The following is a 135671-nucleotide window of genomic DNA, read 5'->3' as shown; positions in this document are numbered from 1 at the left end:
TTTAATAAGACAGGTGACAGAGGGTTCAAATAATTTTAAAAAGATGATTAAACTAGGATATTGAATGTATGTAATGTAGGCAATTGTGTTTAGTTTAAAAACATCTAATTGAACAGAATTCAAGCTATAGGGAATTTTTATCTATAAATAAGCATTATATATACTTTTTATATATACTTTTTGCTTTCCCATTAAATTATAGTAGTCCTGTGTAATTAAAAAGAAGATGGAAGTTACTTCAGTGCAAAGTTAGCTAAATTTTATTTCATCTATCACATCAAATTGAGTATTTATCCCACTGAATTATATACTGCCTCTTTAGCCAAGGATCACATATCACCTTGTTTCACTTGATCGAGTCTCCAAGAGTAGAGCATCCAACAATAAGCAATCTTCACACACTTGTTTTTCCTTTGTGGATTGTTGTTCAGTTTTGTTTGACTCTTTATAACCCCGTTTGGAGTTTACTTGGCACAGCTACTTGAGTGATTTGCCATTTCCTTTCCCAGCTGATTTTATATATAACGAACTGAGGCAAACAGGATTAAGTGAATTGCCCAGAATCACAACCCAGTAAATTGTTTTAAATCAGATTTGAACTTAGGAATATGAGTGCTCCTGACTTCAGACATCATTCTCTATCCACTGTACCACTTATCTGCCCTTTCTTATGAATAGTTAGAACAAATTCTTTTGAGTAATTAATAATCTCATTGAATAGGTTCCGCTATATTATTTACAAAATAGAATATCTGGAGGATCTATAAGAAATTCTTCTTTCACTTGGACTTTTCTCAAGGTACCATGAAGACACCTTTGAAAGGCAGATGATTGCATCTTTTAATTTTGTTATTCAGAGAGTTGTCAAATTTACCCTTGTTGTTGTACCTTTCAAGGAATTTTATCAGGTTTTGACATATACATGGAATGTACCTGCTTAGAGGAGATCATTTAATGGTAACATTTCACTCCATTGAATCAAATTTTTTTTGTAATAAATAAACAATATCATTGTGGAATTTTTTATTCTTAGCACTTTTTAATCATTTGTTATTGTAAAGATGTTTTTTGGGCAGCTGAATGGATACAGTGTGAGGTCTGAAATCAAAAATACTCATGTTTATGAGTCAATCTCAGACACTTACTGTGTGACCCTGGGCAATTCATGTCACCTTATTTGCCTCAGTTTCCTCAACTGTAAAATGAGCTGGAGAAGGAAATGGCAAACCCTTCCAGTATCTTTGTCAATATAATTCCAAATGGGGTCATAGAGAGTGAGATATGACTGAACAAGCACAATAGGAGGCCTAAGTTCTAGTCCTGGCTCTGATATTAACCCATACCCTTTCTAAGCACTTGGATTTTTTCTCTGTAAAATGAAGTTTAATCCAGTGATCTCTAAACTCTCTTCCAGGTCTGACATTCTGTGGTCTTTGTGCTCTGAGCCTATCACAGGATCATAGCTGCTAAAAAGAGATTATAGACATAATCTGGTCTGATCCCTTTATTTTAAAGATAAGGACAATGAGCCCTCAAGAGGATAAAGTACTTGTCCAAAGTCTTCCAGGATAGCTAGGCTTTTAACTCAAGTCCTCATGTTTGGTCCACTGTACCAGAGGCCCTTAACACTTTCAAGCATAGCCTGAATCAGATCAAAGTGTAATTGAGTAATATTTAATGAAAATAAATAAAACACAACATAATAGTTAATAATATTATTTGTCAATATAGTCAATATCTGGCCTGCAAGAATCTTTACATGTGGTTTTAATGGGCCCTATTTCTGAATTTGACACTAGTAGCACTTGGTACCCTGTGTTCTAAGGTCCTTTGCACTTCTGGAATTCTTCTATTCTATTCTAATTCATCCCATCCCATCCCATCCCATCCCATCCCATCCCATCTTATCATATTCTATTCTATTTCAGTCCTAGACCACAAAGATTCCCATCCCCACCCCTCTTGCCTTCTTAGGCTGGTGTTTTTATTGGTAGAGAAGATGGGGCCTAGGAGGAGAGAGGGTGACTTCAGATGTAATCTTAAGCCTGATTCCTTCTTCAGATTTGGAAAGGGTAGGAGAGAGATAGCTCTCTCTTTAGAAATCTCTACGGAAATACCTCCTGTTTTATTATTATTATTATTATTGTCTCCTGAGATCATCCTCAGCTTGGGGCAGGGGGTCAGAGGGTCAGAAAGCTGTGAGGATGAGAGATGTTTCACTGATCTCATTAGGTTTCCTCTGGCCATACTTAGAGGTCTGGGAAATGCCTGTGAGTTTTAAGTGGTAGAAAGTAGATACTTTGAAGAGAAGGGGGTCTGACAGGCTGCTATTGTTCAGGTTGCCAAGGTTCTTAGGGCAACACTGGCCTTTGGAATACATATTTGAAATCTCCCTTTGGAAGCCAACACCTCCTTGTGAGGGCAGGATGACTCACAGAGGCCTGAACAAGGCCTTTGATGCCAGTCATGGTTCTTGTTTGAAAAAAACATAAAAGACACAAAGAGGCTGGAAATTTTCAGGACTGTAATTAAGGAAGCAGATTAGACCTGGAGAGTCCCTGATATTCCCCAAGTTCCCCCTACAAGGCTGTCCTATCAATAAATCCACTGGAATGGAGAGTGTCTTCATGCTATAAAGAGAAACTATAGAAAGGGATCATAAATCTAAAGCTAGAAGGGACCCACGAGTCATAAAATACAACATTTTACAAAAATTCAAACTTAGGTCTACATAACTTAAATGACTTGCTCAAACACATACAAATACCAAGCAGTAAAGGTGGGATTTGAATTCAGATCTTCTGATTCTATTGCCATTGGTTTTTCCACTATGCCAGGGAGCAACAGAGAACCTGAACCCAGTACCTTTGTTCAGTGACCTTTAGAAACAGGGAGAGCACCATCCCTTTCATTTTTATCTTCATCAACATTCTACTCTTCACTACTATTACTCTCTCCATCTTCTAAACCACCAATTAAATCCCCAACTCCATGGTCCCTATCTTAAATAAATTTATCATGCTCTTATTATGCAATTGCTATATGCAAAATACTCAGGATTGATAGTGAGGGTGGGAGGTGGAGTGTTTAGATAAAATGACCCCTGCCCATTGAATCATGTTGTCATTCTACTTAGGGAAAAAGGCATAAATGTGGATAACTAGAATATACAGTAATATGTGAATTTAGAAAAAAGGTGTAAAACAAAGTGATCTGTAAGGTTCAAAGGGAAAGATAGGTACCAAATGAGTTCCTGAGAGAAATCTCCCAGAAGGAGAGAGCACTGGTGCTCCATAGAGTGCCAGGCTTGGAGTCAAGAAGACTCAACCTCCTAAGTTCAAATCCAGCCTCCGATATTTACTAATTGTGATGACCCTGGACAAGTCACTTAACCCTGTGTACAAATGAGGAAATGAGGAAAACGAGCTCGAGAAGGAAATGGCAAACCACTCCAGTATCTTTAAAAAAACAAGACAAAGCAAAACCTAAATAGGATCACAAAGAAAATAGGATCACAAAAATGAAATGAGTGAAAATAAAAACCCAACAACTTGAATGACTGAATAAGTTGTGGTATATGAATGTTAAGGAATATCATTCTTCTATAAGAAACGACCAACAGGATGATTTCAGAAAGGCCTAGAGAGACTTACATAAACTGATGCTGAGTGAAATGAGCAGAACCAGAAGATCATTACACACGCAACATCAATATTTTAGGATGATCAATTCTGATGGACTTTGCTCTTTTCAACAATGAGGTGATTCAGGCCAATTCTAATAGACTCGTGAAGGAGAGAGTCATTTGCATCCAGAAAGAGGACTGTGGGAACTTTATATGGATTATAATATAGTATTTTCACCATATTTTGTTGTTGTTTGCTGCTTGCTTCCCCCCACACACTTTTTTTCCCTTTTTAAAATTTTTCTTGTGTAGCATGATAAATGTGGAAATGTGGACAGAAGAATTGCACATGTTTAACATATATTGGATTACTTGTTTCTATGGGAGAGGAAAGAAAAAGGAAGGGAGAAAAATTTGGAACACAAAGTTTTGCAAGGGTTAATGCTGAAAACTATCTTTGCATGTATTTTGAAAATAAAAAGTTATTATTAAAAACAACAACAACAACAACTTTAAAGGAGAGGTAGAATAAAAGCACTACTCTATTTCCTTTGCAGTTCTATGTACTTTATTTTGTGCATTTCAATGTTAATTGTTAGATCACAATTAACATAAGTGGTAGAGAATTTATACATACTCTATTATATCTCAACTTCAGAGGCTGCATTGAGTGTATAATCATCTGTGAAGAAAACGTCATGCACCAATTCTACCTCCACTTTAGTCTTGGCTTATAGCATTTTCAAATTAAACAATTTATTGTCAGTACCTTAGTTGACCTTGATGCTGTTTTCTTTCTTGTTCAAAGAATCTGACAACATCACCAAAAACATCATAAAACCCTGGGATTTAGCACCCAGCCTTGCTTTTCTCCATTGATGACTATAAAAGAAAAAGAGCAGCATCCATTATCCAAAACTCCTGCAAACATGTCAGCACAAAACTAACACATAATACTTATGAACTTCTCTGAGCAACTAAATTTTGTCATGATCTTCCACAGGCCCTTGCAACTGATAATATCAAAGGCAGCAAACATGACAACTATTCCTCAGACTTTTCTGAAGCCATATTGGTTCTCAGGTGATAAACCATTTTCCAGGTGAAGAAAGAGCCTATTAAGGAGAACTCTAGCAAGAATCTTGCCAGCAATGACTAGGAGAGAGAAGCCCCTGTGATTATTACAGTACAACCTATTTCCTTTATTTTCATATAGATGGCCAACAGAAGCATTCTTGATCTCCTGTGGTATAACTTTTTCTTGCCATGTAACCTGGAAGATTTCTGTCAGATTTTTTTATGAGCAGTTGATCTCCTTGCAGATCTCTGCTGGAATGGAATCAGCCTCAGATGCTCTGCCATAGGAGGGGAGCCTCGTAGCATTTATAACTTCTTCAAGAGGAAGTTCAGCTAGAAAGAGATTGACTTCAACCCAAGGTAAATGGTCAGTGGCTTCAGCTTTGATTGATGATGGCTTGTTGAGAGCACTATGGAAATGTTCAGTCCATCTCTCCAAGATTCTGTGCTTATCACTGATCAATGTCATTCCATCAGTGCTGAATAATTGAGATGCAACATATGTCTTTGGCCCACATCTTTTGGTCATTAAGGCATTGAGGAAATTACTTGGGATTGCTATTATGAGTATAAAACTGGATTTCATCTGCCTTCTTTCTAAATTAAGAATTTTGTATCTCAAGTTTTACTTGCACTGTGCTTTTGATGGAGGGTGATGCTACCTTTTTTAGACTCTAGTCTAGTAGTCTAGTCATCTACTGAAGATGGTTTACTGAGTTATAGACACTAGGCTTGCTACAGCTTCTTGGAGCCACAGTAGAGAGCTGAGTGGCAAGTGGACACCAAAGGTAAATAAGAAGCCCTGGAAAGGCTTGGCAACCCTCACATCAGAGGTCCTAATCATCTCTTGAACTCCCCATATACCCAGCATTATTATATCCAGAATAAATGTATAAAAAATAAATGCAAAGTAAACACAAAGTAATTAAATACAAGGTAGTTTGGGGAGGAAAATAGTGCCAGCTTATAGGGGTCCTCAAACTACAGCCCGCGGGCCAGATGCAGCAACTGAGGATGTTTATCCCCCTCACCCAGGGCTATGAAGTTTCTTTATTTAAAGGCCCACAAAACAAAGTTTTTGTTTTTACTATAGTCTGGCCCTCTAACAGTCTGAGGAACAGTGAACTGGCCCCCTATTTAAAAACTTTGAGGACCCTTGAAGGGAAGAGTTTCTGGAGGTTTGAGTTTGAAAGAAGAGAGGGATTCTGTAAGGTGAAGGTGAGGAAATAGTATTCCAGGCATGAAAGAGATAGTTCAAAGATATGGAATTAACTCATCATGTGTTAGAAATTTGGAATAGACTAAAAAGAATTTTAAGTCTCTATGCTTTAATTTAACTTAATTTTTAAAAGACATTTTCTATTCACAGCTGGTAGAAATATATGCAATAAACTCCAGTGACCTTTTAACATAATAAAACGTAGTAAGAGGAGTAAATTATAATTGAAGCAATGAAGTAAAAAAAGAAAAATTTGGAGACAAGCTGTAAGAATTTCAAAAACTAAACACTGAAGTTTATATTTCATCTTAGAGTCAAAAGATTTCAGTCACTTTTCAGCTACATCTGATTCTTTGTGAGCCCATTTTTTCTTAGCAAAGATACTGGAATGGTTTACTATTTCCTACTCCAGCTCATTTTACAGATGAGGAAACTGAAGCAAAGAGAGTGAAGGGACTTGCCAGGATCACATAATAAATATCTGGATTTGAACTCAGGTCCTCCTGATTCTAATCCTGATGATCTATCCACTGTGTCATCTAGCTCTCCTCTAGCTCTACTGCACCACTCCCCACCAAAAAAATAGCATCTTCTTTCCCATTATTTTCAACTCTGAGCCTCATGAAGATATTGGCTAATGAGGAATCAGGGACAAATAAAACTTTGATTTAGCTTCCTAATGCAGTCTTAAGATGAAATCCTATTGAGGATATGCTACAATGCATAAGATATTCAGGCTGCGTCTCTTTAACCTTTGCAATGATAACTTCCAGTGCAAAATACTAAGTAGATGGTACAGTGGATAGAGTGCCAGGCCTGGAGTCAAGAGGATGAATTTAAATTTGGACTCAGACACTTACTAGCTTCAATTTGTAGTTGTAATTTAAGGATAATAATAGCACCTACCTTCTAGAATTGTTGTGAGGATCAAATGAGATAATGTGCATAAAGCATATACTACAATTGTAGCATATTATTTTTATTTATTTTCTTCTTTCCCTTTCCATTATAGTGAATTAAGAGCAAATTCCTAAATTCTTCAAATTGGAATTTCTATTTAATTTTCCATAAACAATTAAATTTATTGTCAAAATTCAATTTTATTTTCTTTTCCAATAAAGATCTACCTTCTCTTTCTCCTATCTCTAATTTCTACAACACCATCAAGAAAGCAAGAAAAACCAAAATCCCCATTGCAGACTTGTATAACTGAGCAAAACAAGCAAAACATATTTAGTCATGTTTGAAATAATATGTTTCAATTGCATTTTGAATCCATTATCCAGGGTGTTCTGAAAAATGTTTTTTAAAAATGTAATGCCAGAGAAACTGAGGCAAGATAGAGATTAGAGAGTTTTTAATATTTTATTGGGAGGGAGAGATTGTGCTGGGACCAAATGGATCCATGGTTTGGTCCCAGGGCTGAATGAGACTATCATCTCCAAGAATCCAGCAGCTAATGTGTGTTTCCCATGAAGTATATATACACACCTGGCTCCAAGTGACTTGAATAGACTGAGGCAGGGGTGGAGTCAGAACATTGAGAGCATATCAATCAGGTTCTGACAGGGTGGGGGGAGGCACCAGTTATTCTGATAAGTGGGGAAGGTCTGAGGTCATGATGTCTAAGATAGGTCTTTCTCCTTATTTGGATTATGATGATTAGGAGGGAGAGGTGATATTGCAGGATTGAGCAGAACTATTAGGAACTGAAGCAGAACAATTTAGGGAAACTGAGGCAGGATAATTAAAGGGAGCTGTTGCACAACATAACCAGCTTTCTTAATATGTATTATACCCTCTTAAATTTATTTTTAACATTTTCTCCATCACTTTGTGTTATTTAATAAATTTTAATTGATTTTTTTTATTTCTTTCATCATGGTAGTTTTCCCAAGCAGACTTCCTCCTTCCCCTCCCAGAGAACCACCCCATAGAATTTTTTAGAGAAGAAAATAAATTAGCACAACTGATCAATACATTGAAAAAGTCTGAAAAACATGTGTGATATATAAAACCTATGGAGATCTTACCTCCTCCAAAAACTGGCCTAGAGTTACTCGTTCATATCTCTTCAGTTGAGTCTGCTGATAATTTTGCCATAGTTGCTTTTAACTTTTTTGATATGTAGCTTCTCTTTCAAAATGCATTGTTGTAGTTACTATGAGTGTGTGTGTGTGTGTGTGTGTGTGTGTTTTGTATAAAATTTTCTTGGCTTTTCATACTTCACTCTGCATCAACTCAAAGAGATTGTTACATGCTTTTTCTTTTTTTTGAACATTCCTAATGCAGAAATTTATTTTCCATGATTGTATATATTTTAATAGGTTTCATTTTTCTTGCTTTCTTAATGAATGAGAGAGAGAGAGAAGAGAAAGGGAGAGAATTTGGAATAGAATTTTAAAAATTTTAAAATCTGTGTTTTAACTTAATTTAAAAAATACATTTCCTATTCATATCTGGGAGAAGTATACTCAATAAACTCCAGTGATTTCCTATTGCTTCTAGGGCAAAGTGCTCTATTTGGCATTCAAAGCACTTCATCATATAGCCCCCTACCCTTCCTGTCTTCTTACATTTTATCCCCAACATGTACTCCTCAATTCAGAGAAGTTGATCTCCTCTTTGTTCCGCGACCAAGACATTTAATCTCTTGGCTCCAGGAATTATTATTATTATTTTTTTTTTGGCATTTCCTCCATTACTGGAATGCTCTCCTTCCCCTTCTCCAACTGCTGATTTCTCTGGCTTCCTTAAGACTCAATTGTGTTTTTAAAGGAATTGATTACTTCAGTGAATTTTTTTTTGCATTTGTCCAACTGTATTTTTTTTTAAGGAATTGTTTTCTTCAGTCAATTTTTGTCCTTTCTTTTCCAAGCTATTGACTCTATTTTGAATACCTCTCATTTCTTTCCCCAATTTTTCTCCTACCTCTCTTATTTGCCTTTTAAAATTCTTTATCAACGCTTCCTCACAACAACTCTAGGAGGGTCCTATTATTATCCTTATTTTATAGCTGAGGAAACTGAGGCTAGTAAGTATCTGAGTCCAGATTTAAATTCATCCTCCTGACCTGGGTGTGATACTCTATTCACGATGCCATCTACCTAGCATTTTGCCCTGAAGGATATCACTGCAAAGGTAAAGAGACAGAGCCTGAGTATCTTGTGCATTTTGGTATATTATCAATAGGATTTCCTCTTTGGCCAATTTATAGCAATCTCTGAGATTTCCCATGTGGGCATTTTGTCCTCTTCTGAGTTGGTGTTTTGGTCTTTCCTGTCACCATAGTTTCTATGGTTAAGATTCTTTTCTGTTTCTTGCTCATTTCTTCTCTTTCTTTTTTCCTATTTTGTGACTTTTTTAGTCAGGCTGGAGACACTGTCCCAAGCTTCTTGTGCTACTGGAGCCTTGACTTTGAGCACAGGGGCCTTTTGTGTTTTGTGTCTTGTTCACAGCCTGGTTTCCCAGGCTTGCAATTTCTGTAATGGGACTGGAGGCGGCCCCACTATATGCTCTGCTACTCAGCCAGAACCAGTGGTCTCAGATGCTGATCTGCTGTGATTAAGACCCTCTCATTGGCTTTCTTAGATGCCTTTTGACCTGGGCTGAACACCTCTTTCACCCCAGTGAGACTAACCTTTCTTGAAGTTCTTCTAATCTGTACTGAGTTAGAGAGTGGTTTCATTCCATCAGACTCTGTTCAGAAGCTTGGTTTCATGTGATTTGGGGGGTAAAACATGGGAAAGCTTGAGCATCTTCCTGGCTTCACTCCACCATCTTGGCTTTCCTTAAGTCTCAAATAAATCTGACCTTCTATAGAAAGCCTTTCCCAGCCTCTCTTAATTCAGTACCTACCTCCTGTTAATTAATTCCTATTTATCCAGTATACCACATGCCTTATATTTGTTTCCATGTTGTCTCTCTCATCAGATTATAAACTCCTTGAGGGAGGGATTATCTTGCCACTTTTTTATAACTCTTCAAAGAAGACAATTAATGTTTATTGAACAATTGATTATTATGATTTGTCTGTCTTCTACTTTTTTAAAAATAGTGTAACCTTTATTATTAGGGTTATGTATCCATGATTGTAGAATATTTGGGAGTATGTGTGAAATGTTGATATAAACCTAATTTTTATCAGACCACTTTCCAGGGTTTTTTTTTTTTTTTTTTTTAATAGTTTTTATCAGTTTTTTTTTCCTTAGGTAAGTCTAAATTACTGGATTTTATTGATTCCGATTCTCCCTTATCTGTTTCATTGATCTGTCCCTCTATTTTTCAACAGATTTGATGACTATTGCTTTCAAATATCGATTGAGGTCTGAAAGTGCAATTTCATCTTGTTTTCATCATTTCTCTTGATATTCTTGATCATCTCTCTTTCCAATGAATTTTGTTACTATTTTATTAAGTTCTATCAGGTATCCCTTTGGTAATTTAATTGACAGCTTTAAAAGTGAACATTAATTTTGGTGATATTATCACTTTTATTATTTTGTAATGGCCTAGCCATGAGCACTGAATATTCCTCCAGTTATTTAAGTTGTTGTTTTTTTTTTTAATTTCTTTAAGGAATGTTTTGCAATTGAATCTATACAAGTCTTTTGTGTACTTTGGTAAGCTATTGGACCCTAGATATTTAATGAACTTTATAGTCATTTGGAATGCAGTTTCCTTTTCTATTATTGCTTCTTATGTTTTGTCATTATTACATAGAAATACTGTTGATTTTTGAGAATGTTTTTTGCAGCCTACAACTTTGCTGAAACTGTTAATTGGCTCAGTCAGAATCAATGCTAATTCCATAAGATTTTACAAGAAAATTAATAAGTCATCAGCAAGTTAGGATAATTTCCTCTTCATCTAACTTTATGCCTTTACTTCTTTTTCTCGTCTTATTGCTTTTGCTTGTATTTTCAGAACTAAATCAAATAACAGTGAAAAGGATGCATGTTTGCTTCATTTTTATATAAATTAGAAAATGTTCTAGTGCTCTTGATACCCTTCCATATGGTATTTGCTTTTGGTTTTGGATAGAAATCTTATGATATTAAGGTACCTCTATGCTTAGTTTTAGTTTAAGAAAAGTGTTGTGCTTTGTGAAAGGCTTTTTCTTTTCTTTTTTTAAAATGATATTTTATTTTTCCAAATACATGCAAAGATAGTTTTCAGCATTTGCCTTCCCAAAATCTTGTGTTCCAGATTTTTCTTCCTCTCCTCCTTCTTCTCTCTTCTCTAAGACAGCAAGCAATTTGATATAAGTTAAATGTGTGCAATTCTAAACATATTTTGATATTTGGAAAAATAAGATCAAAAGTGAAAAAAAAAACAAGAGAAAGGGAAAAAAACAAGCAAACAAACAAAAACAATAACAAAGGGTAAAAATACAATGCTTTGATCCACATTCAGTCTTCATAGTTCTCTCTCTGGATGTGGATGGCTTTTTCCATCACAAGTGTATTGGAATTGCCTTGAATTACCTCATTATTGAAAAGATCTAAATCCATCACAACTCTCATCACATTATTGTTGCTCTGTGTAACACTCTTATTGTTGCTATGTACAATGTTCTTTTGGTTTTGCTCATTCATTCAATGTCAGTTCATATAAATCTTTCCAGGTTTTTCTGGAATCAGTTGAACAATAATATTCCATTATATTCATATATCATAACTTATTCAGTCATTCCCCAATTGAGAGTTGTACATTCAATTTCTATTTCCTTGCCACTCCAAAAAGGACTGCTACAAACATTTTTTCATTTGTGGGTTCTTTTCCTTTTTTTTATGATCTCTTTGGTATGTAGACCAAGTAAAGATACTACTGGATCAAAGATATGCACATCTATATCCTTTTGGGCATAGTCCCAAATTGCTCTCCAGATATTTTACAATTCTACCAACAATGCATTAGTATTCCAGGGTGAAAGGCTTTTCTATATCTATTGAGATGATCATGGTTTTGGATGTCTTAGTTTTTAACATGATTAACTATGTTGATAATTTTCCTAACATTGAAACATCTTTGCCTTCCTAATCATAATAAATGATTTCTTGGATAAATCATTGTAGTTTGATGGAATTTTGTTTAAAATTGTTGAATCAAAATTCATTAATAATTTTGACCTATAGTTTTCTTTGTGTTTTATCTTGCTATAGTTTAAGCATATATTTATCTCATTAAAGAATTCTGGTAGGATGCCCTTACTAGTTTTTGAGAATAATTTGTGAAGTATGAGTATAAACTATTCTCTAAAAGTTTGATAGATTTCTCATGTGAATCTATCTGGATCAAGAGTTTTGCTTTACTTTGTTTTCCTTTAATAGTTCCTTTTTAGCTAGATAGATTTTCTTTCTTGAAATTGGGTTATTTATTATCTTCTAATTCATCTTCTGATAGTATGAGTATTTTATCTTTTTGAAGATACTCTATTTCTTTTATGTTCTCAGTTTTGTTAGCAAATAACTGCATATAATAAGTTCTGGTTATTCTTTTTTTATTCCTTCTGGTTTTGCTATGTTTTCACCCTATTCAATTGCTACTCAGTTGCCTAGGGGAGCACAGATAGTCAGTGTCCGAACCTGGATTTGAAGTCAGGTCCTCTTATTTAATGTGAAAAAGAGAAGGAGAAAGGGACATAATAGTTATCTCCAAAGATATGAAGGATTGTCAGGGATTGGGATTGTCCTCCTTGGCTTCAAGAACAAAACTAATTTAGGCTTGATGTCAGGAAGGACACCCTAACAACTTGAGCTATCCAAGTGGAATGAGCTGTCTCAAGAGATGATAGCTTCCTTCTCCTTAGAACTCTTAAAGTAGAACCTAATAACTCCTGATATGTTAGTGGTGAGAATCCTTTTGGATCCCTGTAACTTTCAAATTTGGTGATTCTATAAGTCAGTAAGAGAGAAATTGTCATGAATTCCAAAAAGCAAATATCTGTCCCACCAACTTGTCAAAATGCCTGGAATTTTAAAAACAATACTTTTGGCTCCAGCATCATCAATCTAGGGCTTTTTTCTTTCAATGTGCCCCTCAAATTCCCAAGGGACAAACACTATGTTATTTACTAATTCACATTTCTTTTGACATTGGTTATCATTTATTTGGACTCACAACAGAAACGCCTTGCTGGGAAAAACTGACTATGTGAGGGAATAATTTGGCCCTAAAGATAAGGGTAAGGGAGTAGAAGGCAGGAGCTATGGGCAGTAGGGGATAGGTAGATTTGGAGAAAGAGGAGGAGAGGAGACAAAGAAGAGAGATTGAAGAACATTATTTCAACTTTCTTTTCTAATTATCCTGCAGCAAGCATCATTTAAGATTCATCTCAAGCATCATCTCTTCTAGGAAATTGCTCTATAATTCCCTCTTAGCTGAAAGGGTTTTTGTCTCATGTTCCTCCATCACTAGTTCATCTTGATGTCTCGTATATTGTAATTATACGTGTCCCTTTTTTATGCTACAGATTTTTCTTGAGGGAATATGTTCCATATGATTATCTCTACAACCACTATCCTAGCTGTCACAGTGAGTTTTGGAATCTTTATTGAATGAATGAATGAAGAATACTTTTTAAAAGTTAAACCCAATGTGTTCAGCCTTGTATTCTGCTACATTTTGGAGAAAAAGAAGGAAGATCAGATTCAGGTATTGGCCTTTGGGATCTCAAAGTCTTGAGAAGAAAGACACTTTGTTTTTCAGAGGGAATAAAGAACAGAACTGAACATAATATAATTAATTGTTGAACTATCAGGGTCAAGCAATAATAGTTAAAGGATAATGGTAGACTTTTGATCAGATTTTTCTTGCATAGCATGATAAATATGGAAATATGTTTAGAAGAATTGCACAGGTTTAATCTAAATCAAATTGCTTGCTGTCTTGAAGAAGGAGTAGGGGGAGGAAGGGAGAAAAAATGTGCAACACAAGGTTTTGCAGAAGTGAATGTTGAAAACTAATTTTGTATATATTTGGGAAAAAATGCTATTGGGGAAAAAAAAGATAATGGTAGAATGGCAAATTCACTAGGAATGAGGACCTTGAGTTTGAATTGAGTGGTAATATGACATAGCAGAAAGAACTCTGGTTGTGGACTTAGAGAACCTGAATTCAAACCCCACTTCTGATAATTACTCTCTGTGTGATCTTGGACAAGTCATTTAAGACCTTTGGTTTTTAAATTCTTCATTTGTAAAATAAGGGGGTTGGACTATTTGGACTACTAGAGCAATGATCCTATATATACTGTTCTTAGTACTAGCTTTCTATGGGACTAGGGGCAGGTTCTCTTTTCTTTCTGGGCCTCAGTTTACTTCCTAGTGAAATGGCAACAGGAAGGATTGGAAAAAACTTAAGAGTCATTTTAAAAATTCATTGTTTTTCTCTGTAAGAAATGACCAGTAGGATAAATACAAGAGAGACTTGGAGAGACCTACATGAACTAATACTAAGTGAAATGAGCAGAACCAGGAAATCATTATATACTTCAACAACAATACTATTTGAGGATCAATTCTGATGAAAGCTGCTCTCTTCAATGATGAGAGGGTCCAAATCAGTTCTAATTGATCAGTAATGAACAGAATCAGCTACACCCAGCGAAATAACATTGGGAAATGACTATGGACCACAACATAGCATTTCCACTCTTTCTGTTATTGTTTGCTTGCATTTTTGTTTTTCTTCCAGGTTATTTTTACCTTCTTTCTAAATCTGATTTTTCTTGTGTATACATGTATATGTATACATATATTGTACTTAATATATAATTTAACATATTTAACATGGGACTGCCTGTCATCTAGGGTAGGGGGTGGAGGGAAGGAGGGGAAAAATTGGAACAGAAGTTTTTGCAAGGGTCAATGGTAAGTTGGTAAGTGAAGTTGCCTCCAAGTGGGTTTCAGATTGGTGTTTCAGGGAAGATGGGGATCACTTTGGTAAGTGAAGTTGCCTCCATTTGGGTTTCAGGCTTGTTTTTCAAAGTGGGGCAATCCCACTCCTCAACAAAGCCATTTTTCTGGAAATACAAGAACTAGAAGAGTTCAGTACATAGAGTGGTAGACTGTAGGCAGGTCACTTTGACATAAATTGAAGTTTGAACTTTACATTTATATTTATTCTATTCCATTTTATTAAATTTGACCTGGTCTACTCTGTTGAGTTTTTTTCTGAATCAGGATGAATTTTTAAAAAAATTATTCTCCAACTTTCAGTTCTAACCCTACTCTTAAGGCCATATCCTTATTTCTCCTTGGAAAGGCTTAGGTCTCAATAGAAATAAAAAGAAGGAAAAAATCCTACTACATTTCTTTCACATTGCCTTTAAGGTTTACAAAGCAATTTTCTGCTTGGTTAGAGTATCTGACCTTAGGCAGGCCCAGACTTGCTCATGATTCCCTGTTGAATAATAAGTTTTAGTGACAGGTTGAGAGATGGCAAACTCTGGACCCCTGGTACAGCCTCCTTGGTATTCAAAGCCCCAGATTCTGGGAAAATGGGGCTTGCAAAATCCAGTCTTAGGACATATCCAGGGAAACTTTCTGGTAGTTGATAAAACAGATGAAGGAATTCAGATTGTGAAAGCCAGGGTAACCTGGTGAACTAGCCAGCAGGTAACCTGGGCACTTTACCCAGTTCTGCAATTGATTTTCTATATTACATATAATCTTGGGAAGCCTCATTTCTCCCACTGACCCTAACTCTGTCAGTAAAAGAGGAAGACCCGTGACCTTTGTGTCCCAGGAATGCCTTTGAGCTTCCTGGGGCAGGAGCTAGTTAGGCCCTAGGAATTCTCTTCAAAGAGAGAATTTGGTACTGTTGTCTGGCATTGTTTACCTAACTCCAGGAGAAGAGATGGGATAATTGCCAGGTTTCCTCGGAAATTTCCCAAAAATGGATTTTGAAAGTCCCCAGCCAAAGAAGCTGTCCCAGAAGTTAGAGCCTCCTTTCTTCAGCTCTAGTAGCCCTATGGCTCAATCTAATCCTTTATTATGGCAGTAGCAACAGGACTGAACAGTCTAGAGGCAGAGCCCCAGGATAATTCTAGATTTCAATTCCTTTTTCCTAGAACTCTCTCCCAACTCCTTCAATGATAATCCACTGAGTCAGAATAGGTGAGAAGGTGAGAAGGGACAATGTCTTTTCAGAAGCAGTATTGAGGAATTATTCTAGAGTCAGGAGGTTTTGTTTTACCAGATCTGATAAGGAGACTTTAGATCTTGGTTCCCTCATCTATAAAAAGAACCAATTGAGGCACTCTTCCTATCTGTAAATTCAATTAAATCAACAAGCACCAGTTAAGTTCATGCTTTGTGCAAGGCACTTTGCTAAGCAAAGGGAGACAAAGAGAAATGTGAAAAAAATTCCTTAATCTTCAAGGAACAATAAATATAAAATTACTTGAAGTGACTAGAAATCACTAATAAGAGAATCAGGAAATTTTAGGTAGGAAGTGATAGCTGAGCTAGGATATGGACACAGAACTACAAGATTACAATCAAGACACAGATAGAAAGCTGGTTTGATGGGGGTGAACCCTGAAACTGTCCAAACTCTCTTTTGAAAGAAGCCCACCTTTCAGGGCAGTTAAGTGGTCTCATTCAGTTGGAGATTATGGCCAGGGATGCCATTGAACTCTCTATTGAGTTGAAGATTAGTTCAGAACCATTCCCAGTAGCTAGGCCCTGGGCATTGTCAACATTGACTCAAACTTCCAGTTAAGTAATCTCATTCAATTTTGAATTGAATTTAAGTCCCAGGTAGCTAATAAAAGACAACTCTGAATCCTGAATCTACACAGAAGTCCTAAACAGGAAGCTGTCTTTTTAGCAAGCTGTCTTGCCAGGACTTTTGCCCACTGTGAAGATATTCTCAGTGTTAACCTCTGCTATCTTCCTAACAGGACCTTTTGCCCACTAAGAAGTCTGTTTTCCTAGCAAGCTGGCTTCTCAGTGCCAATAAATCCTTTTTATCACACAGATTTTGGGTTTATGAATTCTTTTGTAAGAGATCTGCACCTCCGACCAGAGGGGATCTCCCACCCTAATTCCCGCACTTCATCAAAACTACCACTGACCTCATCACTAAAGCTCATTAAGTTGGTGTCTATGTAGGCAATCAGTGATTCCAACATTCCTAAGTTCTTTGAAAGAATATTTAAGGGAAGGAGTAACACCTGAGTTCGATGTTGAACTATGGGTAGAAAATTCAGCAGGTAGAGAATTAGGATATTTCAAACATAGGGAACAGTTCAAGTCAAGGCCCAAGGGGAGGAAGGAGAATATGTTCACCAAACCATCATGAATGGTTCAGTATGGAAATATATAGCAAATACAGAGAGTAAGAGTAGAAACTAAAACTACAAAGGCAGGGTGATAACAGGTCGTGAGGTGTAAAGTCCATGTTAGCAACCTGGATGCCTTAGAATCAGCCAGAGTCAGGATAAGCAAAAGTCCTTGGTCTTTATTCTTGGTCTTTAGGGAGAGAAGTGAAGGGGATAGCTACAAGCTCTGTACAACCTCCCTTCTCCTTGTCCACCATTAAAGTAACTCTGGCTTGTCTTACTCTACCCCTTAATCCCCCCTACAATTATCTGAATACATCAAAAGATCGAGCCAGCACAGAATAGTGGGAAGGGCCATTTTCCAAGCATATGCCCATAGAGTATTGTCCAACAAGTAATTAGCCTTAAGTGCTTTTAAGTTGTCTAACCTCAGTGCATCAACTCAGAGTTTCAGCCCTTTACATCTCCCGCTTTCTTTTGTTTTAGAACACAGGTGGTCAAGCCATCCCTGACTTCTTAGGGAGGTGAGAACCCCAAAAAGGAGGTGATCATGTCCTCCCTGACATCTCAGGAAGGGAGGTGAAAGCACTAAAAAGGAGATGATCACACCCTCCTGGACATCTCAAGAAGGGAGATGAAAAGCATCAAAGGGAAGTGGGGATTGCTAGAGGGTTTCTGGGCTGAAGGGTCTTATTAGAAACAGGTGTGCACAAACCCATCAGCATGGGGATATTACACAAGCACATAGCAATAACACACAGGCTATTTGTAATCTAGTCATAGGAGGGGGTGATTGTGGGGGAGGGAGATGCTAATGGTATCACTGCCCCTCCCATTACTCCCCCTCCTTCCATTCAGGAAGGTGAAGTTGATGGGGGCATGTCAAGAACCTGCTCCAGTTTAGGGGAGGATTGAAGCTGTCTTGTGAGATAGAGAATCACCATGCTCTTCAACATCACTTAACTCACTATGCCCTCTAGCAATATGGTCATTAATCTGTTTTTTGTCCTCTTTTTCCTCATACTTCCTCATCTGGCTGTTCTTAAAACTTTTCTTTCTTTCTTTCTTTCTTTCTTTTTTTTTTTTTTTAAATCACTTGCTGGATTCTGCTTTGGCCAGAAACCCTGAGGGTTTTCCCTACCTCAATTCATTCATTCATTTAAATTTTTTTGACTAAGTGAAAGAAGAAATTCTTTGCCTCAATTGCTAACTGAATCACTAAAATTGTTATAGTCTCAGTCAAACTAAGACCTGTTGAAGATCTTAGTTTTAACAGTCCGAGGTCTCCCATTTCATTCAGGGCCATTTCCAATTGTTTTGATATACATCTTGTCACTAGACCCATATGGCTCTGGAGGGGAAAGTGAGGCAGGTGACTTTAAACAACCCTCCCTCAGTGAAATCCAATTAACTTGCATTATCGTGGAATCACTCCCCTAATGTCATGTTCCTCTTATAGAGAACAAGGACAAACCACAACTATATGACAATTTGTTCAAAAATTCCCCCATTGAAGGGTATTCTCTCATTTCCAATTCTTTGTCACCACAAAAAAAAAAAAAAAAAAAAAGCTGCTATAAATGTTTGGGAACATAAAGTTTTTTTTTTTCTTTTTTCCCTGATCACTTTGGGAAACAAGCCTAGTAGTGGTATTATTGAATCAAAGGGTATAAACAGTTTTATAACTTTTGGGGAATAATTCCAGATTGCTCTCCAAAATGGTTGGATCATTTCATAATTCCACCAACAGTGTATAAGTTTCCCAATTTTTCCATATTCCCTCCAATATTTGTCATTTTCTCCTAATATTTAGCTTTCTGAGTTAATACGCAGCCCACAGGTATCCAGTTCTATTTAAGACTGACACCACTATTCTAAAAGATTTTCCATCAAAAATACATTATATAGTAAGATGCTAGAATTTTCTTTTGCGAGTTTTGGAGTATAAGAGGCTCATGATTACGATAGAGGGTCTTTTGACAAGTTTGAAGTATAAAACCCTGATAATACTGGCAGCCCCCTGTGCCTCAGAAGCTTGGACTCTGGAAAACACAAATGTTGAAATTGCAAATTACAGGGCTTCCTGTCATTGCTATGAGAAACAAAATAAAGGGAAGTTCTATGCAGGATAGAGAAGTAGGTGTTGCCTTCATGGAAGAGGCTCCCCACATGACCCGAAACATGGAAACAATCAGTGTGCTTCTCTGAAGTACCTCTGGTGTCCAGAAACCATCCTAAGTACTGGGGTGAAAAATAGAAACTGTCCCTGTGCCTCAAAGAGTTTATATTTTAAGGGGGAAAGTTGGGAAATCAGAAATAGCATCCTGATGGTATAGAAAATGTGGAGAAAAAAGGTGTTTGTGATGGTTCAATGGAAGGAAGTAATAACAGGAAGAAGTGTAACAGATTTGAGGACCAGAAAGGAGGTCTATAGAACCAAGCTAAAGGATTAGGAGAGGAAAGAACTTCCTCATTATGTAAAGAATATGGATAGATGTGAGGCAATATTTACCTCTAGAAAGGGGGAAGATATGGGTTGTGTTGGCTAAGAATTAATCAAACCAAAATTCATAGAATCACAGATCCCATCCAAGGCTCTTTCCTGCATACTGATACTTCCTGTATGTCCAAGCTTGTGCTTGGCTAGTTTCATCTTTTTTTTTTTTTTTAATAGTTTATCTGGAGAGGCCCTGGGGTGTAGGTTATGTAAATAAAGCTGGAGTATTTTTATTCCTTCATCCTGTTATCTTACCCACTGTGACTTGGGACAAGAGAGCAAGGCTTGGCATTCGGGAAGGGAAAAGGATAATAATCAGGAATGTCAGGGTTTCCTGAATATTTGGCCAGGATTGTCTGGGCCTCGAAGAAAGCATCCAAAATAACATCCCATGACGGGGAGATTAGGCAACTATATTTCATACTACTTGTAATCAAGGGCCTCACCCCTCAGATCCATAGGGATGTGAGTCCTCCCTCAAACAAGTCCATATATATCCCTGAAACTGACCTAAATCAAGCCGGGTTGGATGGAGACCAATGGCTCCATGAGGCTACCCACACCATCTGAGTCAGAAAAAGATTGCCCATACTTTTCTCCTGAGAAATAAATGTAAGTTCTGTGTCTACATTTTTAAGAACCTTGACATCCAGAGGAGGACATCCAGCATGGTGGAGAAAATGGAGCCAGTGGGAAAAGTGAAGTATATTTTTTAAGTTTTCATTATAAGCCAGGCACTATGCTAAGTGTTGGTAATGCAAACAGAAGCAAAAAGAAAGTTAGACCCTACTCTCAAGGAAGTTTATAATATAATGGGAAAAATAATCTATAAAAGAAAGCTGAGGGAGGTGGGAGGATGAAGGTAAAGAAAGGGAGCAGTGATGAAGGGTAAAGTCAGAAGCAGTCAGGAGAGAAATGAAGCATTCCCTAAAATGGAGAACCCTCTCACCAAAAGAAGTGAAGGTAATGTTCTAATCTGTGGCTTGATTGGGCTTCAGAGACATTGCCAGCTCTGTGACCTTGGGCATATGATCAAATAATTTAGAACTGGTAAAGACTTTAGAGACAGACCATTTGGCCCAACCCCTCCATTTTTACAAATGAAGCATCTGAAACCCAGGAAAAAATGATTTGCCTAAAATCACACAGTTAAATAAGTACACAGAGCAGCAAATTTTATTAGACTGTACAGGCAGAAGATTTTTATTTAGTTATTTATCTATTTTAGAGAAAATGTTTATTGAATGCTAAACCATAAAGGACATTTTAAATTTATCAAGCAAATTAAGAAAATGAAAACTTAACTAAGCTGAATTTTTTTAATTAACAATTTAAAATTAATTAATTTAAAATTAACAATAAAAATTTCCTTTATAAATTTTAAAAATGAGGTAAAAACAACACAAATTTCTATAAGTAAATAACATCTAAACATTTAATTCCAGTCCTCTGACTCCAAATACAGTGCTTTTCTCACTGTATTTATACAGTAGCCCCCTCACTTCACTCTACTTCTTGGAAACTCAGTTTCCTTATCTGTAAAAGGAGGATAATAACAACTCTAGTATCTACCTCACCAAGTTGTCATGAGGAAAACTCTTTTAAAACCTTAAACCCCAATAGAAATATGAGTTATTGTTATTAATTATTTTGGGTTGGTTCCTGAAAGCACTTCCTCTATTTGTTGTCACCAAAAAAAGTGTTATTCTAAGACCTAAGGACTATTAAAAGCTCCAGGGGCCCAGGGAATGGCTCCAGCAGGTCATTAGTTTTTGTTGGCTGCTGTCCTGGCAGGAGGTAATGGGTGGGATAAGGCTTCCTTCTACTCAAGTGGGACCTTCATCCAAACACAACACTCTCCCACTGCCAGAGGGCACTGATTGCTACTGTGACAGATGTTGTCCAGTTATTCCGTCCTTCAACCAGCAGCTAGGTTGGACCTAGGCCAATAGTAGATACCATGGGGAGTCAGGAGAAGGGAAGGAGTCTTTAACATGTCTCTGGTCAAAAAAGAACAATTATGGAGATAAATTTTAAAGACAAGGCACTTCTGGGTAGTGCAAAGAGGGAAATGGTCTGAGAGCTTCAGGTCAGTGTCTATTCTTCAGACATTTCCAGGTCTCTGTCTGCTCTAAGTCAGAAATGCCTGATAATATTATTTTCCTTTCACCCTTTGGGCCTCTTTAGCCAGCCTTCTCCTTCAACTAGCTTCTTCAACCAGGGAATGTTGATTGGTGTCGTGGAGAAATTCCTGGATTTGTATATAGATCCAAATTTCAATCCTGAACAGTTTTATGAATTTGAGAGAGTTATTCAACTTTTATGAACCTCAGTTTTGCCATCTTTAAAAGGGGGTGGTTGGGCCTATGATGTCTTAGGTTCCTTCCATTTCTATGATTATATGGTCATTCAAATGATAGGGATCAAAATATTCACACTTCTAGGGAAAAGGCTGTGCTCTCTTTGGTGAATTTCTCCTGGGACTTTCATTTTGTAGAGGGACTAAAGCTAGGTAGCCTTCATTCAATCCCTTCTAGCCCTGCTCCTGATTTCTCTACTTCAAACCATGTCACCTCTTTGGATACCTTCATTCCCACACTGCTTCCCACCCACTTCTTTTTAGTTCCTTTGTGTGTGGGAGGGATTGTCTTTCTTTTTGTTTGCAGTTTAAAAAAATACAAATATGCATATATATCTGTATGTGTCTGTGTATGGAACGTGTGTATATACAATATATGTGTGTGTATATGTATACATACATATATACAAAATATTTTTTGTCATCAAGAATCTTCCTTTTCTCCCTCCTAACCAATACCACTTTCTTCATTAAGAATATGTGGGAGTGGGGGAAGGAGGAACCTCTTGTTATAAACGTGTATAGTTAAGCAAAATAGATTTCTGCTTGGTAATGTTCAAAAAAAAATCTTATTCTGAGTCCTTCACCTCTGTATCAACAGATGGGCAGCATGTTTCATCATTTCAGTATTAGTTTCATCATTAATCTGCTATATTAATGGCTGGTGATTACCTCGATCAGAGTACCTAATTCTTCCAAAGTCATTTGTCTTTATCATATTGTTTTCTTTGTATAAAGTATGCTTCTGGAATTGGTAAACTCTGAGTACAGACTAAAGCATACATTTTTCACTTTATTTTTCTTGGCATTTTTTTTCCAACATGGTTATATGGAAATATATCTAATAGGTATCATATTATTTGCTTTCTCAATTAATGGAGTAGGGGCTGGGAAGAGGGAGAAAATTAAATTAATTAACTAATTAAAGATAGGTTGTTCTGTTCATTTAACTTGACATCAGTTCATGTAAGTTTTCCTACATTTCTCTGAAGCCATTCCTTTCATTATTTCTAGCATTACAATAGCAATCCATAATATTTAAATATCATATTGTGTTCTCCCAATTTATGACACCCTCTCTGATGACCATACTTTGTTACCTTGAAAAATAATTACAAATATTTATTGTTTTATAAGAAATGATCAGCAGGATGATTTCAGAAAGGCCTGGCAAGACTTAAATGAGCGAATGCTAAGTGAAGTGAGTTAGAGCCAAGAGAACATTGTACATTACAACAACAAGATTATGTGATGATCAAATCTGATGGATATGGCTCTTTTCAACAATAAGGAGATTCAAGCCAATTCTAGTATGTAGAGTGCCAGAACTTTGGAGAAGTATACTTGAAACAAGAAGTTAACTTAGTGGAATCGATGAGATGATGGTTCTCTAGTTCACATATATACTTAGTACTTAGTATGGTGATGTAATGGTTTTCTAGTTCACACATACATAGTATGCTGTAATGATGTAATTACAATAAGGTATATAAGGGCTAAGAAGGACTGGAAGATAGGCATTCTATCTTTGACCAGTCTCATGGTGGCTGGAGATCCAGTTTGTTTTTTCTTCCCCAAAGGCTCACTGATCACTTAGCAAAAAACTGGGGGCTACCCTGAATCAAGTTGTTTTATTTCTGTTGAGTATCCCACTTTTCTGGAAGGCTGGATTCATTAGTGGGAATGAACTATGAGGATGAAATAGGAGTAGAAGAGGCTGCTAGACTGTAGGATTGTGTTTTGAGATTTTGGGGGTTGTTTGCATCCTCAATATTGCAAAGGGAATTAGTGTAATATCCGACCCTCTAGGATTAAAAAGAACTCTTCTTTCTATATTGTTTCTGTTTCTGCCTATCTGTGTTAGTTTGCTTTGTCTTTGCAGTTCAAACTAAATTGAGTTTTTCTTAAATTAAGTTTTTCTCCTTTGAGGAAAGATTCAAAGTCCAAGACTGTCTTAATTAAATTGTTGCCTTGATTAAGGATCTTTGCAGCTTGTGGTTATGTCCAGCCTCCATTGTCTACTCCAATGTAGAGTGAGTACCCCAAAAACTTCTCCCTATATCCTGAAGTCAATTTCTCTCGCGATAAGAATTTGCTATGTCTCCAAGTTCCTGAGTGCTAAAATCCTCTTCTCAGGACCTCAATTGGGTAAAAGGGTATATGACTTCTCCAGTCAGCCATTCTATACCCTCTTTCCTCTCAACCCTAATTGCAGAAGAGTTGAATTAGATAGATTGATTTGAAAGGGGATTTCTGCCACCTTAAATTTTGGAATTCTGACTGAAATTATATGAAAGAATTGTTAAGAGGTAATTACTATTAACTGGTATATACTAAATTGTGAACTTGTTTATTCTGGGTATAAAATCTTAGAAATTTGTGCAAATATTGTAGTATTACTACTGGAAATTTAAATCTAAATTTGATTTAATTCTAAGCTAAAAACTTGGGTACTCCACTGGTGGAGTAACGATACAAAGTTCTCTCTTAATAACTTACTCCAAGAGGTCATATGTTTGTATTTCTTAATTAGATGAAAAATCTTTAAGATGTTATGTTGCTTTCTAAATTGTATAGTGTACAATTTGTAAAACTGTTATGAGCTGTGTTTTAAAATTCTATCGCCCCATTGGACATATGCTTACTTTGTGAAATGTTCACTCAAAATTATTTAGTTATCACCTGTGTCCTGAATTCTAGTCTTGTTTCTTTAACAAAAAACTAGTAGCTGAATCTCCTGAATACATATTAACTGAGTACATGAGTTCTTTCTGAGATTATAGTACTGGGATAAATTATTCTCTTGAGTTATTTGAAATTGATGATTTTAAAACCTAAAACTGTTCCTATTATGTCTAGGTTAAAAGGATACAGACAAGACTTTATCTAGATGGATTTTATTCTTGGATCTGTTAGCATATTTTTTCTAGTAGCTAGCAAAGTCATAAGCCTTAGGAGATGGGCTTAGTATGGAATGTGAAATTCCCATACAAGAAATAAAATACAACTGTAATCTGAAATTTAGGACTGAAAATTGTATCGTAGTTTTATTTTAGATCAATTGTCATAATTATATATAATCGTATTCCCTTTCTCATTTGGTACAGCTGTTCCTAGCCAGGCTTGAGCTCTTACCCCATTTCACTGATTATTGGAGGAGGAAGAAAAAATCCCATTCTTCCCAGCCCTTCTTTGGACTCTGCCCTACTGATAAGATGACATTTCTCTAACTTTAAGTATCTCCCCAATAGGATAGCTGCTCATTCCTCAATCCATTATGTGGTAGTCACTACTAGTCTTCTACTAAGCTGGGAAAAACGGTCCTTGGCACACTTTTAAAACCCCTCTTCAGCCTATATTTAAAAGGTGTTAATAAATGAATATTTGTTTTTATTTATTCAAATCTGTAGTTGTTTTAAGCGCTAAGGATGCTTTGCCCTGTCCCTGCCTTTTCTCTTATAGCAAATCTCTATGTTCAGAGCAAGTGAACTTTAAGCTTTAAGCTGACTATGACTATTAAAAGCCATGAGCAAAAATGCAAATATAAAATCTTCATGTTTTCTATATGAAAATGAGTAGTCTTTAGATAAATGACTCTTTTTCATCATCAGGCAAGTGAATATTTGACCATCATCTGCCTGTTATAGAAATATGTCTTATTAGAAATTATATTTGTAATTAAGAAAATTCTGAGGTACCACTCCACACCTCTCAGATTGGCTAAGATGACAGGAAAAGATAATGACAAATATCAGAGATATGTAGGAAAAGTGGGACATTACAATAACTCTAGCAAACTAGTGTTTGACAAATTCAAAGACCCCAGCTTTTGGGATAAGAATTCACTATATGATAAAAACTTCTGGGAAAATTGGAAACTAATATGGCAGAAACTAGGCATTGATGCATACATAACACCATATACCAAGATAAGATCAAAATGGGTTCATGATCTAGACATAAAGAATGATATTATAAACAAATTAGAAGAACATAGGATAGGATATTTTACTTCTCAGATCTGTGGAGCAAGAAGGAATTTGTTACCAAAGAAGAACTAGAGATCATTATTGATCACAAAATTGAGAGTTTTGATTATATTAAGTTAAAAAGGTTTTGTACAAACAAAACTAAAGCAGACAAGATTAGAAGGGAAACAATAAACTGGAAAACATTTTTACATTCAAAGGTTCTGATAAAGGACTCATTTCAAAAATATATAGAGAACTTATTTAAATTTGTAATAGTTCAAGCTATTCTCCAATTGATAAATGGTCAAAGGATATGAAAAGACAATTTTCAGATGAAGAAGTTGAAACTATTTGTAGTCACATGAAAAGATGCTCCAAATCACTACTGATCAGAGAAATGCAAATTAAGACAATTCTGAGATACCACTACACATCTCTCAGATTGGCTAAGATGATAGGAAAAAATAATGATGAATGTTGGAGGGGATGTGGGAATACTGGGACACTGATACTTTGTTGGTGGAGGTGAACCATACATTCTGGAGAGCAATTTGGAACTATGCTCAAAAAGTTATCAAACTGTACATACCCTTTGATCTGGCAGTGTTTCTATTGGGCATATATCCCAAAAAGATCTTAAAGGAGGAAAAGGGACCCACATGTGCAAAAATATTTGTGGCAGCCCTTTTTGTAGTGGCAAGAAACTGGAGACTGAATGGATGCCCATCAGTTGGAGAATAGTTGGGTAAATTGTGGTATATGAATGTTATGGAATATTATTGTTCTCTAAGAAATGACCATCAGGATGAATACAGAGAGATCTGGAGAGACTTACATGAACTAATGCTGAGTGAAATGAGCATAATTATACACGGCAACAACAAGACTATATCATGATCAATTCTCTTCAACATGGCCCTCTTCAACAAGGAAATGATTCAAACCAATTTCAATTGTTCAGTGATGTAGAGAGCCATCTATACCCAGAGAGAGGACTGTGAGAACTGAGTGTGGACCTGACATAGTATTTTCACTGTATCTGTTGTTGTTTGCTTGCAATTTGTTTTCTTTCTTTTTTCTTCTTGACCCAATTTTTCTTGTACAGAAAGATAATGGTATAAATATGTGCATATATATTGGGCTTAACATATATTTTAACATATTTCATATGTATCAGACTATGGAGAGGATAATTTGGAACAGGCTTTACTAGAGGCAATGTTGAAAAATTACCTATGCATATGTTTTGTAAATAAAAAGCTTTAATAAAAAGAAAGAAAATTAGGGCACTAGTGCAATATTGGTAGAGTTGTGAAGTGATTCAACCATTCTGGAGAGGAATTTGGAACTATGCCCAAAGGGCTATACAACTGTATAGTTTGATTTAGATGTGTCTCTCCTGAGCTTATATCCCAAAGAGATCATAAGGGAGGAAAAGGAACTAACATGTGCAAAAATGATTGTGGCAGCCCTTTTTGTAGTGCATTCCATCTTTGTGAACCCCATTTTTGTAGTAGATACCCATTAGCTGGAGAATGGCTGAATAAATTGTGGTATATGAATGTTATGGAATATTATTGTTCTGTAAGAAACAACTAGCAGGATGATTTCAGAGAGGCCTGGAGAGACTTACATGCACTGATGCTAAGGGGAGTGAGCAGCAAGAAGATTATATGATGATCAATTCTGATGAACATGGCTCTGTTCAACAATGAGATGATTCAGGCCAATTGCAATGCTCTATAATGAAGATAGCCATCTGCACCCAGAGAGAGAACTGTGGGAACTGAATGTGGATCACAACATTGTATTTTTACTCTTTTTATTGTTGTTTGCTTGCATTTTGTTTTCTTTCTCATTTTTCTTCCTTTTTGATCTGATTTTTCTTGTGCAACATGATAATTGTGGAAATATATATAGAAGAATTGCACATATATAACATATATTGGATTATTTGCTGTCTAGGGGATAGAGTGGAAGAAAGGGAGGGAAAAATTTAGAACACAAGGTTTTACAAGGGTGAATGTTGAAAATTATCTATGCATATGTTTTGAAAATAAAAAGCTTTAATAATAATTTAAATTTTTTTAAAGTACAAAACAAAACAAAAGAAAAATATTTGTATAAGGTCTCTAAATCTGTCAAACTGTAAGAACATTTAGCTACTGATGCAACCATTTGTGAGACCTAGCTGTTAGGTGGGTCATGAAATGTGACTTAGAGAATTTTAGTGCAGTTTTTAAAAATGTAACAGAGTTTTTATTACAACCATGCAAAAAGTCAATTCTATTTAAGTTAATGGAGAATAATATGTTTGTCCTTTATGTCTGTAACACTACCATGATTTTTTATAACTTATATGTACAGACCAAGTCATAGGAAATTGTTTTGTTGATGCAGTCACAAAGGAGGCTACTCTGATTTTGGTCTTCTTACTCCCCCAGTTCTCCAAGCAATAGACTTTTTCCCAAGTGGGGAGATCCGAAAACCCTACCTTTACTGTATCCAAACAAAAAACCATGTTGTCATGTTAGCACCCTAGAGTTATATTTCTCTGCTGGAGAAGTCCTTAAGCCTGTTTCTACTCCTGATGCAGAGAAAAGTCTTCAGGAGGAACAGCTAGACCAGCCCCAGGACAGAGAAGTCTCTACTAAAAGAGATCACATTTTGTGATCTTGGTCTGCCCAGCTCTTTAGAGTACTAACCTTTCGGTCACCTAAACTATGGCTAAGGCATTTAAAATTGATTATTATCTCCATTCTGTCTGGCTGACTGTCTCTTCACAAAATGTAGACAAGTTTCTATTCCCTTTAAACACACTTTCCCGAGATGAGAGCTCTGCTTAGTGCTCTCTCAAGCTATCTCTGCCCATCCTGCAGGATCCTGTCAGTTCGGGATTAGGATTTTTGGTCAGACTAGGACAAAGTCTGATCTCAATCTGTTATCCTCCTTACCTAATGCCTTTTGAACACTTTGGCACATGTGTCTTTGGCCAACCAAGTGACGCCTTTGCTGTTGGCAACACTATTAACCTCTACTTCTTAGGTTTGTTTTAGGCTTTGGTCACCTTCGAATGACCAGCACTTGACAGCTGTAATGACCAGCTTCAGGGATCTGAAATTGAAACATCTCTGGATTCTCATTTCAGTCACCTACTGGCCCACCCCTACAAATCAGCTCTACTTCCAAAAATTTGGGGTCACAGATTGGTGTTGCAAGGTGTCTCAAAAGAACCCATTTCCTAGTCAAGTGGCAAAGTTTTATTGTAATTGTAACACCATTACAAGCAGGGCTAATTCCAAAAGAAATTAGCAAGAAAACAGAAGCAAAGAGACACTGTTATCCAGCTTTCTATCATTGACATGTTAATTCTATGGCCCAGAGATAGGAGAGGAGTAGTTCTTACTCACCAAATTATCACTGACAAGATTATCAATCAGCAATGAATTAAGGAATTGTCTATTCATAATCAGACAGATTATTGTTCTTAATTTGGGAGTGTGGGAACTTCCTGAGGCAGACTCCAAAACCAGAAGATTTAGGATTTATTGACATTGTTAGAACAGAAGCCCCCTCTAAAATCAGGGATTACAAAATCATATTACATCAGCAGGAAGTAGTTTCAGAAGATGAGATCATCACCTCATATCCCAAAGGACTTTGGCCCCTATTTCTTTGGAGAGAAACTAACTGTTTGGGTGAATGGACCCAGGAAATTCCACTCACTGTCTGAGTGGGCCCCCAGTGAGTTGCTAATTGACTTTGTGTTGATTTCTGCTACTATGCCCTGGTAACTAATTTTGTTACCCCTGCAATATCACTTTTCAGTTTATTCTGTAACACTCCAATCCCTTAGCTCACTGTATTTCACTCCCAGGTTTTGGACACCACATAACAAATGTCCCAGGATTTGGCCCCTAAAATTTCAGTCTTTTTCTGATTTAGGGACTCTAAACAATTTGTTGAAGAGGAATGATGAGGTCTTCAGCGTTAGGTGTGGTTAGTAGAGGAATTGATCCCTGGGGCAAGCTGGCAGAAGGTTGCGATAGAGATCAGTTTAGCTCCACGGTCTCACCCTTTGGGGAGGTAGTCCAATTTGAAATCCAAGTTACGTCAAACTCCTGAGGCACTCTCTCTGCCCTGACAAGAATCCCAGCCATGTCTTTGAGGTTAAATTTTCTCTATTAAATCTACTTATGGGCTATCCTATGACTGCTACCTTCCTTTGGATCAGCCCACCAAGGCACTCTGCCTTTTGGTATCTTTCTCCTTAACGTCCACATGCCACATGGTATTTTCCCTCTCTACTATGCTTTTCAATGCCACTTCTTATAGAAAACTAACTCTTTTAAAGTGCTAAATCCTTTTCAGGATTTAGCCTGCCACCTAAGGGCATACTCTAACCTCATGGGGTACTTTCTTTCTACTAGGAAATTGTGAGTTCCACTGAGGAACTTATCTTTCATATGTTCTCCCAACTCTATTTCATATTTACCATTCCCAGTGCCTATTGTGTCCCTAAATTTTGTCTGTAGCCCATTCCCTTAAACAAATTTACCTTTTGCCAAAGAAAATGGTCATTGTGAATTCTTCACATGATTTTTCTTTCTTTCCTTCCTTCCAAAAAAAAAAATTTAAAAAAAAAAAAACACTTAAAAAGCAAAGCTTAAACCAAAAGAATGAGCACCTAATGGTAGAATTTTAGTGAAGAGGAAAGGCTCCTGGGTCTAAAATTCCAGAATCTATGAGTCAGGAAAGGCCTCCAAAATGTCTTTAATTCAATGTTCTTCCGGCAGCAGGAATTCTCCCCCACTATTTCTGACAGGGACTTGTGCTCTACTTGCTCAGATACTTTCACAGAGAGAAGCCAGTTTTGGTTTCCAAGAATTGAAGAAGAAATCCAAAACTCTTTTAGTGGAAATTCCCTGATGTAATATAGAATTTTTAAAGGCCCTGCCCAATGGGAATAAGTAGCATTTTTTAAAAAATGAAACTCTTTTTAACCCCAGAAGTTGTGAAAGTTCTGGCTATGTTGAAACCAGAGGAAGCACTATGTTAAAAGAAGTGTCCTATAACTATGAGGTCTGAAGACTTGGTTCATGTCCTGGATTAACTATATTTTAATCTTTGAAGTTAATCTTTGGAAAGGACAGTTTCCTAGATCTGAGCCTCAGTTTTCCCAAGTTTGTACTTCTAGCCTCCCACTGCTATAGTGAAGATGTGGCTTTAAAAAAAATTTTAAATTCACAGATTCCTCATCTTATACCTTTCTATTATACCTCATTGTGGTATGGAAATTACCTTTGTACTCTGGAAGGAATTCCCAGAAGAACCCAAGTTTTGTTAAGTGTTTTATACTATAGAAAGACTTTGAATAATAGTCATGAAATCGTGTATATGTTATCTAAGGAACAGCCAGATCAACAGGATATGAATGTTTCTAGCCACAGAAAATCACCAAACTGACCACTTAGGTATAATGACTTTCGTAGTTTCTAACCATTAAACAAAGAATCCTCAGGGAAGTTTAGAAAATCCTGAGTTATTCTATCCCAGTAAGACCATCAGTAAAGGTCCAAACCTCCTTTCTAGACAGCAGGAAATTTGAATATCAACCAGCCACCTATTCCTCCATAATCTCCTCCCCCTACTAGCAAGAATCAGTACCAGGGTCCAGGTCCAAACTCCTTGTTCCCTTCACCCAATACCAGGTGCTGCTATACCTAGATAAATAGCCTCTAAAAATCCCCCAGACTTTTACTGTTTTGAAGAAAGATGTCCCATTCTCTCCAGGGTTCCATCATTTTCCCTGACTGTTCTTCATATTGTGACAATTCCCCTTTATAATGTTGGATTGCTTTATTGTCTTATGAATTTGATTTTTCTTTATATGAGACTTTGGTTTTGGGAAACTCCCTGAAGTATGAAGGAGATAGAAAAAGGCTATTCAGCTATTAAAATAATGCAAAAGCTAGAATGACTCCATCTATTCATTACTAATCTCCATCTGTTCTATATGTTGAAGTTTTGCTCTTTCAAGCCCCCATCCAAAAGTCATTTTCTTTATGAAACCTGCCCTTGCTTCTCTCCTCCTTCAGCTCCCTTCCAACAAGAAAGCGATCTCTCCTTACCCAGCTCCTTCCTTCCTTCTTACTGTAGAGGGCAACACCATCCTTTCAGTTATTCAGGTTCACAACTTAGGAGTCATCCTGGACTCCTCACTAGTTCTCACCCTCTATATCCAAGCTATTGTCAAGGCCTGTTGATTTTATCTTTGCAACATCTCTCCCAAGAGTCCTCTTTCTTTTCTCTGACATTACCATCACTCTGATGTGGGCTTTAATCACCTCATACCTGGACTATTGCCATAGCTTGCTGGTGAGTCTGTCTGGCCCAAGCCTCTCTCCATTGTAGTTAACCCTCCAATCAGCTATCTAAGTGATTTTTCTAAAACCAATAATGTCACTGCCTACTCAATAAACCCTCGTGGCTTCCTATCACCCCCTTGGTGTGACATTTAAAGATTTTTATAATCCAGTCCTTTTTCAGCCTTCTTACAATGTCCTCCCTCTACCCACTCTCCACATACTTCTTGATCCAGTGACGATGGTCTCCTGGCTCTTTCACAAACAAGACACTCTATCCCTTGGCTCTAGTTATCTTCTCTTGCCATCTGCCATGCTGGTCATAGTGTTTGAATGCCAAATATATATTTTCCTAAAAGACTATTTTACAAAGAATTCACACAAGGAAGACATTCACAGGGTAGTCGGTGATACAAGGACACTCTTGAGGTCTCTCTGAAGAACTTTGCTTGACATGGATGATGCTGGCAAAGAGTTGCCCAGCTTGTGTGTCTTCATCAAAGAAAGCTCTGTGCTCTACAAGGGAAATAGAATTGCAGTAGCTCTAAAGATTCATGAGACACACAAATTTAAAGACATTTACACTGCAAATGTTCACATGGAGTATTTATACCCAACTTCTGGTAGAGATTCCAAGTTCCTATTGATCTGATCAGCCACAGACACATTTTACCTTGACTCCCACATAATGATATAATTTTGATTCTTTTCAAGAATGAAGGATAAAAACAAATCAACTTCCATGCCTAGAATGTTTTCCTTCATCTCTGCCTCCTGCCTTTCTTTAAGTCCCAATTAAAATATCTTCTTCTATGGGAAATCTTTTTCAATTCCTCTTAATTTTCTCTCTCTTAATTATTTCCTATTTATCCTTAATAACAATAATAATTCCTTGTTTCCTATTTATCCTGCATATAGCTTAATTGTATAGATTTGTTTGCAGCTTTCTCCCCATTAGATTGTAATTTCCTTGACAGCAAGAGCCTTTTTTTTAATCTCTAGTGTTTAGCCTTAGAGTCTATCACAGTACCTGATACATAGTAGGTACTTAATAAATGTTTATTGACTGACTGAATTGCTAATATATCAGCACATACATGTATTACTAGTGTTCAAATGTATGTAGATACTATTGTGATTAATAAAATATTCATTTTAACATATTTTGGGGGGGAAATTGGTATTTTGATTTGATTTGATTTTTTTTTTTTGGTCTCAATTTGTATAGGAAGTTTCAGAGAAAGAACTCCCTTAACCACTTCTTTTCAAAGTTTAGTCTTAGATAACTGCCTGGAAGTACTCAGAAGTTAAATATTTGCTCAGAATCACAGCCAGGATCTGTCAGGGGACTTGATCCCAGATCTTGATTCCCAAAGCGAGCTTTCCTATCAACATGCTGTCTTTTTTAAATGGCTTTTTAAAAAGTGTTTTCCTCATGCATTTTCTTATTCAACACATGCTAACAGTATGGCTACTAAATCCCCTCCTACAGTGTCACAGAATGATGCTACTACCTGGGGGAAGGGCTGTCTATATAGGCTGCCAGATACTCATCTCCTCTTGACCCAAACTGCTAACAAATAGATAGGCAATCCTCTCTCTCAGGGTGCTTCCTTATTGTTCCATGGAAGCTTATGCTACTGGAGACAATATGTTTTTGACACTCCTAAATTCATAGATTTAGAGTTGAAAGAACCATTAGAGTTCATCACTTTATAGATAACAAAACTGAGACCCAAAGCATTGAAGTAACTTGTTTATATAAAACAACACAACTAAATTAAAAATCCAAATCCCCTACTGCAAACCCATCACACCTTTTCAACCTGATTTTTCTTGATACATTTTGTTTATACAAAACTTTCATTTCTGAATATATTCTTAGCCCTAATCCTAACTCTAATCCTCCTGTTATACCTACCTAGCAAGCCACCCACCAGGGTAAAAAATATTAGAAAGAAAGAGGAAGAAAAGTGATGGTTCATCAAAAACAACCAAAAGAATGATCTTTCCTGACAGTGCAATATTCCACAACCTTAGTCCTTTACTCAGCAAAAAAAAAGAATAGAAATCTATTTTTGTTCAATTTGGAGATTTTGTTCTTTCTCTCAACAACATTGTATTCATTGTGTATACATTGTTTTCCTGTTCTCCTTACTTCTTTCTACATCAGTTCACAAAAGTCAACCTATTTTTCTAAATTCTTTATGTTCATTGTTTCTTATGGAGCAATAACATCCCACTACATTCATGTACCACAATTTACTTTGTTTCTAGTTCCTTATTACCACACAAAAAAAGTATTATTATAATATTTTGGTGTATATGGGACTTTTTCTTCTGTCTTAGGTCTCTTGGAGGTACTTGCCTAGAGTTGGGATCTTGAGTTATTTTGGTCACATTCTTAGCATAATTCCCAACAATTTTCAGACTGATTGGATCAATTCACAACTTCATCAACTATGCAACTAGCATTCCTGTCTTTTCCCATGGCCTTCCACATTAACTGTTACAAACTTTTGCCATCTTTGCCAATTTGCTAGACATAAAGTTTCCTTGTTTTGATTTACATTTTTCTTAGTATTAGTGATATTTTGTATAATCTTTCATATGGCTGTTAATACTTTACAAGTTTTGTTTTAAGAACTGTTTATATATATCATTTGATCGCTTAATTCTTGGTCTTATATATTTGTCAGTTTCTCAATGTATTAGATATCTGACATTGATCAATGAGCAAGTGAATTAGATAATCTCTTAGAATACTTCCAGATTTAAATCCTTTATGTACATGACTAACTAACTGCACAAGACAAGGCGCCTTTTTTCTAATGACCAAGAAGATATACAGGAGTAGAACTGCATCTTCTAGGAAGTCTTCCTGTGTTGAGCCCAAGATGGGTGATATCTATCCCCCTTCCCACTTTGTTTAAACACCAAAATCCCAGAATTCTCCCCTACTCTTACCCTTCCTACTTCTCTGTATTAGCTAAGTCCATAATTTAAGTTAATATTCACTAAGTTTCTAAAAGCAGGCACCATGCTAGGTATTAGGATTTTAATTTAAGAAATGAAATAGTCCCTATTATTGCAAAGGTTACAACTTATGTTCCAACAAATAAAAACAGTATAATTTGAGGATGGCAAGAACATTAATGTCTTGAAGTAGGGGGAAAGTCATAAAAGGGAAAATTTCATGGATGAGATGGTACCTGGTCTGAATCCTGAAAGAATCAAGAGTACCTGGAATGCAAAAGGAAATGATTGATTCATTGAATGGAAGTAGATCTGGAATGCAAGAGACCATGAAGGAAAGTGATTTAATATAATTTAGTCACTAAAGATTTGGAAATAAGAAGATAATATGTTTTCAGAACTGTTTTAGGAAGATTGTTTAGGCAGCCGAGCAGAGGACTGACTGAACAAGGAAGAAGTTGGAAAGAAGTAATTCTATTAGTCCGGGACATGTGATGATGGTCCAACTTTGGGTGGTGGTTGTGTAAATGGGAAGAAAAGTCAAAGGCAAATCTCAAGAGATGGAAAGATGGAAAGGTTCAGAAATAGATATGGAGATGAAGGAGAAGTAAATGAGGTGAGTCTAAGATGATGTTAAAATTATTTATCTGGTTCAGGCCAGTTCCAATGGTCTTGTGATGAAGAGAGCCATTTGTACCCGGAGAGAGGACTGTGGGAGCTGAGTGTGAATCACAACAAAGCATTTTCACTCTTTTTGTTGTTTGCTTGCATTTTGTTTTCTTTCTCATTTTTTTCCTTCTTGGTTTGATTTTTCTTGTGCAACATGATAATTGTTGAAAAGTTACACATGTTTAACATATATTGGAGTCATCTAGGGGAAGAGGAGGAAAGAAGAGAGGGAAAAATTTTGGCACATGAGGTTTTGCAAAGGTGAATGTTGAAAATTATCCATACATAAGTTTTGAAAAAAAAACCTTTATTAAATGCTGGGAGATGTTCAGGAAGAAATATTCTTACTCTTGTACAAAGAAAGGGTAGTAAAGGGGAAAGAGTCCTGGGTTAGGAGTAAAAAGATCTATGTTCTAGACCCCGTTCTAGACTAACCAGATGTGTGACCTTGCAAAAATCATTTCCTATCTCTCCATTAGATAATGAATTAATGACCCTGGCTTAACATCACAGGATTATCATAAGGACCAAATCTATTCTTGGATTGGGAAACCCTTAGAGAGATGTAAAATCCAAAATAAACAGAAGCCTGGTGATACCATACTTCCTCAGTTTGGTATAGTACAGAAGTAAATATTTGTCCTCTCCAGGGAGATTATTCTTCCCTCTGGCCTCCAATAACTCAGCTTCCTTTCTCCCAGTGTCTGCTCAAGGTCCTGGGTCTCTGTTCAGCAAAAGACAGGACCCCACCTGCTCTTTTGTCTGCTTCAGATTGTAGCTTCTCCCAGGACAAGGCTGGGCCTTCTTTGTCTTCCACAAAAGATTGTATAATTAGGTAGTTGCAACAATGACACAGAGCTCTTTAAAAAATTTGTCACTGAACAAATATTAATCATATTGAATGGCATATAGTAATCCAAATAGTAATTTTTTTCTATTCTATTAATTGCAGTTTGGGAATAGGTTGGGAAACCATATGGCAGAAGCTGGGGGAGGCCGAAAATTGCTTCAAGATACCAGAATTGCAAGGTAGCAAAATTTCAGTTAGATTTCATAACAATAAGGGTTTATATTTATATACCCCAAGTCCTAAAGGAGAGAATTCCCTATCAATGGACTTTGGAACTCAGATTACATTTGGAAAACCCTTTACAATTTACTACAAATTTTCCTTAAAATAACCCTGTGAGATACATAGTATAAGAAATATTCTCACATTATAGATGAGAAAAACTGAGGCCCAGAAAAGATAACTTAGAGTCACAAATTTAGTCAATCAATAAGCATTTATTAAGCTCTTACAGTGTGCCAGGAATTGTGTCAAACTCTAGGCCTACAAAGAAAGGCAAAGACTCATCAGGTTTCAAACTTACGACTCTCTTAAGATGCTAGTGCTTTTTTTTTTTTTTTAATAAGTATTTTCTCAATACTCTTTTAAAAATATTGCTGCCACTTCCCTATGACTCTCCACTTCTCCCAAAACCCTCCTTTGTAACAATGAAGCAAAGCAATCAACAATGGACAATGAATGTCTCATTCTGCCCCTGAAATCTACCACCTCTGTAAAGAGGAAGGCAGAAAACTTCATTGTTAGTTCTCTGTCATAATTCGTCACTGCATTAAGTAGAATTCAGAGATCTTTCTCAATATTTTTGTTTTTTTTATTTTGACTCAATACATATATATGTATATATATGTGCATGTATAAGATTGTATTTGAACTTGCAAGAGTTTATTATGTAGAAAGTGCTTTTCTTTTTAAAAAAAGAAAAGGATGTTTGAATTGTCCTGTTTGTCTATGATTCTGTTCTCTTCTCTACATTTTATTTAAAAATTTCTTTTCAATGCCTTTTTTCTTTTTCTTACTTTTTTTTAACAATCCTATTCCAAACTTCTAGTCTACTCTCAACACAAAAGAATAAAAAAAGAAAAAGAAAAACAAAACTCTTGTAACAAATCTACATAGTTAAGCAAACAAATTCCCATACTGACCATGCCCAAAAATGTATGTCTCATTCTACATTGTAAGCCCAAGATTTCCTCCTTCAGGATGTAGGCACCATACTTTTTTCATCGTTACTATGGAATTATAATTGAGCATTGTATTCATCAGAGTTCTTATGTCTTTCATAGTTGTTTTCCTTTACGTTCTAGTCATTGCATAAATTGTTTTCTTTGTTCTTCTTTTCTTTATTCTGTACCATTTCACAATATATCTTTCCAGATTTCTCTGAAACTGTCCTTTCCATCATTTCTCACAGTAGTAAATAATGTTTCATTATTTGCATTCATTTGTATACCATAATTTGTTCGTCATTCCCAAGTTGATAGGTCTCTTCTTAGTTTTCTGCTCTTGGCCACTAAAAAAAAGAGCTGCTACAAATTTTCTTGACCTATAGGTCTTCTTCCTTTGATGTCTTTGAAGTCCAGGCCTAGTATCAGTTTTTCTAGGTCAAAGAGTACACACCATTTATTTTGGGGCATAGTTACAAAATGCTTTTCAGAATGATTGGATCAATTCTCAGCATTAATGTTCCTGCTTTCTCACAGCCCTTTCAATAATTGCCTTTTTTCATTTTTGTCATCTTTGTTGATTTGATGGTGTGTGATGGAATCTCAGAGCCACTTTAATGTATAATTTGGAGCCTTTTATATTTTGACAACTTGGATTTCTTCCTTTGAAAACTATATCCTGTGACCATTTATCTATTGGACAATGACTTTTGTTTTACAAATTTGAATCAGTTCCTAACAAATCTTGCATATAAGATTTTTCTCAGATGTACTTTGAAAATGTGTCCCCTTCCCATTTTAACTGCATTTGCTTTGTTTGTGTAAAACCTTTTAAATTTCATTTAATCAAAACTATTTTTCTTCTGTGTTAACTTGTTTGGTCATAAGCTCTTCCTCTCTCATTAATTGTGAAAGGTATTTCCTTCCTTGTTCCTCTAATTTGTTTTTGATGTGACCTTTTAATCTCTAAGTTATGTATCCTTTTAGAGCTTATCTTGGTATATGGTGTGAAATGTTAAGTCTGTTTGTAATTCTGCCAGGTTGATTTCCAGTTTTCCAGAAGTTTTGTTAAAGCCCTTTTCCCAGTTATTGGGGTTTGGGGTTTATCAAACATTCTATTTCTCCATTTGTTTGCTTCTGGATGGCATGTACCTATTCTGTTCTAGTGATGAACCTCTCTATATCTGATGTTGTTTTAAGAAGTTGTTATTCTGGAGATTTTATTGCTGGGCTTATACCTCAAGTAAGCTATCAAGAAGAAGAAAAGCCCCACATACACTAAAATATTTAGAGGAACATTTTTTTGTGACAGCAAAAAATTGCAAACAAAGCATCACAAAGATGACAATTAGGGAAAGGCTACACAAATCATGGAATATGAATGTAATATAATATTAATATGCTATAGAAATGATGTGAATATAAATATATAAATAAATATTAACAAGCATACTAAGAGTTACATGAATTGATGTAAAGTAAGCACTCAAGAAAATATATATATACAATAACTGCAAAAATATAAAGGGAAAGAACCACACAACAATAACAAAAAGTGACTAACAAAAAATGATAAAGATCTAGCATTTCAAATGAAGAGATATGAGAAGATTGCCCTAATCCAACCATTCATGGAGGTTGACAGAAGTTACATATTTGCACACAGTTTTGAACAATATCAGTCATACTGATGTTTTTCTTTTTAAAAAAAAAATGCTTTTCGTTATAAGGAATGACTCTCTGGGAGGCTAAGATAGTAGGATACTTTGGATAGCTATGATGATGTAAGAAATTAAGACAATCAATAAAAATCTCTCTGTCAGCTCATGCAGACAGGAGGGAGACATATGAAACTCAATCTATAGGCTGCAATGAGTCCAAAAGGACATTGGAATGGTGAATGAATTAGAGATCGTTCTCTAGTAGATTAGTGGAGGTTTAGTAGAAGGAGATACTACATCCCAGAGAAAAAAATATGGTTGGGGATAAAGAACAATGATTATTATCTTTAGGTATCCATAGACTTGCTTTGATTGGCCCAAAGAGAAGAACTAAGGACAATGGAGAGAAATTCCAAAGATGCAGGCTTCGCTTTAATGAAAGAAAGATTCATTCATTGGTGAGCTATCTCACAAAGAGGGAATTATTTAAGATAGGTACCTCCCATCATAAGAGGTATCCAAATGGAAGCTTAATGATTTCCCAGTAGGAGACTCTTAAGAAGGAGTTCCTACAATGGGAAGAAAATTGAAGTGGGAGGCTACTGACAACTAGAAAAATCGGAGGGGAGGGAGGGTGAAGGGGGAAGGAATATAATATTAAGATTTGCTATTCATTCTCTCTGCTGGAACTCAAAGATTATTTTTGAGGCTGAGCTCAGAAGAAGGAGCAAGAGAAACATAGGACATCAGAATTCAATTCAATCCTCTTCAACAAGAGGTAGTTTAATGCTCAAAAAGTTATCAAACTGTGCATACCCTTTGATCCAGCAGTGTTTCTACTGGGCTTATACCCCAACGAGATACTAAAGAAGGGAAAGGGACCTGTATGTGCCAAAATGTTTGTGGCAGCCCTGTTTGTAGTGGCTAGAAGCTGGAAAATGAATGGATGCCCATCAATTGGAGAATGGCTGGGTAAATTGTGGTATATGAACATTATGGAATATTATTGTTCTGTAAGGAATGACCAGCAGGATGAATACAGAAAGGCCTGGAGAGATTTACATGAACTGATGCTAAGTGAAATGAGCAGAACCAGGAGATCATTATATACCTCAGCAATGATACTGTTTGAGGATGTATTCTGATGGAAGTGGATCTCTTCAATAAAGAGAGCTAATTCAGTTTCAATTGATCAAAGATGGGCAGAAGCAGCTACACCCAAAGAAAGAACACTGGGAGATGAATATAAACTGCTTGCATTTTTGTTTTTTTTCTCGGATTATTTATACCTTCTGAATCCAATTCTGCCTGTGCAACAAGAGAACTGTTAGGTTCTGCACACATATATTGTATCCAGGATATACTGTAACCTATTCAACATGCAAAGGATTGCTTGCCATCTGGGGGAGGGGGTGAAGGGAGAGAGGGGAAAAATTGGAACAGAAGTGAGTGCAAGGGATAATGTTGTAAAAAATTACCCTGGCATGAGTTCTATCAATAAAAAGTTATTTAAAAAAAAAAAAAACCAAGAGGTAGTTTAGCTTAATGAATAGAGGACTGACTTTGGAGTGTTCAAGTCCTGCTTTGACTTATATTGACTATGTGACCCCAGAAAAGGCACTGAACTCCATGCTTTAGGCCGGGGTTTCTTAAAAAAATTTTTTTCATTTGTGACCCCTTTTCACCCAAGAAGTTTTTACATGATTCTGGATTTATAAAATATAAAATAGGTTTATAAATTAAAGCAAACATTTACTGATAACAAATCATAATTTTGTAACCTCTACCTTCAGTTATGCAATGGGATCATGACCCACTGTTTAAGAAGCTGGGTTTTAGGCAACTCTCTAAGATTATAAATTGCAAAAAAGAAAAAAGCTAATAACCTATATTAGTAGAGGAAATTTCCCTACCTAAGATCGCTCTACCAATAAAATTACAGGTCTGATCCTTATTCCTATGTGCATAATTTTGTGGGGTTGCTAAGGATGTAAAGCTAGATGCTGCAAAGGCCCTGATGCAAAAGAGCTCACATTTTAATAAGTGGGAAGTACATAAATAATTGGTGTCTATAATATATAGGAAAATGAGCTGAGGGTAAAGAAGAGAGATTGCTTTCATTTGAGGAAGGTGGGCAAAAGTCAAAGAAGGCTCCATGGAGAAGATGCCTCATAAACTGAGCTTTGAAGGAGAGGAGAGAGGAATTCTTCACTTGGATTTCCCTGTGTGGAAGTCACAGTTCTAAATACATACAAAAAACTAACCACCATCACCACCACCGCTACTGCTGCCCCCTATACATAGATATATAAGTACATACATACATACATATAGAAACATTATATATAGGTAAATATAATAGAGATGATGCATACATATTATGTACATACATAGTGACATATTGTACTACTACTGATAACAAGCCAGGAGAAGAAATGTGGCTGGAATGAACATGAAAAAAATAAAAGCTTTATTAAAAAAAAAAAAACACCACCTAAGAATCATTTTAGAAAGATAGTATTATCATCCTCACTTTGCAGATGAAGAAACTGAGGTGGAGTGATTTAAGATCATGATTTAGAAATCATTTAGTGTAGCCATTTATTTCATAGATGATAAAACTGAAGCTGAGAGAAAGAATAATTTGTCTAAGGTCCCATAATTAGTAAGTGAAAAATTCAAGATTTTACCTACATGCTCTTGATTTAAAATTCAGAGCTTTGTTGATTATGGCAAAAAATTTAATCAAAACAAAAGAAAGATGAGAAGTTCATGGGATAGGGGGCAGGGAAGAAAAAAAATGCAAGTCATTTCTTAGGGGGAACTGCTCCAGCCTTCTGAGCCCAGTTGGGGAAAAAGCCAGGCATAAGCACAACCCACTTAATAAGAGGGTACTGGGACTCTATTCATATCCAAAAGAAAAAAAGTGTAAGTAGCTTTTTCTGCTTCTGTTTCCCCTACTGAGCTCTACTGGGGCTGAAGAGTACTTGGCATTTAAGGATTGTTCCCAGGTAACTAAGCCTATCTTCTGCCACTCAGGCATCCATACCATTCTTGTTTTCCTCTTCATTAACCTCTCTTATAATAATCTTAGTTTAGGCTAATAGAAAGCCTTGAACTGAGAGTCTGGAACCTGAGGTCTAGTCATGAGATCACAGATCTCCTTCCTTCCTCAAATCAACAATGCAAAGAGTGAAAAGGATTTGGGCTGTGTGTGTGTGTGTGTGTGTGTGTGTGTGTGTGTCTTCTTTCTCTCTCTCTCCTCTCTTTTCTATCTCTCCAAATAAGCTGTATTTGATTGTTGTTTGTTCCAGTGAAAAGGCCCTTCCAATTGAGATTTTGTGATTTGAATAAGGAAAGTATTAGTATACATGACTAGAATCAGCATCTATGATCTTTGAAGAAATATAGAAATTAAGGAGAGGGACCTTCAGAGAAATGTCATCCTGAAATAGTTAGTGTTTTGATTTTCAAAACACTTACAAATATTATCTCATTTGATCCTCACAATAACCCTGGGAGGTAGTTGTTTTCATTATTCTCATTTTTCAGATAGGGTATGATGTCCAGGCTAGCTCTCTGGAGGATCTCAGGACCAGCCTTGATCTTAGAGGAGGAGGCAGGAGGCAGAAGAGCCACCAGGAGGATGGTCAAAAATGGAATGTCTCATTTCCAGTCCTTCTCAGCCCTTATATACCTTAGTACAATTACATCATTACAGCATACTGAATATGTGTGAACTAGAGAACCATTTCATCACCATACTAAGTATATATCTGAACTAGAGAACCATCATCTCATCAATTCCACTGAGTCAACACCTTGTTTCATGTAGATTTCTCCAGAGTTCTGGCCCTCTACAATGGGGAAATGGATGAATGAGGATGTTAGAATAAGGACTGTCTTTTGCCTTTCTTTGCATTCCCAGTATTTAGCAAGGCAAAAGACAGCAGAGAGAGACTAACAGAGGGACAGAGCCAAAGAGAAACACAGAAAAAGACACAAAGAGGAGGAGAAGGAAAAGAAGGAGGAGTTTTTTATTTTTCAAAATATATGCATGGATTATTTGACACTATTGATTCTTGCATAGCCTTGTGTTTCAGATTTTCTTCTCCTTCCTCCCATTTCCTCTCCTAGATAGCAAGCAATTCAATATATGTTAAACATGTTAAAATACATGTTAAATCCAATATGCATAAATATATTTATATAATTCTCTTGCTGCAGAAGAGAAATCAGATAAAAAAAAAAAGAAAGTAAATGCGTAAGAAAACAAAATGCAAGTGAACAACAACAAAAAGAGTGAGAATGTTATATTGTGATCCACACTCAGTTCCTGCAGTCCTTTCTTAGGGGTAGATGGTTTTCTTCATCAAAAGATCATTGACACTGGCATCAATCATCACATTGTTGAAGATAGCCACTTCCATCAGATTTGATTCTGATGTAGTATTGATGTTGAAATGTACAATGATCTCCTGGTTCTCCTCATTTCACTCAGCATCAGTTCATGTAAGTCTTTCAGGCCTTTTTAAAATCATTCCCCTGATCATTTCTTATAGAACAATAATATTCCATAACATTCATATACCATACGTAATTCAGTCAATCTCCAACTGATGGGCATCCACTCAGTTTCCAGTTTCTTGCCACTACAAAAAGGGCTGCTACAAACACTTTTGTACATGTGGGTCCCTTCCCTTCCTTTAAGATCTATTTGGGATGTAGGCCCAACAGAAATACTGCTGGGTCAAAGGGTATGACAGTTTGATAATTTTTTGGACATAGTTCCAAATTACTCTCCAGAATGGTTGGATCCATTCACAACTCCACCAATAATGTATTATTGTCCTAGTTTTCCCATATCCCCTCCAAAATTTGTCCTTGTCTTTTCCTGCCATTTCTGCCAATATAAGAGGCATGTCTCTCTATATTTTAGAAATGAAGCCTTTATCAGAACCCTTAAATGTAAAAATGATTTCCCAAATTATTGTTTCCTTTCTGATCTTGTCTGCATAGTTTTGCTTGTACAAAAACTTTTTAACTTAATATAATCAAAATTATTTATCTGGTATTCAATTATGAGTTCCAGTTCTTCTTTGGACACAAATTCTTTCCTTCTCCACAGATCTGAGAGGTAAACTATCTTATATTCCTCTAATTTGCTTATAATATCACTCTTTATGTCTAAATCATGAACCCATGTAGATCTTATCTTATATGTGGTGCTGAGCCCTAATTTCTTCCATAATAGTTTCCAATTTTCCCAGCAGTTTTTGTCAAATAATAAGTCCTTATACCAAAAGCTGGGGTCTTTGGGTTTGTCAAATACTAGATTGCTATAGTTATTGCCTATTTTGTCCTGTGATCCTAACCTATTCTACCGATCCACTACTTTATTTCTTAGCCAGGACCAAATGATTTTGATGATTGCTGCTTTATAATATAGGTTTAAGTCTGGCACAGCTAGGCCACTTTCATTAACATTTTTTTTCATTAATTCCCTTGAAATCTTTGACCTTGTGTTCTTCCAGATGAACTTTGTTACTATTTTTTCTAGATCTGTAAAATAATTTCTTGGAAGTTTGATTGGCATGGCACTAAATAAGTAGATTAATTTAGGTAGTATTGTCATTTTTATTATATTTGCTCAGCCTACCCATGAGCACTTGATACTTTTCCAACTGATTAGGTCTGACTTTATTTCTGTGGAAAGTGTTTTGTAGTTGTGTTCATATAGTTTCTGACTTCCCTTGGCAGATAGATTCCCAAATATTTTATACTATCGACAGTTATTTTGAATGGAATTTCTTTTTGTATCTCTTGTTGCTGGACTTTGTTGGTAATATATAAAAATACTGATGATTTATGTGGATTTATTTTGTATCCTGCTCTTGGAATCTTTACAAAGTGTAAAGTTATTAGAGTTGATAGAGACAATAATTATCTAATTTAGTATGTTTCAGTATGATTGATCTGATCCTAAAAGGATATGTTATGGGCCAGAAGAAACAAGGTACTAAGTAGAACTGATAGACAATAATGCTTGTGTTCACACCTTTAGAGAGCTCATATAAGTAAGAAGTATTTAAGTACTCATTGGAGTTCACAAGTATGGGAGATTCACAAAGTTAACTGTGTCACTTTGTGAATTCATACTTCCCTTGAAGCTCTTAGGGCCAGAGAGCACTCTGGGAGGAAAACCATAATCCCACTCTCTCATATCCCACAATCACTCTCTCAAGAGCATAAATAGAGCTTCAGTGAGCCAGTCAAGGGAGTTCAGCTGAAAAGATTCAGAGTGGAGGAGCGTCAATTCAGAAGAAGCCACGAGTCAGAATTGAGCTAGAGCCGAGAGTTACTTCAGAACATTCCCAGGGGTCGGAGAGGAGCACTCTGGGAGGAAGCCCACAAGCCCTCTCTCAGAGGCAAGAGAGATTCATTCCATTTTCAACCTGGTTAGTTTAGAGGCCTATCTCTCTGCTTGCTTCCAAGAGCTCCCTCCAAATGTCTCCAAATCCAAAGGTTTGTCCTTCAGCCTCCAGCCAGCCAGGTGGAAGTTGTAATGAATCTTTCTTGCCTCTGAGAAGGCTTCTGGATGAACTCACTTGATGCTCCCCTCTCAATCTAAATTCAGCTGAACTCTTGACTGAGTCTGCTTCTTATATATCATCTCCCAAAGGTTTACTCCTCCCCTCCTAAGAGGACTCAACTTGAAACAAGGTGATAACTCAAGGGAGATGTTAGAATCCTAGTGTTAACTCAATATAATTGATACAATGCTTGTGTTCACACCTTTATTCATTGGAGTTCACACTTTTGGGAGATTTCAGGGTTTAATATGAGATATCCAAATTCACACCTCCCTTGAAGCTCTTAGGGCCAGAGAGCACTTTGGGAGAAACCCATAATCCCACTTTGTCAGAAGAGGTCATATATAAGAAACAGACAGAGGCTCTCTGGGGGAGTTCAGCTGAATTGGAGGCTGAAGAAAGCAGAGGCAGAAGCAAAGGACAAAGCTGCAAGAGCTCTTGGAACCAAGCAGAGAAAAAGGCCTCTAAGAAAACTAACCAGGCTATATTGGAGACAATAAAAGATCTGAACTTTTAGCACCTGGCTGCATTTGGGTGATTAGTACTTATTAATTGAAACTAAGGCTACCTCCAGAAAACCTCCCTGAGAAACTTGCTCCCAAAGAGAATTATTATATTTTAAAGAAGAAAAACACAACATTTTGGTGCCCGAACAGGGACTGATTCCAGTGGAAAACCCTGCGATCCTGATCCAGTGGAAAAACCTGCGATCCTGAGCCAGTGGAAAAGTTTCCTCAACCCAGAAATTAGAGTGAGTACAACAAAGAAATTTTGTTAAAATAGTTAAAATAGAATTTCAGCTAAGATGGGATAGATGTTTAGAAAACAGCCTTCTGTTTCTGTTCAAGGAAAATGTTTAGAGAGCATTGTCAAGATTATGGAAAGCCAAGTTTGATTATAATTTTGCAGCAGATCACTGAACTTTTAGAAACTGTTAAGAACATATGTCCTTGTTTCTCTCTGGAAAAAGAATTGGATTTAGATGAATGGAAATTAGTAGGAGAGGATCTTTGTCAATTCTATAATAAAAATGGACCTAACTCAATTTCCAAAGACATATTTAATACATATAATTTAATACAACTGGCTTTAGGAAATTTTATAAGTATTAAAATAAGGAAAAAGAAGAAATAGCAGCAGGGAGAGGTGCCAACTAAACTAGGTGAAAAGCAGAAAGAATCCGATAAGAATGGAGTTAAGTATAATTCTGAGTGTGATACTTCACAGCAGGAGGAATTAGATCATTCCACATCTCATGACCCTCCCCTCTCAATTAACCCTTCATGGGTGGAGGAAGAAGGGGGTCAGCTTCTCCTGTAAAGCAGAATATGACAAGACTAGAAAAAGCATTAATTAAAGCAAAAAATGAAGGAGAAGATATATCTGATTTTTTAAATGCATATCCTGTGATTGAAAAGCTTGATTCTTCAGGTCAAAAAGAGAGAAAATATACTTCTTTTAATTTGGAAAAAATTAAAGATTTGAAAAAGGGTTCACTCTTTATGGGGCTACATCCTCTTATGTTAAGCTGTTACTAGATAATTTGTCTTGTGAAATCTTAACCCCAAATGATTGGAAATCCATAACTAGGACATGTCTAGAATCTGGACAAAATTTGTTGTGGCTTTCGGAGTTTCGTGAATTATGTAGGATTCAAGCCCAACACAATAGGCAAACAGGAGCTATTGTACAAATAGCTTTTGACCAACTAGCTGGTGAAGGTCAGTATGCAGAGAGTTCAGAACAGATTTATTATCCCATACCAGTGTATAAGCAAATTTCTAAGGCTGCAATAAAAGCTTGGAGTTCTCTCCCTGGACAGAAAGATGTAAGTAAAGCTTTTACAAAAATAGAGCAAGGTCCCAATGAACCTTTTGCAGATTTGTGGGATGTTTGCAAACAGCTGTCATAAGAACCATTGGAGATAATGCTGCCACAGAAATAATGATCAGATATCTGGCTAAGGAAAATGCCAATGAGGTTTGCAAAAGAATTATATGGGGACTAGACAAAGATGCTCCTTTAGAGGAGATCATAAGACGCTGTGCCACAAAAGACACAAATGCTTATTATGCCCAGACTATGATGAACATGGAAAGACAGGGTCCCTCTTGGCAAGGGACTTCTAGAGAAACTTGTAGATGTTTTTAGTGTGGAAAAGTTGGACATTTGAGAGCCTAATGTAGATACAGAGACAGAGTGAGAGGACAGGGTGAGAGAATAAAACCCAAAACCCCATGTCCAAAATGTAACGGAGGATTTCACTGGGCCTCTGAATGTAGATTGACCTAGAGAAATGAGAGGCAGGGCCCAGCTCCAAGATATCAATCAAAAGACAGATGGGGCATGATAGTAGCTGAGGTTACACCCAGAGAGTCTTTAGAAATTCAGGACTCTGATGTCATCAACCAACAGAAAAGCAATCAGGATTACAGTTGGGGAGAATACAGGTCTTTTAACACAACAGGGCAGTGTCCAATGCAAACAGCTCCACTATCTTTACATAATCCCCAGGTGACATGGAGAGATCCAGAAAGTGGTAAATAGAAGGGAATTAGATAGGTTAACTGCCTGGGGAAGAGGGTTTGCTTGTATCTCTGCAGGAGGAGAAGGAATCAGATGGGTACCAATGATCCATATTCGTCTTGTCCATCAGAGAGAAACAGAAAAAGAGAAAAATCTGGAAACAAAGAGAAGATTTAAGAAACATCTGATACTGAAAGAGCATGAGACTGTTAAAAGAACTTTAAAATCTTCATGAATCCTTGGATTCCCTAACATAAGATGAACAAAAACCAGCAGGAATCATTGGATTCCTTGAGATAAAAAATTGTTGATGAAACTATTGCAGTACTTAAATTTTCATGTTGATTCATGTTATTTGTTACATTATTACTAGCCTGTGTTATATTGCTATGTGCTCATGTATTTTATGTAATTATGTGTAATGTCTCCCATATTGATGAATTTATGTACACCTTGTTTCATACTTGTTTCAAGTGAGCCCCTTCAGAAAACCCGGTAATCTGATTTGACTTCCTATTTCCTTTGGTGTTTTCATCTCCCTTCCTGAGATATCAGGAGAGGTGTTTGTGAGACCACCTTCTTTTTATGGTGTTTTCATTCCTTTTTTGAGCAATCAAGGAAGACATGATCATCTTCTTTTTGGGGTTCTCACCTTCTTGAGAAGTCAGGGAGGTCATGATCATCTTATGTTCTAAAACAAAAGAAAGTGGTATCCTGCAACTTGGCTAAAGTTGCGAATTGTTTCTAGTAGTTTTTTAGATGATTCTCTAAGTGTACCATCATATCATCTGCAAAGAGTGATGATTTGGTTTCCTTGTGACCTACTCTAATTTCTTTAATCTTTTAATCTTTTTTTCTTCTCTCACTGCCATAGCTAACATTTCTAATATAATATTGAATAGTAATGGTGATAGTGGGAAGCTTTGTTTCACTCCTGATCTTATTGGAAATAGTTCTAGTTTGTCCCCATTACATATAATGCTTGCTGATGGTTTTAAATAGATGCTACTGACCATTTTAAGGAAAAGTCCATTTATTCCTATAATCTCTAGTGTTTTTAATAGGAATGGATATTGGATTTTATCAAATGCTTTTTCTGCATCTATTAAGATAATCATATTATTTTTGTTGTTTGGCTATTGATATAGTTGAGTATGCTTGATTATGCTGATAGTTTTCCTAATATTGAACCAGCCCTGCATTATTTGGTCATAGTGTGTTATTCCAGGAATGACTTTCCGTAATCTCATTGTTAATACTTTATTTAAGATTTTTGCATCAATATTCTTTAGGGAAATTGGTCTATAATTTTCTTTCTCTTGTTTTCACCCCACCTGGTTTAGCTATCAACACCATATCTGTGCTATGGTCTCTTTCTTTCCCTATTTTTTCAAATAGTTTATATAATATTGGAATTAATTGTTTTTTTGAATGTTTGGTAGAATTCACATGTAAATCCATCTGGCCCTTGGTATTTTTTCTTAAGGAGTTAATTAAAAGCTTGTTCTATTTCTTTTTTCTAAATTGCAACTATTTAAATAATTTATTTCCTCTTCTGTTAAGCCGGGCAGTCTATATTTTTGTAGATGTTCCTCCATTTCATTTAGACTATTAAATTTATTGGCATATAGTTGGACAAAATAACTCCTAATTATTGCTCTAATTTTTTCATCATTGGTAGAAAGTTCTCCCTTTTCATTTTTGAGATTAACAATTTGATTTTTTTCTTTCCTTTTTCTAATCAAATTAACTAAAGGTTTATCTATTTTGTTGGTTTTTTCATAAAACAGATTCTTAATGTTTATGTATTAATTCAATAGTTTTCTTATTTTCAATTTTATTAATCTACCCTTTTATTTTCAGAACTTCAAATTTGGTATTTAATTGAGGATTTTTAATTTGTTCTTTTTCTAGCTTTTTTACTTGCAAATACAACTCATTGATCTTCTTTTTCTTTATTTTATGCAAATAAGCATCTAGAGATATAAAATTTCCCCTTATAACTGCTTTGGCTATATCCCACAAATTTTAGTGTGTTGTCTCATTATTGTCATTCTCTTGGATGAAATTATTGATTGTGTCTATGATTTTCTGTTTTATCTATTCATTCTTTAGGATTAGATTATTTAATTTCCAATTAAGTTTTAGTCTATTTTCTCCTGGCTTTATATTGCATGTGATTTTTATTGCATCATGATCTGAAAAAAAATGCATTTCCTATTTCTGTCTTTCTGCATTTGATTTTGAGGGGTTTATATCCTAACACATGGTCAATTTTTGTATAGATTCCATGAACCACTGAGAAAAAAAGTATACTCCTTTCTGTCTCCATTCAATTTTCTCCAAAGATCTACCACATCTAACTTTTCTAACATTTTGCTTCCCTTCTTAATTTCTTTCTTATTTATTCTGTGGTTCAATTTATCTAGTTCTGAGAGAGCAAGGTTCAGATTCCCTACTAGTATAGTTTTGCTATGGTACAATAGTACCATAGTAAAATAAAATTTTCTTCCTTATCTCTTTTAATTAGATTTATCTTTGCTTTTATTTAATCTGAGATCAGGCTACCCCTGCTTTTTCAGGCTTCACCTGAAGCATAATAGATTCTGCTCCAGCCCTTTACCTTCACTCTGTATGTATCACTATGCTTTAAATGTATTTCTTGTAAACAACATATTATAGGACTCTGGCTTTTAATCCAGTCTGCTATCTGCTTCTGTTTTATGGGAGAGTTCATACCATTCACACTCACAGTTAAAATAACTAATTCTGTATTTCCTGCCATCTTATTTACCCTAAGTTATTCTTTTCTCTTTTCCTTCCCCTAAATTTTGCTTTTGATGACCACCTCCCTCAAACAATCTTCCCCCTTTAAAGTCCCTCCCCCTTTTTTTATACCTTTCCCTTAATACTTCTATTTTTCCTACTATTCGTGGTTTCCCTTTCTTTTCCCCCTTTCCTTCCCACTTTCCTCAAAGGTGAAAGAAGTTTTTCTGTGAAACCAAATATGTCTGACATTCTCTCTCAGAGCCAGATCTGATGAGAGTAAAATTCACACAATGCTTACCTGTAATGGGCTGAGGCTTGAGTTGATGCACTGAGGTCCCAAGCCCATGAGGCTAAATAGTAATTGGACCATACTCTATTTATATATATGCTTGGAGAAAGAATGGCCCCTACCCACTTTTTGTGCAAGTCCTGATGTGTTATATAGGAAATGACGTTTTTGGTGGGTGGAGGCAAGGGAGTGGAAAGGGAAGCAGAAGGAGAGACTGCTGGCTGGCGTCTTGACACAGCTGCTTGCATTGCCATTGCGACGGCCCTTCAGCTCATACCTCCCTCGCTAGCTGGCTTCCTGTTGCAGCTGCCCATATTGCTATCGCAATCCTTCTTGCCCATATTGCCATCACAATCCTTTTTCACCTCTTCATTTCAATAAAGATTGAAGATTTTCCCCTTAACCTGAATTCCTGACTCCGGCTGATTTTAAATACACAGTCATCACACTTACCCCCCTCTCTTCTTTCCCTCAATTATAATAGGTTTTCTTTGCTTCTTAATGAGCTGTAATTTTCCTTATTTTACCTCCTTTTTCCTCTTCTTCCAGTATGATCCCCTTTGCACCTCTAGTTTCTTTTTCATATTTTCACAATAAAATCAAATTATGTTCACATTCTCTACAGAACATAGTTCTCAAGAGTCCTTTCCTTTTTTATCTTTTTATGCTTCTTTTGAGTTCTGTGTTTGGAGATCAAATTTTTTGTACAGTTCTGGCCATTTCATTAGAATTAGGTGAAATTCACCTATATCATTGAATGTCCATTTTCTCCCCTGAAAGATAGTGCTCATTTTAGTTGGATATCTTATTCTTGACTTGTTAATCCAAGTTCCTTTGCCTTTTGGAATATTAGATTTAAAAAATCCCTTTGACAGAAGCAGCTACACCCAGAGAAAGAACACTGGGAAATGAATATAAACTGCTTGCATTTTTGTTTTTCTTCCCGGGTTATTTATACCTTCTGAATTCAATTCTCCCTGTACAACAAGAAAACTGTCCGGTTCTGCACAAATCTATTGTATCCAGGATATACTGTAACCTATTCAACATGGAAAGGACTGCTTGCCATCTGGGGGAAGGGGTGGAGGGAGGGAGGGGAAAAATCGGAACAGAAATGAATGCAAGGGATAATGCTGTAAAAAATTACCCTGGCATGCATTCTATCAATAAAAAGATATTAAAATTTAAAAAAAAATCCCTTTGCTCCCTTTGATTCTTTAAGGTGGAAGCTGCTAGGTCCTGGCTAATCCTAATTGTGGCTCCTCTATTTAAATTGTTTTTTTTTTTCTAGCTGTTTGCAATATATTTTCCTTGGTGTGATAGTTCTGAAATTTGTTCTTTCGATGACTATTTTACCTTTTCATTCTAAAATATCAGGGCAGTTTTCTTTTATGATTTCCTGTAAGATAATGTCTAGGATCTTTTTTCATCATAGCTTTCAGGAAGCCCAATAATTCTTAGATTATCTCTCCAAGCTCTATTTTCCAGGTCAGTGTTTTTCCTAGGAGATATTTAATATTTTTTTCTATTTTTTTCATTTTTTCTGTTTTAGTTTAACTGATTCTTGAGTCATTCACTTCCATTTGTTCAATTCTAATTTTTGGTGTATTATTTTCTTCAGTTACCTTTTTTAGCTCCTTTTGTAATTGGCCAATTGAATTTTTTTTGTTGTTCACTGCATTCTTTTTCCATTTCATAAATTTTGTTTTTCAGTGAATTGGTGTCTTTTGTAGGGCATTAAATGCTTTTTCCATTCCTTATTGCAATGATCTCATTTGATTTCCCCATTTTTCTTCTAACTCTCTTTTAAGATCATATGCAATCTTCCAACAAAGTTGTGAAATGGGGATCAGATCATGTCTCCCTTTGGGGCTTCATTTAGATTTGCTTTGCCTTTAGGAACTTCAAGATTTGAAGTCTGTTCCTCTCTCTCTCCATAAAAGCTGTCTATGGTGAGAAGGTTTTTTTGGTTTTTTATTCATTTTTTTAAGGCTTGAAATCTGCTCAATGCAAAGGAGTGACAGCTGCTTTAATTTGCTTTGGGGTAGCTCTGCTGGTTGATTTCCAGTGCTAGGCAATCCTGGCTAGGCCCAGTGTTTGAGCTCAGTGGTTTACAATTTGCCTTTTGTAGCATATCTGCCAAACCATCTGCTTGCAACCAAGACAGAGTAGCCCAAGAAGCTCACAGAAGATTCCCAAGTGTATGGAAGCTGCAACTCTCTGACTCCCTGCCCCAGGTCCTTGCCCTGGTCTCCCCATGCTGTGGTCTGGACTCAGCAGACTGTCCCCCTGCCTGTTTGAAACAGACTTGTTCTGAAGTTCTTCCAATGTATCTTCTCTGGGGAATGTGTTGTACTCCAAATATTTGTGGATTCTTTGACTCCAAAACCAGTTTATAGGCTTAATCTGCTATTGGTTTGAGAGAAGGTCAGAGGGGATCACAGAAAGTCCTGTCTATTCTCCACCATCTTGGCTTCACCTAGCAAATCATTTTATTAACACTTTCTGCCTCAACTGTAAAATTAGTATTGTAAATAATATCTACTTCAGAGAGCTGTTGTGAGGGTCAAATAATAATAATTGTAAAATGCTTAGCACAGGGCTTAGAGCATAGTAAGTGTTCTTCCTATTTTTAAATATTAGCTATTATTGCTATTGTTATGATGATGATAATAGAATTAAAAGGTGGAAAAGATCCTAGAGACTTTCTAATCTAACCTCTTTGATTTATAAATAAGGAAAAGAAACTCAGAGATTTAAAGTGATTACCCAGGCTCCTACACTAAGTTAGTGACATGCCTCCCAACAAATGTCTCCTGACTCCTCACTATATTGCACTGCTTATTTTATTATATAATATTGTAAAAGTAATATTTATCTCTCCTTTCCTGGTAACTTTCTGCTCCGATCCAAGCATCCAGTACTCAAAATTCCTGCCACTATTGAGTCATGGTGATTTGGGACTGTAAGAAATGCAGGGAATCTCTCCAAGAGTTCTGCTACCTGGCAACAGGTAACATTTTAACCTATAATTATGCATTAGGTCAGATTAGCTGGAAGGAAGCCCAAATGACCATCTAGTCCAATCCATTCCCATCCAACAATCCCTTCTACAATATCACAGACAAGTGACCATCCAACCTCTATTTAAACATCTCCATTGAGAGAGGACACTGCTTTTTAGTGAAGGAGTCCATTCTGCTTTCAAACAATTCTAATGACAAAGAATTCCTTTCTTCCTTTCTTTGACTTCTTCTCTTTTGCTTTTTCCTTTTTTTTCTTTCTTCCTTCCCTTTTTCTTTCTTTTTTTCTCCTTTCCTTTGTCTTTCTTCCTCCCTTTCCTTTTTTCTCTTCCTTCCCTTTCTTTTTCTTCTTTTCTTCCTTCCCTTGTTTTATTTTCTCCTTTTCTTTTTTCTTTTCTATCTTTTCTTCACTCCTTTCTTCCTTTTTCTTCCTTTCTTCTTTTTCTTCTTAAACATCTCCATAGAGAAGAACTCCACTATCCTGAAGTAAACAGTCCAACCTATTTTCAGACAGTTTTAATTACTACAAGGAAGTTTGTTCATTAATTTATTGTTTCATAGATATTTCTATCTTTGATTTTTTTTCTGATTATTTATTTATTTATTTAGAGATATCACAAATTCAGTATTTAATTTTGTGTTAGGGTTAGCAGATAACTTGTGATAAGGTCCATATTGGCCCTAATATTAGAGAATGATCTTAGCCAAAAGACTGAGAATGAATCTCAACTCACATTTATGCCTACTGTGTATGAAAAGCAATGTGCTGGAGAACATACAAGTTTAGAAAGGACATGATCCCTGCTGTCATGAAACTTATGGGAAAGCAAGAAGTGAAGACATATAGACTATAGGATCTGTATTTGGGAGTTAAAAGAATATCCTTTTTATTTTACAAATAAGTAAACTGATGTCTAGAGAGGGAAAGTGACTTGCCCATACCATACTTATAGTATCCATGGTATAAAATATTGTAAATATATTAGTAATTATAATTATTTGTTTATCCTATTTCCCTTGCCAGATTATAAATTTCATGGTTACAGGACAACCATTTTAAAATTTTATTTCTCAATTTTTAATGGATTTAATTTTTCCAAATACATGCAAAGATAGTTTTCAGCATTCACCTTTGCAAAACCCTGTGTTCCAAATTTTTTCCTCTCTCCTCTCCTCCCCCTCTTCCTGAGACAGCAAGTAATCCAATATAGTTTAAATATGAGGGCAATAATTTTTAATCCTTATATACTGAAATATAAATCACAGACTTTTGGACACAGTAAGTACTTAACAGATTGGGGTTCAATTATAGACATATAAATAAAGAGCTATTTGAGGTCTAGAGAGAAGAACATTACCCATAAGGAAAATCAGGAAGGCTTTTTGGAATGGGAAGCATTTGCACTAGCCTTTCAGAAATTTAATGAGTAAAGAGGAGGTAAGACATTCCAGAAAATATTGTTTACAAAAATTAGAAGTAAAGATTTATGTTTAAGGAACAAAGAATAGAGTAGTTTGTGGTCAGGTCAGCTTTGATAAGGAGGAACAGGAGAATAATTTGTGTGATCTTGGGCAAATCCATTCCCTCCTACTGGTCCTATAAGCAGCAGTCTTTTCTTAGAAGACCTCTGGCAGCAACCCATTTATGACCACCTCTTCCTTCTCTGACATCTTTTAATCACTGGACTCTGGAGTGTACCCATTAAACTTCCAATGCCAAACCCTGTTCCCCTGGTTTCCCATCACAACCACAGCCTTCAACAATCCACTCTAGAACTTTCTTGGTGCTTGTTTCTGATCTAATATTGGAACCCTAGGAGGAAAAAATACTCTTGCACCGTGCAAGCCCCTTCTTTAACCCCTATGTCCATCTCAGAGGCCCTTCTGGCCTTTCTACCTGTTTGAAGTAGTGAGACGAAGGTTAGGATTCTTTCTTTTGGATAAAGGAACAGCCCTAACATTAGAATAAAATTATAGCTATCAATTGGATAGAGCTGGCCTCTAACTTATGGATGGCTGGAACTGAACAAAGCAGGTTAAAAAGAGGAGATCCAGGAATCAAACAGAAGTTTAAATTCTAAGGTAGACAAATGGCTTGCAAGTATGTGCCAGAGTCCCACTTTGTGCGTGTGTGTGTGTGTGTGTGTGTGTGTGTGTGTGTGTGTGTGTGTAGGATGGATAAGAAGGGAGGGACCCAATTTAGGGTACTGAGATCTCAATACTTATACCAGTTACTATATAAGTTATATTGTAGTTACTATACAATGAGCTATAGTCCTGACAATAAGGGATAACAGAACAATATGTCAAATTTAATTCAAAGAAGAGCTTCATGACCAGAAATAATTCTGGGATTTTTCTGTGGCTGAAATCATCCAAAAAGTGAGTGCAAAGGATTACTGTTATGTCAAGTTCAGGGCACAGCTAAGTTGCTGGGCTTTAGCATTGGAAAACAAGGTGTCTACTGATATTTTGACATAACTTTGAAGCCAGAAGTGACTCAACCTCGTTTTTTAAATGAGGAAATTCCATGCCTGAAGAGAGTAAGTTACTTGCCCAAGGTCACAAAGGCATTTTTAAAAATAGATTTCATTTTATTTTTTCAATGAACAAAATTCTCTTGTTTCTACCATCCACCTTCTCCTTCCTACCTCAGAAAAGGAAGGGGAAAAACATTATCTCTAATTGGGCAAAATCCCCACTTTAATTATGGTCCAAAACTTTTCATTGTTCATATTAGCCCCCCACTTGTGTCAAGAGGTAGACAACATTCTTCATCCCTAGTCCTTTGGGATCAAGGTTGGTTAGTACATTTACTAGGAAAATAGTCTTAGTGAGATATGTGTCTTTGTATCCTCAGCACAGAGTAGGGCATTAAGAGACATTTGTTGATATTAAAAAAGAATTTGAATAGAAAGAAAGCTAGTGAGATGGAAAAATTCAGGCAAAATATGAGATGTCTTTCCTTCCTCTGAGGGCAGCTGTATTCACTCTTGAGATCAGTTTAGTCCATTTTATTTGAGTGCTGGTGGTACCAACTAATCACATATTCCTATCACATCTTGCCCGATTCTGAAAGATTCAAATTCATAGATGTAAATAGAATCTTGATTTCCTTCTGCTTTGATACTTACATGCACTTGTCCATGACTTACTCAATTATTCTTATTGCAAAGCCCCTAGAGACAATAAGGAGCTCATAAAACTCCTGTCAATTATCAATTGGAAAACCAAGTGATGCTATTGCCTTGAGACTTGGGTTCTGCCTTTTGCTTCTATCTTGATTTCTGTCTGAGCTACCTGCCTCTGCTTTTGCCCTGGGCTTCAGCATTTTTCTTCATGGTCTTTGGGGCAGTTGAATCCTTGTTCAGGTGATCCTGGTTCTTCCTGAAGGTAGTCCATATTTATAGCGTGGGAGTATGTAGATATCTGCTATCACATGAGTAACAGTAAGTTGAGAAGGAGGTGGAACAACCCCCTCTTATATACGCACCAACTGCCCCAATAGCCCTTAACTGCCTGTCTAATTGACACAAACACAGGACTTGGGTATTATTCTCTTTTCCTATGGATGAATCATGCATGCACAGATTCAAATACAGATGACTAGAGTTGAAAGAGACTTTAGAGAATTAAAAAAAAAATACCCAGCCCATTTGTTCTGCAGATGAGAAACTGAAATCCCGAGGAGTCTCAGAGTGAGAACAGGGCCTGTACTAGAAGAACCCAGGTCTTCCCATTCCCTCTAGACTAATCTCTCTTCTCTCGATTCCATCATCTCTCCCTCCCTCCCCCACAAAAGAGAGAAAGTTTTCCCAGTGGTGTCCTCCATTAGGCTTCGTCATAACAGAGCCTAATACAGTGAGCTTTCCCCATACCTTCCAATGAGTAAAGAAGAGAAGGAGCAAATAAGAGCGCTGGATTTGGAGATCAAGATGGACTTCATGTCAAATCTCAGCATCACTTACTACTATGAATTTGGTCACCTCTTTAAGTCTCAGTTTCATACATGACTATTACAACTTTTTCTACGTCCTCACTTCCTCTTCCCCCTCCGACCCAGGCCGTTTTTGTTGTTGTTATTGTTGCTGTTTTTTGTTTGTTTGTTTATGAGAGAACTGAGATCTAAAGAGCAGAGAGAACTTTGAGAAGTCACACAGTAAGTAGCAAAGCAAGGATTTGAACTTGAGCCTTATAAATCTCCCGATCCCAGATCCAAGTATCTTTCCCACTGCACTTGCCTCATTTGAGGCATTTGAAAAATGAGAGGGGCGGCACTGGACGGGTTCGGTCTCTCAATCTTAGGTTCCCCCCGTATTTCTTCACACTGGAAAACCTGGTTGGATCACTCGAGGATTTTTTTCCAGCTTAGGGAGAAAAAAAAATCCCAAAACAAAAAAGAATAAAATGAGACTAGAGCCATGATGTCACGAAAACAGAACTGGGTCCCGGCATTTCTCGGCATTCTCCAGAGGTCTTGCCCTTGACCATGGGAGGTGGCTGGCGGCCTCAAGGAATGTGGAGGCTGCGCTGGGGTCCGCCTCCCTGCTTCCACAAGGGGGAGGCAATTTCTTCCCAGTGGGGACTCATCTGAGCCAACCAAGTACACTAAGGTCACGCCCGGCGGATTTTCCGCGGTTGCAGCCAAGGGGTGGGGCCGGGGGCGGGATCCCCGAGGCCGGGGCCCCGCGAGCTCCCTATAAGTAGGACCAAAGGGAGCTGACCTCTTCACAAACGACCGGAGCAGAGGCAGACAACCTCACGCCTCCCGCTCCCCAGACCAGGAGAAGACGCGCAGACACAGTGAGTGTGCCCTTCCCTTAGGCGCGCCGCTGGTTCCCCTTTCATCATTTGTGGCAGCGGTCAGATCTGACACCTGGTTGGTCACTGAGATTCTTCCTCTAGGCCAAAGAACTACCTCTTTCCGAGTCCCCATTCTGGGAGCAAGTGGAAGATTCCTCAGGACAGAAAGAACAGTCCCACGCTGGGCATAGGGAGTCTCGACTTTTAAAATCCCATTTCTGCTTGATTTACTAGGTTACAAGTCAATATCCTACAGGCTTCACTTCTACCTTTATTTCACTTTAATACTTTCACTGTCTAAAGAGGTGGGGATGACTTCTTGCTGGGGTGACTAGGGAGAAGGGTAAGGCACCTTAGACGGGAGGGGTTTGAAAATTCCTGGACTAAAGCATTTCTTCCTCAGTTTCCTTCCTCATCATAGACACGGAGTAGGACGAAACTAGGGTTCCTTCTGTCCCTGGATAATCTCTACTCTGTCTCTTGCAACAGGACGGCAATGTGATATTATTTACAAAATCCTTTATAAACTTTTGGGGGGTGGGGGGAAAGCTTTGACGCAGCTGAAAATGAGGAGAAGGGGTGAAGAACCCGTAGCTACAGGAAACTACTGCCCCTGCCCTTCGGGTCTTTTAGATCTCTGAGCCACTTGCCGAATTTAGGAGATCGTGCTTGGGGGTGCGGGGGTAGGCTATGTCCAGGTATCTTCAAAGCCGGCTTCTGAAAAATTCATTTCAAAGGATTTTGGAGATTATCTAGTATAATCTGTTCGATTTAGAGAGGAGGAGACTAAGGCACAAAACGGGTAAATGACTTGTACCAAATTACACAGCTATTAAATAGCATAATTAAAATTTGAACCCAGGTCCCTTGGCTCTAAATTAGCGTTCACTATTGTGGGGGAAATCTCCAGTCCCCAAGGCTATCAGGTCTAGTATGGGGGAATTTTTTTCCTCCTTCCAGAACAGATGCCTACAGCATTAGGAAGCCAGAGCTACCAGGGAAAGTGAGCAGAGAGCAGTGCAGAGCAATCAGTGTGGAAATCTTATGGAACAGAGAGAGACATTGAATCAATAACGAAAGAATTGACAATCAAAACTGTCCAGCAGTGGATCCAGCTACCTCCTAGGGTAGTTTCCCATTACTAGAGGTGTCCTAGGGGAGAGGTGGACGTAGAAGTAGGGGGATAAGGGCGGGATAACCCAAATTCTGAGTCATCTATAATCGGGAATCTATAAAGGAAATCCTTGACTGGGAGATCAGAGGAAAGGATTTAAAATTTCCAAGTTCCCTTCTAAAATACCAAGGTTTTGCAAAAGCTTGAGAATGGAGATAGCAATGTAGATTGATTAGGGAAAGCTTTCAGGAGAGAAGGAAAGGCATGATTTGCATTGCAGGCTGAATAGGATCTGAGGCAGACAGAAAAGAATTAAATATTCATTTTAGCCAAGCTGTATTTAATAAAGACTATGCTGAAGAATTCTGGTAATGTGATATAATGGAGAAAAGTCCAGGATTTGGAGGTGGAGGGACATGAGTTAAATTCTAATTTTGCCACTTATACTATTTCCGCTCTATCTTGAGAAAATTGCTTAACTTCCCTGAGCCTCAGTTTCCTTGATTGTCAAAAGAAGGCATTGAGCTAGATGAACTCTAAGGTCCCTTCCACTTTTAAACTTATGATCCTAAATTATATATATAATTTAGATAAGTACTAGTTCCTCCCCTGATAGAACTCACATTCTAGGGGGAATAAGACACCTACACAGTTAACTGTAAAAACTGTAAAATACACATTTTAAGTAAATTTGAGATCTATAAACCAAGTGTCATATGAAATATATATATCCTCCTACTGGAAGAACTTCCTGAAAGTTTCCTGTAGGAGGAGATATTTAAGTTGGCTAATACAGCTAGGTGGTACAGTGGATAGGCTCAAAATCTGAAGTCAGGAATACTCATTTTTCTGTGTTCAGATCCAGGCTCAGACACTTACTAGCTATGTGACCCCAGGAAAGTCATTTATCCCTCAGTTTCTGATTTGTCTCAGTTTCTCATCTGTAAAAAGGGGACACATTGGAGAAGGAAATGACAAAGACTCCAGCTGTGGCAAAGAGTCATATGTGATTGGATGACTGAATAGCAACAACAAACCAAGATAGAGAGGTAAGATATTCCAGAAGTAGGGCAATGTTAGAGCTTACAGATATAATAAAGGAGTGGCATATTCAGGGGACAGAGAGTCTTCTAATATAGTTGCAGTTTAAAAGTGGTGTTAGAGTAAGGATTCCAGGCAGAGGAGTTTTTGAGGAGCTACTAAAAATCCTGGAGCAGATATGAGCAGACCTAAGCCTTAAGAGAATTCATCATCTGAAGGATATATTTGAGGTTGGAAAGAGTAGAGTCAGAAATAAAGAATCTTTCTTCAGCAAAGTTTTGAACAGACCAATAAGCAGTTATTTTAAGAGCAGATTCCTACTCAGGTTGGGTCAGATGATCTCAGCTGAGGGCAGTGATATATTGTAGGGAATTAGAAAATTTGCATCCTTCACTTTGGAGGAGATGAAGACCAGATCAAGGAATCTCATGATTTTTTTTTTTTTTTTTGGCCTATTTAGGAGAGAGATGTTCTGGCTTGTACATGTCAGATTAGATTTTCCTGGCTTTTCAAGACCTGCCCATGATGTAGGGAATAGGTCTTGTTTGACAAATACTATACATTCAACAAACCAGTTCCACCCTTAGGAAAGGCTGGCTGATTGATATCAGAGGAAGATATATTCTAGTAAATACTCCACACAGAAACCAGATTTGCTAATAATTTGAATAAGAAGTGAGGTAGGAAGCAATAGTTTTAACACTTGTGGTCTACTTTGTATGTCCCTCAACCTCCACCCTGAGTGGTCTGAAGTGGGGGACTGAATAGAAAAGAATCTTTGATCTTCTACTATTCTACTTTGATCTACTACTATAGAATAGTAGTACTATTCTACTAACTATGTACTGCTACAGTAGTGGTACCACTGTACTACTATTGTACAATGGGAAAAAGACAAAGCCAAAAATCAGTCCCCCTGGAGCCATGTTCTGAGATTGCCCTAACGTGTGGTCCTTGCCCTTTGTTTCTTCTTTTAAAATGAAGTGGCTTTATAAAGATAAGCTATAAAGTCCCATTTTGAGATTTTCATCTGCAAAATGGTGAGGAGAGTGGAGTGCTAACCTTCCATTTTCTATCCTTTAAAAGAGGAAGAATATCCTGGTGCACAGATCAGCTCTCCAAGGCTTTTGTTAGGAAAATAACATACAAATGTAAGCTTTTTTTTTCTCTTTTTTCTTCATCATTATTGCATGACTCTCTTGGTTCTAGATGTCTTGGAAAGTGGTTTTCTCAGTTGTTCCTGATCTGTTCTGGCTTCTTATTTATATGTCACTTTAAAGTTTGCAAAGCAGTTTGAAGATATTCTCTCATTTGTGCTTCTCAACAATCCTGGGAATGATGTTTATTATTCTCATTTTATAGATGAAGAACTGAGTCAGAGAGAAATTAAGAGACATAGCTAGTAAGTATCTGAGGACAGATCTGAATTAGGGGATTCTTGATCCTATGGTCATTGCTCTATAGATGAACTGTGGGAGGAATAAGATTGGGAATGAAAAAGGAGATAAGAAGACTAAACAATCAAGACAACACCATAACTGGTATGCTGGTAGATGGGAAACTGGGGTTGTGTCTACATTGGGAGGAACAAAGCACTACAATATCTGCCAAGAAAACCCCAAATAGGGTAAAAAAAAAAAAAGTCAAATATGATGGAAATGATTGAACAATAACTTCAAATCTGGCCTTTCAATCAATTCTAAATCCACTTAATTATAAAATCATTGAATTCATATTTCTCCATCTTTCTATAAAAATAGCATGAAAGACTTTGTGCAATGCTGTTCTACCAAAATATGGATTAAACAGAAAGGACTAAACCTGTCCTTGAGGACTCCCAGATGAGGAAATCTCCTCTATCAAGGCAGGTTAGCACTTTCTCTGCTGCCCAGTGGTGTCACACTCAAAAAGAAACAGCACCACTAAACCTGAGGGGCACATATTGACTTAGAGAAACCACATATTTGCATTATCTGCGGTCTACTGTATTTTTATTTATTTTGTTAAATATTTTCCAATTACATTTTAAGCTGGTATAGGAAGCACTGGGAATGTTGCTGCTGACACTGCAAATCTTGGGCCCTTTGAAATTTCTGAGGTAGAGCACTGAAACAGTTAAATGCTTTGTTCAGGGTCACATAGCTGTTATGTGAGACAGGACTTGAACCAGCTCTTCATAGCTTCAAGTCTGAGCTTTCTATGTCAAATACACACACATAAACACACACATTCTCTCTCTCTCTCTCTCTCTCTCTCTCTCTCTTTCTCTCTCTCTCTCTCTCTCTCTCTCTCTCTCTTCCTTCTCCTTCTCCTCCTCCTCCTCCTCCTCTACTTCCTCCACTTTCTCTCTCATTTATACTTTAAGCATTCCCTGATCTAGTAATCCTGTCATAAAAGAAATGAGATTGATCTGCCTTGATAAATCAACTATGTTGGCCCTACTCCCTTTTCCAACCAACCCTTAATTTATTTTAATATGTTGTTGTTCAGTCATTTGAGTTGTGTCCTATTCTTCATGTGTCCTTGTGAGGTTTTCTTGGCAAAGATACTAGAAGGGTTTGCCTCCTCCAGCTAATTTTACAGATGAGGAAACTGAGATAAATAGGGTTAAGTGACTTGTCCAGGCTCATAGAGCTAGTAAATGTCTAAGGCCAAATTTGAACACAGGTCTTTCTGACTTCACACCCACCCAGCATTTGATGCACTGAGCCACCTGCTGCTCTTCTTCAATTAATACACATTAGAATTTTGTCAGGAATTTGAAATAAAGGTCAGAATTTGCAGGCTCTTCCTTCTTTTGAACATCAGAAGTTGCCTTTCTGCAGTTCTTCAGTCATTCTTTCTCTCAGATGTTGCTACTTTCTCTGATCACTGCCAGTATAATAGCAGTCCTAAGTATTAGGATACTCCATTTTATTTATCTAGACCTGCTGGCTTTGTGTACGTTAAAGAACTGATCTATTATCTCTTTTCTTGTCTTGGGTATTAACTCTCTATTAATCCTCTTTGTGAGAGAAAACAAGAGCAACGCTACCTTTTCTTGATAGTCTGTGTCATTCTATCATTCCTAACTATTTCATCCCATTTCCTTTCATCCTCCTTATTTCAACCCACTGCTAAAACATGGTGAACTATTTTTTGCACTTGAATACCTTGGTACTGTTTTCACTGACTATATCCTATACCTGGAATTCTCTTTCTTGGTCTATTTACACCATCTGTATTTCTATGTATACAGTTGCTTGGATTTTATCTCCTCTATTAGAATGTGAATTCCTTTAAGGTCAGGAAATATGTTTTTGTCCTTGAAGCCTCTGCACTTAGCATGTACCTGACATACAGAGGCTGCTTTTAATATTTAAATGCTTTTTGACTAATTGTGCAGGGTTCAGTCCTTTTTTAATACTCTTCTTTTCTTCAACCTTAGCTCAAATCAAATTTTAGTGTTGGTAATACTATTCTTCCAGAACTGTGCCACACACTTTTGTATTCATCCACTGCTGTTACTTTTCCTGGAGGATTCACTTTCTGTATGTCTTTTTAAAAATTGACTTCAGTTGATGAGTTCCCTGTGTATCCACATTGTTCTCTTTAGACAACTTTTTCTTTACTTCTACATCAGAATTGTTCCTCTTTGTATCTTTGGAATTTAATTCTTAAGAGTTTCCCATCTTTTCTGAACTGATTTCACAGAATTTTAGGCCATAGAATCTTACCTGTAAATAACTTCTTCCACTCTATCCTTATTCTATTTGGCCCCAGAAATCATCTGGTTAGTCTGGGAGAGTCTCTTTAAGCAGAGAAGGGGGTTGGGGGGAGAGACAGACAGAGGGATAGAGACAGAAAGAGAGAAACAGAGACAAAAAGGAATTTCCTAATTTGATAATCTAACAAGCATTTATTAATGCCTACTAAATGCTAGCTACTATGCTAAGTGATGATATAAAAAGGTAAAATTGACCCTCAAGGAACTTATATTCCACTGAATACAAAAAATATACAAAGGAAATACAAAGTAATATTGGAGAGAAGGCTGTAACAAACTAAGGGGATCGGGAAAGGCTAAGTTATAGGGAGTGGCTCTTGAGTTGAGCCTTTAGGGAATCTAGGTATTCTAAGGAGCAAAAATCGGGGGGGAAAGGGTTACATTTTAGATATGGAAGTTATGGAGTTGAGAGATGAAATGTCATTTACAACATGTACAGTTAGGAAATTTTTGTCTAATCTTCAACTGGAAGTGATTAATGTGCCATGTAATGATATACTAAAAGCAAATATCAAAAAAAGAATCTAAATAGAATTATAATAAGGTTGGCTGGCTGGACTTTAAAAATCAGGAGCAATGTAAAATACAAGTGGAAGCCTAAATGTTGAAGCAGGCAAGGAGCTTTCAAAGTAAAGGCATTTGTATATTTTTTTGAAGGTGAGAAAGGGAGTGATATGACCCATGCCCCCCACCCAGAAGTACAAATCATCCCATTCTTTCCTGACTTCTCTAGAAAATTGTCTCCTCCATCATGCTCATTCTCTCACTTATCTTCACTCTCCTCATCTACTGGTTGCTTCCCTGCTGCCTATAAACATGCCTATATCTCCCCAATCCACAAAAAAAAATATTTTTCCCTGTCCATACCCATTTGCTATGGAATCTTTTGTGGCTAAACTTAAGGAAGGCTATCTATACTCAGTGCCTTCATAGGAGCTTACCATTTAATGAGGGATACAACATGCAAATAAATATATACAAAGCAAACTATATAGAGGATAAATTGGAGATAATTAACCACTGGATTGAAGAAGATAATGGAATCAAGTAGGGCAGGAAAGACTTCCTGTAGAACATGGGATTTTAGTTGGCACTTTAAAAATGCCAGAAAAGTCAGTATTTGTTGCTGAAGAGAGAGAGCATTCCAGGCATGGGAAAGAGCCAAAGAAAATGCTTAGAACTGGAGATAGAGAGTGTCTTGTTTATGGAATAGTCAGCTAATAAATTACTTATCAATCTCCTAATAATAGTCTGCTCATTTCTTTCTCAGACTCTAGAGTTCACGTTTGATCAGACTAATTCTTGGCCCTTGGAGGTTTATTGGGAATGGTTGGGGAACCAGTGGAAGGTAGAACTTTCATTATGACTGGTTTTAGGCAAGTGTGCTGAATTAGGGAGCAGCAGGGGAATTAGGAAATCTGGGTTTTTCATTCAAGCTATATCATTAATTTGTCATGTGATCTTGGCCAAGTCAAAGGTTCCCCACTCAGAGCTCTTAGTCAACTACTTTCAAAGGAGACAGGAACTAAATGATTTACAGAGGTAACAGTGGATAGAGTCCCAGACTTGGATTCAGGATATGGGGTCAAATTCTACCTTAGACATTTATTAGCAATGAAAGCCTGGAAAGTCACCTTGCTTCTGTGGACTTCAAATTCCACATCTGTAAAAATAAGAGAAATAGACTCAATGACCTTTGAATGGTCCCTTTTAACTTGGAGAAAAGTCAGTCCAATTATCCCTGTCTTCCTTTCTCCTGCCCAGATAATTCTGCCCTCAGTAATTTCAGTCTGGTTGGAGGGAAGGAACTCATCCCCATGGAACAGTTAGAATGACATATTTGTAGGACTGCTATAATAATTAGCTTATTTTAAACTAGGCATTATTTTAATGCCTTTAAAGTCTCTTGGTTTCCTTCACTTTTGCTTTAAGAAGTTTATTTTAGGTGAAAAGTTCTAAGTTCCCCAAGTCATTCCAAGCTCCCAGTTAGAAAAATTTCCAACACCTAAGGAAAGGGTTAGACTTTGTGTCTAACCTTACATTTATGTCTATCCTGACCCTTGGCCTCTTTATAGTTGATGCAAAATTCAGTGCACTGGAAGGATGTGGTTAAATGAAAGCACTACATTATAGTGTCTGGGTATAGACAAGCTTTGAAAGGATTTGAGGGAAGAGCTGACTTTTTCTTGAAATTTTCCTTAATCTGGTTCTCCCTTCTGAGATGGCTGCCAAAGCAGAGAGTCCCCTCAATATCTCCCATTTCTGTCACAACTCAATCGTGAGGTAGTAAAAATGCCAAGCTTTTTCTAACCTATCAATTCCAGACAAGATGCTTAGAATGTTTTCTCCTGATTCTGAACTAGATTGTCCTCTTTATACAAATTGCTTAGATCATGACCCATTCTCTCACAGCCACAGGATGGCTATGATTCAGGAAGGTTTAGGTTTACAAGCCCTTTTCAAACTCAGCTCTGATTGTTTCATGAAAGCAATTAGTGTTCTACCTAGTCAAGGCACCAAAATAAAACAGAATAGTTTCAAATCCACCTTTCCATATAGCTGAATTCCCAACGACACAATCCTAGACTTGAAGTCAAAACCTAGCTTTGCATCTATCTATATTCCATGTTTGTCCCTTCATTAATAAATAAGGGATTTGGAAAAAACTTTAGAAATCTAGTCCAAATCCTCTGACTCTTGGTGAAAAAAAAAATCTACTTTAAGAGTTCAGAGAAAGGAGGGAGAAAGAGGGAAGAGATTCAAGAGTATTCAATAAAGACTTTATGAAGACTTTACATAAATTGAGATTTACAATTCTTTGGAATTCTATGGAATTCAATTCAAATCATTCTACTCATGATAGAAAAATGCTATCTATCTCCTTAGAAGACTGATAAATTCTGAATGGACATTGAAGCATATCTTTTTCACTTTCTTAAATTTTTTGGCAAATTTTTTTTTGCAAGATGACTCATAGGGAAATATGTTTTGCATGACTTCACATATATCATATTGTTTACTTTCTCAATGGGTGGAGGAGAGGTTGAAGGAAGGAAAAAGATTTGGAACTTAAAATTTATTTATCTCTCAAATTTCAATAGTATTTTATTTTTTCTAATTACATGTGAAAATAGTTTTCAATTTTCATTTTTGTAAGATTTTGAGTTCCAAATTTTTTTCTCCTTCCTTTATCTCTTCCCTCCCCAAAGCAGCAAACAATATGATCTGGATTATACATGTACAATGATTATAAACATATTTTCACATTAGTCATGTTGTAAAAGGAAAAATCAGAACAAAAGGGGAAAAAAGCCATGAGAAAAAAGCAGTAAAGAAAAAGATGAAAATAAATAATATGCCTCAATCTGCTTTCAATTTTCACAGCTCTCTCTCTAGACGTGAATGGTATTTTCCATCCTGAGTCTATTGAAATTGTCTTGGATTGCTGAGAAGAGCTAAGTCTTTCATACTTTCTGATCATACAATATTGCTGGTATTATGTACAATGTTCTTTTGATTCTGCTCCCTTCACTCAGCATCAGTTCATGTAAGTCTTTTCAGGCTTTTTTGAAATCACGCTACTCATCATTTTTTATCCAGCCATTCCTAATTGATGGGCATTCATTCAATTTCCAATTTCTTACCACCACAAAAAGAGTTGCTACAAGCATTTTTGCACATGTGGGTCCTTTTCTCTCTTTTATAACCTCTTTGGGATATAGACCCAATAGAGACACTGCTGGATCAAAAGCTATGCACAATGTTATAGCCCTTTGCATATAGTTTCAAATTGCTCTCCAAAATAGCTAGACCATTTCACATCTCCACCAACAATGCATTACTGGGGAACTTAAAATTTAAAGATGAATGAATGTTAAAAATAAATAAATAAATAAATAAGAAAGAGAGGGAAGGAAAGAGAGAAGGAAAGAAGGGAGGAAGGGGGCGAAAAAAGGAAGAAAAGAAGGGAAAGAAGGAAGGAAGGAAAGAAAGAAGGAAGGAAGGAAGGAAGGAAGGAAGGAAGGAAGGAAGGAAGGAAGGAAGGAAGGAAGGAAGGAAGGAAGGAAGGAAGGAGAGAGAGGAAGAGAGAGTGGGGTTTTATGCTATACCTTGAAAAACCAAACCAAACAGTTTCAAAAGAGAAGCAGGAATCAGTAGAGGACCCATTACACTTTCTGTAGAAAGTAACACAATATAAGATACAAAGTCAAGTAGCAAGTCTAAGAGAAGGGCTTTGATAAGCTTTTTACTGTCCTTTGGTAGAGACACTTTCGGACCTATCTAACCATCTTTCTCTTTCTCCTCAACTGTCAGGAAAGAAATAGAGTTTATAGGAGCAGAACTTGGACTCTTGGCTTGGGCTTATTTGAACAGGACTCTGCATCTGACAATCTCTTCCTTCCTTTCCACACAGGGCTGAGCTAAAATGATGAAGATGATGACTTTATCCCAAACAAACCCCTCAATGTCTCTCCAATATGAGTCTGGAACCAGCCCTGTTGGCAGAAAGCCCTCGGCAGTGTCAGAAACAGAGTCTGACTCAACTTCCCTGGCCTCCTCTGAGGATCTCTCTCCCCAAAAGGAGGGGGGCTCAATCCCATTCAAAGAAGAAGAAAAGAAGAAAAAGAAGAAAGGAATCATAAAGATGTTTGATGTGTTTGCCAAAGGGATAAGAAGAAAGAGTCATTCAGAACCCACTGCTGAAGTTCCAGAGACCGAGGTCAAGCCTGATGCCCCACCTCCCACAGGTAGGTTGTAGGAAAGAGGAATCCATCAAAGTGAGAGGTGGGGAAGTTTGATTCAGTGCCCAGTGACAGAAGATCTTTTAAATTAATTTCACTCATTAAATTAAAGGAATTGAATTCTACCTTAGAGAGATATACAGAGTTGGGGGTAGCTGGAAGATCCACCATTCTCTCCAAAGTCACTGATAATACAGTATGAAACCGGGGAAGTAATTTGGTCAAAGTCACATAGCAAAATCAAGAATAGTATCTTGCAGAGTCTTTTCTGAAGTTCTTTGAGACCAATGTTCTCTGACTCTATCTAGCTTCCTTTTTCAAGGTACAACTCATACTCCTTCTTTCTTTCCATTTTCCTTCCTTCCTTCTTTCCTCCCCCCATTCCTCCCTCCCTCTTTTTCTTCCTTCTTTCCTTCCTTTCTCTCTCCCTCCCTCTTTCCTTCTCTCCTTCCCTCCCTCTTTCCTTGCCTCCCTCCCTCCCTCCTTCCTTGCCTTCCTCCCTTCCTTTCTTCCTTCATTCCTCTTTCCCTCCCTTCCTCCCTTTTCCTTCCTTCCTTCCTTCCTTCCTTCCTTCATCTTTATTTCTCTCCTGTGTTTCTCTGGGCAGTTTAAGCTTCATGAGTCTTGGCTTCTTTGTCAATAACTGAGAACAATCTCTCTTCCCCTACTTCCTTCCCATGCATGTGGTGGCACATGGAATACTGGACCTAGAATCAGGAAGACTTGAATTCAAATTTAGCCTCAGACACTTAAGACCTGTGTGATCTTAAGCAAGTCATTTAAGCCTGTTTCCTCAACTGTAAAATGAGGATAATAATAGCATCTATCTCATAAGATTTCTGTGAGGCTCAAAAGAGATAATTGTTTAAAAAAAAAAAAAGTGCCCAGCACAGTACCTCTCAAATAATGGATACCATGTAAATGCTTATTCTCAGAGCTATTATAATGAGACAAGTCTGGTATAGCAGAATGAATGTGGACTCAGAGATACCTGGGTTTGAATTTTACCTCAAATGTTAGTTGTATGATCATAGGAAAGTAATTTAAAATACTGAGTCTCAGTTTCCACATTAAAAAAATGGAAATACTAATAACTTGGTTACTTATCATGTAGGCTTTTGTGAGGGAAAAGTATATAAACTTTTGAGGGAAAAGTATATAAAATATTTTGCACATTTTAAAGGCTATGTAAACGTAAGCTATTATGAGAGGCAACATGGTAGAATGGCTAAAGTTCTGGATCTAGAGTTTGGAGAGCTTGGATTCAAATTTCATCTTTGGCACCTGTAAGCTATGTCACTTGACATGAGCAAACCACTTAACCTATGCTGAGCTTCAGTTTCCTTACCTGAAAAATGAGAAGGTTGTACTAGGTCCCTTCCAGATGTAAATGTATAATCTTACAGTGATAAAAGAACAGATGGAAAGAAAACCCTGTGAACAATAGAGTGTCCTAAATACATATGAAGTACATGTGGCTGACTCACATTGGCGTAAGAGGGCACCAGTTTCACATCTTCAAGTAGCCAATTTGGGAGGCTTTTTTTTCATGCTTTACTAAACTAAAGCGCTATCTTAAAACCCAGGCTCCCTGACCTTCCTTGGTCCCTAGGTTCAGGGGTCTGCCATCCCTGAGCTTTAATAACCTCCCCTTTCTCCTGACTCTGCCTCAGTTCTGAGGAGGATCCTTTTCTGGAGCCTATTTCCTTCTTCCCCAAAATGTCTCATCCCAGTTTATTTATGAGGTCACTGAGAATATCACTCATCATGCTGCCACTTTTTCCTTCCAGTCAAGAAGGGAAAATATCCAAGGAAACATCAGGTGGGCAGTGTAGTAAAGTACAACAAATACTAACTTTGAAGTCATAGGATCTGGTTCCAAATCCAGCTTTGCTACATATTGACTGAGTTTGAACAAATCCACTTCCCCTTGCTGGCCCTCATTTGCCTTCTCCCAACAGCGTCCAACAGTTTTAAATCCCTTATTTGGCTACGCCAAGACTGTTGGAATACCGGGGCATGTGTTGTAGTATCATCCCTGAAAGAATTCGGGCATGGACATTTTCTGAGCTCACACACCCTGTGGGCCTCCTCTTTAAGGGAAAGGGGCAGCCCATCAGGGTAAGGCAAAGGATTGATGGAGAAGAGAAAAAGAAAGAACAGAATTGGGCAAAACAGGGAAATTGGGCAACCTCAGACACATCTGGACAACCTTAGAAAAAATGTCCATGGGACCAGTCCCTGTGAATGGATATATCTCTGATAGGATATGATAGAAAAAATCCTTTTGTCCTAGTAAAAGGATATTGGAACTGCACAAGCTAGATAAGCATAGGAAAAAGTAAAAGGTCCTTTTGCAGAGTCAACATATTGGGGCTGGGCAGCAGATAAGATTCCACCATTGTGGTCTGAATAATCCCCTTTAATGAATGTCCCCCATTCCCAGAGGATGTTAGAACCCTGTCTTTTATTAGGACCCACAAGGAATCCCAAGCGTAACTAACTCCCTCTCCTTTGGGGACAGTGGAGGAGCTCTACTCGGCGCTAGAGCAAGGGCGGCTGGATATGGCACATCACCTTTTGATGCTGGAGCGGGCACTGGTACGGGATGCAGCCGGGATGAATGAGGAGGATCTCATCCGCCAGCAAAGCAAGGTGGAAGCCTTGTATACCCTGTTGCGAGTAGCTGTGTTGTCCGTAGCTCACCGGCCTCTGGAGAAGGAGCCTGGGCTTCTGCACCAGGCCCTGAAGATCATCCTGGAACAGGAGCAGGAAGACCAGCGGGTGGTGGCTGAGGCAAGGGAGCCCTCTGCTCTGGCCACCACTCGGCCCCGGCATTGGCTCAGGCTGTGGCAAGAAGGCGTGAGACGCTCTGTGGAGGAGCGGATGAATCGGACCCCCTCCACGACCCTGGATGCACCCAGGCCCAGGGGCTCGGAGGCTGGCTCGGAGGCTGCCCAGAGCTTCATACACATGGGCAAGACAATGAAGGAAGACCTCCTGGTTGTGGCCCAGCGCCTCCAGCCTCTCTATCCAGCTGAGTTCGATGTGTTCCGCACCTATGCCCAGAACTACCATAACTATTTCTCGGCTCAGCTCAACTCCATGGTTCAGTTCGAGCTTAATGAGCAAGACACCACCCTGCTGCTTCTCTGGGTGCATAACTTCTACCCCAAGTAAGTGAAGGCCACAGAATGTGCATGTGGGTATCTCTGTCTGTTGTCCTGGAAGAACTCTAGATCTAGAGCCGGAGGACCTGGGTTCCAATCTCAACTTGGCTATTTACTTTGTGACTTAGATAAATCATTTCCCAAACCTAGATTGCTCACACAACTGAATTACAAGGTAATGATCTCGAATAGCCCTTCTAGTTCTGATGTGCTATTATCTGTGATTTTCACAGAAAAAAGTTAAATCCTATGTTTCCAAAGGTTTCTTCTGGAACTGAAATTCAATAATCACATCCCCTAAGACTATATCCTGATTTTCTATCTCTCTCTTTGTTTCTCTGTCTCTAACTCTGTGTGTGTGTGTGTCTCTCTCTGTGTGTCTCTTTCTCTTTTTTCCTCTATTTCAATGTCTGTATTTCTCGGAGTCTCTCTTTTTATTGTTTCTCTCTTTTTCTACTTCTCTCTCTATCTCCCTTTGTCTCTGTCTTTCTCTCTTTTTCTCTGTCTGTTTCAATCTATGTGTCTTTCTCTGTCTCTTTCTCTGTCTCAATCTACATGTGTGTCTCTGTCTATCTTTTTCTCTTTGTCTCTCTGAATCTGTCTCTCTCTTTCCTCTAATATGTATACATACTATTATATATTATACACAAATTATAATTATAGACATGTACATATATATAGTATGTATATTACACCGATTTGATAACAGTGAGCAGAGTAGAACCTAGGTCCACTAGTTTCTAATTTGGAAAGAACATGGAGCTACTGGGTTCATTTCTTCTGGGAAATAGAGGCCTGGGTTTAGATCAGGCAAGAGTAACTCTGGTTTTCCTCAAGTGATAGGAACCTTCTAACCTGGAAGAGTAATATATGCTAATCCTTATATAGCCTGCTTGTCTCTCATCACCCTATTCTCTCAGCTTTTCCTTGTCCTTGACTTCTCATCAGAAGTGATGAATACAGTTTTAGGGGACCCTGCAGGGTATAGGTGGGTGAAAGGTGAGCCTCTTCCTCCCATTCAGGTTTGATGATCAGCATGGAGGAAGAGGGGCCAGCCAAGTGGTGCAATGGATAGAATGCCAGGCCTGAAGTACATAAGACTCATCTTCCTGAGTTCAACCCTGGCCTCACACTACATGTGTGATCCCCTGTTTGCCTCATCTATAAAATAAGTTGGAGAAGAAAATGATAAACCACTTAGGTATCTTTGCCAAAAAAAAAAAAAAAAAAATCCAAACGGAATCAGGAAGAACTGGATATAATGGAAAATGACTGAACAAAAATGAAACAGAGGAGGAAGCCCAGGAAGTGAGATAGTGGGAGATAAAGGTCCATTGTGGAAGTCCATGCATGGGAGAGGGCTATGGATCCCTTAGTTTTTTAGAGCATAGAATTCAATCTTCTCCTCTCCTGCCTCCTCCATCTCTCTCTTTCTTCTCCCTCCTTTAACCTGGTTCTGGTATAAAGTAGGTCTCCTTAATTTATCCTGACAGTTTCAAGTAATACAACATTTTTTTTTTTTTTTGCCACAAGGACAGTACAATTAATTTTTTATTGTAATAGCTTTTTTATTTTTCAAAACACATGCAAAGGTAGTTTTCAGCATCCACCCTTGCAAACCTTGGAACACAATTCCAAATTTTTCTCCTTCTCTTCCCACCATTCCTCTCCCCTAGATAACAAGTAATCTAAGTTAAACATATTTCCACATTTATCATGTGAAAAGAAAAATCAGATCAGAATACCACATATTTTTAAAGCAACTATTCTGTATAAAACCCTATGCTTAGTCATTGGAGAAAGTATACAATTTAAGTGTGGTTTTCCCTCTACTCTAATGGAGTTCACAATAACTTCATATTTGTAATAGAACTTCTTACTTTTCCAAAATGTTTCTCATTGTCTTAGCCTCAGAACAGTGCTGAGGGGTGAGAAAGTGGAATGGGGAGGCAAGGAGGCTGGCCAGGCAGATGGTCTCATAGAATGTCACATCTAGAAGGAACCTTAGAAATCTTTTAGTCCATCCCCTTTATTTACATATACGGAAACTGAGTTGAGGAGAGGGAAGGGAAATTGCCCAAGGTTACACAGCAAATCAGTATCAAAACCAGGATTAGAACTCAGGTTTCCTAACTCCCAGAATCCCAAAGAGATCCTCACTATAGTTCTGAGACTCTAAGATAGTTGCGCTTTTACATAGTATGGGAGAGATTTGGGAGACATTTTTTTTTTTTTTTTTTGCTAAGGCAATTGGATTTAAGTGACTTGCCCAGAGTCTCACTACTAGTAAGTGTTAAGTGTCTGAGGTCTGATTTGAGTTCAGGTCCTCCTGACTTAAAGGCTGGGGCTCTATCTACTGCACCACTTAGCTGCCCTGGGGGGCATTTTGGATGATTCAGGGAAGCAGAAGTATGTATTCCTTCTATCTTCTTTTGAATGGAATTGGATCTTTGAGCTTGGATCTGAAAAATCTGGTTTGAAATTCCAATTGTCCTTTCTGTGTCATTTTGGACAAATCCCCAAATCTAATCCTCAACTTCCTCTTTCATAAAATAAAGCAGTTGGACTAGATAGTCTCTCAGGTCTTTTCCAACTCAAAAATACTAAATGGAAACTCTGGCCCCTTATTGCTGGAACTTTTATGAGATCTGGGACTGGAGACTGCCCAGGGAAGGAAGAATAGCTGTGGGGGTCACCTACTTTGTATAGAAATTAAACTGAAATACAGAGGAGGATGGAATGTCTTCCAGACAGCTGTGTTTACTCTAAAGGACTCTCTTAATGCCTCTTGGGAAGGTAACCAACTCCCCCACTCATAGAGCTCTGGTAGATATTATCTCCCATTTTCTGATAAATGCTTATTATCAGCCCTGGCTCAGAGCCTGCCACTCTCCCTTTGATCCCCACACCAGCTTTGGTAGGAAGGTGTAGGGCTGGGCTAATGTTTTCCCCTTTGGGACAGAAGAGGAAGCACAGATTCAGAAGGGAAGTGATTTACTCAGGGTCACACAAGACAGGAGCAGAACTAAAATGAGAATTCAGGTCTCCTGACTGTGCAACTTGTGGCTGTTCACTTCCTCCTCAAGGCTATTCCTTGGCTGAGAGCCCAAAAAATCCTCCCAGCATCATGAGGAGAGTTAGGAACTCTGGATAATGGCATCCTGAATAAAACCATAGGTTACAAGCTAAACAGGGATCTTTTGTTGAGATGCTTTTTAGTCATATCCCACTCTTCATGACTCCTTATTGTGTTGGGTTGGGTTTAGGGTTGCTATTGTTTTTGTTTTTGTTGTGGGTTTGGTTTTTTTTTTTTGTTTTTTTTTTTGGCAAAGTTACTGGAGTGGCTCACCATTTTCTTCTCAACTCATTTTACAAATGATGAAATTGAGTCAAACAGAGTTAATTGACTTGCCTAGGGTCACCCAGGTAGTATCTGAGGCTAGATTTGAACTCGGGAAGATGAATCTTTGTGATTACAGGATGGAGACTATGCACTATGGTTCCATCCAGTTGTCCCAGAGATCTTAGAGACTTCCTAGTTCAATCTCTTCATTTCATGAGAATACAAATGTCCAGAAAAATCAAGTTACTGGCCCAACATCACACAAGTAGTAAATGGAAGAGAAGGGATTTGAACCCAGGCCCTCTACTTGCAAGTCCACCACATCCCTCCCAATCTTCCAGCAGTGTCCCATTACATGGATGGGAGGAATGTTCTGTACTGGGGAATTTGACTTTCAAATGTCATGTAATTTAAATAAATGTAAATGAAGAACAGACTTCTAGCTAGACAGCTCTCACTTTTAGTAGATAAGAGAACTGGGTTTTAATCCTAGTTTCATCACTGCTGTATGATCTTGGGTAACTCTTCCCCAACCCTCTCTGGACCTCAGTTTCCTCATCTATAATTTGGTAGTATTGAATGAGACGACCTCTAATTTCTTTTATTTCTGAGGTTCCAGGGTTATGATCCACACTCACATCTCCCAGTTTGGGGGTATCAATAGATCCATCAGTTTACAGACAGAGCAGACTGCTCCCTAGCTGGCTACAGTTTCCCATCCATTACAACGTTCAGGTTACAAAGATCTGGAGAAAATAGGGGGTAGAGTGGGCAAAGAGAAAGAGATGAGGAAGAAGGATTATTTAAGGGAGAGGATGTCAGGAAGAGAGGGACCTGTTTGGCTGAGACCCAGGAGAGCCTGATCTCTGACGCTCCAACCTCTGGGATTCCAGCCCAAATGCTGTCCCTGACATTCTTACTGAAGTATCCCCTGGGACTCTAAAGATAGTTACTTCTGCCAGCTTTCCAGACAGCTGGTGAAGCTTGGGTTGGGAGAGGAAGAGAACAGAGACTGATAATTTGGAGCAGCAGACTTGCTCCACCCTCAATCGGGGCCAAGCAGCATCCTGCATTGGCTGAAGCCTCAATCTGCCCCAAGATAGGATGATAATGATTGACAGGCTCAGGCCTAATGCCTCCTGGGATGGGGAGTGGAGATGGGAAGCAGCAGTGCAGTCACTGCTGGTCATGGTTGCTTGGCTGTCTGTGTTTAAGGGCTCTCCATCTTTATGTTCCCAGTCCCCTAAGCATCAGGCCATCTAGAGCCATCAGGCTCTAGAAGACAGAGCAGAGGATGGGTGAGTCCTAGCTCTGAGCTTCAGCTCTGCTGCCCTGCCCATCTGCTGCATGACCTTGGGCAGCTGAGTTTCCTCAGTTTCCCAGTTTATTAAATAGAGATCTTAATCCTGGCTGATATGTTTCATGAGAATTAAAAGGTGATAATAGAGGAGAAATCTCTCTGGAGAAATGAAAAAGAAGCAGAGAATGATGGAGACAGTGTGGGAATTGGTCAGGAAGCTTGAGTTCGAATGACAGTTCCAGCACTTAGTAGCTCTGTGACTATGGATACAAGTCAGCTAACCTCATTGAATTTCCAGGTACCTGATCTGTAAAATGGTAGTTGAGAAAAAAATATTTTCCAAATCTTAGAGAAAGATTATAGAAAGTAATCATAGTCTGTGAATACCTGAGTTACTTGAGGGTCAGGCCTAAGGGTATTTTTTCTCCAACCATGAGGAAAACATTTCATAAACCTTAAAGTGCCACAAAAGTAGAAGTTTTTGTCAATACTGATTTTTGCTTCTTCTGAGCTCTCTGAACTTGGAGTGTGAGCAGCTGGTCTCTTAGTTCTCATCTTATTCTCTAACCTGTCTAATTGTAGGCTATCTCCTAAATCAGATTGTAGGCTCTCTGAGAGTAGAAATCAGACCTAGAGTCATCTTAGAGACAGGTAGGCCTGGAGTTAGGAAGACCTGAGTTTAAATGTGACCTCAGTTACTTAATTGGCTGTGTGACTTAGGCAAGTCATTTATTTACATCTCTGCCTCAGTTTTTATTCATATGTAAAATGGGGATAATAATATATCCCAGTTCTTTCGTGAGGTGAAATGGAACTATTTGTAAAGCATTTAGCACAGTGGCAGGCATTATTGGCCCTTAAAAATGCTTTTTTTTTTTTTTTTTCCTTCCCTGCCCCTTTCTTTTCTGTCACTTTTAGACTATGAGCTTCCTTAAAGGGTAGGACATAGGTCTGCTCTTCTCCCCTCCCCTATTCTATAGTCAGACTTCTTCTGGATATTGTGTTTACAACGAAGAAGCTTCAAGTCCATGCCATAATGGGAATTTGTAGGATGAGATATTTACCCTGGAGAAAGACTCTGGGGAATATGATCACTGCCTTGAAGTACTTAAAAGTCCTAGAAGATCCCAAAGGACAGAATCAAGAGCAATGGCTATAAATTTAAAAGATGCAAAGTTAGGCTTTGCTATCAGGAAATTCTTCCTAATAATTAGAGTTGTCCCAAAGTGGAATGGGACACTTTGGGAGATAGTGGACCTCTTCTCGCTTCAAACAAAAACTCATTATCACTTGTCCAATGTGTTGTAATGGAAGATGGCTTCTGAGATTCTATGATTCTAAGTCTCTGAGTACAGGGTCTGGCTCTCCTCTTCTGTTGAGAACATCCACATGGCTAGATCAGAGGGAATGGGAGGAGGGTACCCAACCTTGGAAGCCTTCTTTGCTCACAGTCCCTTCATTTCTGGGTTTCCCCTTGTTTTTACTATCAGTGACATCATCAATAATCCAAAGCTATCAAAGGAATTTCAAGGAGCTGACTTAGGGAGCCTCCTGCCACCCAAAGAGATCCACAAACTGGAGGTCACCTACCTTTCTAATGAGATGGTGAGTGGTACTGTCTGATGTGCTTCAGACCCTCTTTCCCTAATCCTTCTTCACAGTTACTTCTCTCTGCCCTCCCATCCCATCCTAGTTAGGGACAGGAATTGAAGTAACTGATCTCCTAATCTTAGCCCACTGGGAAAGGGAAAACAAGTAACTGGCTTTAATTCACACAGAGATGCTCCCAAACCATTTCTTTCAATCCCAAATGGAAAAGAACTAGGAGGGGAGAAAAGGGAAGCAGGAAAAAATGGAGGGAGGGAAAGAGCAAGCGATGGGGAGAGAGAAGAAAAGAGAATGAAGATGAAAGGATGGTAGAGGAGACAAAAGAGAAGTGAGGAGGAGAGATGGAGATCAGGAGAAATCAAGACAAAAAAGGTCCAGTTACATTTTTCAGAGTACTTTGACTCTCTCCTTTGATAGAGGAAACAGATATGTAGTGAGGAAAAATAGGGATAGGGACATCTAGGTTGCTCAGTGGATAGTGCACCAGTCCTGGAGTCATATTCAACTTCAAACACTAGCTTTAAGACCCTGGGTAGAGAAAGAAAAAGAGAAAGAGCCAGAAAGACAGAGATAAAGAAAGTAGAAGTTAGATGCACAGACAGAGGGGGGTCTTTGAATGTAAGTCATCAAGTGTTCATGTTCATGTGAGTTCCAGTCCTGGCTCTCTAAAAGATTGTTTGGGTTTTAGTATGATTTTAGGCTAGAAATTAGTAAGGAGCCTGGAGGTCTGAAAAGAGGATTGGTGGAAGAGCTGTGTAGGGACAAAGGAGAAGAGTAGAGGGTTTTGGGATTCATAGGCCAGCTGAGAGGTCAATGGGAGGGAAGAGGAAGAATTATTGAAAGACACTCCCACCTAAATCAGAACCCTAGATTAGAGTCTTACCTATTCTACTAATTTGCCATGTGATCTTGAGCACATACATCCCCCTTTATGACCTGTGGTTTCCCCATCTGTTAAATAAAAATAATGATCCCTGAATTGAGTGGGGATGAAAGATGGAGGGGATATAAATAAATAATAAAATAAATGTAAATAAATAATAGTCAAAATACTAAAAAATTTCCGTGACTCATAAATGTATGGAACTATTTCATCATGATAGTTCTGATGTGAGTCATATAAACCAAAAGCTTTACTGCTGTAGACATGCTTCCTTCTCAAGAAAGCACCATTTGATTTTCTTTCTTTTATTTTTTTAATTTTTTTTATTTAATATTTTATTTTATTTAATAATAACTTTATATTGACAGAATCCATGCCAGGGTAATTTTTTTACAACATTATCCCTTGCACTTGCTTCTGTTCCGATTCCCCCTCTCCCCCCACCCTCCTCCCCTAGATGGCAAGCAGTCCTATATATGTTAGATATGTTGCAGTATATCCTAGATACAATATATGTTTGCAGAACCGAACAGTTCTCTTGTTGCACAGGGAGAATTGGATTCAGAAGGTAAAAATAACCCGGGAAGAAAAACAAAAATGCAAATAGTTCACATTCGTTTCCCAGTGTTCTTTCTATGGGTGTAGCTGCTTCTGTCCATCATTTATCAGTTGAAACTCAGTTAGGTCTCTTTGTCAAAAAAATCCACTTCCATCAAAATATGTCCTCATACAATATCGTTGTCGAAGTGTATAATGATCTCCTGGTTCTGCTCATTTCACTTAGCATCAGTTCATGTAGGTCTCTCCAAGCCTCTCTGTATTCATCCTGCTGGTCATTCCTTACAGAGCAATAATATTCCATAACGTTCATATACCACAATTTATCCAGCCATTCTCCAATTGATGGACATCCATTCAATTTCCAGTTTCTAGCCACTACAAACAGGGCTGCCACAAACATTTTGGCACATACAGGTCCCTTTTCCTTCTTTAGTATCTCTTTGGGATATAAGCCCAATAGAAACACTGCTGGATCAAAGGGTATGCACAGTTTGATAACTTTTTGGGCATAATTCCAGATTGCTCTCCAGAATGGTTGGATTCGTTCACAACCAATTGATTTTCAAAGGAGAAAGAGAGACTTCCCAGCAGAATATGAGCCACAGGAGTCAGTGATAAGAAAGAATACCTTTCTATCTTACCCTTTGGACTCTCCCCCATCAAAGTGGGCCTCTAATTATATATAAAGCTAGAAGGTATTTAGAGATTATTTAGTTCGATTCCCTCATTTTACAGATGAGGAAACTGAGGCTCAGAAGATAGAAGTTTTTTTAAACTTGGTGTAAGATCTTGGAGAGGAAATAACCAGGCGTTAGTAGTTAGTTAGTATCAGAGCTGGGAATTCAGTCCTAAAGCTCCAACTCTAAATTGAACATTTTTTCTTATTTTACCATGATCACTCAGGACTAGCCATGAATGGCTAATGATAATGATGACTACTCATTTAACTATAGTGCTATGTCTCTAAACACCTTCCTTGCAAAAGCCCTGATAGTATGGTAATTTAGCTGCTGATATTTGACCTAAAAATATTATTAAGGCTCAGAGAAAATCATAGGGTTAGACAATGTTACAGTCAGAAAAGACTTAGAGATCATTTAGCCTCGTTGTACAGATAAGAAGATCAATACCTAGAAAGGACATAGTGGAACTTTTTCAAGGTCAGACTACAAGTTGTTGATGAAGCCCAAACAAAAATTTAAGTCTTCTGACTCTCAAGTCATCCAGTACACTTTTCTCTATCCTTTCCCTCAGTGTCCCCCCACTGGGATCTCAGGGCCAGCATAGGTTAGGAATGGGAGTAGCCAGCAACGCCTTGTCCTCAGGCTGGATCCCACTAGTTCCCAAGATCACTTGGATCCTTTCCCCTATTACCCAGGCAACCACCCAGGAATTGATGATGCGGGGACTGGAGCTAGAAGTGAAGAGATGGTCAGAAGACAAGGAGCCCATGAAACTAGAAGGGTGCTTCCACAGTGAACTCCCAATTGACATCATCCAGGTACTGGAACAACCTTTTTGTCCTTTTCTCTTTCCCACTTTCCCACAACACAGAGACATGACAAACATGTATATGGAACATAAATCCATGTATATCCAGGATAAGTGACTTCAGTCTCCCAAAATACAGATAATTTTTTTTAATTTTTCATAATATTTTATTTTTTTCCTCAATTACATTTTAAAATAATGTTTAAAACTTTTAAAAATAGTTTTAAGTTTCAAATTATATTCCTTCCTCCTTATATCCCTCCCTCTTCCCTAAGACAAGAAGCAACCCTAAATGCATAGACATAGTTCACATTCAAGTACCCATCTACATGCATGCTCAGCACCTGAATAAATAACCCTGGCTGTCAAAGGCAAGATGTGTGTAAGAATATGCTGCTGTGGCCCTTCCCCAACATATCCACAGATACCTTGATGTATCTAAGCATATGTATGTATGTCACATACCACACTGGGCCCAATGGCTAGGCTGTTCCCTCCTCACACACACTCTCTTTCACATACCATCTTTATCCATCAGTATTACTGGTTCTTATTCTATCCCTTGCTCCTCCTTCCTACCCCCCCAAAAAAAGAAAAAACCCAGACATGCAGCCACATTTGTAATAGTCAGAGAATTAGCTTTATATTCAGAAAACCCAGGTTCTAAATCTGTCTCTGCTCTTTAGTAATTGTGTGATTGAGCAACTACATCCTTCTTTTGGACTCATTCTTCCTCTGTAAAATAAGAAAGCCAAACTTGGAGGATGTCTAAAGTCACTCCTAACTCTAAATGCTGTAATTTTAAAAATATATATATGCACATATATTCTCTTTCCTTGAAACACAAATATTTGCTCACCTCTCACACTCATTGATTAGTAAACTTTGATTAATTGCACACACCCTGTGTATATACATAAATGTGCACAGATATATTCATATATTCATGTTCCTTTGAGCAAAAAAGAGGTGGGGTTTGGGGGTTGAGATCCCCCTTCTCTATGGTCCCAACATCTTTCCCCCTCTCCAAGCTGGAAAGATCAGCATGTATTCCCATAACCCTCTATTCCTGTTAGCTAGACTCCCTGGAGCAAAGCCCTCTATCTGGATCAGCTAAGATCTAGACTTGTATTCCTAGCCCTCTCTCCTTCTAACCACTTTCTTCTTATAGATTATCTCCGGGACACAATTAAAGGCTGAAAACATCACAGTGGCTCTGGGCAAACAAATAAAACCTCTGCTGATGGCTAAACTCTCCTTCTTCTTGAAAAGGTAGGGATGGGGCACTGGGAGTTATGGGGCTGGACTTATCCCATCTCTGCTTAATTTTTGAGGGCACAGAGAAAGGGAGAAGGACTCAGGGCCTGAATCCCTATGATACTGAAATTCTAGCCTTTGTCAGTCACTCACTTTGTAATTTGGGGATCAGTTTCTTTACCCCTTTGGGCCCCAGTTTCTCCATTTCTAAGATCAAGGAATTTAACCCACAGCTACCAGCAAGCCTTTACAGACTTCACGGAGAAAAACAAACAAAAGCATTACAGAGCCATCATTATAGCCAACATCAACAACTGCCTGACATTCAGGTAAGCCCAAGGAATGGGAGGGTGGAATTAGCACTTTGGGGGAATTAGCAATCTGTCATTGAAGCTGAATTTCCTGACCTTCCTCCTGTTTCCTCACCTCATGTGCCCTGCTCCGTGCTTGGTTCAGATGTTGGGAGGAGCACACTAGCACTCTAACCTTAGGAAGTTCCCTGTTTCACTGGAGAAGTGCAAAAAAAGATGGAGTACAGAATTTCAGTACTGGTCAGGATCTCAGATACAATCTAGTTTGGTTACCTCATTTTACAGAAAAAGAAACTGAGGCTCAGGGAGAAAATGTGACTTACCTAAAGTCATATATAATGACAATGAGTGCCAGAACACTGTGTAGGTCTGAAGTGATCAGTCAATTAAAATATATTTATTATGTGCCTACTTTGCGCCAAATTTGGTATTTGTGCCAAATACCATAAAGACAAAAGGTAAAAGGCAATCCCTGCTCCTAAGGAATTTACAATCTAATGGGATGTAGAGAACCCTAAAGTTGCTAAGTATGGTATGGAAGAGAATTCAGCAAATCAGTGAAGTATCTATCTATCTAAAATTCACAAAGGGAAGAAGCCTTGTAAATGAGATCAGTGCTATAAAGAATCCAGATGTTATATAAATTTTAATTTGCATCGTAAAATCTACCAAGAGGTGTTAATGACTCATCCAGAAAGCTCATCTCACTGGTCATCAGAGTACTCTTGTCTTTTCCTATTGGGGAAAGAGAAGGATCAGTATGGACTGAAGTAGTCAGAGAAGGCTCCTTGAAAAAAAGAAGGGATTTGAATTGATCCTTGAAGAATGAGAATGGATATTTTGAGAAGAGGAGGCTTAAACAAAGGCATAGGGATTTGCTGGTGGACTCACCTGGCCTAAGAAGAGAGTTTCCACAAAGGAGGCATAGGAAAATGAGTCTGGAAACATAGACTAGTATGAAATCATGGACAGATACAGGGTAAAGATAATGGACTTTAGGTCCCACAGGGATAGTTCCCCTGAAAACTTGTTCTCAGCTTTTTTCTGTAGGTTTACAAGAATCAATGCATAGAAAAAATAAATAAATAAAACACTGAACTAGACAGAAGACCAGGGTTCAAGTTCGGGTTGCTACTGACTGACTCCCTGTGTGATCTTGAAATCTCTTTACTTCTCTGGGTCTCCTTTTTGATTCTTTATAAAATAAGAAATAGAATGTTTCAAGACCTATGGTCTTTTAGAGTAACTTTATTATATATTTACAAGGAATAGCAATAGAAAATGTAATAGATTTGCAGTTTCATGTGCAATCATTTTTTTATTTTATCATTATGAAATTGCATGTTTTTTAAAGATAAAATAAAAAATTTTTTAATATTAGAATAATAAACAAAATAAATTAGGGGGTTTTGTAGTCTGTTTGGGGCTTGGATCAGTTAACTACTAAGCAGCCTTTCTTTCCTCCTTTTTAGGACCTTCTCTGACAAGGATTCAGAGGTTCCCAGCTATATCTTCTACCCCCTGAGTGAAATCGAGCAAAGTGGTTTCAACATTCTCCTCCAAGACCTGTTCCTGGAACTAAAGGTAATAGAACTCTTGGCTTGGGGGTAGCGGGGGTGAGGTGGTGGAGAACCAGAGAAAGAGGGGATGGTCAAGGGGATGCCCCTCTCTGAGGAGGCACAAATGAGACCACAGAGAGCCAGGAGGCTGGGAAAATCCTGGCCGACAGCTTGTTTCCGTCTCACCCATGTCTTTCCCAGGCCTTAGACTTCCCCATGTTGTCACTTTCCCAGCCTCTGTATTTCCGGTACTCGGTTCTGCAGTGCCCCGCCCCTCACCCCATTTCAGGGCTTGTGGACCCAGATACATCCTATCTTTGTTTCCAAAAAAATGACGAAAATTACACCCTTTGCCTCCCCTACCCCGCCACCCCCCACTCTCCGATAGTGTTTGCTTTAAAACTTGCCCTGGGACAGGCAAAAACTTGTATTAGGTAATGAACTCTTAATTCAGAGCAACAGTTCTCAAATTTTGGGTCTCGGGGTCCTGATTATTGAGGACTTCTCTCCCCACATGAGAGTTTTTGCTTATGTGGGTTTTAGCTATTAATATTTTGTGGTTCAGTCATTTTTTTTCAGCCCTTTCTTTCCCATTGTGACTCCTTTTGCAGGGAGGGTGGGGCGCGGGGTGGGGGAGGGAGCTTTCTTGGTAAAGATACTATCGTAATTTGCCATTTCCTTCTCCAGCTCATTTTACAGATAAGGAAACTGAGGCAAACAGGGTTAAGTGATTTGCCCAGGATCACAGAAGCTAGTATCTGAGGTCAAATTTGCACTTAGGTTTTCCTGACACTCTATTTCTGTGCCAGTTGGATGCCCTTCTATCGATTTTGCCATCTTAGAAATTGATATTTTAATATTATTCCAAAAATGGTTTTGATCTTGATGACATTTGAAAGGGTCTCAGGGACTACTAGGGATTCCTTGAATCAGACGTTGAGAAATATTAGTTTAAAAATGCAATACTCAGTTGTTCTAGGGTTGGCTGAAGGTCCCTGAGTCTTAACACCTTCACTCTCTCAAAGAAGGAGCTGGAATGTCCTTGGAGAATGTCTCCCCAGTCTCTTCCACACAAAACATAAGAGTTTCTTGACCTGTGTTTGAAGCATCTGTGAAGGAGTCAGGGAATAAGGAAAGAGGCAGAAGAGTGGGGGAAGGCAAAGAGGGAAGGACTGAAAATCTAGTTCCTCCAGATTGTGATAGGAATGTGAACCTGGAAATGGAGGTCATGACATAGTAACTGATTGACAGCCCTCCCCCAGCCCCATATTTGTGGGCTGTGCTTTTGTGTGTGTGTGTGTGTGTGTGTGTGTGTGTGTGTGTGTGTGTGTTAGTGCACATGCACGTATAAGTGCATACATAACAGGGCTGTGTTTCTTTAGCATAAACAAAATCATTCCCTTTCTAGAGTCTGTTCAAGAAGCTGACACAGACCCGCTGGACCACTCATGAGGAAACTGTGGCAGAAATCATTAAGATCACCAGTGGCTATCTGCCAGAATTCAAGGCCCTAAGAAAACAGTACCAAGAGGTAAGGAGGATGTAGTTGGGTCAGGAAGTGTCACTTCAGTTCCTAATAACAGGAAGCCTGCCTGATAATCTGACCCTTATTCCACCCCTTCTCCACCTTTACTCCACCTTCACAAGCCTATAGGCTTGTGGGAACAGTCCATGTCCTTTGGGAGAAGGAAGGGATGAACCTAAGGAGTTCTTTATGACCTTTCACTCTAGGAATCTCTAGTAATAGCTTCTCCTCAACATACACCTGTCTCATCTTACAGATGTTACAATGAGATAGATTTTTTTTAGTTCAATCTAATAATAATTAGCATTTATATAGCTTTAAAGTTTTAAAAGCACTTTAAAATTTTAATCTCATTTTATCTTTACAAACCTCTTACAGATGAAGAAATTGAGGCAGCAGAGGTTATGTGACTTGCCCAGGGTCCTACAGCTAATAAGAGTAAAAAGGGCTTATTTGAACTCAGGTCTTCCTCACTCCAGGGCCAGTATTCTATCCACTGCTTTATTTTATTGCCTCTGATCTAATCTGTAATCTAAGGGAAAACCTGCTTCAAAGCAAAATGAATAACTTTCTGCCTTTGATTATATCAGATTTGATAATATAGAATCATAAAATCTCAAGGTATCTAGTCCAACTAGTATCTGAGCATCATCCCAGGTAAGTCATAATCCAGATATCTCCCTTCCTTCTTCTTTTCTAGACCCCTCAGCACTTTTCCCAACTCAGTGCCCCATATTTATACATGCTTCCAATCCCATAACTGCTGTCCTTGTGCTGACCCAGCTGTTCTGTCCCCCCATTTTTTAGGACATCATGGAAGCCATCCACCTATACCTGGTGAAGGAATATATCATTCGGCTCTGCAAGAAGCGGTTAGTGCTGAAAACTGCTGAACTTCAGCAAAACCTGGCCCGGTGGATCTTGATGGATGCTGAGAACATCCAGTGCTTCTGTGCTGAAAATGTAAGGGGATAGCCTTTTATAAAATGAAAGTAGACTGAGAAATTCTGAGGAGAAAAGAATTTCATTATCTTCTATAGGTCCTCAATGTTAAGGGGTTCATTTAGGCCAGGATGGTTTGCCCCAATATGGAGTGGAACACAATAGGATATAACTGACCGGATTTTTTTTCCCCTTCAGGGATCTCCTGCAGCTTGGCTAGAGCCAGCCCTCCCTACCCTGGCAGAAATCATTCATCTCCAGGATACTAGCGCCATCAAGATTGAGGTGGCAACTTTTGCTAGTAGGTTTCCAGACTTCAGGTGAGTGGAAGAGAGCAAGGGAATTAAAATTCACCCCAGGTTTTATACTCATTATACAGATGAGGAAATTGAGAGTCATAGATTTGAAGCTAGAAAAGATGTTATCTTTTCATCTTACAGATAAAGAAATTTAGACTCAAAGACTCAAAAAGTTTACATAGATAATGTCGGAAGTGGAATCTGAACTGAGATCACTCCTTATCTCAGACATTTTAGGTATTTCCAAAAACCAACTTTATTTTCTAAACTGCCTGCCTAAACTATCTTTAAAAAAAAAAAAAAAAAAAAGGTTACGAGGAAAGAGGTTAAGTGACATTTTGACTTCCTTTTTCTCCAGCTGCTTTTCATTGCTACCAGTGCCTTGGGAACCTTAGTTCTTGTCTATCCATCAGTCTTTCCCACTAGAAATGAGATTTCTAAGATCAGAGAATCAATCAGTGGCTTTAGGCAGGATCAGGAAAAGGCTGCTTGCCAAAGAGTTAGGATTTAGCCAGGATTTGAAGCCCGGGGGAATCCATGAAGTAGAAATGAGAAAAAATTCCAGATCTGGGGACAACCAGCAGAAATGTACCAAATCTGGAGACAGAGTGCATTGTTTCAGGAATAGTATCTGGAGGACAGCTAGGTGGTTCAGTAGATAGAATACCAGCCTATGAAGTCAGGGAGACCTGAGTTCCAAATCTGACCTCAAATACTTAATAGCTATGTGACATTGGACTAGTCACTTTATTTCAATTATCTCCAAAAGAAAAGGTAATAGTTTCTGATGTTATGAGCTCTTTGGCGAGGGTGAGTGACGAGCAGGGAGTAGGGGGAGGGTAATTACTACTGCTTTTTGTTCATGAGAACCAATATTCAGGTACTGGGTAGAGGGCAGTGAATAAGGAGGCTCTCTGTCCTTGAGAATCTTAGTCTTGAAAAAAAAGACTAAGAAGTAACATTTAGATCATAATCATAGTCTAACTGACATTCATGTGCCATTTAATACTTTTTAAAGGAACTTTTGCTCCCATAATCTCATATCCTCCCACCAGCTCTGAGAAGGTATAGGCCAGGGATTGTATTACTTCTCTCTTCTGAGTCATTTCCTGGCATTCCAGGCCTCTGATCCTCTAGCAGCAACATAAGCATCCCTTGGCTTTTTTCCTACTGTTCCCCATCTCTTCCTGCTAAGTCGTCTCTCCCTGTGACTCAAAGCAAGCTGTCCCCCAACCTGAAAGGCAAATCTTTTAATTTTTTTTCTTTACAATTGCAATTTTGCAATTTTTTTTTGCAAAATTGCAATCAATTTTGCAATTGATTTTTTGCAATCATTTTTTTCCTTCAAGGCACCACTTCCTCCATGAACTTCATCCCTTCTTCCATCCCCAACCTCTCCAGTCAAACATAACCTCTATTCTCCAATTTCTCATTGAACTTTACCCAGACTGCTCTTTTGTATCATAGTTATTTGTACATGAGTTGTTCCTCTCTGTGAATGGAGGTTCCTGAAGGGCAGAAAATGTGTCATTTTTATCTTAGTATCTTCACTGCTGAGCATGGGGCTTCTTAGATAGCAGGTTCTTAAAGTAAATATTTGTGGGTTTGAATCAAATCTGAAAAGTAAAGAAGCTGAGTTAATGGTCTCCAGAGCCTCTTCTAGCTCTAAAAGTTTGTATTCCAAGTTTTCTAAGGCTTCTCCCAGGAACAACTTTCTGTGGTTCTCTTATTCCATCTTTCTTTAAAATGGGTGGGAAATTCCACTTCAGGATGCCTCTCTTGAGCCTTCCCCGCCTCCTGCTACAGTCTCTGAGGCAGGAATGAGCACTCCCCTTTATGGGAAAGAAGAAATTCAACACTGGGGAAAGGTCAACTTTCCTATCCTCCAGGAGCTGGTGGAAAGTGGGAAAGGTTCGGAGTAGGGATGGAGAACACAGAATTAGAGGTGGAGGTCATGGAGTCCAATCTTTTTCATATTATTCCTTTGGAGATATTGGCCAGACTCGTATTAACTGAGACAGAACGTTAATTCAGATCTTCATGATTATATCATGATTCCTTTAAAGTGGGAGAGCATATAATGCATACTTTCTTATTTATCCAACAAATACAGCAATGTAATGCTATATAATTAATAGCAATTAACTATAGCACAGCAGTAATAACATACAGTAAAATAATGTAACAGGTTCATAAGGCAAGGACAAAGCACATGGGATAGGAGAAAGAAGCCTTGGCCAGGATAGGAGCCAAACAACATGAATCCTAGGCTTAGCTCTGTCACTGACTCTGTATGACTTTAGGTACAGCATTAACAATCTATGATTCTCTTTAAGTTCTAATTCAATAAACATTTATTGAGCATCTACTGTATGCAAACTAATGCTAAGGAAAATAATAAGGCTTGGATTAATCAATCAGTAAGCATTTATTAAGCATCTACTGATTCTGGGCAGTGGAAATACAAATGCAATGAATGAAACAATTCCTTTCCTGTCATTTGGCAGAGACAGCATGTACATTTACTAATGTATACAAAATGTAGATTCAAGGTAAACATATGACAATTTCAGCAGGAATCTGGAGATAACAGGGAAGATCTGATGTAGGAACTCATAGTTAGGTTTTGAAGGAAATTAGGGCTTCTAATGAGGAAGGGTGACAAGATAGGTCTGTCTGTAGGGGTAAGACAGTTCTGATATAGATGTGCCTCAAGGGGGAAATTAAAGATCAGCAATGATATAGCAGGAAAAAAATTATACCTTTGAATTTTTTAATCTTAACCTGTTTCACTTCATAGTTATGTCACCCAGAGCTAGTCCCCTTTTCTCTGGGTCTCAGTTTTCTCATCTATATTACAATGAGGTTGGCTGGACTAAATGACCCCTGAATTCCCTTCTAGACTTGACATTCTTTGTATGTTGGTTGGAAAGGTGAGACTGAGGGACAGAAAAGAGAGGTAGTCAGGGAGGAGCATTCCCCTCATCTTGTCATTGTTTTCTATTACAGCAAAGGACACTTGGGATCCATCCTGATCATCAAGGGCAACTTGAGCAACAGTGAAATCAAAAGCATTAAAAATATATTGGACGATAGCACTTTGTTGACAAAATCCTCCAAGTCCTTATTTTCACATATAAAGGTTAGTTAGCTTTTAACCACAGCCTGGAATGACCCAGCTCCTTGTTGCTCCCATGGCCCTGACAACTCAAGACAATCACAGAGAGACTGGAATTTACTTCACTATCCCCTTCCATTAATGAGTAGGCCAAACTAGATGATCTCTAAGGTACCTTTCAGTTCTGATATTCTCTGGCTCTAAGCTACTTCTCGTGTCTGGCCTTCAGTTGAGATTTGTTCCAGATAAAATATTCTGAAACAGAATATTTTTTAAAGTTTTAAGTTTTTAAAGTTTTAAAGTGACTTTAAAACTTATTCCAACTCTGGGTTCTCTGGTCTGTGATTCTACACCCCCTGCCAGCTCTGACAAATTGCGTTTTCTCCAACCTCTTGCATTCCTTCACTTGTATGAGGATCAGACCAAGAGAGGAGAGATGCCTTCCCCAAATTTCACAGCCAGAAAATGTCTGAGCTGAGTCTAGAATCCAGGTCTCTTACCTCCCAACCTTGGGCTTTCTCTCCTGCTCTCCACAGTCAGAACACTGAAGCCCAAAGTCAGATGGGAAAGCTCCCAAGAAAAAGCTGCCCTTCCTGCCAGCCTCTTTTATGGAAGGGCTCTCTCTGCTCCATTTCTCTTCTCTCCAGTTCTTCCTAGCTACCATGAAATGTTCCTCAGTAGCTTTGGCACTGATTTCCCCCCGCACTTGGGAGCAGCCTGCTGAGGCCTAAAGTCAGGACGGGAAATGGAAGTCCTCAAGGTCCTATGTTCAAGAAGCTCTTAGTGGAGAGATAGAGACTTTTTTCTCTGGACTTTCCCCTGAACCTCTTGGAAACAACATATGTTCTCATTTTCTCTTCTCTAGAGTTATGCCTTAAGGTACTTTCACAGACACAAATGTGAACACACTTGAAATATAATTATCCTTTCCATATCCCTCTGGGAAGCCAGAAGGATTGGCTCTGAGAGGTGTTTCTAGACCAGGCATCTTGGAATTCTCTTTCCCTTCCACTATCGGTGTTTAAAATTTCTTAGTGACCATGATTGGAGCATGAGGCCAGGGATGCTCTGTCTCCCTTTTTGGGCTAGGGCCCAAATTAATGTAAATTGTGTATATTGTAGAGAACTTTTTGTTTGTATGTCTTTGTATCTGGAATTTGTACCTAAGTTTTTATAGTTTGTTATTAAAAGTTCTATTGAAGAATTTCAGTTGGAATGTCTTCATTCTGTATCTCAGCTTCATTTCTGCACCAGAGTATTTATTCCTATTCTAAAATAACAAATTGTTATTTGAGTAAATAATCTTTAGGAGTTTATTATTTAGAAAGCATTCAATCTTCTTAGACACAAGGCTCATCTCCCTCTAAACCATCCCCATATCTAAACCATGAGCCTTGGCTAAGGTCACACAGCAATTGGGAGAGCTCATGCCAGATCCCCCAGATCATCTGACCCAAATGCCATATAACCAGCCACAACTAACTTCCCTGCTCGCCATTTGTATCATAAGGTGCTTAGAGACTCAACCCACTCACTTTACAAATGATAGCTTTTACATGATTTCACAATTATAACTAATATCGTATTACTTGTTTTTTAAGGAGGTCCTGAAGGGAGGGAAAGAAGTTGACTTTCAAAAAAAAATTTTTAAAAGGAAAAAGAGAAGGAGGAGGTGAAGGGGGGGAAGAAGAAAGAAAAAGGGAAGGGAGAGAGAAGGGGAGGAGGGCAAGGGGGAGGAGAAAGAGGAGGCAAAAATAAATAAATAATAAAAAGTATAAAACAAAATACAAATGAGGAAATATGATCAGAGAGGGGAAGTGACCTGGGGTCATAGGATTCAGAAATGAAAGAAACCTTAAAGACCAGTCAGATGCCTTACTTTGCAGCATCCCAGAGAGAGGAAGAAACTTTCCAAGACCCCAAGGAGAGATGGCTGACAGGCTCAATCTCCTGATTCCCTACATGGAACTCTTAACTGCAACTCCCACACTGCCTTGCTTGTTTGCATACATAATATGTTCAACACTGACCACAGAACACCCTTCATATGCCTCTCCAGAAATGAAAACCGCCCTGGGCCCAAAGCATAGTCAAGCTAACCCCGAGACAGTTATACAAAAGCATAAGGAATATCATCAAGCTGTCTCTATGCTTTTGTCCTCTGAGATTTGTATAAATAGCAGTACAACTCACTCCCTGTCCTTGCCAACGGTCTCTCTCAAAGAGTTCCCCAGAATTTTCTTGTTTTCCTTTCCAGTGTGAGGAAATGGAATCATAAATCAGATCCAGACCTTGGGACTGAGTCATGAACATTTACACTCTTCTTAAAATTGTAGGATGTATCTGTTGGTGAGAAAGTGGGCTCAGGACAGGAGCTTGATCTGGAATGTGGGTCTGAACTCAGTCTGGGGTCTAACTTCTGTTGGTGATTGGGCTCAGGAACTGGTCTCAATCCAGAAGTCAGGTTTCAAACAATGAAGGAAATTAGGGTTCAGAGTTCAGGCTACAATCAAGACTGGATCCAGGCCTGAGCTTCATTCTGGGACTCTTAACTATGGCTGGAATCAGGAATGAATCTACATCAGCTATTGGGATAAATAAAAACTAGCTATTCAACAAAAAACTGCTTAGAAAACTGGAAAGCAGGCTGGCAGAAATTAGGTTTAGACGAACATCTTGTACCATCTACCAAAATAAACTCCACATAGATAAATAACTTAGATATAAAAGATTATATCATAAAAAATTAGCCAGTAAGCAAGTAAGAAATTTTCTATCAGGTCTATAAATAGGTGGAAGAGTTCATGGTTCAAACAAATGACGAGAGGATCAAAAAAGATAAAATAAAAATTGATTATATATATAAAATTAAATTTTTCATACAAACATTATGATCACAGCTAAAATTAGAAGGGAAATATAAGAAAACGTTTGTATTAAGTTTCTCTGATAAAGGTCTCATTTCCAAGATATATAAGGAGCTGATTTAAATTTATAAGAATAAAAATCCATTCCCTAATTTTTTAACTGATAACTTGTCAAAGAATATGAATAGATAGTTTTTAAAGAAGGAAATACTTGTTATGTCAATATCCTTGTTAAAAAAAAATAGGGGGCAGTTAGATGGCACAGTGGATAGAACACAAGCCCTGAAGTCAGCAGGACCTGAATTCAAATTTGACCTCAGATACTTAACACTTCCTAGCTGTGTGACCCTGGGCAAATCACTTAACTCCAATTGCCTCAGAAAAAAAAAAAATACTCCCAATCACAAATAATTATAGAAGTGCAGCTCTGAGATTTTATCTCCTACCTATCAAATTGGCAAAGATAATAGGGAAAATGAAAAATATTTGAGAGTCTGTGAGAAAATAAGCATATTAATGCATTGTTGATAGAATTAGGAATTGATCTAGCTATTCTGGAAAACAATTTGAAAGTATGCTCCAAAAGCCACCAAATTGTGTATATCCTTTTTGTTCTAGAGCAACAATTCTCCAAGTATGGTCCTTGGACCCCTAAAGTTCCCCAAGAATCTACTGAGGGGTTTGTAAGATTAAAACTATTTTCATAGTAATACTAAGACATTATTCTTCTATTAAAATATTCTTCCCTTTTCAACTAACTATGTAAGGCCAAATTTTTTTCACATTCTTCAAACAAAACAAAAACAGATGGAATGCAGTAGATATGCGGATCCAGCTGTTTTTTATTAATCTAAGCACTAAAAGGTTTTCAAAAATATATAAAACAATATCATTGACTAAACTTTGAGGGAAAACAGTTATTTTCATTTAAATATTTTATTTTTATTAGCATATGATTTATTATTGTTATTTTAATGAATTAATATTTTAAAATATTTAACAGTTTTAATTTCTTTTTTTCTTTTTTTTTTTCTTTTTTTTTTTTTTTTTGCTAAGGCAAATGGAATTAAGTGACTTGCCTACAGTCACACAGCTAGGAAGTATTAAGTGTCTGAAACCAGATTTGAACTCAAGTCCTCCTGACTTCAGGGCTAGTGCTCTATCCACTGTCCCACCTAGCTGTCCCAACAATTTTAATTTCAAAACACATTATTTGATAACCCACACAAACAAAAACAATAAAAATCAATTGATAACTGACATAAAAAAGTTTTTTGGGGTCTTCAATAATTTTAAGAGTGTCAGGGTTTCTTGAGACCAAAGTGTTTGAGAACTGCTGACCTGGAGATAATACTAATGCACTCATACCCTAAAGAGATCAAAGGAAAAGGAAAAGAACACATATATACAAAAATATTTGTAGCAGATCTTTTTGTAGTTGCAAAGAACTGGAAACTATGGGGGTACTCATACATTGGATATTAGTTGAATAATCATTGTATTTTAATATAACAAGTTATGATGATGATATAAGAAATGATGAGAAATGATTTAAGAAATGATGAGAGGGTGTTTATTTGTAGTGTTTGGGTTGATTTTCTGAAGGTCTCTGTACCAGCCTTCAGTAATCACTATGAGAATAGCCAGGTGTTAAAGTCCAAATCCTTTATTGTCTCCTTCAAAGTCTTGTCTCCTTGCTTGGGGCTCAGCTAGTTTTCTGGAGGCCTTCTGGAGTCTTGGTTTCAATGAAGAAGTGAAGGAGAGCCTGACACCATGGTGGTGTGAAATGGAGTGAATGAATTTGTGTCTGAGTCTGTTCTGGCTATTATATACTCTATTATAATTATATTATCATAACTGTGAATCTTGTGGAACTATAATAAGTACTAAGTACATGAACTGAACTAGAGAACTATTAATCACCCTGCTAAACTGGATAACCATTGTCTCATCAATTCCACTGACTTAACACCTTGTAAGAATCCTTGTTTCAGAGTTCTGGCCCATAACATTTATTAAACAACTATTATGTGCCAGGCACTGCGCTGTTTTACAAATGTAACCCTAAGTGATAGTATTGTTATTATCCTCATTTACAAGTGGGGAAACTAAGGCAGAGTGATTTGTCTAAGGTTACACAGATAATACTTGTCTGTGGCCAAAATGAAAACTTCAGTCTTCCTGACTTCAGGCCCAGAATTCTATTCACTGCTCCAACCAGTTACCTTGACATCTCAGATTAGAGTCAGAGTTCATTTGGGGCTTAATGTGCAAATTCAGTTTTACCTTCTACCCTAGGCCTAGTCTGGCTAAGTTATATCAGTCTTGGCTTGGCTCAAGGTTCAATCCAGAACTGAAATTAGCACCAGGATCAAGATCAGAATTCCTCTATAACTGTGTTCAGTGATCAGTCTTGGATCAATGATCACTTGGTACTATTTTGGAGGCTCCAACTAGAACCAAGATGGGTGTCCTACCTGTAGTCGAGTCTCAGGGTGAGGTTTAAGTCTTGGCCCTTCTGTGAGGTGTGAAATATGCCAAGGAAACAGTCCCCTTCAGCCAAAGAAAGGTTTTGGGGAGAGAGAAAAGAGCCATTTCCCCAAAGAATCTAGGACAGCTTGTGTCCAGAAGCCCTGAATAGCACAGCAAATGGAGTCCCCAAGAAATGAAAGAGAGAAGGAATGAAAAAACTTTTTCTAAGGAAAAGTCTCAAAAGTTGTAGGATATCAGCTATCTGAACTCAGGTAGCATCTTTCAGGCTTAACTACTCCAGCCTGTAGAACTATAATTGTCTGATACTTCTCCTTTTCCATCCCTCCCCAGACCACTTAGAGTGATTGTCAGACTTGGACAGCAGCTGTAAGATCACCAAGTCCACCCTAATGGTTTTTACAAAGGACAAAATGAGGGTTCTGAGAAGAGAAACATTGACCCAAGATCATATAGTGATCCAAATCTCCAAATCCCCAAGCCCATGTTTTGTGCTGCTTCTCATGCTATTCTATTTCATTATACTCTGTCACCATTTACGCAGTTATCTAGACTCTACCATTAATCTTTTGTGTGACCTGGAACAAATTACCGCCTTATAGTTTCTCCATCTATAAAACAAGATTGGAATAGGTGATTGAAAAAGTCCCTTTCAGTTTTGACATTCAATGGACTCCTCCACCTGACTGTCACCTATATCCAGGCATGTGCTAGCTGTAACAGCCTTGGGAGCCAATTGTTAAATTTGTCATAGTGATCATTTACATTTCAGAAATCAATAAAGGCTACAAATCAGGACTCAAGTTTTTGTTTTGTTGATTTAGACTTAAGAAAGCGATGAAGAAAATGTTAGTGATAAAGATTAAAATTTAATGAGTTCTATATATTTATTGTTTTTTGGAGGTGGATCTTTTTTAGTTATTAGATCTTTACCAGCACGCTACTGCCTATATCTAACATGTCACTATTTGCATTAACCTTGAAACTCTTTTATAACATAGATCATCAAGGGGAACTGGAAAAGAGGTGAAGACAAACTTCACCTATTTTCTCATTAGTCTACTTCAGGTTCTGGTTCAATACCCGATCTATAGAGATAACTTGTAAGGATTCTTTCCCATTACTGGGGTTGGGAATCCAGGATCATATACACGAGAGCTTCTATTACCAAATCACAGCAGGAAGAAAATCCCCCAGAATGAAGTAATGGAAAGTTTTAATCAACAAGCTACTGCATACTGTTGGGCTTCAGAGTAAGGCAAGGGGGCAGAGGGAAAAGGAAGACCATTTGTCTCTGCCACAGGAAAAGGAAAAGAGAATCAGGTGTGACGCCAAGGATTCCCAATTTGGGCTGGCTACTGAGTTTCCTTTGCTGTCACAATTGGACTGACCAATGGAGGCAGCTAAATGGTTTAATGGATAGAGCAGTGGGCCTGAGTCAGAAAGACCTGAGGTCAAATCCAGCCTTGAACACTTAGTAGTATCATTTAATCTTGGTTTGCCATAGTCCACTGTGGGAGGAAAAGAGAAACCACTCCATTATCTTTGCCAAGAAAACCCCATGGACAGTGTGGTTCACAGGGTCATGAAGAGTTGGACACAACTTAGCAACAAACAACAATGGAACCAGAAGGGAAATATGACAGCTGCCACTGCTTCATCAGCTTGGGTCATATTCCCAATTTCCAACCCCCTCTTCCTGTCAGGTTTTATAATACAAAGCTCTTTTGCTAGGAAAACACACAGAAAGAACAGATACTGAAAGACTGGAGTGGAGTAGAAAGAATAGTCAATAAACATTTATTAAGTACCTACTATGTGCCAGACTCTGTGCTACGTGCTGGGGATACAAATAAGGAAAAAAAGAGTTCCTGCCCTCAAGGAGCTCACAATCTGAGACAACATACAAAAGGAGACTGAAAAAGGGGGTATAGGGAAATGATGTAGAGTCAAAACCAAGTGTCACTGCTTATGGGAAAGAGGTTAGCTGGAGAATTCTGAGCCCTCTATAAAGAAAGAGCTGGGAGGAATTTATTGCTCTCCCTTTGGGCCCTTTAGGCACAGAGGAGTAGCAATTGAGGTTTCTGAGGAAATATTAAGTATCATAGTTGAATCAGTCTCCATGATAAGATTTCAAGGACTTTGATTCTAATCTCAATTTTACTACTAATTGTCTCTGTGACTGTAAGCAAGTTTTCTTAACCTGAGTGATTGGAAGTTCAGTGGCGCCATCCATAGAAATAGGAAATTTCAGAAACAGGGAGGAAAAAGATATTGGGTTCTAATTTTTGACATGTTGAATTTGAGTTGGCTAAACGACATCCAGTTGGAAATATCCAAAAAGAAATTACTGATATTGGATTAGAACTCAAGAGAAATATTGATATTGGACTAGAATTAAGGTGAGAGACATAATTGACATCTATTGATAAAGAAATCATTGAATCACCAAATTTCAACTTTGGAAGTAGGCCCTAGTTCAACCTATACATAAAAGGGATTTCAGGTACAACAAATAGTCATCCAGACTCTGTTTGAAGACATGCAAAGCAGGAACCCTATCATTTCCATCTCACTTTTGGACAACTCTAATTACTAGAAAGTTTTCTCTAATATCAAGGCTAAATCTTTACAACTCTCACTCATTGCTTCTGGTTCAGTCTTCTGGGTCCAAAGGAAATACTTTACCTGACAGCCTCTCAAATGCTTGAAAATATCTATTAGGTTTTGTAGAGGGTCACAGTCAATGAGGAAACTCTGGGTGAGGTATAAGACCCTTTAGCCCAGAGGGAAGCTGCTGACAATGTCTGCTTCGGTTCCCTACCTCCTCTAAGGGCTCTAGGCCTTCCTGAGAAGTCAGAGACCAGTGACAACCTGTTTTGTGATTGAAGCAGAGCGATACCAGGTGGCAAACTACATACAATAGCAAGTTGTTAATGTGGTCCCACCTGCACAATGTTGTTTTTGTTGTGTTATAAAAAAGGGAAAGCCCTTGAAATAAAAGGGCTTTTTTCCCATTTTTCCACCCTCCTTGGGAGTCCCACTTCATCACTTCTCCACTAGGAAGGTACATCTTAATCACCCCAACTTGGGGGCTTTAAAAGGCAAGACACAACAAGGTTTCCCCTGCATCTTCTATTCTTTGGGCTAAACACAATTAGTTATTTCATCCACTCCTCATACTACATGGATTTAAGGCCTTTCATCAATCTGGTTGTCCTCCTCTCAACAAGTCTCTAGCTTATCAATACCTTTCTTAATCTATTGTGGCTAGGGTTAGGGCTAGGTCTGAAGAGAGCAGAGTACAGTAGGATTATTATCTCCCTATTCCTGGAAGTTATGTCCTCTTAAAGCAACCCAAGATCATAATGGTTCTTTTTGCTGCTTTATCATGCTGCTTATCTCAGTCCATTAAATCCTCTATCTTCTTCAGAACAACTAATATCTAACCATGTCTTAGCTTCTTCATTAGAGTCAATCCAATTCTCTAGCCTATCAAGATCCTTGGAATCCTTATTGTAAAGTTGGCTATCTTGCCCAGTTTTGTATGATCTACAAAATTGGATGAGCACATTACATATCATACAAATCATTGATAAAAATGTTAAACAGGGGCAGCTAGATAGCACAGTGGCTAGAACACCAGCCCTGAAGTCAGGAGAACCTGAGTTCAAATCTGATCTCAAGATACTTAACATACCCTAGCTGTGTGATCTGGGGCAAGTCATTTGACCCCAATTGCCTCAGCAAAAAAAAAAAAAAAAAAAAAAAGTTAAATACAGGAAAAAAACAGCAAATCCCTAGACTCCATTAGAAACCTTCTGAATCCATTGACACCGAATCAGTTTTGAATGGATTTCAGTCAATAAATAAAAGTGCCTACTATGTCCCTGACACTGTGCTAAGCCCTGAAGATTAAAAAAAAAAAAAAAAAAAAAGAGGCAAAAGACAAAGCTTACCCTCAATATGCTCACAATCTATTAGGGGAAGACAAGAAGCAAACATGGAAGTTATATACAGGATGAATAAGAAATAAATAAGAAAGGGAAGTCATTAGAATTAAGAGGGATTGAAAAAGCTTCCTGTAGAAAGTAGGATTTCAGATGGGGCTTGAAAGAAGATAGTTGGCAGAGAGGAGAAGGGAAGAGCTTCAGGCATGGAGGACAGTCAGAGAAAATGCCCTGAATCAAGAGATGGGTCTCTTGTTCATGGAACAGTCAGGAGGCCATCACCACTGGATCTACTTATAATATATCTAGTCCTCATCTCTCTACTTTCTGCAGAAAAATAGTATAAGGTAATTTATCAAATGCTTTGCTAAAATCTAGTTGAACTAGATACATAGCATTCTCTTTCTCTATAAGTTTAATTATTGTGTCAAAAAAAGAAGTTTGTCTGGTATGACCTGTTTCTGAGGAAATCATTTTAGTTCTTTGTATTCTCTGATTAATTATCCAGATATTTGCCAAACCTTTTCTTTCATTCTCTGATTTTCCCAAGAATGAAAGTAAAGCTTCTGGCCTAGTTTGCAAAGTCTATTTTCTTCCCTGTTTTTGAACAATATTTTCCCTTTAATTTATCTATATATGGAGGGCAAGCTGATAAGAGTTGATGTGGTTATCAACAGAATTTATTAAGAGAAAAGAAAATGACTCAAGACAGTCAAAACACAATTAGAATTCTGTGTGCAGTTTTACATTTTTAAAATTTTAAGGACACTGAAACACTGGACCAAGGAAGGATGCTCTGATGAAGGACCTGGTAACCATGCCATGTGAATATCACTTAAAGGATATGTAGCCTTGAAGAGAAAATAATGTTTCAAATACTAAGAAGAAGGATTTAGCTTAGTCTCCAGGCAGTTCAAAGAAATAAGAGTAAATTACAGGGAGCTTTTGGATCATTATAAAGAAAAACTTCCAGTCTTGTTTAGATATAGATTGAACTGAAAGCTCTTTGGAGTCACTTTCAATTCTGAGTTTCTGTCATTATTCTTGGGGATAAAGAATAATTCAAGTGCTGATAGTTAAGAATATGATTAATAGGATAGAATTAAAAGATTGTAGAGATTGTAAAAGATTGATTTTTTTTTTTTGGTAGAGATTGTAAAGGATTGATCTTAATTTATTTATTTTTTGCTGAGGCAATTGGGGTTAAGTGGCTTGCCTAGGATCACACAGCTAGGAAGTGTTAAGTTTCTGAGTCTGGATTTGAACTCAGGTCCTTCTGACTTCAGGGCTAGTACTCTATCCACTACACCATCTAGTTGCCCCTGTACATTACTTTTGATGGAATACAGATATAAAAACATATAACTAATTTGTTAAAGGGTATAAAAATAGATAAACCCAAATATGTGGGAAATACCGAGAAGAGGGAGATTGTCCTTTCTGGGAAGCAATCAATGAAGGCAAGTCTGGGACTGAATCTTCAAAAGCTAAGAGAACTGGTCTAATAGTCCTTGAAAGATGGACCAAGGCACTAAAAATACTAGGGATTGTATTTTTCCCTAACTTGGAAAGAAAAGAAGCTAATGTAAAATTGGGACTGAAGAAAAAGCCCAAGATGGGAAGAAATACAACTTCCAGGATATTGAGCAACATAAGTTCATTTCTTTTTCTTTTTTTCTAGATTCCTATTTTATTCAATGCTATTCAAATATTTTTGTGACAACAACAGCCTATTTTCCTCCTCAGTTATTTGGGGCCAAAACTGAACTGATGATTTTCCTGGGGGAGAAGACAGCTAGATAGGAAATATTGACCACTAAATAAATCATAGAGTCATCTAGTCAAAATACATATGAGAAATGCTTTTGGGAGTTTTCAAAGGTTCATAGAATCTCAGAGTTGAAAATAAGCTAAAAAGCCATCAGAAATGACCCATTTCAAGGCAGCCAATCCAAGCCCTACCAGGACTATTAGACTAGAATCTGTGGAGATTGAGGGAAAGGCTATCTTTAGGCTTTGATGGAAGAGGTTAAGAGTGAGCGCTCAAAAGGCAAACCAAGGCAGTGTGGGTGAAGGAGGGAGAGAAGGGGGTTCCTAGCATGAAAACATTTTCTCGCAAAGATAATGACAAATATTGAAGGGAATGTGGAAAATTGGGACACTAATATATTGTTGGTGAAATTGTGAACTGAATAACATTCTGGAGAACAATTTGGAAATATGCCCAGAGAACCATCAAATTATGCATACTCTTTGATCCAGCAGTGTTTCTACTGGGTCTCAAAGAGATTTTAAAGGAGGGAAAAGATCCCACGTGTGCAAAATTGTAGCAGCCCTGGCTACAGGATGGAAACTGAGTGGATGCCCATCAGTTGGGGAATGGCTGAATAAGTTATGGTAGATGAATATTATGGAATATTATTGTTCTTTAAGAAATGACCAGCAGGATGATTTCAGAAAGGCCTGGAGACACTTACATGAACTGAAGCTAAGTGAAGTTAGAAGAACCAAGAAAACATTGTACACAGCAACAAGAATTGTTGTCATCAATTTTGATGAACAATGACTCTTTTCAACAATGAGGTGCTTTTTTTTCTTTCTCATTTTTTTTCCTTTTTGATCTGATTTTTCTTGTGCGGCATAATAAATGTGGAAATATAGAGAGAATCACACATGTTTAACATTAGGTTACTAGTTGTCTAGGGTAGAGGGTAAAGAAAAAGGAGGGAGAAAAATTTGGAACACTAAGTTTTGCAAAGATAAATGTTAACTATCTTTGCATATATTTTGAAAATAAAAAGCTATTATTAAGGGAAAAAAAAAAAAAAACTTCTCCTGCTAAGGATCCAGGCAAGATCAACAGGAGTAATGATGGCAATCACCCTTCCTGAGGGATTTTCTGTTCCTTTCTCTCCTTCCTGAGAGGGAAGTTATTATCCCCGTTTTACATATGTAGAAACTAAGGCTCAGGAATTAGAGGCTTACTCTGGATTCCTACTATCTTCCTCTAGTAGATGGCTAATAGTCAAAGAGACATTGAAGACCTGAATAATCCCTATGATCTGGGGTCCAGTTCAATCTTATTAGTCATGTGATTGAGAAAGTCATTTAAGCTTTCAGGACTTCAGTTTTTTTCTTTCTTTTTTTTTTTTAAATTTATTATAGCTTTTTATTTACAAGATATATGCATGGGTAATTTTCAGCACTGACAATTGCCAAACCTTTTGTTCCAACTTTTCCCTCCTTCTCCCCACCACCTCCCCCAGATGGCAGGTTGACCAATACATGTTAAATATGTTAAAGTATAAGTTAAATACAATATATGTATACGTGTCCATACAGTTATTTTGCTGCACAAAAAGAATCAGACTTTGAAATAGTGACAATTAACCTGTGGAAGGAAAGCAAAAATGCAGGTGGACAAAAATAGAGGGATTGGGAATTCTATGTAATGATTCATAGTCATCTCCAGAGTTCTTTTGCTGGGTGTAGCTGGTTCAATTCATTACTGCTCTATTGGAACTGATTTGGTTCATCTCATTGCTGAAGATGGCCATGTCCATCAGAATTGATCATCATATAGTATTGTTGTTGAAGTATATAATGATCTCCTGGTCCTGCTCATTTCACTCAGCATCAATTCACATAAGTCTCTCCAGGCCTTTCTGAAATCATCCTGCTGGTCATTTCTTATAGAACAATAACATTCCATAATATTCATATACCACAATTTATTCAGCCATTATCCAATTGATGGGCATCTACTCAGTTTCCAGTTTCTGGCCACTACAAACAGGGCTGCCATGAACATTCTTGCGCATATAGGTCCTTTCCCTTCTTTAAAATCTCTTTGGGATATAAGCCCAGTAGTAACACTGCTGGGTCAAAGGGTATGCATAATTTGATAACTTTTTGAGCATAGTTCCAAATCGCTCTCCAGAATAGCTGGATATATTCACAACTCCCCAACAATTTATCAGTGTCCCAGTTTTCCCTCATCCCCTCCAACATTCCGCATTATCTTTCCCTGTCATTCTAGCCAATCTGAGAGGTGTGTAGTAGTATCTCAGAGGTGTCTTAATTTGCATTTCTCTGATCAATAGTGATTTAGAGCACCTTTTCATATGACTAGAAATAGTTTTAATTTCTTCATCTGAGAATTGTCTATTCATATTCTTTGACCATTTATCAATTGGAGAATTGCTTGATTTCTTATAAATTTGAGTCAATTCTCTATATATTTTGGAAATGAAGCCTTTATCAGAACCTTTGATTATAAAAATGTTTTCCCAATTTATTGCTTCCCTTCTAATCTTGTCTGCATTAGTTTTGTTTGTACAAAACTTTTTTAATTTAATATAATCAAAATTATCTATTTTGTGATCAATAATGATTTCTAGTTCTTCTTTGGTCACAAATTCCTTCCTCCTCCACAGATCTGAGAGGTAAACTATCCTATGTTCTTCTAATTTATTTATAATCTCATTCTTTATGCCTAGGTCATGAACCCATTTTGACCTTATCTTGGTGTACGGTGTTAAATGTGGGTTAATGCCTAGTTTCTGCCATTCTAATCCAATTTTCCCAGCAGTTTTTGTCAAACAGTGAGTTCTTATCCCAAAAGCTGGGGTCTTTGGGTTTGTCAAACACTAGCTTATTAAAGTTATTGACTGTTTTAGGACTTCAGTTTTTTCATCTATAAAACTGAAATAATATAAGAGTAAATCTTAAAAAAGACATGGAGAACAGAGATGGTGGAGCTAAGATGTCAGAAGAAGCAGTAGAGCTGAGCACCTCTCTACCAAACTTTTCTAAATAGCTCTGGAAAATGCATTAGATTGAATTCTGATGGGGAAATCCAGAAAAAGTCAGAGCAAGTTCAGATCAGCTCAATATAGGGACACAAAGTAGTCTGTAGACACTAGGGATGGGGTGTGGCCAGAAGCACACAGTACACTCCAGTGTACCAGGAAAAGGTTGTGTACCAGATCAAGAGGAGATCTTGGACCTATTCCTGGGTACCAGCAGACCTATATAGGGGACCTTGAGAGGAACGGGGGCCAATTAGAAGTTTTTTTGCCCACTATTCAGTTCCAGATCACAGACTGAGAAGAAAGACTGTGCACAGGGATTGTGGTCCCTTGTAGGGAGGTCCTGGGCTATGTATTGGCAAAGCAAAAAGTACAGAAGCAGCCAGTGTGGCTCAGACTTCAGGAGCAGAATGGGATCTCAATTCCATCATGTAGTTCAGCCTGTAAAGGAGTAAGCAGGGCAGGAATTTCAAATCAGTTCTGTCACTAAACCAACAGAACTTCCCAGTTGTCTATAGAGAGCAGTCTTCTGCTCAGACAAAAACTCAGGTCAAAAACTTGACCACTCTGAAAAGAAATACAGCTTGTCAGGACCTTTGATGACTTAGGTCCCCTTTCCTGGCAGCCAATCCATTTCCTAGACGTACTATTCTATTAGAATCTATAGAAATTCAGGAAAGGGCATTCAGTGGAATAGGTTAAGCGTAATATACCTACAAGAAGTTTAATGTAAACCAAGGCACCGCCTGGAAGAGTTCCTAGAATAAAACAGATTCCTGCTCAGGGCCCAGAGAAGAGGGACAGGAGTGATGATAGAGATCATCCATCTCAGACCAATTAGGCTTTGACCCAGATCAAATTCTCTGGGATACTGAAAGCTTGACAGCCTCCAGACCATCCCTGAAATACTAGTGTAACATAAGATTCAGTGCCTCAAGAAAATAGGAATAGGACTAAATCAGACTTTCTGTCCTAAAGTATCACAAAATCCAGCTATAACATCAAATCCAAATTGAGGAAGTAAGCTAGAAGAATGGGGAAAAAAAAGATATAGAAATGTAAACTGTCATAAATAGGAATTCATCTCTAGAGTATATGTATAGCATTTTTTAAATAGTAGCTTTTATTTTCAAAATATGTGCAGATAGTTTTCAACATTCACCCTTGCAAAACTTTGTCCTCAATATTTCTCCCTGCCCTCCCCACATCGCTTCCCCTAGACAGTAAGTAATCCAATATATGTTAAATATGTACAATTCTTCTATGCATAGCGTTTTTAAAAATCCTAGACTAGACATCTTCTTCAAGATGATAAGATTAGGGTTAGGGTTACCAAATGATAAGATTAGGGTTCCTTGTGGTCAGGGAATTAGATGATGAGATTAGTGACAAGTTTGGAGTTCAGGGAACCAAATGAAGAGGTTTGGCTCCCCTAAATCCCCTTAGGATTCAACACAAGGTAGGGAGTTATGGGAACCCCCTTCTGGTGGTACAGAGATCTTTCATAAAGGAATTTACAAACCTGAAAAGCTAGATTGAAAAAAAAGAAGTTTATTATTGGCATTTGGAAGTCAGCCTTTGCTATGCATGAATAGAAAGGCTGAATTCCTTTAGTGGCAAGATCTGACAGAGAAGCAAAGTTTCTAGTAGAGAGATCCTAACAGAAATGTGTAAAGTCTTGTTAGGGAAATGGGTAAGAAAGATAGAGTGTAATGCTGAAAGAGAATATTATTTCAGCAGGCAGAGGTTACTACTATGCCAGGGATGGCATATTAGGTCCTTTGCAAGAACTGAGCCCCAAGGCTCATTTTATGGCTACAAGCTGGGGTTTGCTTTTGATGGGTGCTGGTCAGCTTGAGCTAGAATTTGAATAGAATTGAATGAGTCTCTGGGGTAATCTTTTAATTCAGTAGGGTTGGAATTCTCCAGCTCCTGACTCAACTAGCCCCATCTATATAATAGAATGAAGTTGTTTCCCTCAGGCAGGATCTTTTACAGAGGCAGGATTCAAGGAGACTTTTTCCTTGAAGGAGTTTTAGAGTATTTCAGAGTATTTAGAGTATTGTCATTCACTCCCTCAAGCAGTCACCCCAAATTCATTTGGGATAAAGGGTGGAGGTCTCTTCTTCCATAACTGCTTTGAGCTGGCAAGAGTTGTAGAGATATTGGGGGTCCAAGCCATGAGGGGAGGGGTGTGAGAATTGAAGAAGGCAGCAGAGTGTCTGATCATGGATCATGTGTCCCAATCAATAGGCTAAAAGGCAGTTGAAAATTCACAGTTTAAAACCTAGAAAAAACAGATCTCAGGAGCAGATTAAAAGTGGGATATCCTCCAAGGTTGAAATGATGATGTTTTAGGAATGGGGTCTTTTGCAAAAAAAATGCATCAAGTCCATCTGTGGGCTGCCTTAAAAATGCTGATAGCCCATCTAACAACACTGCCCACAGAGCTCCCTAGCTGAAAGTAGTTAAGTAGTTTACAAGTAGTTTCTGTCTCTCCCATTTTCATTCTATTAACTCTCTGCACGATCCTCCTCAATTACCTGTGTGTGCCAAAATATTTGTGGCAGCTCTGTTTGTATTGGCTAGAAGCTGGAAAATGAATGGATGCCCATCAATTGGAGAATGGTTGAGTAAATTGTGGTATATGAACGTTATGGAATATTATTGTTCGTAAGAAATGACCAGCAGGATGAATACAAAGAGGAGTGGCGAGACTTACATGAACTGATGCTAAGTGAAATGAGCAGAACCAGGAGATCATTATATACCTCAATAACGATACTGTATGAGGATGTATTCTGATGGAAGTGGATCTCTTCAACAAAGAGACCTAACTCAGTTTCAATTGATCAAGGATATACAGAAGCAGCTACACCCAAAGAAAGAACACTGGGAAATGAATATAAACTGCTTGCATTTTTGTTTTTCTTCCCGGGTTATTTATACCTTCTGAATCCAATTCTCCCTGTGCAACAAGAAAACTGTTCGGTTCTGCACACATATATTGTATCTAGGATATACTGTAACCTATTTAACATGTAAAGGACTGCTTGCCATCTGAGGGAGGAGGTGGAGGGAGGGAGGAGAAAAATCAGAACAGAAGTGAGTGCAAGGGATAATGCTGTAAAAAATTACCCTGGCATGGGTTCTGTCAATAAAAGGGTATTTAAATAAAAAAATAATAAAATAAATAAAAAGAATAAAGAAAGAAAGAACGATCTTCCCCAATTTAATTGAATTGCTTTGGAATTTTATTTCCCAACCATTATTCCAACGGACTTTCCTAAAGCTGCAATTTTGACCAGAGTTGGAGCCTACAGGAAAGTTAGAGCTTTAATTGCTGGGTACAGAATGCCAATCAAGAAAAATGGGAGAGAATATGCTAGGAGCAAAAAGTTCCCACCTTTGTAGTGAGAAAGTTAGGTAGCAGAGTGAGAGAAAGGACATAGCCTGCTTTCCCCAGAGTGCTCACAGGAGCATTTTGAAGAGCTAGGCTGTGTATCTCTCTGCAAGGAGCTGAAGCAGGTTTAAGCAAATGTCCTGAGGCTTAGCAAAAAAAAACCCAAAGCAGTTTGGAATCCCCTGTCTTTCTAGAGAGCCCCATGAGCATGCAAAAGCATAGTTTTTGAGGCCTCTTCAATTAAAAAAAGCTGTGACAGGAGGCACTGCTCTAAGGCAGGATGACCAAATCAGGGAGACCAAATCCAATTTTAAAATGTATGGGACAAGCATGCTTCCTCAGAGGGCTGGAAGCTGTGCCTCCTTTAAGAGACAGACAAAGGATCTGGGAGGAGTGTGGCCCACTTGTCCAGATTGCTGGTAAACTTCAGTTCATTTAAAAGTTGGTGGGTGAAAACTTTTTCTGGAGATTTGAGAAGATAAGATTGAGTCCCCAATCTCTCCACTAAATAGTATCCCACTAAGGGAACAGAATAGGAGCATTTAAATGACAGGTTACCAAGCCGTCCAGGTAGAGGAGAGGTCTGAAACAGGTCTTGGGTTCCTCTGCAATCCCCACTCTATGGGAGGAGAAGAGAAATGTAGAGAGTAGAGAAATGTCTCCAAATCTCACTTTAATTCTGTGACCTTTCTCCTTGGCTACAGCCTGATTTCTGTCACCAAAGACTCCAGCTGCTGCATGTAATAGTGGAGTGGGAGAAGCTTGAGGGCTCAAATTTGGCTTTTCTAGGTTTCTCTGTTTATCTCCCCAGGACAGATCGAAGAGAACTCTGGCCTTGGACACAAATCTCCAGAGACTCAGTTTCAGTTTTCTGAAAGAGACACTTTCTCTTGGAGTATCTTGGAGTTTTTGCCTGAGGGCATAGCTTAAAATCAGAATCCTGGAAAAGCTGGAAAGCCCAGGATTCAGATCAGGTGAGAGAAAAAGGAATTTAGGAGTGCCTTGAGATGCAAAGGAAGGCCCGAAGGATCTTAAACTTTCCAGATTTTTCTCAAGCCAAATGTCTCTGCTCAGGGAAGGATTTTTAGAGGCAGAGGTGTTTTGTCTCATTTTGGACAGGTACAAGCTTTTAGTTTTTCCCCAAATTCTTGCAGCACCTCTCATGTGTCTAGACGTCTCTAGAGGCAAGTAGCAACATAAGGAGGCCTTTTGTCAGTCCACAGCAATTCCCATGGGTCGCCCCTGAGAATTGTGCTCGAGCCTGGGGCTCCAACAACAGCCCAAAACCTAATCCTGAGTGGCTTTGAGTGTTCACTACAGAATAGGGAAGAAAAAAAGGTCTTTTATTTTGTCCAGATTTTCTGGGCGTCCACTATCTCTAGAGATAGAGTAAGACAAAAAGAGGCCTTTTGTCAAAGAAGGCAGGTATTCTCCCCAGGAGAATACTGCTCCAGCCAGGGGTAGCTCAAAACCTAACGTGGTTCTGAGTATCCAAATCTCAGGATTTCCCGGTCAGGGAACCATAAATATGATGTGGTTTGAATGCTCTCAATTCCTGGTGATCAAGAGATTAGTGGCAATAAGAGAGCTATTAAATATCCCCTTTAAATTGGCCACAGGTTTAGGAGTGAAAGAATTCGCTCATTTCTGAATTATTAGTTGCAAAATGAAAGTTTATTATTGGATAGAAACTTCTATAGTGGCAAAGACCTATTGGGAAATGGAATTTTGGCACTGAGAATGCTTTCTTAGCCCGCAAAAGGGAACTGGCAACTGAGCAAGCTACTTAGGGCTTAGCTCTAGGAAGCTGTTATATTGGGTATCTTGGTGGAGGCTGGGACAGCCTGAGCTGATCAGATCAGGATTCCTCAATTGAATGAGAATTTAGAATTTCTATGGGAGTTGATTTGCCCCTGAATGGTATTGCTTTTCTTATCCTGGGAGGGTGGGTCTTCTCTAGACTCCTAGGAGCCTGGGAGATCCTGATCTCTGAGATCAGAAAAGGGAGCACAATCTCGAAGTGATGATCTTAAAGGGAAAAGTTTCCCTCCCCCTTCAAAGACACTACCAAATCATAAAATCTGAAAACTGAAAAGAACCTAGAAGTCCATAGAAGTTCATAGAATCATATAGCGAGAGCTTGAAGAAATTTTGGAAGCCAGAGTTCAAGCCCTTTATTTCACACATGGGTCAACTAGCTGAGGCAGAATTTGAAGCTACATCTTTCTAATTTTAAATCCAGTGCCCTAAACATTATACCACAATGTCTCAGTCCATACCTGAAGAGGAATCCTTTTTAACAACTTTCCCAGGCTCTTCTTGGAAACTTCTCATGACAATCCATTTTACTTCTGGATTGCTCTAATTGTTATGATAAATTTCTTTATGTATTGCTATTTCCTCATATATCTGCTGAGTATGGAGCATTAGACTTCCTCTTCTAGTAAGAGGGCCCTTCTCAGCTCTGGACCCATATACACAAATCAGGCTCAGTGGAAAGAGACTCCCAATCACCTAACAGAAGCCCAGACCTTTTCCTTCTTTTGAGGGCTTTTTACACCCTTCCCCTGGAATCCTGAGGAAATTACTTAAAGATAAGATTTTGGCTCATGTTTAAGGTATATCCACAAAAGATGGTAGCTAGAAAGGCATTCAATGCAGTGTAGCTCAAGAACAGGATAGTCTTTTATTTCCTCTATACACACACACATGAATGAGATAAGGTGAGATCTTTCCAAGACAGTTGTGAAAATCGAGTAAAGTTTCATCTATTTCAAAGTTTGAGTAGGCCTGAAGGACTTTAAGCATTAAGTCAAGGGCGTACTTAAAGTGTCTCCTCCCTGCTATCTTCTTAAGGACAAAAGCCCCTTCTTGCTATCTTCTTAAGGACAAAAGCCCCTTCCTGCTATCTTCTTAAAGACATACTTAAAGTCTCCTCCCTGCTATCCCCTCCCTGTTATCCCCTTAAGAGCATACTTAAGCCCCCTTCCTGTTATCCTCCCTATTTCAGCCAAATATGGGCAACTATGTACTTGTTGGTCAAGTTCAATTTCTTGGATAGTTCCCACCTTTAGAATGTAAGATCCTCAGCCAATAAGGATGAGGGTCAGTGGTGGGAGGGGGAATTTGCGTTAGGGATAAAAGCCCCAACCTTGCCCTCTATGGTGCTTCCTCCCTTCCATCGACTGCTTGATGGGTGGGACACCAGTTCTCTAGAACATATAATAAACTTTGCTTTGCTTCTAGAGATCTATCCAGTTGTTTTATTAATGGTTTCTGACCCCCACACACAAAACCCACACTGAATACACTGAAGACCCACAAGAATGCATTATTTACAGAAAAACTGAAATCAACAGCAGCAATTTCGTAACTACTACTATATTCTCCCAAGAGGAGGATGTTTAAAACATGATGCCATTTGTGGGACTTATTTGGTAGGCATTTTCTATTTCATCTCAGCTCTACACTGCCCAATTTTCTACAGGTCCATGCCGTCTTCCAGACCAACTTAGGGTTTGGGCTCATCCTCTGGTCAGTGGTTATTTCCCTCTCCAAGAAGTTTAGTTGAACTCCCTTAACTTCCCTTCTCTGAAAAATGAGGATATTAAGCCATATAAATTTTAAGGTCCTTCTATGCTCTGTCATTCCAAGTTCTAAGATCAGCCTAGGGCAAAAGGAAGACAGATTCTTTGTCAAATTATTTGAGTGACAAGGAAAGGAAACTTGTGAAAGTCATCCATTAGGGAGTCAGGACCCCCAGTCCTTTGTTGACCCCCAGTGGATTTCCTTTAAGTGTCACTGCCCAGAAAAATATTCCCAGGGAATGAGGAAAGGTATATGCAAAACTAATGAAGCTTGTGTCAGGTAGCAAAGCCCTTTGGGGAAGAGAAGCAGCCCTTCCTGAGAGCAACATTTGGTATTTCCCTAGCTGTTGCTTGATCTCTGATCCTAGGAATTCAGCAGTCAGCACACAATACTTGAAAAAAATTCTTGCCTTGGTGTTTAATTCAGCTAGATAATTGTGGGAAAGAGAGAGATCAATCCCTGTCAATATGGAAGACATTCAGAGAAGGCCCATTCTCCTCCATGCATGACTACCCAATCCTATCCTCAGCTAGTCTGTACAGGTTAAGAATGGTCAGCTTTGGGGGACATGAAAAGAAGCCAAAGGCTAACTAAGTAGAACGAGCGTGATGTCCCAGCCTGACCTAAAGACCAACCTCTGTGATTCAGTTCTTGGCCAGCTTCTTTGGGGAGCAGCCTTTCAGGACCATGTGATTTCCCCATAGTGGCTGCATTTCTCAGCAGCTGTTACCAGAGAGTATTAGAGAGAATGTGCCTGCCTCAAGCATTCCAGGAGGCAGAAGGTCCAGCTGGAAGCAGGGAAGGTGAGAGGCTAATGAAACTATGAGCTAAGAGAGGAAATACAGCTGGGTTCTGACTGAACTGAGTATAGTCTCTACGTGTGTAGTTGGGGGTGGGGATGATCTTAGATTCCTAAAATCATAGGCAAAAGGAAAGAAATAGTCGTTTAGCCATTTAATACCACCTCCTCATTATACTGCTGAGGAAACTGAGGCAGAGGGCCCATAGAGCCTAAAAGAACCAGGAGAATCAGAATCTAAGGGACCTCTTTCAGTCCAATCTCTCTCCCAAAGCAAAAATTCTCTCTGCAATAACCCTGACCGGGAGGAGGAGGGGGAGACATTAAGCTTCTGTTTCAATATTGCCAGGGACTGGGAATTATCTCCCAAGATAGCCCATTCCATTGTTAGAGAACTCTGATTATTAGGAAATATTTCCTTCTAATGATCCAAAGTCCACCTTTCTTTAATTTCCTCCACTGGAGTAGTTCTGACTTCAAATACCAGGCAGAGTAAGCATTAGTTCTCCAAGTCCCTTTCAATTGCAACAAATATCAGCAAGCATTTAAGTGCTTATTTTGTGCACACCAAGCCCTGTTCTAGGTTTAGGTAAAACTCAGTCTCTGTCTTTCTGGAGTTGACAGTGAAATAGGAAAAAATGAGATGAAATTCCACAGGCTGAGTTAGAAGATCTAGACTCGAGATCTTAATTCTGACCTTGATTAAGGAATCAAGTCTCTTCCCTCTTTTTTACCCTTCAATAAAATGAAAGTATTGGACTAGAAGATCTCCTAGGTTCAGTTTTAGGTTTCTGTGATTGTTTTTAATTCTGACTGAAACAACTATGTGTTCTCAAATTCTATTTCTGTTTCAGACAAGCAGCTCTTCAATTCCTGGCTCTGCTTTCCACATTCAGTGCCTGATCAGAGGGATTTGGGCATCAGCCCAGTCCAATCAATCAATGAATAAACATTAGTTAAGTACCTATTATGTGCTGGGTACTATATGAGGCAATGAGGATACAGAGGCAAAAGATAACCTTTGAGGAATTTACAATCTAATGAGGGAGCCAATATAAAAAGGAAATAATTAATAGAAGGAAGGCATTAGAATTAAGTGCCTTCCTATAGAAGATGGGATTTTAGTTAGGACTTTAAGGAAGCCAGGTAGGCCAGACATTGAAGTGAAGGAGGAAGCACATCTCAGGCATGGGGAAAATGTCGGAGAAAATAATTGGAGCTGAGCATACTACCAAGAAGCCATTATCCCTGGAGGGAGAAGTACCAATTGAAAAGTTAAGTGTAAGAAGACTAAAAAGGTAGAAATGGATTAGGTTATGAAGGGCTTTGAATGCCAAACAGAATTTTTTTTATTTGTTCTTAGGGGCAACAAGAAATCATCAGACTTTCTTGAATGGGAGAGTAACATAATCATACACATACTTCTGTGTGTGTATATATATAAGTATACGTGTATGAAATGTAGGAAGTAAGTAAAGGGAAAGTGTAGTATGTACTTTATAGTAAAAGTAAAGACAAAGAAATGTGGCAGGGAATAGGCCCTAGTAATTGAAGGCATCAAAAAGGCCCCATACAGATGGCATGTTAGGTGAACTTTCAAAAGAGAGGTTTCTAAGCCTGGAAGGTGAGGAGTGAGGGCATCACAGACATCAGAAACTGACTGTTCAAAGACATGGGAGAAAACAGCTTAGACTACCACGTGTGAAGAAGAGTAGGAGTTGATTTTTGGCTAGACTGAAGAATAGGTGAATAATATATAACAAGCATGGGAAAATGGATTGTAGCCAGGGTTAAAAGGGTTTTAAATTCCAGAAAGAGGATTTTGTATTTAGTCTTTGAGGCAATGAGGCCACAACTATTATACTAACAGCTTTTTGACATCCCATCTTGTTGGGGTGTCCATTAGGCCCGGGGGGAACTGAATTGAGCCACAGGAGCTCTCCTGGCTCAATACTGGGCCAGTCACACTTTTGATTATCCTCTCACCTCTTCCCCATTGGAGCTGATTAGTAAATGTTTCCTTATTGAGTAATGAGACAAAAATCCATACTATAGGGGTCAGTCAAGTGTTTGGCTACAGAGTGATTTCTAATCTTGGGTTGGGATGATTATTTGCACATCCCAGGGCTTTGCCTATGGTTCAATGGGGCTTTAACTCCCTCTGCTGGGCACTTCTTAGTACCACACCTTGAACTATGGTTAGCTCCCAAGCAGGAGCGAAGTCCAGAGCAGTATCCCTTCCCAGTACTCCTTTTGCAATGAAAACACTTTTTCTCCATCGCCAAAAGGCGTTCTTCCTTGGCCTAGCCAACCCATTTCTTGCCTTCTTTCCCCTTCATCGGGAAATGTACACCAGGCTTTAGATTTATGTTAATAACTAAGTTTGTTCCCCACCTATGGAGTGAGAAAATTAAGTATAAATAATAATAATAATAATGCTAACATTTACATAGAGCTTACTATGCACTAAGCAGTCCTCTAAGTATTTTATATTTATTTCCCCATTTGATCCTTACAACAAACCTGGGAAGAAGATGCTATTATTATCCCCATATTACAGAAGAGGAAATTTAGGCAAATAGCTCAACTGTCTTGCTCAGAGTCACATAGCTAATAAATGTCTGGAGCCGAGTGAACTCATGTCTTTCTGACTCCAGGACCACCTCACTACCAAAAACTGACAGGAAGGCTGACAGATACAAAGAGAAACATAAAGAAACAAACTGAGACAGAGAGGTGAAACGATCAAGCAAAGAACCAGAGGGAGAAAAAGAAAAATCTTGGGAGGCCAAAAGGAGAAAAATAAAAGTTTGCCCTCAGGATTTAAAGACAATTAAGGAGAAGATATCAAATCCCAAAGTCCAACTTTTAAAATAATGTCTCCATCTGGATGTTGCCCTGGCATCTCAAAAGCAACATATACAAAATCAAACTTTTTATCCTCCTTACCACTATTATTTCCTAGTAGTAGCACTACCACATTGTTGACTTTAGGATTAACACTAACTCTTTCCTTTCAGTCAAAACTCTCATATTCAATAAATCAAGAAGTCCTGTCAGTTTCATTAACATGTCTTCCCATCCATGTTCCTATGATCCCATGAACTAAAATGACCCTGCCAGTCTTCTACAATCTATGATCATATAGCTCTCATTCTGTGCACTTACTTATACTTATATTCATAGGTTGGGTCCTCAGTAAGTGACTGCTACTTTGGAGTCTATAAAGGTAACCCCCTTGGTGGCTGATACTATTATTTTAGCTCACAAGCTGCCACCAGTAAATCCCAGTAACAATTAGTACAATTTGAGTAAATGCCAGCAAAGATATTAACTCAAAAACATATCGAGAACAATTCCTATGAAATATTTCCTCTATAAAACTAGGATATACTTTCTACAAATATATTATCTATGGGAAAAGTAAAATGGTAGTGAAACACACTAGGATACATGTGTGGCCAGGGCAATTACAACTCCAAACATTACAAATTTTGAAAGTCGTTTCCATCTGTAAGCTCTCCATAAGGGCTTCCAGGCACTGTTACTCTCCATAGCCTACCTCTTGCTTGAGGGGTCACGATACTTGAAATTGGTTCTTCTCCCTGATGATTATTTTTCTGTTTCTATATCCATCTGGAGTGTCTGTCATTGCTCCCCATTGAATGGCTCCTATTAGTTCAGTAATTCCCCTTAAAAACTCTATCAGAAACATTGGCTGTAAAAATTGTTTTCCAGCTTCCCTTCTAATCTTGGCTGCATTGGCTTTGTTTGTGCAAAAGCTTTTTAACTGAATGTAATTTAAATTATCCATTTTGCATTTCATAATATCCTCTATTTTTTCTTTGGTTATAAATCCCTCCCTTCTCCAAAGATTTGTCAGGTAAACTATCCCTTGCTTTCCTAACTTGCTTATGGTATCATCCTTTATGTTTAAATCATGAACCCATTTTGATCTTATCTTGGTATAGAATGTAAGATGTTGGTCTATGCTTAATTTCTGCCATATTATTTTTCAGTTTTCCAAGTCGGTTTTGTCAAATAGTGAGTTCATCCCAGAAGCTGGAGTCTTTGGGTTAATCAAACAATAAATATATTAATTGACAATTGTGTCTTGTGTACCTAATCTATTCCATTGATCTATCACTCTATTCTTTTTTTAGAATTTAATTATTTCAAACTTAATAGTAAAATAAAAAAATAAAAGAGGAAAGAAAGACAGAAAAAAGGGGGAAAATATTTTTTGTCATATGCCTAGCAAAACATCAGAGAGGTTTCAAAATATGCAACAATAATTGTCCATTTTAAGAAAGCATATATAATAATAGAAGACATCATATTCATGACTATCCATCTTTTCTTTGCTTCCTTGTAGATTATTCTTTTTTCCTTATTTTAAAAAAATTATTATTATAGCTTTTTATTTAGAAAACATTTGCATGGGTAATTTTTCAACACTGACCCTTACAAAGCTTTTTGTTCCAAATTTTCCCCTCCTTCCCTCCACCCCCTCCCCTAGATGGAAGGTAGTCCAATACACGTTAAATATGTTAAAATACTTGTTAAATCCAATATATGTATACATATTTATACAGTTATCTTGCTGCACAAGAAAAATCAGATCTAGAAAGAAAGAAAAAACCTAAGAAGGAAAACAAAAATGCAAGCAATAACAGAAAGAGTGAAAATGTTCCACTCTCGTTTCTCATAGTCCTTTCTCTGAGTGTAGATGACTCTCTTCATTACTGAACAATTGGAACTGGTTTGAATCATCTCATTGTTGAAGAGAGCCACGTCCATCAGAATTGATCATCATATAGTCTTGTTATTGCCATGTATAGTGACCTCCTGGTTCTTCTCATTTCACTTAGTATCAATTCATGTAAATCTCTCCAGACCTCTCTGAAATCATCCTGTTGGTCATTTTTTATAGAACAATAATATTCCATAATATTTATATATCATAATTTATTCAGCCATTTTTCAACTGATGGGCATCCACTCAATTTCCAGTTTCTTGCCACTACAAAAAGGGCTGCCACAAACATTTTTGCACATGTGGGACCCTTTCCCTCCTTTAAGATCTCTTCAGGATATAAATCCAGTAGTAGCACTGCTGGGTCAAAGGGTATGCCCAGTTTGATAACTTTTTGAGCATAGTTCCAAATTGCTCTCCAGAATGGTTAGATTCATTCCTAGTTTCACCAACAATATACCAGTGTCCCAGTTTTCCCATATCCCCTCCTACAGGTCATTATCTTTTCTTCTCATCTTAGCCAATCTGAGAGGTGTGTAGTAGTATCTTAGAGTTGTCTTAATTTGCATTTCTCTGATCAATAGTGATTTGGAGCACCTTTTCACTAGACTAGACTAAGACTAGAAATAGCATTAATTTCTTCATCTGAAAATTGTCTGTTCATATACTTTGACCATTTATCAATTGGAGAATGGCTTGATTTCTTATAAATTTGAGTCAATTCTCTATATATTTTGGAAATGAGACCTTTATCAAAACCTTTGACTGTAACAATGTTTTTCCAGTTTATTGCTTCCCTTCTAATCTTGTCTGCATTAGTTTTATTTGTACAAAACCTTTTTAACTTAATATAATCAAAATTATCTATTTTGTGATCAATAATGATCTCTAGTTCTTCTTTGGTCACAAATTCCTTCCTCTTCCACAGATCTGAGAGGTAAACTCTATGTTCTAATTTGTTTATAATATCATTTTTTATGTCTAGATCATGAACCCATTTCGATCTTATCTTGGTATATGGTGTTAGGTATGGGTCTATGCCTAGTTTCTGCCACCTAGTTTTCAGTTTTCCCAGAAGTTTTTGTCAAATAGTGAATTCTTATCCCAAAAGCTGGGGTCTTTGAATTTGTCAAACACTAGATTACTATAGTCATTGATTATTTTGTCCTGTGAACCTAACCTATTCCACTGATCCATTACTCTTTTTCTTAGCCAGTACCACATGGTTTTGATCACTGCTGCTTTATAATATAGTTTTAGTTCTGGTACAACTAAGCCATTTTCATTTAATTTTTTTTTCCATTAGTTCCCTTGAAATTCTTGACCTTTTATTCTTCCAGATGAATTTTGTTGTTATTTTTTCTAGATCAGTAAAATAGTTTCTTGGGAGTTTGATTGGTATAGCACTAAATAAAAAAATAGGTAGTATTGTCATCTTTACTCGACCTATCCAAGGGCACTTGATATTTTTCCAATTGTTTAGATCTGACTTTATTTGTGTGGAAAGTGTTTTGTATTTTTGTTCATATAGTTCCTGACTTTTCCTTGGCAGATAGATTCCCAAATATTTTATATTATAAACAGTTATTTTGAATGGAATTTCTCTTTGTCTCTCTTGCTGTTGGATTTTCTTAGTGATGTATAAAAATGCCGATGATTTATGTGGGATTATTTTGTATCCTGCACCTTTGCTAAAGTTGTAGATTATTTCTAATAGATTTTTAATTTATCTGCTGTGGTTCTTTAAGTATACCATCATATCATCTGCAAAGAGTGATAATTTGGTTTCCTCATTACCTACTCTTAACTCCGTTAATCTCTTTTTCATCTCTTATTGCCAAAGTTAGCATTTCTAATACAATATTGAATAGTAATCGTGATAGTAGGCAACCTTATTTCATTCCTGATCTTATTGGGAATGGTTCCAGTTTATGCCAATTACATATGATGCTTACTGATGGTTTTTAATAGATGCTACTGATTTTTTTAAGGAAAAGTCCATTTATTTCTATACTCGCTAGTATTTTTAATAGGAATGGGTGTTGGATTTTATCAAATACTTTTTCTGCATCTATTGAGATAATCATATGGTTTTTGTTATTTGGTTATTGATATAGTAAATTATGCTAATAGTTTTCCTAATAGTGAACCAGTCTTGCATTCCTAACATAAATCCTACTTGGTCATAGTGTATTATCTGGGGGATGATTTTCTGTAATTTCTTTGCTATTATTTTATTTAAGATTTTTGCATTAATATTCATTAGGGAGATTGATCTATAATTTTCTTTCTCTGTTTTCATTCTACCTGGTTTAGGTATCAGTACAATATCTGTATCATAAAAGGAATTTAGTAAGAGTCCTTCATTCCCTATTTTTTCAAGTAGTTTATATAGCATTAGAGTTAATTGTTCTTTAAATGTTTGGTAGGATTCATATGTAAATCCATTTGGTTCTGGGGATTTTTTTCTTAAGGAGTTGCTTAATAGCTTGTTCTATTTTCTTTTTCTAAAAATGGGACAATTTACTTCCTCCTCTGTTAATCTGGGCAACTTGTATTTTTGTAGGTATTCCTCCATTTCACTTAGGTTATCAAATTTATTGGCATAAAGTTGGGCAAAATAACTCCTAATTATTGCTCTAATTTCCTCCTTGTTAGTGAAAAGTTTTTTCATAAAACCAACTCTTAGTTTTATTAATTCATAGGTTTTTTTTTTAACTTTCAATTTTATTAATCTCTCCTTTTATTTTTAGAATTTCAAGTTTGGTATTTGATTGGGGGGTTTTAATTTGCTCTTTTTCTAGCTTTTTTTAGTTGCAAGCCCAATTCATTCTTTTTTTTTTCTTCTTTTTCTCTATTTTATGCAAGTAAGCCTCTAGAGATATAAAATTTCCCCTTATTACTGCTTTGGCTGCATCCCACAAATTTTGATATGTTGTCTCATTATTGCCATTCTCTTAAATGAAATTATTAATTGTGTCTATGATTTGCTGTTTCACCCATTCATTCTTTGGGATAAGATTATTTAGTTTCCAATTACTTTTTGTTCTATTTTCCCCTGACTTTTTATTGAATGTAATTTTTATTGCATTCTGATCTGGAAAAAAAATGCATTTACTATTTCTGCCTTTCTGCATTTGGTTTTGAGGTCTTTATGTCCTAATATATGGTCAAGTTTTGTATAAATTCCATGAACTGCTGAGAAGAAAGTGTACTCCTTTCTGTTTCCATCTAATTTTCTCCAAAGATCTATCACACCTAACTTTTCTAGTATTCTATTTACCTCTTTAACTTCTTATTTTGTGGTTTGATTTATGTAGTTCTGAGAGCAAGGTTGAAATCTCCCACTCTTATAGTTTTGTTGTCTATTTCTTCTTGCAGCTCTCTTAACTTCTCCTTTAATTTCCATGCTATACCACTTGGTGCATATATATTTAGTATTGATATTGCTTCATTATCTATGATATCCTTTAGCAAGATATAGTTTCTTTCCTTATCTCTTTTAATTAGATCAATTTTTGCTTTTTCTTGATCTGAGATCAGGATGGGTACCCCTGCTTTTTTTTACTTCACCTGAAGTATAATAGATTCTGCTCTAGCCTTTTAACTTTACTCTATATGTATTGCTGTGCTTTAAATGTGTTTCTTATAAACAAACATAGAGTAGGATTCTGGCTTTTAATCCAGTCTGCTATCCACTTCCACTTTAAGGGAGAGTTCACCCCATTCACATTTATGGGTAAAACTACTAATTCTGTATTTCCTGCTATCTTACTATCCCCAGATTATACTTTTCTCTTTCCTTTTCCCCTTTCCCCCCTTTCCAGAATTTAACTTATGAGCACCACTTGCCTTAAGCAGCCCTTTTCCTTTAGAATCCTTCCCCATTTAGAGTCCCTCCTCCTTTCTTATACCTTTCCCCTACAATTTCTGTATTCCCTTCTATTTTGCCTACCCTCTTCCCTTTCCCCTTTCACCTCCCACTTTTCAATAAGTTGAGAAAAGTTTCTCAGTGAAACCAAATATATCTAATATTCTTTCTTTGAGCCAAATCTGATGAAAGTAAGATTCACACAATGTTTATCTCCCTTCCTTTATACCCTCAAATATAATAGGTATCCTTTGCCTCTTCATGAGATGTAATTTCCCTCTTTTTACTTCCACTTCTCCCTTTTTCTAGTACAATCCCCTTTTCACTTCTAGTTCCTTTTTTATAACAGTAAAATCAAATTATACATGCACTCTCTATGAATACCCATAACAGAAATAAAGTTCTCAAGAGTTCTTTTTACCTTTTGATTCTTCTCTTGAGTCCTAAATTTGGAAGTCAAACTTTTTGTTTGCTTAGCTCTGGGCTTTTCATCAAAAATAAATGGAATTCACCTGTTTTATTGAATGTTCATCTTCTTCCCTGGAAGAAAATGCTCAGTTTAGTGGGGTAGTTTATTCTTGGCTGCATTTCAAGTTCCTTTGTGTTTCGGAATATCAGATTCCAGGCCCTTCAATTCTTTAAGATGGAAACTGCTAGATCCTGAATGATCCTTATTGTGGCTCTTTGGTATTTGAATTTTTTTTTCCTGGCTGCTTATAATATTTTTCCCTTGGTCCAATAGTTCTGAAATTTAGCCACGATATTCCTTGGAGTTTTAATTTCAGGGTCTCTTTCAGGAGGTGATTGGTGAATTCTTTCAATGGCTATTTTACCTTCTGATTCTGGCATCAGAGCAGTTCTCTTTGATGATTTCCTGAAAAATAGTGTCTAGGCTCTTTTTCTCATCATGGTTTTCAGGGAGTCCAATAATCCTTAGATTGTCATTCCTAGATCTATTTTCCAGGTTAGTTGTTTTCCCAAGTAGGTATTTTACATTTTTTTTCTATTTTTTCTTTTTTTATTTTTATTTTGCTTGACTGATTCTTGATGTCTTGAGTCATTCATTTCCATTTCTTCAGTTCTGATTTTTAGTGAATTATTTTCATTTATTTTTTTTACTTCTTTTTGTATTTGTCCAGTTGAGTTTTTAAATGAGTTGTTTTGTTCTATGAAATTTTTTTCTGTTTCACAAATTCTGGAGTTATTTACCCTTTCCAATTCACAAATTCTGTTTTCCTGGGAATTATTAACCTTATATGGTTACATTTCCACAAATAAAACACAAAAGCTTTGTCCTTAATGAATTCATTGAAATTAGTCTTTGATGTTTGCTCTTATATATTAAATTTTTTATTAAGTTCACATTTATTTGAAACAAAATCCTGATAATCTGACAATTCATCAAATATCCATTCTTTCCCATTCAATATTATACTTAATTTTGCTAGATACTAGATATACTATTGCTAGATATACCACAAGCCTAGTTCTTTTGTCAATATATAATATTCCAAGACCTGTGGTCTTTTTTTTTTTTTTTGTAGTTGCTGCTAAGTCCTATACAATTCTAATTCTAGCATCTCTGACTTGTTTTGTTTCTTGGAAAATTTTCTTTTTGATCTGGCAGTTTCAAAATATAGCAATAATATTAATATGTGTTTTCCTTGTAGGATCTTTTTAAAGTGATAATCAGTGATTTTTTTTTCTATTTCTACTTTCCCTTTTTGTTCTTTCACTTGACAATTTTGATTATTTTTTGTATTATCATGTCAAAGTTCTTTTTTCAGTCACAATAATTCAATTATTCTTATTTTTTTTCTTGATCTGTGCTTCAGATGTTTTTATTATAAGATGTTTCACATTGTTCTAATTTTTTTTTATTCTTTATATTTTGTGATCTATAATTTTCTTTACCTGACTCTTTCTGGTTTAGTTATCACCACCATATTTATGTCATAAAAGGAATTTGGTAGGACTTCTTCTTTGCCTATTTTCCCAAATAGTTTATAGGAAATGGAATTAGTTGTTCGTTTGTAAATCCATTTAGTTCTGGAAATTTTTTTCTTAGAGAGGTCATTGATGGCTTGTTCAATTTCTTTTTCTAAAATGGGGTTGTTTTAAGTATTTTATTTCTTCTTCTGTTCATCTGGACAATTTATATTTTTGCAAATATTCATTTATTTCAAACAGATTGGTAGATTTATTGGCATACAGTTGGGAAACAGTTTCTAATTATTGCTTTAATTTCCTCTTTATTAGTGATTGCAATGCTGGAGAAACTGAGCAAGACAGAGATTAGAGAACAATTTAATAGTTTATTAAATGGAGAGATTTTCTGGGACCAAATGATCCATGTTTGGTCCCAGGGCTGAACAAGACTATCATCTCAAAGAATCCAGCACTGAAGTATTAGACAGCAAGATTTTTTTATAGGATAACAAGAACAATGACATAATGGTAACAACATGATAACTTCACCTTTTTTCATTTTTGATGGTGATAATTTGGTTTTTTCTTTTCTTTCTCTAATCAAATTAACCAAAGGTTTATCTATTGTTTTTTCATAAAAACAACTCTTAGTTTTATTTGTTAGTTCAATAAATTTTCTTATTTTCAATTTTATTAATCTCTCCCTTTGATTTTCAGAATTGCTAATTTGATATTTAATTGGAGATAAACTTATTCTTTTTCTAGCTTTCTTAGTTCCATGCTCAATTCATTGATCTCCTCTTTATTTATTCCTTTAAATTATAGCATTTCACCCAAAAACTGTTTTGACTGCATCCTATAAATTTGGCTATGTTGTCTCAATTCTCTTGGGCAAAATTATTGTTTCAATAATTTGTTGTTTGACTCCCTCCTGTTTTAGGGTTGGATTTTTTAATTTATAATTTTCAGTTTATCTTTCCCTGGCCCTTTATTGTATGAAATTTTTATTACCTCATGATCTGAATACGATGAATTGATTATTTCTGCCTTTCTGCATTTGATGCTGAGGTTTTTATGCTCTAATACATGGTTAATTTTGTAGGTGCCACGAACTGCTGGGAAGAAGGTATATTTCTTATTATTCCTATTCAGTTTTCTCCAGGGGTCTATCATATCTAAATTTTCTAAGATTCTGTTACCTCCTTAACTTTTTTCTTGTCTATTTTGTGGTTAGATTTATCTAATTCTGAGAGGCGGAGGTTGAGATCCTAAAGTTCCCAGTAGTATAGTTTAGCTGTCTACTTCTTCCTGTAACTGACTTAACTTCTCCTCTGAGAATCTAGATGCTATACCCCTTGGTGCATTTTTATTTAGTATTGATATTACTTCATTGTCTATGGTATCTTTTAGCAAGATGTAGTTTCCTTTCTTATTTCTTTTAATTAGATCTACTTTTGTTTTGCTTTTCTGAGAGCAGGATTGCAATCCCTGCTTTTTTTTTTTTTAACTTCAGCTGAAGTTCCACTCTTTTGCCTTTACTCTGTGTAGCTCTTTGCTTCAAATGTGTTTCTTGTAAACAACATATTGTAAGATTCTGGTTTTTAATCCACTCTGCTTTTTACTTCCATTTTATGGAAGAGTTCATTTCATTCACATTCACAGTTATGATTACCATTTCCTTCCATCCTAATTTCTCCCATTTATATTTTTTCTCTCTTTTTACCCTGTGCCTCTTCACCAAATGCTTTGTTTCTGACCACTCTTTTCTCAGTCTGCCCTCCCTTCTATGATCCTTTCTCCCTTCTCTTACTCCTTTTCCCTGTTGTTTAGCCCTCCCTTCTATCCAGCCCCTCCCTTTTCTTTCCCCTACTTTCCTATGAGTTAAGATAAATTTTTATATCCAACAGAATGTGTATGTTATTCCCTCTTTGAGCCAAATCTAATGAGATAAGTTTCAAACAATGATCATTTCCCTACCTTCTTTCCTTTTTACTATAATAGATCTTTTGTTTCTGTTCATGTGATTTAATTTATTCCATTTTACCTCCTATTCCCTCCCTACCCCTTGTTGTCTTTTTGATATCACCATATCAAAATCAATTAATACTCACACCTCTTTCTATATATACCCCTAATATAGGTACAGCTCTCTAGAGTTAAAGTATCTTCTTCCCATCTAGAGAGGTAAATAGTTTATCCTTTAAGTAACGTTTTGTTTTTTTCTTTCCTATTTACCTTACCTTCTCTTGAATTTTGTATTTGAAGATCAAATTTTCTCTTTAGTTTTGGTCTTTTCATCAGAACTGAAAGAAAATCTATTTCATTGAAGTTCTGATGGGGGGAACCCTGAAGCTATCCTCTGACTTTGGGGGGAATGCTTGAGAAACTCTCTTGAAACTCTCTGGGAGAGAAATGAATATAAACTGCTTGCATTTTTCTTTTTCTTCCCGGATTATTTATACCTTCTGAATTCAATTCTCCCTGTGCAACAAGAAAACTGTTCGGTTCTGCACACATATATTGTATCTAGGATATACTGTAACCTATTCAACATGTAAAGGACTGCTTGCCATCTGGGGGAGGGGATGGAGGGAGGGAGGGGAAAAATCGGAACAGAAGTGAATGCAAGGGATAATGCTGTAAAAAATTACCCTGGCATGAGTTCTATCAATAAAAAGTTATTTAAAAAAAAAAAAAGAAAGAAAGAAAGAAAGAAAGAAAGAAAGAAAGAAAGAAAGAAAGAAAGAAAGAAAGAAAGAAAGAAAGAAAGAAAGAAAGAAAGAAAGAAAGAAACTCTCTGGGAGAAACCCGCCCCAGAGAATCAAGATAAAGTGGTTTTATTCTGTTATCTTGGTGGGAATAGTTGAGTCCAGGACCACTCCTGATTTAGCTCAAACTTAAGTAATCTCATTTAGCTGGAGATCTAGATTTCTATTGATCCCTATTGAGCTGAAAATTGGCTCAAGACCATTCCCAGAAAGTGGTCTCATCTAGGCCTAGGGGCAGCATTAAGGGAATCTTATTCAGTTGAAACTTCTGTCTCAGATTTCCTTATAAAAACGGCAATTTTAAACTCATTTTTTGGCAGAGAACCTAAAAGCAGTACCATTCCAGGCCAAGGGACCTTTCCTTGTCATAGCTGACCACTGAGAAAACATTCTCTTTTCAGTGTTAACCCCTCTTTATCTCTCTCACCTACTTCTCTGTCAGGTCCTGGCAGAGCCCCAAAGCAGGACCATACCTTGTCAAGAATCCCTCTCGCTCTTTGGCATAGCTGCCTGCCAGGACTCTGCCCACTAAGAAGAGACCTTGTCTTCTCAGTGTTAACACACCCCTGTTTATCTCTCTGACAGGATTTCTCTACACCCCTTGTTTATCTCTTTGCCACGACTTTGTCATTTGGAAGTTAGTCTCATGCAAAAGCTGACTTCTCCGTGCCAATAAACTTTTTTTTTGCCAGTCTAACTTTTTGGATTGGTAAATTCTTTTATGAAGGACCTGTGCCAACCAGAAGGGGTTCCCACAACTCTCTGCCATGCACCAAACCTCATCAGTTCCATCTCTTCCCTTGAAAGATTATGCTCAATTTTTCTGAGAATTTGATTCTTGGTTGCAGTCCGAGCTCCTTTATCCTCCAGAATTGTATTCCAGGCCCTTTGGAAATTTCATGTAGAAGCTGCAAAATCCTGGGTAATCTTGACAGTAGTTCCTTAAAACTTGAATCGTTTTTTCTGACAGCCTATAGTATTTTCTCCTTGACTTTATGATCCTGGAATTTAGCTACACTATTTCTTGGAGTTTTCCTTGTGGGATCTCTTTCAGGCAGTGATCAATGGATCCTTTCAATGACTATTTCCCCCTCTGGTTCTAGTATATTAAGGCAGTTTTCCTTGATGATTTCTTGAATGAGGCTCTCCAGGCTTTTTATCTGATCATGACTTTCAGGTAGTCCAATAATTCTTCAATTATCTCTTCTGGATCTATTTTGCAGGTCAGCTGTTTTTCCAATGAGGTACTTTAAATTTTCTTCTTTTTTAGTTTATTTGATTAATTCTTGATGTCTCAAAGAATCATTAGCTTCCACTGCTAATTTTCAGTTCTAATTTTTAATATATGATTTACTTTAGTTAACATTTATACCTCCTTTTCCATTTGGCTAATTCTACTTTTAAAAGTATATCTTTAGTGGGTTTTTTTTTTTTTTTTTGCATTTAGCCAATTGTATTTTTTTAAAGAATTTTTTTCTTCTGTCAATTTTTGTTCTTTTTTCCAAGCTAATGACTCTCTTTTGAATAACTCTCGTTTCTTTTCCCAATTTGTCTTCTATTTCTCTTATTTGACTTCCTTTTTGAGTTTTTCCAAGAAGATTTTTTGGGCTTGAGATCAATTTATATTCCCCTTTGAGGATTTTACATGTAGGTATTTTGTCCTCTTATGAATTAGTGTTTTGATCTTCCCTGTCACCCCAGTAATTCTCTATGATCAAAGATTTTTTTGTTTCTTGCTCATCCCATCCCCTTCTGCTTTTTTTTTTTTTTCTTTTCTTTCTTTTTTTTTTTTTTTGGCCAATTTCATGGCTTTTAAGTTTATTTCTGCTCCTAGATACTAGGGGCACTGGTTCAACCTTTTTGTGGTAGATTTGAGCTTTAAAGCACAGTGAACTTTGGTTCTGAGTGTTGGAGCCTCTGATGTTTAGTGACTTGCGCACATCACTGGTGGTAGCCCAACCTAGTCCTGCCTGTTATTGCCTGATTTCTGCGGCTGGTCATTTGCCTTCTGTGCTGGAACTGAGAATTCACCTCAGGTTTACTGTACTATTATACTACTCAACCAGGATGGAGGGCCCTTCTTGCTGCCCCTCACACAGAGCACTCCATCTCTTCTCTCTAAGACTTTCCTCTTGTTATCCCCCATACCTTGGATGTACTTTCCTCCCTATCACAGAACTCTTTGCTTCCTTTAAAATTCAGCTCAAGCACTACTTTTCCATGAAGCATTTCCTGATTCTCTCAACTGTTAGCATATCCTCCACCCCACTAAACTATCTTGTATTTATTTTGCATTTATTTGGTCTATGCTTCTATATGTAAATAAGATATTTGCCAAAGAAGGCCATGCACAAGAGACCTATGTGGATATTTAAGCTCAATAAAAGTTAAAAATGTCTAGGAGTATATAATAATATGGAATAAAGGAGCCTGTCTCTCCACTTAAGGACATTTATAGATATTCAATAACTCTTTCTTGCTTTTTACCAGGTAAATGTAAAGGCCTTCTGGTTGGCTGCTGAGCTAGACTTTCACATAAATACCAAATAGGTATTAATCTGCCAAATTGCTTCTCTCTGTTAGATTGTAAGCTCCTTGAAAACAGGAGCTGTTTTTTGACTTTTAGTATCCCCAAGATTTAGCACATAATAAGCACTTAATAAATATTTAATGATTATCTCTTTCCAGCTGATGCATGATTACTTCCCGCCCAGGGCTAAAGAGAAAGATACAATACTAGATACCTTTTTTCCCTATCTGGACAAAAAAAGGGATGTGTATCATTATGTAGCTATTTTTTCTGTTTCTGATATGTCTATTCTTTCCTGCTTAGGTGACAGAATACTAAAGAAAAAAAATCAACTTTAATGCCACAGCTCCCACAACCTTCTTAACTCTCAACTGAACTTAGCAACTCCATTTCTCCTCTTTTAAACTCTAGAAAATGCTACTTTCCCCCTTATCCCAACCTGGTCTTTTAATTTGCAAGTGGACCAAGCAAAATTTGAGAGGGCACACCTTTGACAAATGGGGTTCAAAATTTCATACCCTTTATAAGCTGCTAAGGACCACTCAAATCCTGAAAGGTGATGAGGTCTAGTTATGGAGGTACCTAAATGAAATTAGAGTTTGATTGAGGTCTAGTGGCAGGTTTGGGGTATAGGGAGTCAAATAGAGCTCCCCTATAACCCCAATGGATTCGGCGCAAGGATACGGAATTAAATAAGATCTAGTGGCGGTGCGAGGATTCCCAATAAAGGAATTTATTGGCCCAAAAACCTAGATTGATACAAGAGGTTTATTATAGAGTTTGGAAGTAAGGTTAGAGTATAGTTAAGGAAATAGGTAAAGGTAGGGATAAGAAGGGCACTGGACACCGAGTTCCAGTAGACAGAGGGTCCTGGCATGCCACGTGTAAGGCTGGAATGTTTGGAGCCTCTGCAAAGAGGGGGTCCCAGCTTGGCTCTTTTTTAATGGGAGATTTAGCTAGAGGGGCCTGTGGGTATAGTCCCAAACTGGCTCAGATCTGGGTGGGACTAGGACAGGCTGGGATCTTCTATTGGAATTCAAAGGGGCCAGGATTTGTGAATCAAAAGGTCCTGGATTGATAACTACATCAATTAAGAGGGGTTGGGAATCAGAAAGAAAGGAGTCTTAAAGGGATCACACCCGCATCAAAAGGAATCTATCCTTACATCTCACTGTCCCTGTTCCCTGCCCCTTAGATTCTACAATTTTATCAAGTGTACTCTGGGAAGACTTAACTGATCTAGGAATTAATGCCCCACTACTCATATGGACCTAGGATCTAATTAATGTACCATGTTTCCCCGATAATAAGACCTATCCCGAAAATTAGCCCTCCCCTTACTGTGTAAGATTCCTCTAAAATATGCCCTCCCCAAAAATAAGCCCTATTGAGATTGCTACTATAGTGAAGGTGATCCTCTGCATTACATGCTACATTACGGTACCTCTGTATGCACCGTTCCCCTCCTCTCTCCCCTCCCCTCCCGGTGAAACGCCGTGCTCCAAGCTGCATCCAATCAGAGCTGCAGCAGTGAGCGCGTCATCCTGTTCTTCCCCAGTGATTTGCTTGCTGGCGCCATTGAGAGTAGTGCCGCGGAGGAGAGCTGAGGCAGGACAACATAAAAACCCGGTATGTAAGTGGGAGTGAGGGGGCATGATGGAGGATAAAAGGGGCATGATGGAGGATAAAAGAAGAACTCAGGGGGTATGATGGAGGATAAAAGAACTCAGCCAGCTCTCATCGGGCTAAAGAAATGAAGAACTTCCTTGCAGAGAGAAGAATAGATCAAGTAATGATTCCTGCAGGAATGACTGCCTATCTCCACACCCTTGATATTGCAATAAACAAGCCATTCAAGGACCATTTGCACATGGAAGTCAATGACTACATTGAAAACAGAATGGAAAGAAATCAGCGTAGAAACTTTGTGAAGCCCTGTCTGCAAGAAGTCATGACTTGGGTGAAGAAGTCATGGGATAAAATTACTGACAGCTGTGTCGCCAAGGCACTACGAGCAGGTTACCTGGACAAGACATGTTCATTTAAAGAGAGCTATATTGCTGGACATGACAGATTGGGTCCACTTCTTCTGAAGGAAATAGAGGCGCAAGACATCCAGGACGGAATTCAGGGTATGGACACTTATGACGATGTTGTTGAAGAAGATGACATGATCATTATTGAATAAAGGTACTTTTTTTTTGTTCACATTTACTTGTTTATTAAAATTGCTGTCAATGTTCATTAAAATAAGTCCTCCCCTGAAAATAAGCCCTCTGGTGTTTTTCTGTCCAAAAAAATAATAAGACAGTGTCTTATTATCAGGGAAACATGGTAGATTCTACTTCTCATAAGGCAGATTGCAAAAACTCCCATTACATAATATTGCATTCTTGCATTCTACTAGGAATTATGTGTAATCTTAATATAGGCGATGGAAGCTTAAAAAAAAAATAGGATAGTTAAAAGTGAGGGAAATGCACATATATTAAATACACATCTTTTACAAAAGTCTGACAAAATTGGCAAAAATATATAATTATAATGATTGCTAGCATTTATGTAGTGCTTGAAGGTTTGCAAAACGCTTTACAAATATTATCTCTTTTTATCCTAACAACAACTCTGGAATGTAGACATTACCTGTTATTCCTATTCTACAGAGGAGAAAACTGAGCCAGAGTTAAGTGAATAAGAGCCATTCCCCAAAAGATATTAACAAATATATTTTTAAAAAAATACAAGCTATCAATAATAATCAGAAAAACTGTTCAAAATTACCAATAATCAGAGTAGTACAATTTAAACCAATTGAAAGAAATTATTATATCTCTCTTATAGTAATAAACAATTATTGAATTAAGACCAAGTATTTTTACTTTTTCTATTTCCAAGTTCTGGAATCATCCCCTGTAGGTTATTCAGGTAGCCTTTGAAGATTGAGAAGAGAAAAAACTCAGATCTGTTCAAAAGATAAAAAATTTTAGTTTGAACGAATTGATAGATTCCAGCCCATTATATTTTACTCATTCAGATCTGGGAAAATATGGGTTCTCCTTTTTGTCTAGATTACTCTAGAAAAGTGATATAAGTATAGATAAGTCTCTTTAATCAAAACCAAATGATCTATCACATCCCTCAGCCCCTCCTTTGAATAAACCCATTTTTCATTATAATGTCCATTATCTCATTACTCTTGGAGAGATTTACATGAACTGATACTAATTGGAGTGAGTAGAACTAAGAGAACTTTGTACACAGCAACAACACATCAACTGTGATGGACTTGGCTCTTTTCAACAATGAGGTGATTAAGGTCAATTCCAATAGACTTGTGATGGAGACAGCCATTTGCATCCAGAAAGAGGACCGTGGGAACTGAATATGGATTATAACACTGTATTTTCATCTTTTTTGCTGTTGTTGTTGTTTGCTTACTTGTTTTTTTTTTTAATCTGGTTTTTATTGTGCAGCATGATAAATGTGGAAATACATGTAGAAGAACTGCACATATTTAACCTAAATTGTATTGCTTGTGTCTAAGGGTAGGGGGAAGTAGAGAGGGAGGGAGAAAATTATGGAACATGGAGTTGAAAATTATCTTTACATATATTTTGAAAAATAAAAAGCTATTATAGAAGACAAAAATGTCCACAGCAGCAGTTTTAGTTATAACAAAAAGCTGAAAACAAAATTATGTGCTCAGAAATTAAACTAAACACATCATGCTAATTGCAAGTAATGGAATGTTACTGAGTCAAAAGGAATGGCAAATATGAAGAATTCAGAGAAACATGGGAAGGCCTATATGAAGGGACACAAAGGGAGGAAAGCAGATCCAAAATAAAAATATGCAAAATTATCACAGCTATGAACTTGAGTCAGCACAAACAAGGAAAAAAAAATTCAAGACAAATATGATGGAAAATGTTAGGACCTCCCTGTCAAAGTGAAATGACACATCCCTCCTTTTTCTTAAGCTAGATTTGTTTGTTTTTTTGAGGAATGCAGTTTTGGAGGAGGGTTTATTTGAGGATTCACTGGCAAGCAGCTGTTGTATTCTAATAAAGTATATAAATGAAATTTTAAAACTTTAGTGGATAGATCACAAAATCTCAGGTTTTTGCAAACTCCCAGAATTCAGTATAGGTTGCAATATGTATATGACTAATCTGAGATCATTTTACTTCCAAAATTATTTACGGTAAGCCATAACTGTAAATGTGATGAATGTGTGTGTGTGTGAATGTGTCTCTAAAAGTGGTTATTCATGTTTTGGTCTACTGTCATCTAGGGGAGAGGGTGAGAAGAAGGAGGAGAAAAGTTGGAACAGAAGGTTTTGCAAGGGTCAATGCTGAAAAATCACCCAAGCATACATCTTGTAAATCAAAAGCTATAATAAAAAATAATCATAAAAATAAATAAAGTGGTTATTGATAAACTATATGAAAGGGTTGTCTCACTGTGAACCATAAGGACATATATAAGGGGAAAGAAAAATCCCAGTTTAGTATATGGGTAACCTCTTGTAGGACACATTTTCATGATTTCTTTTCCCCCCTAGGTTTAATCTGAAAGCTCTCATAACAGAAAGTTTTGAAGAGAAGTAAAGGGCAATAATGATCATGAAACTGGTATTAATACCAAATTTGTCCATGGAGGGAGAGGAGAATATAAGAGAAATGGAAGTGAACAATGGTTTTTCTGTCTCAGTGAAGTCAACAGAAGATTGAAATATAGTGTCCAGTATAGAACTATTATTTGGGTATGTAATAAAATTCCATTACCTCTGGAGGTAATATTCCATAACATTCATATACCATAATTTATTCACTCATTCTTCAACTGATGGGTATCAATTCAGTTTCTAGTTTCTAGCCCCTACAAAGAAGGCTGCCATAAACATTTTTGCACATATGGGTCCCTTTCCCTCCTTTAAGATCTCTTTGGGATATAAACCCAGGAGTAACACAGCTGGATCAAAGGGTATGGACAGTTTGATAACTTTTTGAGCATAGTTCCAGATTGCTCTCCAGAATGGCTGGATGCATTCATAGGTCCACTAACAATGTATCAGTGTCCCTGTTTTCTCACATCCCTTCCAACATTCATCATTTTTCCCCATCATCTTAGCCAATCTGAAGGGTGTGTAGTGGTATCTCAGAGTTGTCTTAATTTGCATTTCTCTGATCAATAATGATTTGGAGCATCTTTTCATATGGATAGAAATAATTTCCAATTCTTCATTTGAAAATTGTCTGTTCATATCCTTTGGCCATTTATCAACTGGAGAATGGCTTGATTTCTTATAAATTAGAGTCAATTCTCTATATATTTTGGAAATGAGGCCTTTATTGTAAAAATGTCTTCCCAGTTTATTGCTTCCCTTCTAATCTCGTCTGCATTAGTTTTTAAACCTGTTAATTTTAAGGTGAAATTGCTATTACATGTAAAATAAACTTAAGTGATGTTTTGTTTTGGTAAAAAAAAAAAAAAAACACTTTAGATGGTAGATCTATGATCTCATCATTGTGAATATTCCTTTCAAGATGAAAACTTCAACTGGCCATCCTCCACATCTTCCCATTTCATGAGAAATCCCCCCAATTTTATTTCCAAAATTATTTACAGTGAGCCATCATTATAGGCATTCCCTTAAATTCTTTTGATACTGTATAGAGTACATAGACTATTCAGAGATCACATTACTCTCTCTTCATAATGTGGCTTTCCCATCATATATTTCTCTGATGACATGCTTTGCTCCACTTTTCTTGTGCAATTCCTTATTTGTAATTTACTATACCCTGCTCCTTCTTCCAAAGCAATACAAAAATGGGATTCCAAAGCAATGCCATTCCATGCTCCCTTTTTCAGCAGATTGCTTTCTATCATCCTCATTCTCTCACCAATCTTCAATCTCTCCCTCTCTTTTGCTTGCTTCCCTACTGTCTAGGAACACCAATATCTTCCCTCTCCTAAAAAAAAAAGCGGGGGTGGGGGGCGGGATGGGAAGGGGGGGGGTATTTCTATCCCTATTACTATATACTCTCCTCCCTTTTGTGGCTAAACTCCTTGAGAATACTTGAGATTACTACAATAGGTACTTCAGCGTCCATTCCTCACCTTCTCTTTTTACCTTTCTGCCAGTATC

The 135671-nt window shown here is 37.6% G+C and overlaps 1 protein-coding gene across 4 annotated transcripts; it reads left to right on the top strand.

The window, feature by feature from the left end:
* The first annotated feature begins 59597 nt into the window (after positions 1 to 59597).
* TNFAIP2 (TNF alpha induced protein 2) lies at positions 59598 to 131169 on the top strand. Of its 4 annotated transcripts, none has more exons than XM_051978320.1 (12): positions 59598 to 59725; positions 70061 to 70394; positions 72913 to 73564; positions 79692 to 79806; positions 82632 to 82754; positions 83916 to 84016; positions 84235 to 84330; positions 85785 to 85896; positions 87280 to 87402; positions 88204 to 88359; positions 88537 to 88658; positions 131076 to 131169. In XM_051978320.1, the coding sequence occupies exons 2-12, from the start codon at positions 70073 to 70075 to the stop codon at positions 131122 to 131124; spliced, it is 1971 nt and encodes a 656-aa protein (XP_051834280.1). In that variant the 5' UTR covers positions 59598 to 59725; positions 70061 to 70072; the 3' UTR covers positions 131125 to 131169. The 4 variants fall into 4 exon arrangements, with proteins under 4 accessions (XP_051834280.1, XP_051834277.1, XP_051834279.1 ...); XM_051978317.1 differs by lacking the exon at positions 131076 to 131169 and adding an exon at positions 91647 to 92959; XM_051978319.1 differs by lacking the exon at positions 131076 to 131169 and adding an exon at positions 91647 to 92959 and having other exon boundaries at positions 59706 to 59801.
* Positions 131170 to 135671: the final 4502 nt, after the last annotated feature.

The sequence above is a fragment of the Antechinus flavipes genome, chromosome 2 (genome assembly GCF_016432865.1).
Source record: "Antechinus flavipes isolate AdamAnt ecotype Samford, QLD, Australia chromosome 2, AdamAnt_v2, whole genome shotgun sequence".
Classification (NCBI taxonomy): Eukaryota; Metazoa; Chordata; class Mammalia; order Dasyuromorphia; family Dasyuridae; genus Antechinus; species Antechinus flavipes.
The sequence above is the reverse complement of the archived record's forward strand: the minus strand, read 5'-3'. Positions and strand labels throughout refer to the sequence as shown.

Excerpts from the sequence above, each read along its gene's own strand:
- TNFAIP2 (XM_051978317.1), top strand. The coding sequence starts at position 70,073 with ATGATGAAGATGATGACTTTATCCCAAACAAACCCCTCAATGTCTCTC. Across the intron at positions 85,897-87,279 it reads ACCTGTTCCTGGAACTAAAG|AGTCTGTTCAAGAAGCTGAC; the intron begins GTAATAGAACTC and ends TTCCCTTTCTAG. Across the intron at positions 88,659-91,646 it reads AGTAGGTTTCCAGACTTCAG|CAAAGGACACTTGGGATCCA; the intron begins GTGAGTGGAAGA and ends TTTCTATTACAG.